We start from the raw sequence: 144,179 nt of genomic DNA on the forward strand, positions 1-144,179 counted from the left end.
CTATAGAGGTATTAAGTAGGCATCATGTATAGTCTACAGTCTATTTTCAGCCCGTATCTCCCATCCCTAGCAGGCCCACCTAGCACACTTTGCTTTGTGGTCCCATCTCTATCTGAGCTGCTTTTTATTTTTATTTATTTATTTTTATTTATTTATTTTTTGCTTTTTGGGTTACACCCGGCAATGCACAGGAGTTACTCCTGGCTCTTCACTCAGGAATTACTATTGGTGGTGCTCAGGGGACCGTATGGGATGTTGGGATTCGAACCCGGGTCGGCCACGTGCAAGACAAACACCCTACCCACTATGCTATTGCTTCAGCCCCTCTGAGCTGCTTTTTACCCCAGCATGTGAGGCCAGCTTCCAAGCTGTGGAGTAATCCTCCTGGTCCTTATCTCTACTATTCTTGGGTGTTAGTCTCCCATTCTGTTACTTTATATTTCACAAATGAGTGCAATCTTTCTATGTCTGTCCCTCTCTTTCTGGCTCATTTCACTTAACATGATCCTTTCCATGTTGATCCACCTATATGCAAATTTCATGACTTCATATTTTCTAGGGCTGGAGTGACAGCACAGTGGTAGGCAGTTCCTTTGCACGTGGCCAACCCAGGTTCAATTCCTCCACCCCTCTTAGAGAGCCTGGTAAGCAACCGAGAGTATCTTGCCCACATGGCAGAGCCTGGCAAGCTACCTGTGGTGTATTCAATATGCCAAAAACAGTAACAAGTCTCACAATGGAGACATTACTGGTGCCTACTTGAGCAAATTGATGAGCAATGGGATGATAGTGACAGTAACAGTGACATCTTTTCTAAGAGCTGCATAGTATTCCACTGTGTAGATGTACCAGAGTTTCTTTAACCAGTCATCTGTTCTCGGGCACTTGGGTTTTTTCCAGATTCTGGCTCTTGTAAACAGTGAGCAATGAACATATAGGTGCAAATGTAACTTTTACTATACGTTTTTGCATCTCTGGGATATATTACCAGAAGTGGTATTGCTGGGTCAAATGGGAGCTCAGTTTCTAATTTTTTGAGAATCATCCATATTGTTTTCCAAAAGGGCTGAACCAGTCAGCATTCCCACCAGCAGTGAAGGAGAGTCCCTTTCTCCCCACATCCACGCCAACACTGGTAGCTTTTGTTCTTTGGATGTGGGCTTCAAAATAAAACATAAAATAAAATGCTTCACCTCAAAAAAGTATATTATTATAAATGATGCCCATCTGGAATAGGTTAGTCTCTATATGACAGCAACAAAATTACCTAATATTACTGTATATTTAATATACAATATGCTTAATTTAGTGTATATTAAATATACACAATATAATGTTCTCTCTACAATACAGGGTTGCTATTTAAGTAATTAAGTACATGTACTTTTAATGTAAAATACAAATTCCCTTATCAGCTAGTAATTTTTTGAGATGTCAAAGTAAGTATTGAGATGTCTGATACAGATTTGAAGATAAATTTTATTTTATTTGTTCTTGGGGCCACATCTGGCAGTGTTCATGGTTTACTCCTGGCTCTGTTCTTGGGTATCACTCCTGGAGAGGACTCAGGGGACCACATGTGGTACCGAGGATTGAACTCATGTCTGCTGTGTACAAGGAAAGTGCCTTACCAGCTGAACAATCTGTCCTATCCTTGAAGACAAATTTAAAATACCAGATCCTGAAAAGCATTATCCTTGCAGAGAAAAAATTTATAATTTTGATCCAATAATAAAATGTGTGTTATTTGTCATGTGTGTTATTAATATGGACCATCCAAGTAATTTAAAGTACAGCTAAATCCACATTTCTACACGGTTTCAGTATTTTTATCAGAAAGTAAAAGGAGGTGTCACTAGAGAGAAAGCAGACAAATTAAACAATAAAGACTCCAGTACTTTTGTTGCATTTTTAAGTAAGTATTACTTAAAGGCATGGCATACCGTAGGAATGGAGCCTTGTTCAACATCTTTTTTTGTATTATTACTATTTTATTCAATCACTGTGAGATACAGTTGCAGACTTACAAACTTTCATAATTATGTTTCAGTCATACAACGATCAAGCACCCATCCCTCCACCAGTGCCCATTTTCCACCACCAAGGTTCCCAAGTATCACAGCTGCGGCCCCACCCCATTCTACCCCCTGCCTCTGTGTCACGTTTTTTCTTACTCTCTCTCTCCTTTTGGATGCTATGGTTTGAAATACAGATACTAAGAGACCATCATGTTTGGTTCATAGTCTACTTTCAGCATGCATCTCCCATGCTGAGCGATCCCTCCAACCATCATTTACTTATTGGTCCCTTTTCTTTTTTTTTTTTTTAATTTATTGGATCACCGTGAGATAGTTACAAGCTTTCATACAAGCTTTCATGTTTGGGTTACAATCTCACAATGATCAAACACCCATCCCTCCACCAGTGCACATTCCCCACCACCGATATCCCAGGTATACCTCCCCTTCCCCACCCTCCTTCTGCCTCCATGGCAGACAATATTCCCCATACTCTCTCTCTCTCCTTTTGGGCATTATAGCTTGCAACATAGACACTGAGAGGTCATAATGTTTGGTCCATTATCTACTTTTGGCATGCATCTCCCATCCCAACTGGTTTCTCCAGCCATCATTTTCTTAGTGATCCCTTCTCTATTCCATCTGCCTTCTCCCCTTCCAGCTATGGGGCAATCCTCCTGGCCATTCTTTCTATTATCCTTAGGTATTAATCTCCTATTATGTTACTTTATATTCCACAAATGAGTGCAGTCATTCTATGTCTGTCCCTCACTTTCTGATTAATTTCACTTAGCACGATATTGTCCATGTCCATCCACTTATATGCGCATCTCATGATTTCATCTTTTCTAACAGCTGCATAGCATTCCACTGTGTAGATGTACCAAACTTTCTTTAGTCATCTGTTCTTCGGCACTCGGGTTTTTTCCAGATTGTGGCTATTGTAAACAGTGTTGCAATAAACATACAAGTGAAGATGTCATTTCTACTGTTATTTTGCATCTCTGGGACATATTCCCAGAAGTGGTATTGCTGGGTCATATGCTTGTTCAACATCTTAATAAGACATCTTTTTAAAGCCTCTAGGCTTATGTTTTTAAGAAACTTTAAAGAAGAATGTAACAAGTTGTTATCGAGGCAACATAATTCTTACTTTATTGCCTGTAACACATCAATGACCTGTATCTAATTTCAGGATTGGGATCAAGTTGAAAGTAGCCAGTTCCAATTTCAACTGTCTTCAACTGTTTAATTTTTCCAGTTAAGTCAATTAGGACTGAAACATCATCATAAAATAGTAGGTTATACAGCCTTTTCCCATCAGTCTTGTCCCAATTGCCTACTTGTCAGTGGTGCTCTCCCCAGTAGTCATTAGGAATGGAACCCAATTTTCCTGCTTTTTTTTTTAGTTTTATTTTTTATTATCCAGAACAAGATGCTGCTGGACTAAGTCACGTAGTTTAGCTCTTCCACTGCCACCTGCTAATTCTGGGACAGTCCTGTCATGCCCCCGTGCTGGTAGGCCTGCTCGCCTTGGTATGTGGAGTCCTGGGACAGGGCCACATGATCTGGGACTTGAACTCGTCACAAAGTAGCTGCCCTAGGAGAGCTCGGGCTGTGAGAGGCAGGGCTGGCTCATCTGCAAGGGCTGGCTCATGGAGATGTAGGCCTGGTGAGTGTGCCCTGCGAGAAGGCCTGTGACACGGCATCCGGCTGGCCTGGCTGCTGGGCAGAGCTTTGGGGTCCAGCCCTGGCAGGCCAAACAGGTGCTTCTGGTAGCCCTCCCACCCTGTCTTGCCTTTTGGAGTGCCCCGGCCTGCAGCAACCTGTTGGCCATACAAATAGACAGGGTCTTAGGGAGAGCATGTAACTGACCCAGGTCCTATCCCTGGCATTACATCTGATCCCTGAAGTTCTGGAAGGAATGATCCCTGAGCACAGAGCCAGGTGGAAGCCTTGAGCACAGTCAGGTGTGGTATCCCACCACCACCTCCACCAAATGGAAACAACCCAAATGAGATTTAATTAATGAACAGATAAACAAAATGCAGTGTAGTCATATGATAATCAATAAAGAGATTTTACAACCCTGAAAACATGCCAAACAAATTAGATTCAGAAAGCCCTATGTATGTCTATACAAAATGTCCAAAATAGTAGCAAATTTGCATAAAAATATTGTAGTATTTCCAAGACATTGTATGGGAATTGGGGATGGGAAGTGATTTTGTTGTAGACCCCTCCCACATAAGCTCAATTCTACAAATAAAATGTTCAGCTATCTGGCTTTTTGTTTGGTTGGTTGGTTTTGGGGCCACACCTGGTAGTGCTCAGGGTTTACTCCTGACTCTGTGCTCAGGGATCACTCCTGGCAGAATTTCAGGGATCCCATACTCAGGGATCACTTCTGGTGGGGCTCAGGAGACCATATCGGAAGGAGGGGATTAACCTGGGTAGGCTATGCACAAGGCAAGTGACTTACCCTGTACCATCTCTCTGGACCCTGATTGACTTTTCAAGCCAAAATCTTTGGAATCACCCTGACTTCCCCTTTATCAATTCCTCTCATCTCTTCTACCCTGTGTAAACAGTTTCACAGTGGGAAGATCCTAGTTTAGCTCCTGTACAATTTAAATTAATTTGTTGCATACCTGCAGAGTAACCCTTTATCAAGAGTTAAATTTGATCCCCTTACTCTTCTGCTCAAAACTTTTCAGAGGTTTTCCCATTCATTGAGTGTGAAAGCCAAATATTATGACTAACAAGACTGGCCATGCCTAACTTTTGTCCTATTCTTCTCTTACTGGAATCCAGCCCACTGGGCTCCTTGCACCTATCTGGCAACTTTTCCTTGCTGTCCTGCATGAAAAAGCTTTCCAGCAGGCTTCTTCACTGGTCCTTTCTTTATTTCCTTCATATCTCAGTATCTTTGGGATATTTTCTTTGATCACTGTACTTAAAATAGATGTACATACCATCTTCTTTTCCCTGGTTTGTATTTTTGTGCTAGTTAGCATGCTGTATAACGAAGTATTTGAGTTAACACCTTTAGCACTTATAGTATTCTAAGTGTTTTACAGGCTAATTTGCTTAAACTTTGAACCACCACTGAGTCCAATGCTTATTTTTCTAAGAGGAAGAAAACACATGGAGTAAGTGTCTCATATCACATAGGTCAAATGGTGGTGGGGTAGAAAATTCAATTCAAGGATTTGAACTTTGGATCAAACACAATGCCACTCCAAACTAAGTAATTTTTTTTTTTTTTTTTTTTAGTTTGGGGCCACACCTCGCTATGCTCAGCTACTTCTGGGTCTGTGCTCAGGGATCATTCCGTGCTGGGCTGGAGGGAACCGTGTAGGATGCTGAGGACCGAACCCAGGTTGGTGCGTGCACGGCAAGCGCCTTTTACTCACTGTACTATCAATGGGACTGGTTCGACGCTCTGGGTGCCTAAGCTATAACACAATTAGCTGAATGGCGCAACTTCTTCCGGAAAGTAGTTTGCAGATCAGAGAACACTGCCTGACTAGCTGGAGCCCCAATAAAAGCTAAACTGAGAGTTTAGCTTACAAGCGGGGGGGGGGGGGGGGGGAAATTGAGGCACGCAGCAATCAAAGCAAAATCGAATGTTCTTTGGGGAGTGCCAAGGGCCAAGACGGGTTAGATTCAACTGTGGAGGAGACGGGATCTATGCACCTGGGTGTAACGCTCGAGACCCCGGACTGTCAGGGAGAGGCGGTGGAGCACATTTCCACGGCCACAGATAACCTACACCTCGCCGCGAGATCCTACACAGCAGGAACAGCAGGAACAGAGTTAGGACTCTCAGGCCGTCAGGAGGCGCAAGGGCGCCTGGGTAGAGCGTCGCGACACCCGCCAAGCCCTTCCGCTCCGCCCAGTTCCCGCCCCCAGCCGGAGTCGGCGCGGGATGCGATTGGCCCGAGTGGCTCCGCCCCGCGAGCGAGATGACCCGGAAGCGGTTCTGAGGCGTCGCCGCGAGGCCCGGGCTCCCTTTTCCGGTCGGCGTGGTTCGGCGAGTGGAACGTCCGCCGGTCCCGGGCCTTCACCATGAGCGTCCCGGCCTTCATCGACATCAGCGAGGAGGATCAGGTGTGCTGCCGCGCCGCGGGTGCCGCCGCCAAGGGCCGGGTGGTGTGCGGGGCCCAGGCGGGCGGGACTCGGACGCAGCCCCGAGGCTCGGGGAGGTGAAACCCGGCGCTCCCTGCCCCGCGCCGGGGAGGCCGCGCGCTGCCGGCAGACGCCGCCCCGGCCCGGAGGCCCCACGCCGGCCCGCGGCGATCCGTGGCGAGCTGGGGATCGGCGACGGGGCTCCCCCGACCTGGAGTAGTCGCTGCTAGCGGGGCGGGATTTCCCCCCCCACACACACACTCTGGGCAGTGGCATCTGCTTCCGGCCCTTTCCGGCTGCCACCTCGGGTGGCGGTGGGGTTGCGGGGGTGGCGAGCCCTTAGGTGGCTCGGGCCGCGTCGGTGGGAATGAGATGAGTTTGGGTTATCGTGCGCCCACAGAGGCCCAGGGGACCTCCTTCGTGTGTTCATCTGTGATGGGTTCTTCCTGGCGCCAGACTTGTGTGATCAGGGAACCAAGTTTGTCAGTTCCGGCACCCGCAAGCATGCACTGTCGCCACCCACCCTCCTGTTTTAATGCAAGGGTCTTTCCTGGGCGTGGCGCCAGCATCTCCTTTTCGCCCCCGTGATAGAAGGAAAACGTTGAAACGATATTTTTTTTTAAAATTGTTTTTTGCTGAATTAGAAACTGCCTCAATAAAATAAAATACTCTGGATTTTCTGCTGACGTGTAGATTCTGGTTTCGGTAGAAGACGCTTCTGAGTTCTGAGATCACTTTAATAAGTGCAAGCGATTGCCCCTCCCCCCTCTACACACACAAACACACTCAATCCCGGATCGTGAAAGAATTTAGACGCCCCCCTACCCCTATTTCAGCCTGGAAGAGCCAACCAGGAAAGGGAATTGAAGGAGGGGAGGGGGTTTTTTGAAGGGTAGAAAAAAGGCATTGAGCATAGATAGATGGAAGATGTGGAAGTCTGATTTGTAATGGATTTGTTGTAATTTAATTATAAACAGTTGACTCAACCTTTTTTTTAATTTTCAGAGCTTTCTTGTCATTGATGACTGTCTAGCCTACACACTGGCAGCACATCAGTTTCACACAATCCATTCCTTTGTAGGCAAGTGTGTGTTGGCCTCAAGAGTTCAACTTCAGTTGGGCTCTGAATGGAGTTGGGAATCCTTGTTTCTTTACTTTTGCTTGTGCCACTCCACAGCCACTTGTGTTCACTGAAAGTAGCAGATTGAAACAGTATCTTGATTAAATAATTCCTATGGAAAATTTGCCTATGTCTATGAAGCAGAAACTGAACAAGTGCCCATATATTTGATAGACTGAATTGGATGATACTGTTAAGCTGTTCCATTGGGGAAGCATGCTTTCCATTGCTTTTATAATTTTGTTTTTGGGCCACATTCCTTCCACCCCAACCCCTTAGTCCCCTGATGGCTCGCTTCCGGTGTTATTTTTGTGTTTTGATTGGGTGACAAGTTGGGGAGGGGACATGCTGGGACACACCCATAAAACTTGGGAGATTCAACTGGGTATGGAGCCACCTGCCCCCTGGGTGACAACTTTATAAAATGTTGTTTAAAATGCTAACTGACGTGAAAGATTTTCTTAAAACTTGACTCCATCAGATCTGCAGGTTGAATTTTAAAAGTTGGGGGTGGGATTTGGGTCCCAGCTGTTCTCATGGCTTACTCTTGGATCCTTCCTGGTGGTGCTCAGGGGACCCTGTGGGGTGCTAGGGGTTGAACCCTGGTTAGTTGTGTGAAAGGCAAGTGCCTTACCAGCTGTACTATGGCTCCAGCCCCTAATAAGCCTGTCTTAAGCAGCCAGACATTTGGATTTAGAAAATATAATGCCTACCCTATGCCTTTATTGAAGGTATCATCCGTTCACCTTTTGGTCCTTTATTATTGTTAAATGCCATTTGCTTGATACTTGATACTTGACTCAAGCTCTCAAAAGAAAATTATTCAATATTTAATAGAATTATTACCGTAGTAAATGTCTCAGTACCCATCTAGTACTGTATTCATGTTTTATGGGTCTAAGGGAAAGTTATTTAGCATTTTAAATTTACTAGTTTAATCAAGGCAACTTCAAATGCATCATTTTTTAATGTTTATTCTTCTGATAATGTTTGTCTCAGGTAGGTTCTCATGTATTTAAACAACAGGATTATCCTCTTGCTAAAATAGTTTTTTTTTTTTAATTTTACTTATTTGGCCTACAATACTATAGACAATGGTTTCTCTGGGGTTTTTTGTTTGTTTTTAGGGGTGATCATTGGTTTGGGGGGTCACATCTGGCAAAACACAAAGGTTGTATAGAGGGGAGGGATCACTTCCAGGGTGCTTGGAGAAGTGGTGTCGATGAATGAATCTGGGGGTCCAGCAAACAAAACATCTGTTACAGCCTTTTTAACTGTCTCTGAGCCATCTCCACGGTCAGAGATGAACAATTTTGAGTTAGGTGCATTGTGTGCACTTGGAAGCTATACGATTTATTACTTTTAAAAGCAAATTTATCAAAACAAGGTCAGTACTACTTTCTTTCTAAAGATTTGGTTTATATTAGAAAGGATTTTGCTACCACAGGATGTTCAACAGGCTGTAGGTGACATGAGGGAAATTCTGAAGGTGAACATGGGTGTAATAATGGATGTGTTAGAGGAGGACAATCTGATTCAAGGTGATGAAAGGGTAGGAGAAGCAAGACAACATTATTTAAAGTCACAAAGTACTTACATTTTACTTTATCAGGAATAGACATTGGTTTGAGATCTTGCATCACTCAATCAGTTTTATAATTACGTAGCAACATTATTTGTTCAACAGGCTGCTGAACTTCGAGCATATCTGAAATCTAAAGGAGCTGAAATTTCAGAAGAAAACTCAGAAGGTGGACTTCATGTTGATTTAGCTCAAATTATTGAAGCCTGTGATGTGTGTCTGAAGGAAGATGATAAAGGTTTGCTTTAGCTTTTTTATTTCTTATTCAGTCTCAAAGGGCCTACTTCTAAAGTATTGTTGTAAATTGTACTTATTTTGGAGGTTACAATTTTTAAGCACTTAGTTTTGTCAGGGGGTTCTCTGTATTTCTCAGGACGTTTGGATGACTTAGCTAAAAGGTCAGACTGACCATGAAGATCCAGTGATGCTAGGGAGAAGTCGAACAGTGCTAGTGGTTGAACCTGGGACTCTGTGCGTGCAAGACATGCTTCTCTGACCTTTGATTCATCCCCTTGTGCCCATTTAAGCAATACTTATATTCTTTACACATTCTTTGTTATTTGTACATAGTAAACTTTGGGGGGGGGGGTTGTTTTTTTAAATTTTACTGAATCACCGTGAGATAGTTACAAGCTTTCATGTTTGGATTACGATCTCACAATGATCAAACACCCATCCCTCCACCAGTGCACATTCCCCACCACCAATATCCTGGGTATACCCCCCCCTTCCCCACCCTCCCCCTGCCTCCATGGCAGACATATTCCCCATACTCTTCTCTCTACTTTTGGGCATTATAGCTTGCAACACAGACACTGAGAGGTCATCTTGTTTGGTCCATTATCTACTTTCGGCACACATCTCCCATCCCAACTGGTTCCTTCAGCCATCATTTTTTTAGTGATCCCTTCTCTATTCCATCTGCCTTCTTCCCTCCGCTCATGAAGCAGTCTTCCAGCTATGGTGCAATCCCCCTGACCCTTGTGTCTACTGTCTTGGGTGTCAGCCTCATGTGATGTTATTTTATACTCAACATATGAGTGCAATCCCTCTCTGTCTGTCCCTCTCTTTCTGACTCATTTCACTTAGCATGATACTCTCCATGTTTATATATTTATAAGCAAATTTCATGACTTCATCTCTCCTAACAGCTGCGTAGTATTTCCTTGTGTAGATGTACCAAAGTTTCTTTAACCAGTCATCTGTTTTAGGGCACTCGGGTTGTTTCCAGATTTTGGCTGTTGTGACAGTGCTGCAATGAATATATAGGTACAGATGTCATTGCTACTGTGCTCTTTTGCATCCTCGGGATATATTCCCAGAAGTGGTATTGCGGGGTCATATGGAAGCTCAACTTCTAGTTTTTGAAGGACTGTCCATATTGTTTTCCAGAAAGGCTGGACCAGTTGGCATTCCCACCAACAGTGAGGAGCGTCCCTTTAGTAAACTTACTTTGAGAAACATCTTTTTACTGCATGATTTTTTAAAAAAAATTTATACACAGTAAAATCTAATTTTAGAATTAAAATGAAGTGGTTTTTTTGTAGGATTTAGGTTAGTATAGAAGAGACTACTTTTATGTAATCTAAACTCATTTTAATTATTTTTGCTGATTCCTTACTTATTGAGATGAAGTGGGTGATTTTCAAACTTGGAAATCCTGAAGTCTCAAATATTTGAGATTGAACTTATTCTGACCTAACAGTAATTTCCGAAGGATTTAATATCTTGCCAGTAAAAGTTGAAACCCTGCATACAGAGACAGAAATCAGCTTTCTGTTTAACTGAATAAGAATCAAAACTTTGGCAGTTAAGTTCCCTTTTTTCTGTTTTGTGGGCCAGTGGGGAGAGGGGCACTACACCCAGCCCTGTTCAGAGCTGACTCCCTGGCTCTGTGCTCAGGGGTCTCTCCTAGTATGGCTATATGGGGAAATAATATGTGGTGCCAGGAATTGAACCCAGGTTGGCCATGTGCCTGGCCCACTGTACCATCTCTCAAATCATCTTTTCTTTACAAATACACAAGCTGCTTTTTAATGTTAACTGTGTAACAATAATTAATGTAGTTTGAGTTCATGTACACATTATTTTTTGCACAATGCCCTCCTGAAGGAAAGCTATCTCCCTAGAACAGTGTTTCTCAATCTTTTTCCTTCCAGTCTTGTTTCCTTCCTATGACCCATCCCCACCTCTTCTGCCAGTTGGTCCCCTAGTCTCATACCCCATGTACATGATTTTTACTAGTGGACCCCCTAAAATACCCTGGAAGTGTACAGTGGGGCATATGGCCCCTGGTTGAGAAATGCTGATCTAAAATAGTCATTTACAGCCATTGGTTTGTGAGCAAATGCTAGCACTGCTGCTTAACATGGGACGTATCTGGATAAACTTCATTTTACAATCCTAGGTTTAAAAACGAATACAGAGCCAGACCAATAGTACGGCTGGTAGGGCACTTGCCTTGCACCCAACTGACCTGAATTCAATCCCCAGCACCACATACGGTCCTGGAGCAGAGAGCCAGGAGTAAGCCCTGAGTACCAACTGATGTGGCTCAAAAAAAAAAAAAAAACTTAATAAAACATAACTGGATGTTTTATTTCTGCCTTAGTGGTCTGCAGACTACCAGTGTGCATATGTAAAAGACCACTGGTTTAGAGTTATTTATCATAAATTACTCTGTATATTACAGGTCTTACACTGTAGACTTACCACAGAGCTATCTCTTGAGACCCCCAAATTGCATTTATTTAAAGTGTCTTAATGTTTAATGGTCTTTGTATTAAAATGGTAGAAATTTTTAGCAAAATATATTAAGTACCATAGTATCACTATTTTGTTATCTGTACATACTGTAGATGTTGAAAGTGTGATGAACAGCGTGGTTTCCCTCCTATTGATCCTGGAGCCTGACAAACAAGAAGCTCTGATTGAAAGCCTCTGTGAAAAGCTGGTCAAGTTTCGGGAAGGTGAACGGCCATCTCTGAGGCTTCAGCTGTAAGTTAAGAACTGAAAGATGGAATGTTTTGCAGTGCTCCATTTCAAGTCTCTATCATTTAATGGTTCAGAGCAAGAATTTATGGGCCAGAGATTAGGTATGGCACTCTCTTTGCATATGGCCGACCTGGGTTTGTTCAATATGGTGATCATAACCTTCCATATGGTCTCCTGAACCCATCAGAAGTGGTCCCTTAGCACAGACCCAGGAGTGATCCCTGAGCATAGCCTGTTATGGACCAAAAACAAAAACAAGCAAGAATTCTTAAGCTTCAGTATTAGCTGCAGCTTTTACTGTATGGCCTTAGAAAAGTCACTTAATCTTTTTGTGCCTTAGTTCCCTCCTTGTGATATAAAATTATTAATATTAATCTGATTAATCTGACTCGATTAAGAGAACTGATAGCTTTTTTTGTTTTGATTTGGGGTCACACGTAGCAGCCCTCAAGGGCCTGCTCCTGGTTCTGTGCTTAGGGATCACTCCTTCTCTGCTTGGGTGACTAGATGGGGTCAGCCAGGTTCAAGGCAAATGTCTTACCCACTCTCCTATCACTCCGCCCCAAGAGCTGATAAGTTTAACTTAATTATTGAATCTACTGATCTGAAACATTTTTTTTCTGTTGTTGACCAGGCTAAGCAACCTTTTCCATGGTATGGATAAGAATACTCCTGTAAGATACACAGTATATTGCAGCCTCATTAAAGTGGCAGCATCTTGTGGTGCCATCCAGTATATTCCAACTGAGCTGGATCAAGTAAGTAATTATGTGGAATTACTATTTATAAAGTACTGTTTATAAGCACTTGAGTTTTATGTTACAGCTTAAACAATAGAAAGTACATGCAGTTTGTGTTTTGGGCCATACCTGGCGATGTTCAGGGGTATATTCCTGGATCTGTTCTCAGGACTCAATCGTGTCAGTTCTTGGGACCATATAGAATGCCAGGAATTGAACATGGGTTGGCCAGTGCAAAGCAAGCGCCCTTCCTTCTGTAATATCCCTCCAGCACCTATATTCTTAATGTTATCTTTTAAATTGTTAAAATATATCCAGTTGTGTCATTAAATTTCTTCCTCTTGTCAATCTCATCATAGGTTAGAAAATGGATTTCTGACTGGAACCTCAACACTGAAAAAAAACACACCCTTTTAAGGCTACTTTATGAGGCACTTGTGGATTGTAAGAAAAGGTATTCAGAATTAACAGACAATGAAAATTATGAAGCTGTTTTTTATATATATACATATATATAAGTAAGCTGAGTGACTTTGTGCTTTGTTTTCCATGGAGTTGCTATAAATATATTCCTATAAATTTAACTGTTAGAAATAGCTGCAAAATTTAAAGTATTTTATACTGTCCTTAAACTTTTTCAAAGCACAACTTGCTTTTGTATAAAATTAAAATTTTGTAGTGGTACTTTGTCTTAGTAGAGGATAGTACTCTTCATTTTTAATGGTGAGGGCCTACCATAATTTCCTTAAGTCACATAGAAGCTACTTCTGATCGCTTCTCGGCTTTTTGGCTAAGACCAAGTGTAGAAACTACTTCTGAGAGATGACTTTACAGTAGATGGGCTTTTGCAAGGTCTTGGGTTTCTAAAGCCTTTTATTCAGCCCAGCAAATATGAGGCCTGAGATTCTTTTTCCTACACACCCAGTTTTACGATATCTGTCAAATAATAGGTTTAGGCATTTGCAGAATTTGTGTCAAAAGTGTATTCTAGCTTTTTGACATTGTTTCTGTTTTCACTTAGTGGCTAAATTCCTTAATTAGTCTTCCATTTAGTTCTGTTGCATAGGTTTTATATTCATTTTTTGTGCTAGAGTGTTCATTTTATTCAGATCACAAGATTTTTGGTAAAGTATTGTAGATTTTTGCAGTTTAAATTTTAATCCAAAAGAATATATGAACTTGTTGGGAAAAAGTGTTTTATTGGAAAAGCAGATGAGGAGCTGATCTTGCATTGACAGACTTTTAAGAATCAGTATCTACTATTACAGGCTGGTACACTTGCAGCAATCTAGCAGATTGTAGAGTCTTAGGTACTGAGACTACTTCAGATCTTGCCTTTCCTATTTATTGTGTGATCCTAAATCACTTGCTGTCTGTGTATCTCAGTTTTAGGCTTCAAAGTGGAAAATGCACTTACAAGGTTATTCAAAAAGATATAGTATGCTCATAAAGCTCTTTAAGCAGCAAATTCATCAAGAAAGCACTAGTTATTGGATATTATAATTCCCTCCATTTTTTCCAAGGTCACTTTTAAGAAGTTAGATTTCTTTCTGGCAATTTAGTGTGTTTATGTTTACCAGAGATTGCTGAGTAATTTCTCTAAATGCTGTTTTCTAATTCTCATCTGTATAGAATAAAGTAACAAGTAATGTTACAAATTTTGCTAGTTGTCAGAAATGGACACGGATACCAGTTCTCATCTGTGGTAGACATTCTAGTGCAAATATCTTAGCATTTGTCTCAGGTTAAGTCTCTCTTGAAATACTTTCTTCAGTTGGTTTTAGATATGGCTCTCCTGATTCTTTTCATTCACAACCATTTGTCATTTCTCACTTTTTCAAAACAGGACAAACTCAGTTTTGGAACTGCTAATTTTCTACTGACTTATTTGGTGGTTCTTTTGTTTGCCTTTATTTTTCTGTGATGGCAGGGATGGGGGGTGGCTGCATGCCAACTATTGTTTTGGGATGGGACAAAGATACTAAGCATCTCTTCCCTCTTTTACTAAAGTGCCAGCAGTGCTTCCTATTCATTTGAACAGCTACACCAGGTCCCATATACTACCCAAATGCTCTGGAGTTATTGCTGTATTCTCATTTCGCTTCATGTCTTCAAATGCTAGTTTTGTGCTGATGGTTTCAATCTTTCATCTCCTGTATTTTCCTCATGAACTCCAGATATCTATTCCTATGAAATGTTTTCATTCAACTACTAAAGAAAATCTCAAACGTGCACCATTAATTTTCCCTTCTAAACCTGTTCTATGTTTTTTTTCCAACTCAGGAAATAGAATGTCTAGGCTCCTGGTTGCTCAGACCCCAATTTGGGATTTATCTGTGACTCTAATACTCCAATTCTAATCCTTCAGTGATATTTTGTTAGCTATTAAAAAAAAAAAACTCAGTCAAACTAATGCTTCCTTTTGTCGCTGTGTGGTCTGAATCGACAATTACTTTTTGTGTTTGTTTTTAGGTCACACCTGGTGTTGCTCAGGGCTTAATCCTGGATCTGCATTTAGGAATTAGATTCCTGGTGGGCTCTGGAGACCATATATGGTTCCAGGAATTGAACCCTGGTTGGCATGTGCATTCTTCTTAACTTTGATTATTGAAGTACCTTTATTAGTCCTTATTTGGTACCTTTTCTCTCTACAACCTGCTAGAAAGTTGTGTTAAATATTGAAAATCAGATATTCTTCTGTCCACTTAGAACCAACCAGTAGCTTTAAAGTAAATGGCAGTTAGCTCAGAGTCTTGCTACTAACAGTTCTTCTCTGTTAATTTTCTATTCTTATTACTAGCAGACTCAACATTTTAATATTTACTAAGTTCACAGACAGCTTTGTTTTGTTTATTATTGTGTAATGTCTGACACTGGTGGGTGCTTAGCGTATATTTATTGAATGAATGTTTCTAAGCTAGAATCATTGTGAAAGAAGTGGCGATAAATTCAAGGCAACATGAAAAATGGTTTGTAAGTCTATACTCTGTCCTTCTCAGAGGCATTCAAATTGAAATATTTTAAAAGACTGCAAATATAAGATCCCTGATTTTCCTCAATTTTGTAAGTTTCCAGTATTTTGAGTGTTGGTTCCTTCACTGATAAGAGAAGCCATCCAGCAGATACTACTGTTCTTGCCTTTATTGATCTCAGCAGTCTGTGGCTATAGTACCTTTTCCTTCAGAATTTTCGGTTAGGTGACATTGCTCCTGTTTTTTCTCTGGCCTTTTGGGTGGTGCATTCTTTGACACCTTTGTAAGTTTTTCATCCTGCTCCTTGCAATGCTCCATTACTCAAGATTTTGGCCTTGGACTTTTTTCTTTACTCCCTATCTCTTGGTTACTCTGCTCCTGTTACTGGTCTCTACAGAAGGAAATCTACATTTCTAAACTGGGCTTTTTTGAGCATTAGACCTCAGTGCTCAGTGTTCTCTACTTGTTTTGATTTAGATGTGGCCTGTGGGTCCCTCAAACTTAATGTTAGGACCAAAATGAATTCAGTATTTCCCCTCTCTAAGTTTTATGTTACTAAATCAGACATCTCACCATGATTTCCTGTGTAGTATCTCTGTTCTACAACTATAGAATTTTGTGAATCAAGAATTTTTCAGTATCAGTCTAGGTTTTCTTAGTTTGACATGAAGGAGTCTAACATAGACTCCAAACTACTATTACTACTACTGTGATGACGACGACGACTATAATTTGGGTGTGAATAATCATTTTTCCATTTTTGTATAATGTAAAGACAAACTAAACTTTCTTTTTATATATGGAAAATCCCTTCCTCAACATAGAACCTCACCCTATACCTTTACCTATCATACCTAATTTACTTCAGCTACCGAAGCAACATTGTCTTTCCCCATCTGAACCACAGACCGAAACCTGTTTTTATATGGCTGCACAAGCAAAGAGTGTTTGCGTGTGTGTGTGTGTGTGTGTGTGTGTGTGTGTGTGTGTGTTTAATTTCCTTATATTATTATTGATATTGCAGTAACTGGGGTCATGCACACTTGGCTGTGATATACATTTAATTGTGTTACTCCTACTTGGCTGTACTGGATTGCAGTGCTCACATATGCCACACCCTTGGCTCTGGCTCTCATCAAGATTTTGCTCCTTTTATTTCAGTGCTTGCAGGGGGATTGTGCTTGCACATCTTTTAGTTGCAGCCTTTGCTGAGGGTCACATCCTTCTGTTGTGCCTAAATATGGGGCTTCAGTGCAGCTAAAAATTGCTTGTGGTGCTCAGGATTGCAGCAGAGTTCTTAGACTGGCTGTTGCTCAGCACCCGACTTAGCAGTATGACCATAGTGTTTTTGTTTGGGGGCCATAGCCGGCAGTATCCAGAGCTTGCTTACTCCTGACTCTGCACTGAAGTATCATTCCTGATGGAGTTGGGGAACCACACAGTGTGCTTGGGCTCAAACCCAGGCTGGCCACGTGCAAGGCAGGCATCTTATTAACTCTACTATCTCCCCAGCCCCAGGATTTAAATTTTCCCCAGCCCTAGTCTCCATATAATTTTATTAGAGCATAGTCACTCCCACTTACTTACCTGATGTTTGGTTGCCTTTGAGAAGACCTGAAATCTAATGGCTTTTAAAACCCAAAATAATTTACTTTTTTACTCCCTTTAGAGACTATCTGCCTGCCTTGGTCAAGATTTGCACTCACCTACATTTGTCTACCTAAAACACTCCCATATTTTATCAAGTGTCTACTTTCTACTTAATTCTCTTTATTCATCCACTTAAAACCCTTTGTTTAAAGACTTGTGAGGTTGTAGATTTCACAATGTTCATTTTGAATGGTGCATTTTTCACTGTGGTTTAAATTGATCGACTACATAGTTTTTAAGGATAATTTTGGTTTGGTTTTGGACCACACTCAACAATGCTCAGGGGTAACTCCTGACTGCACTCAGGGATCATTCCTGGTAGTGCTTGGAGACCATAAGGTGCCGGGGATTGAGCCTATATCTGCCTTGTGCAAGGCAGAGGCCCTACCTGCTGTATCAGTTTTTGAGGATAATTTAATTAAAAAGGTATTTTTGGGGGTTTTTTTTTGTTTGTTTTCGGGCCATGATGGCTATGCTCAGGACATATTCCTGGCTCTGCATTCCGGGATTACTCCTGGTGGTGCTCAGACTGGACTGTAAGGGGGTGAAGGGAATCAAACTTGGCTGCTGTGTAAGGCAAGCACCCTGACTGCTGTACTAACTCTCCAGTCCCCAGAAGGGTATTTTTAATAGTTAACTTAAACACTCGGTGTTGGCTCAACTTCAACTATATTGTCCAAACAATTTCTAGGACATGAAGCTTTTTCCCCACCTAGAGGCTTTATTTTTGGTCCTGCCTCTACTTGGAAAGTTATCGGACCTTTATCTTCCACTTTCAGTTCTTTTCATGTAGAAATATGTATTTTACAATTTTCTATTACAGCTTGTATGTAATTTCTAAGAGAGCATTTTGCTTGCTTTTAAATGAAGTAACTTTATCTTCCCTATCTGCACTTGTGAACTCTGTTACATCACCACTCATTTTCTTAATGGTCTTGCTAGCTTTTCCAAAGTGTGTTTTTCCTCAAAGAACAGGTGTTCAATAACTTTTTTCCATAGGAAGGACTGCATCTTTCAGGGTCACCATAGTATTTGGCACTTGGAATACATTTTTGAATGAATGATTGGTAAAATGATATGCTGAGATTCATAAGACAGTATTTTCTTTTCAGTGATGCTGCTTCCAAAGTCATGGTAGAATTGCTAGGAAGTTACACAGAGGACAATGCTTCGCAGGCTCGAGTTGATGCCCACAGGTAATATGAGACTTAATTGTTCATATGACAGCTATCAGCAGTTTAGAGGACAGCTATTTAATCAGGTAACTGAATCATGTTTGCATTCACCAGAGATACAAAGTTCTGTGATGCTGTGTGGTCTGTGATGATTTTAATGTAGATAGTAAAATTAAGGTTTTAGTATTAGAAGAATGGTAGATTGCATTTGAAATAATCACATGGTGTTTGCTGTATGGGTTTTTGTGACTTTAGAGCAATAATTTCAAACTTATTGTGGCTCAGTTATTTGTGAATATTAAAGTGTGTAAAATTAAGTAAACTTGGTCCTTTGTTCAAAGAAGCCCATTGCTGATGAGTATAAGAGCTTTTAAAGAGAGAGTCCCATACTTAGAATAGAAATTACATCTTCCTTCTAAGGTTATTGCTTCACTTAGGCTGTATATGATTGAGGTTGGTAAAAATAATAGTGGAAAAGACCTTTGACTTTTTTGTTCTTACTGGGGTTTGGGATTGGGTGAGGGATATGGAGCCTGGGCTTGAATCCAGGGCCTCACACAGGCAACATGCAAGGCATGTTCTCTACCTCTTAAGCTTCATCCCTCTCCCCATAATTTTTTGAATTTGAGTTCTGGCTGCTACAAATTCTTACTTCACCCTTAATTTACACTTACTGGGCAATCTGTTTATCAATGACAAAATGGGCAAGGTAATACCCTATATCTCGGGGTTAAGTAAGAGAAAACATGTAAATCACTTATTTTAGTTACTATGATATATGGTAAAACTTACTGCAGTTTCATTTATTCTTTGGTTATTTTTGTAATGTTTTTCTCTAGCTATGTTTTTGTCTGCGACTGTTTAATACACTAAATTAAACCACAGATTTATCTAGTCTTCAGCCTTTTAAATGCTAGGTTTATTGCACTCAGGTATAATATTAAATTTAAAGTTCAAGATATATACATTAAAAAGAACTTGAATTTGAAGACTAAGCTTGAGTTTTAATTTTCTTAATTTAGGTGTATTGTACGAGCATTGAAAGATCCTAATGCATTTCTTTTTGACCATCTTCTTACTTTAAAACCAGTCAAGTTTTTGGAGGGCGAGCTTATTCATGATGTAAGTAGTTAATCCTTAAAGTGAACTCTCTTGATAGTAATGAACTATATTCATAATAACTGTTGGAGGGATCTGGAAAGAGAATTTCTTTCTATACCAGGACCAGGCTAGAATTAAGACAGCTTTTCTCTAGCCACTGAACACACTTCTGCCTCTTTTATTTCCTTGTCTATTATAAACACAGATAATGCAAATTTATTTTTTAATATTTAGTGCCAGGTAGCTAGCCTCCATTAGGATGATTAATCAAATATTTAGAACCCACTTTCCATATGCAAGTATAATTGTTCTGGATTATTTTCAATTTGTACTATGTCGTTAGCACTATCTTTCAGGGTAGATAATTTAGAACTCATTGTATTTACTGATTGTTTCATCCAGGTGAGTCTTACAAATGCTTTAACTAGTAATTTAATCAAAGTGGAATTTCTTCTGAAAGAAGTGTAGAAATTTATTGGTGGGAACCAGTATCTTAAATAATGAGTGTTTAAATCTTGGTTCTATAATGAATATTTTTTTTTCTCTTTGTATAGCTTTTAACTATTTTTGTGAGTGCTAAGTTGGCATCATATGTCAAGTTCTATCAAAATAATAAAGACTTCATTGATTCACTTGGTAAGTTTTGATGTTTATTCTCTGGAGTGGTAGAGATAGAAATGTATAGTTTAGAATTATTATATACTATGAGATCCAGAGTTACAATCATAGTCTTACTGTGTAGATAGATTACCCTAGACTAGCCAGTGTTGTGTCATGGAAGAGCAAGACATACTGTAGCACTGTCATCCCGCTGTTCATTGATCTGCTCAAGCAGGCACCAATAACGTCTCCATTGTGAGACTTCTTACTGTTTTGGGCATATTGAATATGCCATGGGTTTATTCAATATGCCAGGCTCTGCTGTGCAGGCAGGATATTCTGGGTAGCTTGCCGGGCTCTCCCAGAGGGACGGAGGAATTGAACCCGGGTTGGCCACATGCAAGGCAAATACCCTACCCACTGTGCTATAGCTCCAGTCCAAAACATACTGTATTCAGAAGAAATTGAGCATCAGAAATTAAGGTGCAGGAGGAGTCTAGAGTGATAGTACAGCAGGTAGGACGCGTGCTTTGCATGTGTCTGACCTGAATTCAATTCCCAGTACCCTGTATGGTCTCCTGACCCCCACCAGAAGTGATTCCTGAGCACAGAGCCAGGAGTCACCCCTGAGCATAGCTAGGTATGGTCCAAAATCTGAAAAAAGAAATGAATGTGTAGGAGTTAGTGTTTGTAATGGAGGATATAAAAACATAAGTCAAAAACAGGAGAACTTTTTTCCTCTAAAAATGCTTGTTGGTCCTGTAGGCTCTGTAGTAGCATTGTTCTCTGAACTTCACAACAACAACAAAAAACAGTAGCAGCAGGTATTCAAGGAGATTCACATGGAAATAGTCTCCTTGAGCTGTAGTGTTTTAAATTTGGAAGTGGGGATGGAGGCAAAAAAAAAAGACTCAGCATTATCTACTTATAATAAGACAATTTTTAGACAAAGTTGGCAATTATAAAAGTGCTTTAATAAAATAAGCCAAACATTGTTTAAATAGTTGTTTTTTTGTTGTTGTTAAAAATTCCTGCTCCATAAGATAGTTTTGTTTTGTTGATGCTTTTTTTGGGTGAAATCAATTATGAAACCAAGTGCTTTGTTTTCCTACTAGGCAGTATTCAAGGTACATTAGAGGGTGGTTATATTTTCCACATTAAAATGAAATAATTAGCCTTTCTGGTTGTGGTGTGAATGAAGAATACATGTATAACCTACTTAGACTGGATTATTGGTCCTCAATTTAGTGGTCATTAATTTCTGTCACCTGTAAGTTTTGTGTAGCTAGTGAATTACTAGAAGATTGAATTATACCAAATATTAGAAGGCATTTGAAATACACTTAGAGTAGAGATGCAATGTGTGTTTTTGTAGAATGCTTTGCCAGGTGCACTAGACCCAGAAAACTGCATTCTGTCTCAGTTAATTTGTTTTGTGGCATGAAGCTATGTGATGGAATGTTAATGTCAGCAACCTCTTTATTTACGCACCAAGGAAAAAGGAGTAGTAATTAACACTTTGACACTCCCCCATTGATGTGTAATTGACTGTTTCAAAGGAGCACTGGTTCATAAGCTATTGCATGCATTAAAATTACGTTTTCTATATTGCGGCATTTTAAGATGGGTCAGTGACAATGCAGAAATTGTTCAATGATGCACATTTTTTTATTACTGCATTAAGGTTTTGACATATTAGTAATGAATAAATGTTTCCATAAAATTAGTTTTTTTATAACTTTAAATTTGAAATATGACCCAGAACATTTCCTCTTTAAAGGCAGTGTTCTAGTTTCATGAAACAAAGCTTCCTCGAAGTCAAACTCTTGCTTCACTGACTTAATAGTTTCATTTTGAGAATAAGACTGAAGGCTTTAATAAATTTAAATTGCTGTAACTTGCACTTTTTAAATGTTTTTAAATGTAGGGTTTTTTAATTTAGATGTTTCACATAATTCTAAAAATGATGTTCAGTCCTCAGAATTTTTGATTTATGGTAACTGCATAAATCAAAGCTTGTAACTGCGCAAAATATGGCAACAAAATAAGTTTCGGGAATTTTTAATTGTACCTTAAACATTTCAGGAAATCCATTCATTTAATCAAAAGGTAACTACTGCTTATATGGCTGAGAACATGAAGGAATGTTCTTGTACTTTAAAATATTGAGAAAAATCTGTAGTATTATTTGGACTAGAAAAAAGACAGTAATATTTCTAAAATTTATTGCACCAGCTGTTCAGTTCTTTAATTTACCTTTTATTATTGAATAATCTGCAAAGAAGCAATTTTTATAAGAAATAGGTATGTAAAGTATGGTGGCTTTTTCTTTAAATATCTGTATTTTGAGTCTAGGTAACACTTTTAGGCACACAATAAGCTTAAAGTCTAAATACAAGTGTCTGCATCCTACAGGTGGCATCAGTTTATCAGAACACTTTGTTTTATTAACACTGACAACTTGGGCCAACAGTAGCATTATCATTTGTCAGCTGAATTGCCCTAACATGTCCACATGTAATCTGGTGTTACTACCTTCTTGCTTCAGAAAGTTAATCAGTACTTAATTTGCATTTGTTAATTAGGGTTAATGTGCACTAATTGATTTTTGATGCTTGTAGATTTCCATTAAACCTGGTTAGCAATACTTACCTCATTCAGTTGAGTTATGATGATCATGTTTTTGTTGAATCTGTGCCAAATAGAAAGCCTGCGTCATAATTAAAGCTAATTAACAGTCAATTATGTCCTATATTAATGGACTTCACTAGTCTTCTGCTAATATGTGAATGTGAACCTCAAATTTATTTATGGATACTCAGAACTTTTAAGACGGTACTTAGTCAGGACTCCTTAGGGGTTAAGTGATCATTTATAGATAGATTCTGTGTAATTTTAAAGTTCAGGAAAATGGAGTACTTAATTCTAAATTAATTTTAGAAGCTTTTTATTATTAATGACCTGCCATTGAATCAAGTATTAGAATTCAGTTTTTACTGAAGAATAGGTAATAGAACTGGTAGTGTTTTGTTAATTTAGGTGAGGTCTTCTAAGTTGTGCTCAGCCCTTCCCATTTTTCTTAGTTATCCCGGATGAGGGTTCAGTGAGGGTCCCACCGTGCTGTGCTGCCAGAGTCCTGCAGTGTTGGCAATCACCTGGGTCATTCTGGTGGTGCTGTAGGGCCGCACTTTGTGATGCTCTGGGGACCAAGTCATGTTGGGGATTGAACCAGAGTCAGTTGCGTACAGTGTGTATGTATGCCTTAAACTCTACTGCCTTTTAGGTTCCAGGATTTAGATTCTCTCTAGTTTGTAAGTCAATCTGAATTCTAAGCCTAGTACATTTACTCATTTTTCTCAGTTTCACTGTTTTAAAGTGGAGGGTTTAAGACTAAATTGTTTCATAAGTTGTAAGACTCATTTGTACCTAATTATACTAGCATATTGCTTAGAAATTATAAGGGAAATTTTGAATTGTACAGATTTTTATTTCTGCCTTAATGGAATAAATAATAATAGCCTCCAAATGATACATATAGTTTTAACTTTTAAATATTAAGTCCAAAGGAACTATAGAAATGGAATTGTTCTGGGACCTCACTGGGCTGTGGTCAGGGATTACAACCTGGCTCCAGGCTCAGAGATCACTTCTGGTGGCCTCGGGGGACCACAAGGGGTACTAGGGATTGAACACAGGTCAGCCCCATGCAAGTCAAGCGCTTTACCCTCTCTCTTGCCCCAGAATTAGAATAATTTTTATAACTGAATGTTTATGAAAGCATCTAAAAACTTGTGCTGGCAAAACAAATATTTACTAGAAAAGGTTTAAGGCATCTAATTAATAAAAATAAACTTAAAGCAATTCAATAGGAAGTATTGTACAATTATTTCAAGAGTTGTAAATATAAAAAATATAAAATGTATAAATTTTCAAGACCCCGAAATACAGGGTTTTTTTAACTCATAACCATTGGTATAGTAATGGTGAAATACAGTTCTAGAAAAATCATATTTTGATTTTGTTTTGTGTGTGGACCATACTTAGTGCTCAGGGCTTACTTCTGGCTCTGTTCTCAGGAATCACTTCTGACTGTGACTCAGGGAACCGTTTATGGTACACAGGGATTAAACCCAGTCAGCTTTGTGCAGGGCAGATGCCCCCTACCTGTTGTCTATCGCTGCGGCCCTGGAAAAAGTCATTTTAAGTAGTCCATAAATTTATGGGATGTTTATGATTCACAAATAAGTTTTTTTAATTGAATTACAAAGCAAAAAAGTTATTTGTGGTTCAGTTTGAGGTGTATAATGTTTGCAAATAAGTTTTAACACAGATACTTTTTTTTTTTGGTCTTTTTGGGTCACACCTGGCAATGCTAGGGGTTACTCCTGGTGCTGCACTCAGGAATTACTTCTGGTGGTGCTCAGGGGACTTATAGGGTGCTGGGGATTGAACCCAGGTTGACTGCATGCAAGGTAAACATGTTTTCCGTTATAGTATTGTTCCAGCCTGAATAGATTTACACAATTTTACATAGGAATTGTACTCAAGCAGGTCTTTAATTAGTATAGACACTCATCTGCTTCACTCTTTTTGTAGGCCTAATACACGAGCAGAATATGGCAAAAATGAGACTGCTTACTTTTATGGGAATGGCCGTGGAAAATAAAGAAATATCTTTTGACACAATGCAGCAAGAACTTCAAATTGGAGCTGATGATGTTGAAGCATTTGTTATTGATGGTAAGTCAATTAGAACATTACCTTCTTTAAAAGAATTTATCTTGTGCCATATGGAATATAAGATTTTTCTTTTTGGGTCACACTGGTGATACACAGGGGTTACTCCTGGCTCTGCACTCAGGAATTACTCCTGGTGGTGCTCAGGGGACCATATGGGATGCTGGGAATCGAACCCAGGTTGCCTGTGTGTAAGGCAAACACCCTATCTGCTGTGCTATCACTCTAGCCCTGGAATATAAGATTTTTAAGTAGCCATCTAAATTCTTTCTGTTCAGATGTCTGTGTTATCTATTAGGGGCTGTATTTTTGTACTACAATGAAAGTTTAATAAAATACAAATTATTGCCTTAGAAACAGTATCTTTTTCCCCAGAGAATTGTATTAAATTGATTTAACTATTAATTGGAAATTTTCTTTGAGCGTTTTTAACTGAAATTATAATTAAGGTTAATAAGATGTACAGACTGCTGACATTGTTCCTTTCTAATCTAAGTCCTAAACAGTTCTATAAAGATGATTTATTACCGTAGTTTATTAGGAAATTAGTTTTTTCCCCTATAAGTGATTTTAGGAGAATTTTATTCCCCAATAAATGATTTTAGGAGAGAACACCTAGAATTATTTGTTGAAACCTATGATATTTAATAGTGATTGGCCCAGTGACCTTAAGACTTTATTTTTGGTTGCATCATATTGTTGTGCTGCTTCTTAGTTTCAAAGGGGTAATATGTAAAATTAAAGTTTTATTGCTGATTATACTTGGTCAGTTTTATACCTTAGATGTCTCTCTTGGGAATTTCCCGTATAACATAGCATGTGAAAAATCTTTCATTTTAGCAGTGAGAACTAAAATGGTGTACTGCAAAATTGACCAGACCCAGAGAAAAGTTGTTGTGAGGTAAGATATTTTATATTTTACAGCATTTTGTAGAACAATTTAGTTTATTTTGATTATTTCATGTAAGTGTTTAAAGAACCAAGGTAATGTTTTTATCAGTTGGCTGTAGTCAAATAGTTGCTATTTATCATAATTTTATTAAAGTTCAGACTGAATGTGATTAGCTTATTTAATGAAAGAGTCCTATTTTCCAGCACATTTCATTTAATGGCTTCGCATTGGCTAGAATACTAATGACTTTTGTGGCTGGTTTATATAGTTTAGGAAAGTGGCAGGTTTAGGATCAGTGTAGTAAAGTTTTAAAATAAACTAATTCTCAAAATCCTAGTCTATTAATGTATATTTAACCTCGCTCTTAACTAGATATAAATATATAATATTGTAAAAGAATACATAATATATTTGAAGTTTACTAATCTTCAATTGTTTTTAATTTTTTTAGTCATAGCACACACCGGACATTTGGAAAACAGCAGTGGCAACAATTATATGACACACTTAATGCCTGGAAACAAAACTTGAACAAAGTGAAAAACAGCCTTTTGAGTCTCTCTGATACCTGAATTTTTCTGTATATGATTTTGTTCTTTTTTGGAAAAACTAAATATAGTAAAATGTTATAAATTAAAATTTGACTATAGTCTGGGCATTTATTGTAACAGTTTTTTTAATTACAAACTTTATACAGAGTAATTACAAAGAGTTAACTGTATTGTAGAAATATTAGTTGTGTTTATGGGTTTTGGAGGCGAAATGAGCTTTGATGATATATATGGAGTAAAAACCTCATGGGAGTGGAACGCTTACAGCTAACTTTGAAAATATGAAGAGATTGCTATCAAATGAAACATTTCCTGAGCAGTAACATAGAATAATACGATTTCATCACATCAGGAGTTAGAAAGAGAGCTCAACTTTTAAGTGTGATCAGTTTTCCTGCATGTCTTCTGCTCCCTTTTTTTTAGGTTTGATGTTTTCTAAGTTGAGGAATTCTTCTGTTGTGTTTACTTGACTTTTTACAAGTTTCTGCCATTCATCTTCACTAGAAGATGCAGCCAAATGAGCAGTCTCTGTAAAATTGATTGATTGAAAAGGATTTTGTGGCTGAGTTGATTTCAGAGGCTTTGTTGTCACCTAGGAAAGTCCAAACATATTTACCACTGAAATCATTACAGTCATCAATAAGAATGTAAAGAAATTATAAGCCTCTGCAATTGTCTGAAGAAGCTGGGTTTGTTGTTGTTGTTGATTTCCAGTAACTATCACCGTAATTTAGATGGTAGAAAACTGTAGATGTGCTATGCAAGACTGCTAATACATTCTTGGGATGCCATGGAAAAAAAGATCTTTTCTAAAAGATTTTGAGGTTACACTGAAAGAAAATATATTTAAAACAATGAAGATAAAAATCTGTTCTTTCTTTTACTCCCCTTCCCTTCCCAAACATGTCTATGTTTTGTATCTTCTATCAAAGCCAGGAGGAAATTAAAAATGTTAACGGAAATAAACCACCATATAAAAACTGCCTTTTACTTCATGTTTCCTCTCATGCTTCAGAGCACCATTGTTGAAAAACAGGAAAGAGCAATGAGGTATTTGGAAGTTGGCATGTTTCCAAGGCACCTCAATAGGTTATACTTAAAATACTCATTAAAAAAAATACTCATTAAAAAAAAAAGATCTTGCATTTTAAGTTTTACTAGTCATATGACAGTTATCTAAAATGTAGAAATAAAGGCATAAAAAATTATTTGTAACATACTACCCAGAGATGCGCTATACTTGGCAACATTTTACTATTGTTAACAGGTAGTCTTCTCTATTTTTAGCATATTTTATCATTCTATAGAACTTTATATCTTGTTTTTTCCCCTTGAGCTGTTTCCTGGGTCATTAAAATTTCTTAAACAATTATCATTGACTTCAAAATGCTACCTTTTATAGATGTGGTCATTTTGTCTCCTATGTTTGTTTCCAGTTTAGCTGTATATAAATAAAATTGTAAGTCTATTAGAAAAAAAATCTTTAATAATTTTCAGACAGATTTCCAGTAAAATCTTGCTTAAAGAAAAATTTTAGAAATATGAACCAGAGTAAGGAAACTAAGCATTTCATCTTAACCATACTGGTGTAAATATTTTCAGCATATATAAACTTAAAATTTTTCATCATATTGACATTAATTTTCTACACTTTGTCAAACATTTTAGCATTTCCCTCCAAAAAGCCTTTAAGCAAGAGAGACTCACAGGAGCTAAGGGTGCTTCCCTTGCATGCATAACCCTAGTTTGATGCCCAGCAACACATAAGGTTAGGAGTCACTCTTGAGCAGAGTCAGAAATAGCCAATGAGCACCTTAGGGTGTAAACCTAATTGTCTCCTGCCCCATTTCTTAAAAGATTTTTAGAGCAGGGCTGGAGAGATAATACAGGTAGGGTGCTTGCCTTGCACACAACTAACCCAGGTTCAATCTCTGCAACCTCAAATGCATCCCCGAGCCTTCCAGAAGTGATCCCTTGAGTGTAGTCAGGAGTAAGCCCTGAGCAAGGCTAGGTGTGGCCCCCCAAATATTAAAGACAAATTGAACTTTATTAGATCATTCGAATTTTAAATTCTTTAGTGCCACTATTCCTAAATTTAGGTGAGTAAAAGAAATACATAATGCACTACTTCATACACTCCTTCCCCAAACAGGCTGGATTATATCTGTTTGATTTATACACTGTGACTTTTTCCTGCTGTTTTCCATCAACCTTAATTGTGAAAAATGGTGCCATGTTGCCCTCTTGATATTATTTTGGAGATCAGTTAGGTCTTAAAGCATCCAGATGCATACAGTTCTACAAATATCTGTAGAATTAGCTCACTAAGGTCGGCTTTGCAATATTTTTAATTGACTTACATGTTCTGTGGGAAAAGAAGAATCATAAAAAGTCTTTGCAATTGCATTCCTCTCTTCACTGGGCTCTCCCTTGAGATTCTGATGGATACTTGAGTTATTCAAAGTGTCAGCAACTCTGTTAATGCTGGTAGTATCTGCTTAACAAAAAGGAAATGGCAACAAATGAATTAATTTTCCAGGCCCTTATTTTAGTCCCTGAACTTGTTTTTCTCAGATCCTATTCTTACACATTAAACAGCACAATTTCTGTTCTTTTTACTTTAAGACTCTGACCTTATATTGACTTTTTAATCAAATAACAAAGTTTTATTATTGCTATTTTCTTAAATCTTACACGAAATGCAAAAATACCTAATGAAATTAAGAAAAATTAACAATCCTTATTTTCTTGATTTGGGCATTGCATACATATGTAAATATTTAAGTAGTGAATATCTTAGCAATGCAGATTAATGTGAAACCTGAACCAACTAAAGGTCAGATTTTTTTTAAAAAATAAAAGATGTAAAGAAATTATGGCAAAAAAAGCCCAACAAAGGAATTACCTCTAATAAGGTCATTGGACTTCTAAAAGTGATTAAGGTGATTTAGAGAAACTTGTCTGATTCGAAGGTTAAAAAGATAACTTTTGGACTGTTACAAAGTGTTTCATAAATTGAATTTATACAGAATTTTAGATATCTCCCTTTCTACCCTTATTTATAATGTTAGGATTTAACTTGAAGAAATTTGTACCAGAGAAAAAAGTAAACGATTAGACCAACAAGCACCTTGGCAGGGGAGCACTTGACTAAACAGTACCTGAAAGATTCAATTTTATGATAACTATATTTTAAAAGGAAAATCATAAAATGAGTTTTTAGTGTTTTGATGGTTTCTATTTTTCTATGTGCCGGTAAAAATGATACCTAATTGGCTCTTAATTCCCAATTTCTGTTTTCAAAATTTTCTCAATTTTCTTTTTAAAAAGACATTTATTTTTTAATTAGAAACACTGTGAATTTACAAAGTTGTCCTTATACAGTCGTTTCAGGCATGTAGTGTTCCAACACCACCAGTGTGACCTTCCCTCCATCAATGTCCCCATTTTCTCTGAATCCCACCCCAACATGCCCCCCCAAGGTACATAACAAATTGACTTTATATTGTTCCAACAAACGTTAAGAAATGGCAAATAGAAGGATCAGAAAATAAATCAGCCAGTTTGTGAATACTATATGATTTTATACTATGTAAATAACTCTTTAATACAATACAATAAAATTCTTATTTACATAAGTTCTCAACTTGAATCTAAAGTATATTGCATTACGCTTTATATTTTGATCTCATGGTAATAATCATGTCTTACCTGTCTTTAATAAAACTTGCGAAGAAATTCTGTGCTAATGTATTTTGGAGTTTACATGAAATAGGTAAGGCCAACTTATGTAACTTTTCACCCTGCACTTAATTTTGGTTTGCAAAGTTGTTCATGGAGCACAGCGGTTGGGCATTCGCCTTTCACGCGGCCAACCCGAGTTGATTCTTCCGCCCCTCTCGGAGAGCCCGGCAAGCTACCAAGAGTATGGAGCCCGCACGGCAGATCCTGGCAAGCTACCCGTGCGTATTGGATATGCCAAAAACAGTAACAATAAGTCTCTCAATGAGAAACGTTACTGGTGCCCGCTCAAACAAATCGATGAGCAACGGGATGACAGTGACTTATTTATTATAGGCATTCAATATTCCAACACCAGTTCCACCACCATTATCACCTCCCCTCCACCACTGTCTCCAATTTTCCCAACCACCCCTCAAATCTGCCCTCATAGCAGGCCCACAATTATTTTATATTGATTGTAATCAGTAAATTGCTAACAATCAAAAAATATTTACTTAGAAAGTAAATAGTTGTGTCTCACCAGGGAGACATTAAGTCCTTCCATGAGGGATTACTAAAATGTTACAGGCTAAGCATTCTGTGTTCAGTTAGTCAAGATTGGTTGCTTTCTGTTACATCCCATCCAATCTGGAATGCTACTATTGGATCATTAGTGTTGTAGTTTGGAGATGTCAGTCACACGTTCCAGCAAGTCAAGAATTTTTAACTGGGTGGTACAATGGGAGCTAAATTTTTAAAGGGCAGTGGCTTTGGGGTATGGATGTGACTGCCAGGGCTTCCAGAAGTGGAGGGAGGGAGGTGAGGGGAAGTAGTCCATCCCCACTCTGAGAAAGCCTGGAGATTTCAGTTACAACCTGCATATCTGAATTTTCAGCAGGTTAATTTCTGGATGAGGCCTGGTCCCGAGACAATGGAGTCCTGCCAGAGGCATGGCAGCGATTTTGCAGATTTCGGAAGCAAGTGGCTGGGGCTCTGTTTGGCCAGGCCTCAGTTTCCTTTTTGAAAGATGCCTGACTGCTTCAGTCAATGGTCAATCACATACACAATGATGGTCCCTTAAGTGAGAGCTTAAGCGTACTGTAGGCTATACACACACAACTTAGGTTTGTGCGATACAGCCACATGGCAAAATTATGAAAAATCCCATTAAACTTCATATTTAACATAATTTAAGTTCCCTGAAATCTAAGAATGTCTTTACCAAATCCGATGAGATTGCTATTAGCTTGATAAACAACTTCCTCATAATTCTTTTTTGTTTTGTTTTGGGGTCACACCTAGTGGTGCTCAGGGGTTACTCCTGGCTCAGGAATTTCTCGTGGCAGTGCTCAGAAGACCATATGGGATGCTGGGGATCAAACCCAGGTCAGCCGCATGCAAGGCAAATTCTCTACCATCTGTACTATCACTCCAGCTCCTAATTCTTTTTTTTCCCCTGCTAATTCTTTTTAGACAAAATGATCCAACACCAATCCCACCACCAGTGTCAATTTCCCTCCACCAGTGTTCCCAGGTTCCTTCTCTTACCCTCCCACCCCCCAGCCTGCCATCTTGACAGGCACCTTAATAATTCTTAAACTGCACTGTAGCACTGTCATCCTGTCCCATTGTTCATCAATTTGCTCGAGGGCACCAGTAACGTCTCCATTGTGAGACTTGTTACCGTTTTTGGCATGTCGAATACACCATGGGTAGCTCGCCAGGCTCTGCTGTACAGGCAGGATACTCTCAGTAGCTTGCCAGGCTCTCCGAGAGTGATGAAGGAATAGAACCTGGGTCAGCCGCCGTGCAAGGCAAATGCCCTACCTGCTGTGCTAGCGCTCCAGTACATTCTTAAACTGTCACTGTATAATTTATACAGAACCTGTACATGGTATGTTATTTTTTTAAAAAATAGCTTTAAAAGAGTATGTACTCAAGATACTCATCATCCTGCTTCAATGCCTGTCTTAGGTCATGTATTTTATCCACTTAACCTCACCCCATTTTTTTCTGGAGCCCCGCAGTGTTGAAGGTTAGAAGAGGGGGTATCACTCCATTGGTGCTTAGAGGATTAAATGCTGGAGACTGAATTTGGGACTCCCACACCCAAAGGATATGCTCTAATTAGCTTTGAACTATTTTCCTGAACCTTTCATTTTGGAGCCACACCCTGCTGTGTGCGCTGTGCTCAGCAATCACACCTGGCCTGACATAGGATCATATGGGATGCCTGGGATTGAACCCTGGTCCTCTGTATGCAAGGCTGTCCTGTTTCTCTTCCTAAACCTTTTATTCTGAAGTATTGCAAGACAATTGAAAAGGCTATTCCCCGGAATATTTAACATTTAAATATTAATACATGAGCCTAATAGCTAAGGGATTCAAGTTTTTTTTTTTTCTTTTTGGGTCACACCTGGTGATGCACAGGGGTTACTCCTGGCTCTGCACTCAGGAATTACCCCTGGCCGTGCTCAGGGGACCATATGGGATGCTGGGATTTGAACCCGGGTCGGCCGCGTGCAAGGCAAACGCCCTACCCGCTGTGCTATCTCTCCAGCCCCGATTCAAGTTTTGTATGGTAAAAATATCAATGGTGTTATTCCTCAATATTTATAAAATCAAGCTGCATCAGTTACTGTTGAGACATAAAAACAAAAAATTAGGGAACAGAAAATTAGGGGAAGAAAGTGACAACATAGGAAAGAAGCTTAAATATGGTCCTGAGAGAAGAAAACTTGTCTTATTTTTAGCTAGAAATAACAGGAATAAACAAGCACACTGGCATAAGCCTGACCAACACCACTACATTAGAGTAAGTAAGATTCAGATTAGGTAGGTTGTATTTGAAAATGAGCTGACCTGGATTTATGGTGGTTTTGTTGTTTTTAGCCTCTTTGATGAAAAGAAAACTTTTAATGTTCAGATTTTAGTTTTAAAATTTTCAGTTAGATGAAAACTCCATTACAATCTATATTAATATGGTATATTTTATATGTAAGTAAATAAAGTCACTGATATAAATGTTTCCCATTTTAAAACTACTTGAGAACTAAATTTAACAGGAGTAATAAAAATATAATATGTAAATAATTAAAACCCACACCCTATTTTCTTACCTGATTCAATATTCTTCCTGATACCAACAATACCATCTTTACAAACTGTCAGTGAAAATCTTTTTTTCTGATGCGTCTATTGAATTTTTTTTGGGGGGAGGGTGTCACACCCTGCGGTGCTCAGTAACTTTTTTATTCCTGTATCTACACTCAGGGATCACTGCTGGCAGTGCTCGGGGGATCATTTGGGATGCTGAGGATCGAACCCAGCGATTGCTCCAGTTCCATACTGATTTCTCTTTTAACAATGGAATATCACAAGTTAAAGTGCTCACAGTTTGACTTTCTGTTTGATTTATTTTTGGCCAAGGACTAGGGTCTGAAAAATTCACATGTACTGGAGTTTTCTCAGTTTTTTTAATCTGAAGTTGAAAGATCAAAGGGTGACCTTCCACTTCTGTTTACTAAATCTTCAGATGGCTTTTATGTGATGTGAACATGATTCTTCCAGCTGTCTTTCACTGTGAATTTTTCCTGAAACAATGTCATTTAATAACTCTCCCTTTTCTGCATTATTTAACACTGTATTTTTTCTTTCATTAATATTCACGGAAAGAAAAAGGTCAGTTTTTGAGGCTTCAGTTATCTGATTCTATAGCACTGTAGCACTGTTGTCCCTTTGTTCTTCAATTTGCTCGAGCAGGCACCAGTAATGTTTCCATTGTGAGACTTGTTACTGTTTTTGGCATATCGAATACGCCACGGGTAGGTTGCCAGGCTCTGACGTACAGGATACTCTCAGTAGCTTCCCATACTCTCCGAGATGGACAGAGGAATCAAACCCAGGTCAGCCACTGACTCTATAGGAGAACTGTAATTTTGTTAACATTTTTGTGTCAACAATTTTCCTATCTTTGGCTTGTGAAGCATGTGTAATCTTGTTAACCTGAAGATAAAAATGGTGACAATGCTTTGTAAATATCCAGAGCAATTCTTAAATGGACCGTTTTGCATATCATTCAGATTTTTCCATATAGTTTTTTCTCCAGGGTATGAGTTGGTCTTCACCAACATAGGCATAATACTAACATTTTTATCAGAAGTACTTTCAGATTATCAGTGAAAGCAGGAGATGAAATCATGTGATTGGGGCCAAAGCAATTATACAGTGGATAGAGCAGTTGGCCTGCATGTCGCCAACCCAAGTTCAACCCCCAGCATCCCATATGGTCCCCTGAGCACCGCCAGGAGTTAATTCCTGGGTGCAGAGCCAGGAGTAACCCCTGAGTATCACTCATGTGGCCCAACATTTCTCACCCCTGGCCCCCAAGAAAGAGATGGTGTGGCTGACTACTATGTCACAGGAAATAATTATTTGAGGTTTCTCTAAACTAACATGCAAGACTTGCTGAAAATCTGAAATTTCTTTGAATATGTGCTACATTCACTTTTAAAAAAATAGTGTACAGAAAATTCCTTGAATACTGTAAACTTTTTTTCTAAACACTGAACAGAATTCTTTTTTATATGCAGAGATAATTTAAATCTGCTTGGTTTGGTCATTATTTGTAATTTCCTTCTCTATATCGTTTTGAGTCCCTGGAAGCAATCCAACCTGCTGTTTAATGGTTCAATTTCAGCAACATCTATTTTATGATCTGTATTGTGAGTTATCTCATTTAAGATACTATTAAATAATTTGTTATTTTCATTCTCCAGATATACATCTACATGGTAAAAATCTAATTCTTCAGTTCTTTCTAGGTGTTTCTTTTCTGTTTCTATTGGTTCACCTGCCATCAAAAAAGACTTATTTGGTAATTTAAAATCTATACACCCATTGTCTTCCATGCATGCCTTGTCTTTGATTTCTACAGTAACTGTTTGTCTAAAATCAGTAACTTTAAAGCGTTGTTTGTGACTAAATCTTTTTCTATATAAAGGGTTTTGCTTAGAGAGATTTCACTCTGATTTTCATCTTGGGGTACCACAGTATTAATTTCCCTATGGAGTGGTTTTCAAGGACCTGTATATCTCATGATGAGAATAGTAAAATTTTATCTAGCAAGGTCTGACTTTCATAAGATTGTTTAAAACCTGTATTATATTAAAAATTATCTTTATGTACTTCATCATACAATTACTACAAATATACCAATTTTAGTTAAAAATTGAGTTTCCTTTTTCATAAGCTATATTTTGTGTTCTAAAACTTGAACTCTACTCATATTGAATTTTTATTTTCTGGGATCAAAAGTATTTTTAGTTTAAAATGGGGAAAGTTAAGAATATTATAAGATGTTTTTTATTCCTGTAGTCTTTGGCTTCATATAGGGACATAAAGTATAATTCCATATAAACTCATAGCTGATTACACAAAAATTTACCTTAACAGTTACACTATAATTTCTAATACTATCTAGATTCAGAAGTTGCTAGCTGGCTTCTTTGAGACAATAATAAAATTTATTCACTACCATGCAACTATTTTTTAACTTTAGAATGGTTTTGGACAAGTGTATAGAATATCTATTTTAAACAATAATTTTTATTCATTCAATTTTTTTAAAATCTCAGCATAGTTAAGGTCATCTAGAATACAAAGTTCAGGATTAGAAAGTTTTTCAGTCCAATCATTTTCTCTGCAACATCTCCACCAAGTGGCTGTTGAGTCTAGGTTTTGAATACTGAAAGAATACCTTCATTAAACAACTCTTCCAAAAGGATGAATTAATAAGATCATGAAAAAATCATTTTAATGAATACAAAGGGTCATTTGAATTCAGGAAGGTGCTATAGATCTGGGTATTCATCAGAAGGTTATCAATAGCCCAGAGAATTAGTCCCAGTTAGGCAGTAAAAAGAGAACCAAGACAAAGAACCAAGGAATAAATTGTAAGAAAGAAAGGCAGAAATGTACTTTTCCTAAAAATATTGACTATAAGGAATAACCCACAGAAACCCGTTTTATTAAGACATAATATAAGTGGAAATGTGTTTCTCAAATTAACACTACTATCCTTAAAGCAAATATAGCAAATAATTGATAAATTAATTTTCCTAAATTCCAGCTCTTTGGCAGGTGGGAAGTAAGGGTAGCTAAATGTATAATTTACACTATAATATTAGATTACCTTCTATAAGAATTTCTTCCATATTTGGGCCTCGCTTTTCCTCCTTTTCTTTGTATTCAGAATCTGAACAAAAACTCACAATATTGTCTTCCCTTATTTCTTGCTCAGAGTTATATTTTCCTATGACAGTGTTTTCTAATTTTTCCATTGCCATTTCTCTATCTTCAGTATTTACTTCTGAACGAGCCTAGTATAAAATGGAAAAGATTTTATGTATGAATAGGCTGTTGAAAAATAGAAAACATTTGAACAAACTGCTAATAAATTTCTTTTCAGTCATTAATTTCTATTTGAAAGCCAGATGATCTTTTTGTTTGTTTGGGGGCCATACTTGATGGCACTCTGGGCTTATTCCTGGTTCTGTGCTTTGAGGTCACTGCTGGTGGAACCGGGGAAAAAATGGGCGTTGTCGGCTGGCCACATACAAGGCAAGCACCCTAACCCCAATACTATCTCTCCAGCACCCCCCACACACACAACTATTTTTTCTTTACATAATGTGTGCTATTATTTGTAAAGAGATTAAAATTTATTTTGTATAGCTAGCATACAGACACACACATATACCACACACAATGTATTGAACTATCCTTTGTATTTGTATTGTATTGAACTGCAAGGCAGTTCATAGGATGCAAGGTTTTTTTTCAGTATTTGGTACATTTATGTATCTTTAAGAAAGTAACTCAGTATCCTTTCTTATATTTTGAGTATGTTTTACATGAGAGCATTGCACTAGGCTTTGGATTCATGAATGAACAAAATATAGTCCCTAGATGCACTTGAGATCTCAGGATGGGGGCGTTACTGGTGCCGCTCTCCCCCAAGATGTGAACCGGGTGGCCGCACGTGTGTGGCCTCTCCATTGCTGGATGACCATGATCCCGGCAGCCAGCTAAACTACTTTTGGTACCAGCAGCTTCTTGCAGAAATGTCTCTAGACTGTGAACAAAGACATGGCCCCATGCCACCCCAGGAGGGGAAAGGTTTTTCTCTCTCCGCTTTTCCATTCTGGGTGGGAAAGGCATGGCGACCGCCATCTTATAAGGACCACTAAGGAGAGGTACGAGCTTGCAATAATGCAATTTCTGGCAGAAATTTCCCTGGACTTAGTTACTAAAATACAGAAATCCAAAACCGCACCGCCTCATATCTCTTCATTCTCAGCAATGGAAAACAAATTATCAAATGCTTCCTTTTCAGCAGGTCTGATTTTGGGCAGGGGTGGGGGGAACTCCAAACAATAATAGTGAGTTTTTTTGTGGAAATATTGAACGCAATCAAAGTAAAGAGAAAGTAAAGTGAAAATTATCAGCTACACAGGCGGGGGTGAGGGTGGGAGGGGAGGTATACTGGGGTTCTTGGTGGTGGAATATGTGCACTGGTGAAGGGATGGGTGTTTGACCATTATATAACTGAGACTTAAGCTTGAATGCTTTGTAACTTTCCACATGGTGATTCAATTAAAAAAATAACAATAAATAAAATTAAAAAACAAAACAAAAAATATATAGTCCCTATCCTCAAAAATCCAGAGAGGAAAAATGGGAAAAATAGGCAAATTTATAAAGAATCTAAACCATAAACCATTATATTAATTTTCATGAATCACTAGTAGGATATACCTAAAAGTCTGGAGGAAAAAAAAGACTAAATTAAAGGAAGAGAGAGTATGAGGCTGGGAGATATCTCAGGAGTGCTAGAATAATCAATGTGATATTAAAGAGATGAAAAGAGGTGAGAAGACTCATGAGTTGCTTCTGAATTACCAATAGGACTTGGTAGATGACTGGACATGAGAGAAAAAAGCCAAGGTTGATTTGCAGAACTCAGATTAAGTATCTAGGTGACCATGAATATCATTCATTAAACTAGAAAACTGAAGCAACAAGTCTGGAGGAAAAATTTTAGTTCAGTACAAACTAACTGGGTTTGATAAGTAAAGTAAGGCATTAAGGTAGAGATGTTTACTGAACAATCAGAAGTATGAATTTGGAGTTTATGAAAGAAAATCAAACTGTAAATACAAATTTGAAAATAACATAGAACGGCATGGAAGGAAAGCATACAAGACAGAAAGAACCCAAGTCAAGAACCAATCTCAAAATTACATTGCCTCAATCTATAAGGTACAGAGAGGAAAATGTAGGCAGAACTCGCCATGACATTGAAGCTAAAAGCATCTTGAAGGATGAAACATCACTGACCATGCAAGTGGAAGCAAACATAAACAAATGGGACTACATCAAACTAAGAAGCTTCTGCACTTCAAAAGAAACAGTGACCAAAATACAGAGAGATCCCACAGAATGGGAAAGAATATTTACCCAGTACCCATCTGATAAGGGACTAATATCCAGGATATACAAGACACTAGTAGAATTGTATAAGAAAAAACCTCCAACCCCATCAAAAAATGAGGAGAAGAAATGAACAGAAGTTTCCTCAAAAAAGAAATACAAATGGCCAAAAGGCACATGAAAAAATGCTCTACTTTACTAGTCATCAGGGAGATGCAAATCAAAACAACAATGAGATATCATCTCACACCACAGAGACTGGCACACATTCTAAAGAACAAAAGCAGCCAGTGCTGGTGTGGATGTGGGAAAAAAGGGAGGTTCTTTCACTGTTGGTGGGAATGCCGACTGGTCCAGCCTTTCTGTAAAACAATATGAACAGTCCTTCAAAACTAGAAATTGAGTTTCCATATGACCCTTCAAAGCACTTTTGGGAATATATCCTGAGGATGCAAAAAAGCACACTATAAATGACATCTGTACCTATATGTTCATTGCAGCACTGTTCACAATAGCTAAAATCTGGAAACAACCCAAGTGCCCTAAAACAGATGACTGGTTAAGGAAACTTTGGTACATCTACACAATGGGATACTATGCAGCTTTTAGGAGAGATGAAGTCATGAAGTTTGCTCATAAATGGATGGACATGGAGAGCATCATGCTAAGTGAAATGAGTCAGAAAGTGAGGGACAGACATAGAGTGTTTGCACTCATTTGTGGAGTACAGAATAACATCACATGAGGCTGACACCCAAAGACAGTAGATACAAGGGCCAGGAGGATTGCTCTAAAGCTGGAAACGTTCATGAGTGGATGGGAGAAGGCAGCTGGAACAGAAAAGGGGTCGCTAAGAAAATGATGGCTGGAGGAATCGGTCGGGATGGGAGATGTGTGCTGAAAAGTAGATAATGGACCGAACATGATGACCTCTCAGTGTCTGTGTTGCAAGCCATAATGCCCAAAAGTAGAGAGAGAGTATAGGGAATATTGTCTGCCATGGAGGCAGGGGGAGGGTGGGAAAGGGGGAGTACACCAGAGATATTGGTGGTGGGGAATGTGCACTGATGGAGAGATGATCACTGTGTGATTGTAACCTAACATGAAAGCTTGTTATTATCTCACAGTGATTCAATAAATTTTTTTAAAAATTACACTGCCTCACTTCTATGTTTTAGTAATCTGAAACATATCACTAAATCAAGCTGAAATTTAAGGCAAGGAAATTACAAAAAGATTATGAGTACCCTGTGGTGGAAATTACTTAGGATCATCTTAGAGGCTATTTCTAATATTTGGAATTAAAAACTGTTTTATTTATTTATTTTTTTGCTTTTTGGGTCATACTCGGCGGTGCACAGGGGTCACTCCTGGCTCTGCACTAACGATTTGCCCCTGGCAGTGCTCGGGACCATACGGAATGCTGGGAATTGAACCCGGGTTGGTGGCATGCAAGACAAATGCCCTGTCCGCTGTGCTGTTGCTCCAGCCCAAAAACTGTTCTAAGTTTTAATATTTTAAAATATGATGATCAAATTCAATTACATATGTAAGCACATGGCACATGGTTGTTCAAGTAGTATTATTCTCTTAATTTTATTCTCTTAAAGAAAAAAATATGAGAGGCAGGGAAAAAAGTAGATGATTGCTAATGTAATTGAGGAGAAAACAAAGGGTATTCAAACAAAAGATAGTATCAAATGTGTTAGAGGAACTGACACTAGAAGCAGCAATTATTGGAGTATGAAGCCAGAGTACCCAGTCTTAAGGAATGAATGGGAAGTAAGGAATAAGATGTACCTATAGACCAGTCTTTCAAGACAAGTCTCTGTAAGAGGAATCAAATTAACTTATGATTTACAATGAAAATGGGAAAGACATTAATATGTTTATCTGTAAATAAGAACATAGTAATTATAATTCACAAAAGAAGAAATCTGACAAATGTGTGCTTAATTCTGTCCCCATCATCACCAAAATAAACTCCAAAAATCTGGGGGATGGGAGATGGTTCAATGGTTAATGCATCTGTGTTGCAAACATGATGCTATGAGTCTGGTGCTTGGTGCTCACTATGCACCAGGGGCAATCCTGACAGCTCCGCTGTATGTATCTGGCACCATCTGGCTGTCTGAGATCTCAAGCACCACAAGTAATTTCCAGCCTCACCACAGCCAGGTATGCAAGCACTGTAAATACAAATGCACCCCTCATCCCACCCAGCAAGCAGTGTAACTAAAGAAATAGGTATGAGCACTTATCCAGGAGTATGACCCCTAATGAGTATTATTACCAGTACATGTGTGAGTACCACAAATAAGTGATTAAGAGAACCACAACCACAAATGTGTGAGGACCACAACAAAGCATGTGCAAGCTCTAGTCATTGCCAACATCAATGGAAAGAAGGGGGAGGAGGAAAAATAAAACGAAAATGAAAACTGGACTACCTTATTTCCTGCTATTTATTTATTTTTTTTGGGGGGGGTTATCGAGCAGAGTTTGGGAATCCCAAAGGTCACACTCTGTAATACTTGGTCAATCACCCAGACAGAGTCAATGCTCAGGCCCAGCAATGTGGTGCGGTTCTGGCGCTGCTCATGTCCAGGAGTGCTAGGGACCACCAAGGCCCCAGCCAGGAGTTAATATTCAGTCCTCCTCTCCCCCCTGCCCCCACCCCAGTTATATCTGACTATCTTTGTAGGTCTCCAGGGTTATCCCCAGTAATGTCTGGGAGACAATGAAGAGTTAGGGAGGGAATTCAGGTCCTTTCACATACAAGGCATCTGTTCCTGCCCCCTTTCCTGCTTTTTAAAGACCCCAAACAGTAAAAGCTGAAAACAAAATTCTATGGCACAGTAAATATAAAAATTCACTAGAACCACTGTAGTGTATCTTCTGCATTTGTTTCCAACTTCTTTATACATGCTATTCCATATACTTAAAATACTCTAAGTCTTACATTATTAAATTTTATTTCTTGTCCTTACCTCCGCCTTTGTGTTACTATTGTTGCAGTGACCAAAGGTCACACATACTTGATTGTAGTGCTCATGTACTTGGTTGTGGTGTTTGCACACCAGCTGTAGTGCTTGCCAGAGGCTGCACACCCCACTTGCAATGCTTGTGCATACTTGGTTGTATGTGCCAAAGATCACTATTTTATTATGCCAAACGGAAGAGCTTCTACGATTGTACTTGATCATGTGGGAGTGATCCCAAGAACTAAACTCAGAGACTTACAAGCCTCAAGTTTGCACATCTCAGGAATTCTAGGACAATCCCTGGATCCCTGGACAATTCTTACTTTTAATTACTTGCTCAAAAATCTTTTGTTGTGTGAGATTTTCCCTCAGTAGTACCTCCTTACCTAAAAGAGCTTATTGCTTCTGCTTTTGTGCCACTATCATATCCACTGTACCATATTCAAAATATTCCACTATTTAAGGACTTTTTATTCTACACCACAATAGTCTTCTACTCGACTAGAAGTTCCCTTAAAAATCATGTTTCTGGGAACTGGTCCCTCTCCCTGCCCTGACGAGACTCCGAGTTGCTACCCACAACGGCTACGCCAGATCCTGAACGGCCATGATCCCAGAGGCACACAAACCAATCTCAGAACCCAGTGACTTTTGGAAGAAATGCTCCTGGACTGTGAATTAAACTATGGCCCCTGTGTCACCCCAGGTGGGAAGAGGCGTTGTCCCTTACGCCTTTTCTCCTCAGTGGCAGCATAGTGACCGCCATCTTTCAGAGCCTATTAGACAGAGGTATGAGCTTGCAGTGATGAGATGCGCGGGGCCTCTCAGGATTGGGGATGGAATCAGCCCCTCTCCCCGCCCTTACGAGACCCCAAGTTGCCACCAAAAACAGCTCCACCAGCTCCTGAACGGCCATGATCCCAGAGGCACACAAACCAATCTCAGAACTCAGTGGCTTTTGGCATAAATCTCTCCGGACTTAATTACTAAAATACCAAAAATCCAAAATTTCATGGCCACTGTTGTGGCCATGCAACATCATATGCTCTTCATTATTAGCAATAGAAAATAAATTATCTAATGATGCCTTTTTTGGCAGGTCTGATTGTTGGGGGAAAATTCCAAATAATAATGGTGGGTCTTCTGTCGAAAAATTGAATGTAATCAAAGTAGAGAGAGAGTAAAGTGGAAATTATTTGCCACACAGGCAGGGGGAGTGGTGGATGGGTGGGATGGAAGGTATACTGGGGTTCTTGGTGGTGGAAAATGTGCACTGGTGAAGGGATGGGTATTTGATCATTGTATGACTGAGACTTAAATCTGAAAGCTTTGTAACTGTTCTCATGGAGATTCAATAATTTTTTTAAAAAAATCATGTGTTTTTTTAGTCTGTTTGTTTTTTGAGCCACACATGATGGTGCTCATGGGCTACTCTCAGGTAAATGCTCAGGGGACCATGCAGTGTCAGGTTTCAAACTCACGAATGTAGCAGAAAAAATAAAAAGTTTATTGTTATACTCCCAAAAGTGTATGGCATATAGACAATATTTAATAAATAACCGCATAAAGAATGAGGTAAATGAGTGAGTTAACATGCACATCATTAAATATATCCCCTTTGAAAATAATATGTATATTATGAAAGCAAAAATATTTGCTTTAAGAAGGAGATACTCACAAATATCTTTAATAGAGCCTATCAAAAGCTACAGGCTATAGCCCAGCAATGGAGCACATTCCTTGCATATAAGTGATGCTGGGTTCTGTCTCCAGGACAGAAAGATGCACACTTTCCTTTAATGTTTGCTCTAGGAATTATAAAATCTCTATTTCTGGTCACACACGATTAATACATTCTGGACTTGCTTTCCTGCTATAATATTTAAAAAACTAGGTAAAATATATGAAACAATAGTTTTCAGGCAATGTTCTACATAGAGTGGAAAAAAGTGCATTCTTGGGGCTAAAAATATGATACATAATACAATATAAAACGTATAATACAGTGGGTAAAACACTTGCCTTGCACATGGCCAACCCAGTTTAATCCCCAGTACCCCAATACTCTTGAGCCCCACCAGGAGTGATCCTTGAGTGCAGAGACAGTACTACCAGGTGTGGCCCAAAAGAAAAACTGCATTCTCTGACAGAAAGAAAATGAGACTAACCCTGTGGCTACCCTGCCTTCCTGCTTGGACAATGTACACAATCCTTTGTACCACCATGTTCTGAGAGACAGAGATTGTCTGGAGTAATTTCTCATCTCACAAAGCAAGATACTCTCTAAGTGAAAATATAGAGATCAGAGATATCTGAAATTAGAGTCTGGGCAGGTTGAGGTGTCAGTAATTAACAAGACAAAACAATGAAGATAGAATTGCTGTGCAAAAATGAGTCTCAGGGGCTGAGAGATAGTACAGCAGGTAGGGCACTTGCCTTGCAAATGGCCAGCCCAGATTCAATCCCCAGCACCCAATGTGATCCCACAAGCACTTCGAGGAGTAATTCCTCAGCACAGAGGCAGGAGTAACCCCTGAGCATTGCTGAGTGTGGTTCCAAAACAAAATGAAAAATGAGCCCCAGGCATCTGCATATTCAGCCTGCTGTAGACTATAAAGCTGGCCATCTGTGTAGTGAAAAAGAACTTCCAGGGAACTGCAAGCTGAATGATTCCCCCAAATCATAGAGTGCTGGGGAAAGTCAGAGTTTCAACTAGACAGAGTATAAAGATCTCATCAAATACTAGGGTGTTCTATAGATATCCAAAAATATTCACACCTTTCCTAGACTTAAACTAAAGCTACTCTAGATTCACTCTTAAATTTCTTTTAGGTTTTTTTTAATTTTATTGAATCATCATGAGATAGTTACAAGCTTCCATGTTTGGGTTACAATCACACAATGATCATCCCTCCACCAGTGCACATCCCCCACCACCGATATCCCCGGTATACCCCCACCCTTTCCACTCTCCCCCTGCCTCCATGGCAGACAATATTCCCCATACTCTCTACTTTTGGGCATTATGGTTGCAATACAGATACTGAGAGGTCATCATGTTTGGCCCATTATCTACTTTCATCACACATTTCCCATCCCGATCGGTTCCTCCAGCCATCATTTTCTTCGTGATCCCTTCTCTATTCCAGCTGCCTTCTCCCATCCATTCATGAGGCAGGCTTCCAGCTATGGGGCAGTCTCTCTGGCCCTTGTATCTACTGTCCTTGGGTGTCAGCCTCATGTTATGTTATTTTATACTCCACAAATGTCACTCTTAAATTTAAAATCAGGTCTCAAAAGGATAAAATTTATTTACAAGTAGATATCAGATTTCAACACTCTTATAAGGAAGACAACAAAATAGAATCAGCAATGTAAAATGCAATAAATGATAATTTTTATCATTCATAAAAAATTACGAGACAGTGGGATTGGGGAGAGAGCTTACGCTCAAGTAGCAGAGCATAAGCCTAGCATGGAGGAAGTTCTAAGTTTGGTCATAGCGCCACATGTCTCCTTTTGCTCTCCAGTAGGCCAGGGTCCTCCCAGTACAGCTGAATGTGGCCCCTATAATACTTTTAAGTACTAGACAGTTACAGGTGGAAGTAACCTTTTGTAAGCAGAAAAATTAATTAAAAATAAATAGAAATAACAGGGATAATAGAACTAGCAAAGGAATTTTTAAATATTCATAATAAATGTTCAAGAAATTAAAATAAAATGGATACATATAATAAAGAGAAATATCACTGTCACTGTCACTATCATCCTGTTGCTCATCGATTTGCTCAAGCGTGCACCAATAACATCTCCATTGTGAGACTTGCTGTTACTGTTTTTGGCATATCAAATATGCCATAGGTAGCCTGCCAGGCTCTGCCGTGTGGGCCAGATACTCTTGGTAGCTTGTCGGGCTCTCCGAGAGGGGTGGAGGAATTGAACCCGGGTTGGCTGTGTGCAAGGCAAATGCCCTACCTGCTGTGCTATTGCTCCAGCCCTCTTCATTATCAGCAATAGAAAACAAATTATCTAATGATGCCTTTTCGGCAGGTTTGATTGTTGGGGGAAAACTCCAAATAATAATAGTGGTTTTCTGTCTAAAATTGAATGTAATCAAAGTAAAGAGAGAGTAAAGTGAAAATCATCTGCCACACAGGCAGGGTTGGGGGTATACTGGTGTTTTTGGTGGTGGAACATGTGCACTGGTGAAGGGATGGGTGTTTGATCATTGTGGAACTGAGATTTAAACCTGAAGGCTTTGTAACTGTTCTCATAGTGATTCAATTTAAAAAAAAAACAAACATATATTTTATTTATTGGTGGGAAGAGTATTGAGTCTCACCTGATCTGCTCAGGGATCACTCCCAGCAGTGCCAAAGACTGACCACAGGCCTCCGAGGGGCAAAGCATTTAGCCTGTTCCCTGAGCTTTCTCTGGCACATTCTCCTTCTCAATTTGTAACGTTTTTTTCCTTTTGTTGGGAATGGGGGTAGGAGCACTTTCCAGCATTGCTCAAGGGTACCCAGCTGCGTGGGCCTGACAAAGAACACAATCACCATAGCTCTGCTGGAGTGATGCCAGGAATGACAGCAGGGCCTTGACGCTCCAGCCCTCTGTGCCACCTTCTGCCCCATATATTCTGTATATGTGCATGTGTTTATGTGCCAGAGATCAAACTCGGGGACTTACATATGTAAAACACAGGCTGAACCCCTGAGCAGCAACCCCAGCCTCTGGGAAAGATTTTTTAATATCAAAAATTTCCAACTAGGGCTGGAGTGACAGTACAGTGGGGAGGATACTTGTGTTGCACATGGCTGACCCAGGTTCAATCCCCAGCATCTCACAGGGTTCCTTGAGCACCACCAGGAGTAATTCCTGAGTGCAAAGTCAGGAGTAAGCCCTGAGCACAACCGGCTGCTACACAAAACAAAACAAAACAAAACAAAAACCAAGTATTTCAAATTGGTAAAGCAAAGTTGCCCAGATACAAAATATCATCAACAATTTGACACCTTTTCTCCACCTCCTCCTTCTCTGTTGAATTTTAAAGCAAATTCAAGCTACCATATCATTTTTACCCTACTCTAAGAACAGTGTCCAAGAGCAGGAGACAGAACTCGATGGTCTAAGGGCACAGCAGACACAGGTAAACCTGAACTTGATTTCTGGTACCAAATGAGAGTACTGCTGGGAGCAACCCCGAGAACACCATCAGGAGAAGCCCCAAGCACTGACAGAGACAGCCCCAAAACCAACACACCAGACAAGTCTAACCTTTTTATACCTATGGTCAAATAAAACAAATGGCAATTCTCTGGTATTATCTATAGATAATGAAGAGAAATACATATACATATATTTTATGTGTGCATATATTTATTTCTATGTAAAGAAATATATATGTGTATATAGATACCAAAAATAAATGGGAACTCCATAAATGAAATATATGCTTAATTTTTTTTAAAAAAATCACTGAATAGGGGCTAGAGCGATAGCACAGTGGGTAGGGCATTTGCCTTGCAAATGGCTGATCCAGGTTCCATTCCCAGCATCCCATGATTCCCCAAGCATCACGGGAGTAATTCCTGACTATAAAGACAGGAATAACCTCTGAGTATCGCTGGGTGTGATGCAAAAAGATAAACAAATCATTGAATAGATTTACTAGATTTAGACATTTAAAAAAATTCTTTTTGTCTGATTTTTGGGAGTGCTGCTCAAGGCTTACTTCTGGCTTTGCTTTCAGTAGAATATATGGGGTGCTGGCAATCAAACTTTGGTTGGCTGCATGCAAGGCGAGTGCCTTACCCAGTATACTCTTTCTCCCTCCCTCCCTCCCTCTCTCTCTCTCTCTCTCTCTCTCTCTCTCTCTCTCTCTCTCTCTCTCTCTCTCTCTCTGGACCTAACTCAGACATTTTAGACAAATAAACTTCACAACTAAACAATGAGAACAACCCCAAAGGAGAGAGAATAAAAGATTTCAAAAATGTACCCTATTACTGCACTTTGTATAATAGGTAAGTTATGGAATTGACCTAGGTGTCCAACGACAGATGAATGGCTTGTGAAGATCTGGTATATATACACAAGGGAATACTATGCAGCTGCAAGGAATGATGAAATCATGTAATTTGCTGTAACCTGTTTGGAACCAGAAGATATCATGTTGTGTGAATTGAGCCTGAAGAAAGGCAAACACAGGATGATCTCACTTATCTTCGGTATACAGAATACTGGATAATGAAATGTACTGTAGTTAAAGGGGGATGCCTACATCACCTTTGACCCCAATGTTTAGAGAGGACAAAAAGGGAAAGAAATCAAGGTGAGGGAAGATAATAAGGAGTAGTGGGTGAACAGGCATCAGGGCTTCCGTTAAGTTGGTGGTATGGGTGACTGGTATAGCCACACTTTCCTAACACAGACTCAACAAAACTAAAAACATGAGAGCTAAGCTGCAATCACTGAAGATTAGTCAAGTTTACAGGTAGGGATGGGGCAGGGGTAGGGGTGGGAAAAAACAGAAAACACAAATAAGGGAGAAAATCATGGATTTTAATTAGGATTAATTAGGATTTTAAAGAATCCTAAATTCTTTAATAGTTTTTATACCCCCCCAACAAATTTGAATTACCTGAAACTTGTCTGCCTCAAGCTTTTGACGACATAATTCATTATAACTTTCTTGTAACTTAATATGAGTTTCTGTAAGTGATGACAACTCGTTTTTAATCTCATTGATTTCCTCATTAAGTTCTTCAACCTAATAAAAATTTAACCAAAATGAGCACGTCTGTTGCTTTGTATGATAATTTTATTTACACAAGTTTCTAAAATAGTAAAAAATGAAAACAATCCCAAGGTAAATATTAAGGGCTACCATTTACTGAATTGGGCTGAGTATGTAATATAATTTCATAATCATAAAAATACTGAAATATTTTAAATTCTCCAATAATAGATAAGAAATGTAAATCTTACAGATGTTAGGAGTCTCTCCTGCTTAACAATAGGTTAACTACTTTTTCTTGAAACAGTTTTTCTATTTATCCTACTTTTTTTTTAATCAGGCCTCTCCCCTCTTACCTGAAGCACTCTATCTTTCTCTCTTTATATATATATATGTATATATATATATATCTAGATGTTGACATTGTCCAAAGCTTTCTTCTTTAGCCCAATTTTCATAAACGTTCCACCCCATCCAAAGATCATCTTATACATCTAAACCTTCAATTTTCACCTTTATGCTAATAAATCTCTAAATCTACACATTACCTACCTTCTAGTCTCCAAATATTAATGGTTACAATTCCAAATGCATGATAAGCATTTCAAGTTAAATGTCCTAATGTCCTGTAGGTGCCATAAATTTAATTGTTCCCAAATTAAATTCTTTTTTTCCTTTTTCTTATTTTGTTTTTTGGGGGTCGGACCTGGCAGTGTTCAGGGATTACTCCTGATCTGGAGCTCAGAATCACTCCTGGCAAGGCTAGGAGAACCATGTGTGATGCTGGAGGTCGAATAGGGGTTGGCTGTGTGCAAGGCAAGTGCTGTATCTACTATACTGTCATGTAGGCCTCTAAACTCATTGTTTTTATCCACAAATAGGCTTCTCCTTTCACATTCTCCGGTCAGTATTACTATTCTACTGCCAATGCTAATTTCATAGTCACATTTGATTCCTTCTCCTTATAAAACTCATTACATATAAAATGCCTCTGATTCTAATTCTACTTGAAAATTCTTCCTGCTTCTCTCTTCTCTGTTCTCAGTACTATTGTCCTAATTCACACTCACACAGACAGATGATTAATTTATTTGCAATATTCTTCATACTGGTCTTTTCCCATAAAATTATCTATACTGTGAAAAAAAAATTCCCTAACCATCTACTACTCTGTTTCAAAATCCTCAATGGCTTCCCATTAGTTATAAAATTCAATGTTTTTAGGAATAAAGCCTTTAGACTATCAATTATTTTAAATAAATTACAAACTTATTTTCCAATGTCACATTCTAAATATTCTGTGCTTTTTCAGATCAAACTATCAATAACCCTTGAAGATTCAGTTTCCTGACTCCATGATTTTTCCAACTCTCTTTTCAATTGCAATTCCACACTATATTATTGATCATACAGAAAATGAGCAGCTATTGCATTATAAAACCATATTATCTTTCAAAGCTAAACTCTAGTATAATCTTTTTTCTAAAACTTTCTCCAATCTAGCTAAACAAAATGATTTTTCTGTTTTCATATTAATTTGCTAATGCTACTAAAAATCACTTCAGTCTTGATGGTTAATTTCAGTAATCTTTCCTTTTAAAAATGTGAGCTCTTAATTAATCTTTATTTTGGAGGTATATTTGGAAATCTAAAGTCAAAAAATCATAAAGATTCAACAAATTTTACAAATTCCTTTTTGACACCTTTTACCTAAATAATTTCCAAATAACCTCAATTAATGGTATTTCCTTATATACATCTATGACTATACAACTAACCAAATAAAAGCAAATGTATATAAGTTTTAATAATATTTCAATAAATTTAAAATATAACGTATATTAATATTTACTAAATTTTATTCATATAAAACTTTCTTTCACTGCATTTCTTTGGTTTCTTTATTTGGGGGCCACACTTCGTGGAGCTCAGAGCTCACTTCTGGCTATGCACTCAAAGATCACTTGTGGCGGCACTTGGGGAACCATACACGGTGCCCGGGGTTGAACCACAGTCAGCTGCATGCAAGGCAAGTACATGACCTACTATAATATCTCTCCAGCCCTCTCGCTCCTTTAAAAAAAAAATAGGACCACATATGGCAGGACTTGGGGAATTATTCAGTGCCAGGGACTGAAGTCAGGCTTCACACGTAGGCATGATAATAACCTACTATCTTCCAAGTACTCACGAATATTTTTTAAAAGAGATGTTTGTATGATTCTTATTTTTGTCAGTGTTTTTGTTTTTGTTTTTAAGTCTCTCTTGATGCACTCTCAGCAACAATACTACAATTTTCAAGTCTCCATACTCAACTATTGTCTCTACAGGTCCACATCTGAGTCCTTCTGCTGGCTCATTTGACTTTCCAGGCCTAATCCACACCCTGACCCTATAACTCTGCTCATCACTGCTTGTAGCCTGAACACTTACCATGTCTCAAACTGTACACATTTATGTCTCCATTTCCTGGCATGGGGTGAGAACCAACAAAGACTGAAAAGAGCAACATTCCGCCTAGTCCCTCAAAGAGTTCCCACAGAGTCAAACTACAAAGATTCACCCTAGAGCATAGCAGCCACAGTAGGACCAAAAGAAACTCGATGAGTAAGGATAGCTGCACGGAAGGCTCTGTCAGGGCAACCAGCTCTGTAACTTCTCAGATAACGACTATATGAACACCATGATGAGAATGTTTAATGAGCTCAAAGAATCGGTGTTACAGGTAAGCTAGTAAAGCACAGAGAACTACAGAATGGAAATGAGAAAAATACAATCATAAGTTAACAGAATTAAAGAGTATGTTTGGGTAAAATAAAAAACTCAACCAAGGCCTCAATAACAGAGTAACAGCAGGTGAGGGGAAAAAATGGTAAGCTCCAAGATGAGATGTAGGAAATCTATAGAAAACAACAGAAGATGGAAAAATATCTGAAAAGAACAAGCACATCAGAAAACTATGTAATGAGTTCAAAGGGAACAATGTAAGAATTATCAGAGCCCATGAAGAACAAAGAAATCTTAGATACAAATTTTTCAGAGTTGAGGAGTGTATGCACTCAGATCCAAGAAGCCCAAAAGATCCCAGTGAAAATAAATAAAAAAAAAAAAACCCTCTAGAACACATTGTCATTAGAATGATAAAATTCAAAGACAGAGAAAACTAAAAGCATTAATATCAAATTTACAAAGAAACCCCTCAAAAATCACATAAATTCGATAAATGAGACTCTATATGCCAGAGGAGAATGGTGGAATATAGTAAAAAATTAATCAAACAAAACACCTACAGAACTCAATGAAATGAACTCCTCACCAAGATACTCTATACAACTAGATTAGCACTCAGATTTGAAGGACTAATGCAAATCATGGACAAGCAACAATTTAAGAGAGTTCACAGCCTTGAAAGAAGTTTTTTCAAAAAACATTACAGGAGCTTCTTCAGGCAATGGAGTGATAGTAGCTGACCCAGGTTCAATTTCTGGTACCTCATATGGTCTCCCAATCCCCACCAGGAGTGATCCCTGAGCACAGAGCCAGGAATAGGCCCTGAGCACTGCCAGGTATGGTGGTTCTAAAATAAACAAATAAATAAATTTTTAAGAGGAGCTTCTTTAAAAGATAAGCCAAACTTCTCAACACATCACCACTAAGTATGTTGTGTCGTTCATGGTACTTATGGATACTAGACTTTAAAAAGTCTGTGTGTTTCTAGCTTGCTAAGGGCCTTATACTCTCTATATAATGAATATTTCATTTATTTTAATGTTCTTTCTACTTTTATTCATGTCATTTTTATGTCTATCAAGTTTTTTACTTATCAACATATTGCTTAATCATTACCTATAATATTGTCTAACATAAAATTAACATCACCTTTTAGGAAAACATACACTTTTATATTTGTATAAGCCTATTCATATTTTACTTTAAACTTTTGTCTCCTGGGGCTGGAGTGATAGTACAGTGGATAGGGAGCTTGCCTTGATATGGCTGATCTGGCTGATATGGCTGATCACATGGGAGGTCTATCCCTGACCTCCCATGTGATCTGTGATCCCAGCCAGGAGTGATCTCTAGTACAAAGCCAGGAATAAGTCCTGAGCACTGTTAGGTATAACCCAAAAGACACACAAAAAATTTAATAAATAAATTCTCCCCTCCTTATTCTTGCCAAATCACATATTTATAAGATTTATCTATTTTAAATTTTAAACATGTATAGCATATAACTATTCATACTGTTAATTTTTTTGTTTATATGTCTGTAAAAAATAGCTTTGGGAAAAATGATCAATTTAAATTTGTGAAATTGAAGGGGTTTAGCTTAATTCATCTATATGTTTATAGTTGTTATCACTTCCACAATAAATCTCTCATGTATGGTATAAGAAAGAGTGAAGAGACAACAAATAGCCAAAGGCAACAAAACTGGAGAGTTAGTCTACAGGACTGAGCTTATAAGGGAGCAGAGGAGGTGGAAGGAGTCTTTGGGACACTGGTGCAGGGAAGTGGGCATTCCCATTCTAGGTGTGGTGCTGGAAACATATATGCATGAAACTATCATTGACAGGCTGTAAATCAAAGTAACTCTAAAAATGGTGGGGTGAGGGGAGTACTGTTCACTCAAAGTGATGAGATGGAGCATGTAGCTCTGTTGTAAAGTGCATATCTTGCATATGTGAGGCCCTGAGTTTTATCCCTGGTACCTTAAAAAATTAAAGTTGAAAGGGTCAGGAAGGCAGCTTGATGGGCTAGAATGAATGCTTTGCATTACTGGGCCCCAGTTTAGACTGCGGCACTACATGATCCCCTTCACAGCACAAGAAGCAACCATTGGACACTGAGCTCCTGAGATGTAACCCAAATGTAGGAAAAGCAAAGCCAAAGAGGAATAGTGGAAAACCTATATAGAGGGCCCAAAATAACAGTACAGTGGGTAGGGTACTTGCTAATACCTGACTATCCTATGTTCAATCAACCCTGGAATCCTTTACGGTCCCCTGAGCCTTCCAGGAGTGATCTCTGGGCAGAGTCAGAAGCAAGTTTAAGTACTGCTGAGTATGGCCCAAAACCCACCTCTCAAAAAACAAAAAAGAAAACTTAAGTAGACATACATCTAAACCCTTAAGAAAATAGCAATTTAATCTTTATTTATAAATAATTTTATTCATATTTATGTTTACTTAGAGAGCTATCCATTAAAACAAAATGTTTAATTTTCTTTATTTGGGTGGGGGAGGATGGTGGCAGTTTTGGTCCACATCTGGCAGTGCTCTGCGCTCAGGGATGACTGCTGGTGGTGCTCAGGGACCACATGCAATGAGACCCAAGTGGGATTGAACCAAAAAACTTACAACCTCTATTATCTCTCTACTCCTGCTTAATTTTTCAATCTATTTTTTTCCCATTTGAGAAAGGTATGATTGTGGTCTCATCAGGAAAAAATAAATGTTTCGGTTTCTTAGATCAACTATTCTTTTTCTCTATACATGGATGACACTTATATATATGTTTTATTTTTCACTGCTTTGTTTTCCTTATCATGACATTATCATTTCAGTGGTCTTTTAAATATAAAGAATAAGAAGGAAGTGTTGGTATACAAGGGAGACCAGCTGAAGCTAAAATGAATATTATGCTGGTTGCTTAATGATTTGTTGCTTTATGAGTCTGCATATTATTAAGCACATTTTTGGTAATTTTTACAGTTACAAAAATACATTTTGAAATTTGGGTAAAGCTTATAAAATAATCATGAGAACCTATTGTTTCTAAAATAAAAATCAGGAGTGCAAGTTAGCAGGAAATGAATTAAAAACAAGAATGAGGTCAGGGATATAGTTCAGTAGTAGAGCGAATGTCTTTCATGTGTGACCTTCTACAGCGGATTAATCTACAGCACTGTAAAAAAATAAAAAGTCAAGAATCATATATTAAACCTAAAGCATTTACAGAAAATCTTATCAAGTTGATATTTAAAATTATATTTATATATTTTAAATATTGTATTGTAGTATAAGGTAACATACTCTACAATAACAATATTAATGTTAATGATTTTGGTATACATTTATCACACCTCACCACACCAGAGTACCCATAGCAAAATTATATAATAATTTAGAACATCATCTTAATCTCACAAAATTAGTTTCAGAAATACACAGCGATTTTTATTGTGTTAATTCTTATAAATAATGTTAAGACAGTAAAAATAGATGTTAAAATTTTGGAATCCACAAGTATATTTTATTCTGGTTTCTGCGCCATAATAGATGGTGTTCAAGGCTTTTTGGGTCTTGGATGACAAAATGTAGTACCAGGGATCTAAACCTGGTCGTCTGCAATCAAGTCAAGTACCCTACCCATGGAAATATCTTTCAGACCCCAAATCTACAAATCTTCAAAGTGAAACTTTATTTACACCTTATTTCACTGAAATTAAAATACAAAAAAGTGTAAAACAAACAAATGTGGTTTGAGGAAATAGCTATGTCTATAACTTATCAACTCATTGAATACTCTAGAACTGAACTACAGCATGCCCATTCTAGTCATTGCTTTAATACACCTTAAAATTGCTAAGGGAAGGAAACAGATAGCAAACAATAGTGCCAATATAATTTAGTCATTTACTAATATACTGTGCAAGAGCTTTATGAAAAAAATATATTATTTTCCTTTATCACATATGGAAAGTCATTCAAGTTTTAAGTATAAACATATCTGTGTGGTTTATCATGCATGAAAGCACTGTACTATATTTTATTAAATGTAGCTTTTAAAAAGCATTTACTTCTTGGAAATATGGACATAAGAAGAAAATATATCTGATTCTATTCCTGTGATTTTTACAGTATTTTCTTAGCATTAGTTATCTTAAATGTCTACAACTATTAAAATATTTTAATATTTAATAAACCTACATTCTTTTTCCAAGTTCCTAGTGCTTTCTCATGCTCATTTTGAAGATTAAGGAACTTTTCTTCATTTTCTTTTACCTTCTCCCTTTGAAGCTCATTATCTCTTTCAAGGATCTGCAATAAAATTAATTATCCAAAAAATAATCAATACCACATTAATGAATTTTGATGTGTTTTATGTTGCCTGGACCTTTGCTTCTAACATGCTGAAAGTGCCATACAGATCAGTGATAATGTGCTATCTCAACAATAATTTTCATAAATTAACAGAAAGGTACTTATAGTTTAGTTAACAGGAAATAGGGGGAGGTTATGAAAAAGAAATGGCTATAAAAGGGTATAAAAACATTGCCATTATTCAGTTTCACTGCATAAGTTTTAATGTACTGAAAAAGTAATATAAAGTACAGCACAGAAAAAATGTGAAATGTAGCACAATCCAGCCTGACCTTACTAAAATGTTTTAAGTACCACAGAATAAGTTTCTTTATTCACTTTATTTTAGAAATTAACTAGTTAGGAAATTCTTACATACAATTTTCATTCTAAATTTCAAATTTTTAGTTTTTAGTAGTTTCAACATTTATCATATTAACCTATTACTTTATTAACTAATATAAGTACCAACATACTACTCTTCCCACCATCTAAATCCTAAGATGTTTAAGTTTTAGAACTGTTAAATCAATGTCACTAATAATAGTGCTATCTAAGTAAAATTCCATAAAAATATAAATTGTACAATTGTAAGAATTTTTGTATATATGTATACATTTGGAATTTTTAAGTTTATTTTAAAAATCATTATTAAAGCTATTTACATTTCAAGTAAACACTTCAAGCCACACAAAAGATATAGAAAGAAAGGTGAAGTTTTCCTGTATTGATTCTACAATTTTCCCCTAGAAGTATTTACTTTAGTAGCTTATTGTACATTCTACAAGAAATTGTATAGAATACAAGTATATAAAACCTAACTTCTTAAATACAGGTGAGACCAAATCATACATACCGTATTATTCTACAATTTGCCTGCTTTGTTTTATTGGGGGGGAGGGCGCCCACACCAGCTACGCACAGGGCTTACTCCTGACTCTTCTCAGGTATCACTCCTGGTGGACCTTGAACCTGGGGATTAAATCTGGATCGACCTGCACGCCTGACAGAGCTCAGGGAACCAGATGCAATACTAGGGATTGAACCTGGATTGGTTATTGGAAGACAAGTGCTTTACCTGTCATATAATCTCTCCGGCAATTAGCCTTCTTAAAAAAATAAGTGCCTTGCTTACTTTCTATATTGTGATATGTAGATAGATATACCACATTTTAAAGTATTCAATATAGTTAAAGAGCTGTAAATTATATACTGTATACTAATATGCAAAAATGACACAATTATTAACAGAATAAAAAAGCATTTTATAATTTTATAATTTTAATATAAAAATATCCTTTAGTGGATAAAAAAGAAAGCTTAGAAAGCGCTTGTGAAATTTATTCTGATTGCCTTTACTTCAGAATGTATTTTTACAAAATCATATATTTTCTATATATGTACATGTAATAATAGAATGGTTTTTGCTTTTTATACAATGACATTTTTTTGAAAATTTGAGGCCCCATGATTCAAAATATTGTTAATGATATGGTTTCATGCATACAACACTCTAACAACATACCCTCCACCAGAGTGTCTACTTCCCTCCAACACTGACTCGATGTTCCCTCCCCTTCACCCTTGCCTCTGACCCCCTGTGCTTGGTATGCTCTATTCCAAAAAGGCATTTGCACTCCCATATTCACTGCAGCACTATTCACAATAACCAAAATTTGGGAACAACCTGAGTGTCTAAGAACAGATGACTGGACTATGATCTACAATGCTATATTTTAAACTGAATTTTACTAATTTAACATCCTAGCCAATATTTTACAGTATATACTTATATTGTAATAGCATTTTTGAATATAAAGTTTATAAGAAATATGAAACTATACCACAGTTTCTAGCATAGTAATAAATACTCCAAGCATTTGTTTCTCAAACAGTATAGTAGATAGGTTAATCACTTCCTGTACCTACAGAGACCACTAAGTAAAATAAATAGTTTATGGGCTGTGTATATAATACAGGGTCCAGGGTGCAAGACTTGCATGAGGCTGACCTGAGTTGTACCCCAGATAAGATATGGCTTCCAGAGCATCACTGAGTATAATGACTATAACACTAGAGGTCTCTTAGCATCACCAAGAATGGCCACCTGGCCCCCGAGCACTACTGGTGAGGTTCCAAAATTTTAAAATATCTCCTTAAATCAGATATTCTAGTGGTTTGGTTTGGTTTGGTTCTTGGCTATTGAGTTGACCAGCATACTTTGTTATAGTGCTCATGGGGTGGAGGGTCCACACACACTTAATTGTGATGCTTGCTAAGAATTTAATCCTCTAGTTGTAATGTGCACACATACTTGGTTGTGGTGGACCAGAGACTTCATACTTTGTGGTGGTGCCAGGGATTCTAAATAGCAGTGCCAACCTGAATCGCATTCATGGTCTCATGCCTGCAAGACCAGCTTTTCCCTAAGTATTCCACACTTCCTTGATAAGTCCCCTGTTTCATATATTTGATAATTTCCTCTTTGTTATTCATTCAACTCAATAAGCAAACTTTGCACAGACCATTGCGAAAACTAAACTGTGTTAGTCTTTTCTCTTGAGAAGTTTAGTCTTCCTAGGGAAAAAAAATCTTCCATTTTTCCCACCTGGAAATTATAAGCCTCACTTTCATCTAACAGGAGACTCAGAATTCAATAATCAGACTTTCTACCATATTTTACATATAATATTCTTAGTAGCTGTACTGGTGAATGGAGAATAGGAAGGCAGGGGAGGTGGTAGAGAAAGAAGAGAAGGAGGAGGTGGAAGAGGGGTAGAGAAAGAGGAAGGAGAAAGAATGAGAGAAGAGAGAAGAGAAAGAAGCAGCAGTCATAATTTGCAGCATTTGCCTGTTTCATAGTTAAATATTCCCACCACTGTCAATCTTAAGCTACCCCAGTTTAACAATCTGTTCACAAAATGAAACATTTCTAAGAACTGTGGTACAAGTTGTCTCTAGCACACCACTAGATATCCCCAACTTGGTTGCCCCTCAGACTCTCAAACTCACCCTTGATCTTCTAATAAGCAGAAGACAGGCAGTAACTATTTGTGCAAGACAGAAAAGAGAAGTTAGAGATCCAATAGCTTCATATGAAGGTTTCTAGGTTTCTTTTTTTAATTTCAATTGCACAAATGTACAGAAAAGTTATGTTGGGGATTCCTATTCATTTCTGTATTTTTCCCTTGGATTTCTAATTTCTCTCACCAGCTACTAAACTTTCCATCTAATTCTCACTTTTTGTTTTGTTTCAGAGGGTTGGGTAATACCTGGTGGTGCTCAGGGTTTACTCTTGGCTCTTTGCATAGGATTAATCCTAGCAGTGCTCAGGGGACCATATGTGGGTACTGGAGATTGAATCGGGATCAGTCTTGGGAAAGCAAGTCTCTTATCCCTTGTACTATCTCATCGCTTTTGAAACTTTAGTTTCCTTTCCTGAGATATTTGTCCCAGTGTATTTATGATATATTTTTATAGCCATTCCAGAGGAGAGAGATATGAATGATAGTTTTTCAGTATATTAACAGAAGCACTTGCCTGACAATATCTAAATTTGGAGTCTGAATTTATACACTGTTAATCATTTGTTACAGTGAATTATTTGTTAATTTAATAATATTTAGCAAGGTCCTATGATATGCTATTCTTTTAGGCTCTTAAATTAGTGAAAATGTACTTGTTATAGAAAGTTATATTCTATCAGAAATCATTTGGTTTTATTTTAATCTCAATAAATCTGAAAACTATCTCTAAAAATAGATACTGTGGAAAGTTAAAATAAAAACGTTTGCCTTGCACACGGCTGATCTGGGTTTGATCCCAGCATGCCATATGGTCTCCTGAGCACCAGCAGGAGCAATTCCTGAGTGCAGAGTCAGGAATAAGCCCTGAGCATTGCTGGGTGTGGCCAAAAAATAAAGAAAAGATACAATATTAAAACTGTGACTATAGGAGCAATATGTAAATTATTCTTGTTAACACCATAACTATCCCAGTATAACTGTACCTATATTGGGATTAAACTGTAATTAAGTCACAGTGAAATTCTCCATCTCTCTCTCTCTTTCTTTCTCTTTCTCAAATTTAGATCTCTTTGCTCCAAATTGTACTATTAAAAAAGCTAGACAGATGACAGCTTGATTTCAGAGCACTGAAAAACAGCAGGCCATTATGAAGAGTAATGATCCCTTTTAGCACAGGTGGAATTAGAATGCTCCTTGAGAAAACACTTAGGATATCAATGCAGCATAATCCTCGGCAACAGTTCTACATTAATATTTTGTTATACTATATATCAGGGTTCTCCAACACCAGTTTACAAACAAGTACTGATCCATGACAAAATTTCACTAGTCCATGGTAAAAAGAGTCAATATAAGGTCATCAAATGTCTTTTCCTGTAAAGGATTGTCCTTTATCCTGAGATTATAGCCTTAATATAGTTGTGGTGTTTAAATGTTCTCTTTCATAAAATGAAAGTGATGATAGATGGTACTATTTATTTTTTAATGTCCTTACTTACAAAATAAAAAGCTGACAATTCTGTCCTGTAAAACTTTGAAATTTTACTACATGAAACTAGTTTCTCTATGTACTATCCAGGTTCATATAATAACTGTGCAAAAGCAATTATCTATAATCGTGATAGTTAAAAAAATCCTGGAACCATATTTAGTTAACATTAATTCTACGAAACATAGACTCTATGTATCTATGACTACTACAGGACCTGTAAATTCAATAGTACTTACACACAATATTCAAGAAGGACATTTTAAATGTGATTTTTATATAAATAATCTAACTAAAATGGCAGGTGTCATCAATCTAGATAAAAATACCTTAACAATGTAATGTAGAAACAGTGCTAGAATAGGAATAGGGCAAAATTTTAGTCCTGATTTGCCTCTAATTATAAATTTTTTAACTGCTTTCTCACAATTTCTGTATCTTTATCTTATCATAAAATTAAATGGCTAGACTAAATCATCTGTTTATTAGAAATATACATATATTTCAAATCCTTTGTAAAAGACGATCCTAACAAATGTTATTCAGAGAATTTTGGTAAATAATATTAAGTTTCTTGGTTGAAGTTCCAACAAATTAAAGAAAGAGTCCCACTAATCCATCTACATGGAGGATAATAGAGGTGGAGGAACACTTATTCATAACTGGATTTCAGAAAAAGTTTTTGCTAGTCTTTAATTAGAGTAGGTGATGGGACTAAGAGAGAGTGTAATGAGTCTAACACCCCTTTTCCCTCTCCCTCTTTCGGGTCTAACACCTATAGTATTAACTAACTCCTTCTTGAATACTGGTGTAAGTACTGTTGAATTTACAGGGCCTGTAGTAGGAGCAAGCAAGAGAAATAAGGAAGTCAGAAGTCATAGCACACCAATGTTGAGAGACAAATCTTGCATTACTTTGGTTAGGTTTTGGTTCCATTCAATGAAAATGGGCTTCACATAACTTCATGAGCTATAGAACAAGTGGAAGGAAAATTGGGGGAAAAAATGTTCTGTTAATGTTACTTTGTGATTCTTCCTTCTTTCCTACCATTTCCTTATTTCTCTCTTCCTCTTACTCTATTGTGGTACTTTTTGTTATAATGTCCTTTCCCCCTGGGCATGATGATACTCACAAGACAAGTACAGATCTTCACAGGTTCTTAAGGGTCTTGCCACACAACTCAGCACAATCAAGTTGCACCCACTACTGGATTTCCACCCTCCACAGGCTGCTGCTGAAGCCAGGTGTCATGTCTTGAGTGTGCATGGAGAAGTCAATATCCCTGTTTCATGAAATCTCTTCCTTCCCCAATTAACACCAAATGGGTAACCATCAAGGAATTATAATATCCAGGTAAGTTCATTGGCCTGGGAACTCAAATGCTGCCAAGTTACTTGCCACTCTTACCAACCTGAAACAAGATGCTGCAGGGTACATGAATTAAACTCAGACCCTCTCTGCCATAATCAGGGGTAAAGGTCAGTAGCAGAACATAGACCTCTCCTCACCAATACTACCTCAGCAGCCAACAACAGTGGAAAGAAAGCTGGTAAGATGAGGCCAACAGGTTCCAGGGCAGCAAAAGTTGAAAATATCACCAGCAAAGAACTGGTCCTGGGAGGCAGCTAGAGATAGGAGAATGATTAAGCCAAGCCCCTAAGTCCTCAGTGTATACTCCATTTCTCATCCAACTTAATATAAAAAAAAATTCAAAGATAAAGAATTAAAATTTATGAAAGTCACCACAGAATATTAAACCTAAGGCATGAGATCTTTCTCAGTATGAATCCTCTATGCAAACACTCCTGTTACATAGCCTGGTACCTATTCAAGCTATTCTCTACATGGGAGAGAATTTTAGTTTTCTAGGGATTTGTTCAGCTCATCCTTTATAATCAAGAATCCCTTCAAAGTAGCATATCCTGGCCACTCTGGTGGAAGCTCAGCTCCTTCTCTGAGAAGGAAAAGAAGAGAGATGGGGGATAGGAAGAGAAGAAACGGGAAAGAGAAGGACAGGACAGGAAAGGAGGAAGGAGGGAAGATAGGAGAGAGGAAACATCTAATAGAACAGTTAAATAGCAATTTAAAAAATTCAGTTCATGGCTTTAAACATTAATGCCACATCAATGACAGAGACTAATATCTTACCTTTAAAATTCAAAATAATTTCAGACAAAGTTGGGCAGATGAATGAAAAAACAAAATCAGTATAACTCAATAAAAAGATGTTCAAACATAAATATATTTAATTTTAATCTATAAAATTATTTACAGGTATCGACATATATATAAATAACCTGGTTATTTTCTCTTAACATCTTCGCTTTTGCTTCCATTTCAGTATTAGTTTGAGTCTGTTGCTGAAGTAACTGCTGCATACGTTGGAAAGAAATGATGATATCCTTTAAATATATAAATATGATGTCAATTGAAAAGTTTAAAGTAGTAGGTATTTTTCTTTTTTGTAGTTATTCTGTTTTGTTTTGGGGTTATATTCAGCAATTCCCAGGGCTATTCCCCACTCACTGGTTGGGGGATGACCACGTGATAATGGGAACTGAACCGATGTCCCTCCCCTGCAAAGCATATGCTCCAGCCTAAGGCAATAGGAATTTTTCTAAACTCATTAATAAAAATACATTTCCTAGTTTATTAAATTATCTATATAGTTTAATTTTATTGCTACAATAATCAATACTCTAAAATAAAGTTAAATGCTAAAAATGTATTATATGACTTCTTACCAAGTACTGTTTCTGAGTCCCCTAAATAAGTAACAGGTTTTTTTAAAAACTAGGTCTTGGATTATTACACAATACTGAAAGTGTGAAGATCTCAGAACTAAAATTTTTACTAGTTTCTTTCCCAAATAGTAAATACATCACTACTAACATGTCATATTACTAGTGGGATAGGACATTATGATAAGTACTGAAGTCAAATAGAGTAAAAAGCAGACAAGAAAAAAGTCAGAAAGAATTCTATTTCATGTCCTTTTTTTAAAATAGAAGAATCATAAATATCAAATATTAAAATGATACTATAATGTCCTAAAAGCATATGTTCTTAGCATATATACATCTCAATATTTCTTTGCCAGGACAACACTGGTCAAAACTACCAAGGTAAAAACAGAACAAGTTTATTTTTATTTATTTAGAATATGTTAGTATTTTTCTAACTTTATGGCATAAAATATGTGCAAACTTAAGATATACAATGTCATCATGAATTAATGCACATATATATTGCAAATTCATTACCACAATAAGATTGGTTAACATTTCTATTGCCTTAATAATTACCAATTATTCTGTGTGTGGAAGCACTGAATCCTAACCACTAGCCTTGTTGTTAAAGGTTGAGCTGGCGCCCGCTCCAGCAAATCGATGAACAACGGATGACAGTGCTACAGTGATATATATATAGTCACACAAGGCTACAAGGCTCAACCTTTAACAACTTGTTAATGATCTCTTATAGAAGAGCTTAATGACTCCTGAGTGAAATACAACAATCTTCACACACTTTCTTCTAAGGAAACTTTTTTGTAGCATTTTCAGTGCTTTTTCATAACAGAAAACATAAAATAAATTATTTCGGTTCTGCTTTAGGGCAGGGATTTGGGTTAAGGATGGAAACATCCGAAATATGGTGGTGAGGAGGTGTAATGACGGTGGGATTGGTGTTAGAATATTAAATGCAATCAAATATTGTGAACTACTTTATAAAATTAAAAAAATTAAAGTTTGCATCCTTGACCAACATCTCCCCAAATCCTCTTATATTTATTTTTCCATGGCAATGTCCATGCAACCTGGCTTAAAAGATACACACGTGGTGGCTGGGAGGCAGTATAGCCCTTAGGATACGCTCTAGGTTAGATACTTGCTATTCCCTGTTCAATACCCCGTACCACATGGTGGATGTGGCTAGAGTATACTTACTCCACCAATGCTGGGTGTGGACCTGGAGATCTTCAACAGCACTGAGATAACCCAGCTGAGATAGCTGAGATAGCCCAGCACACAGAGCCTGAGCAGCATTGCATCTTTGGCCCTTCTATTGAACTGCCAGCCCAGCTGGCCAAGAATCATAGTGGGGCACCTAAGCCTCCTGAGCACTACTGGGGAGACCCTCCCCCAAAAAATTAAAAATAAGAATATATATGTATCCATTAAATAAACTTATATGTGAGGCATTGACCTAGACCTGGTTCCATTTATTTAACTTGTTTTTTTCCCCTCCACACTGTATCTGACTTTAAAATTATTATCAGCTTATAAAACATCTTATCATTGCTTGCCTGTTTTTCTTCTTGAATTCTGGCAATCTCTTCATTAATCCTCTTATTTAATTCCAATTCCTTAAAAAAAAATGTTTTAAAGTTATGCTACAAAACCTAGCAAATTCCGTGCTCAATTTAGTATTCAACATATGTGTGAGTATAATGATCTGTTAGCACTACAAATTACCATATTTATTTGCTATCACAGCAGTGATTTCAGTGAACTGAAAGAAGTATTAGATACCTAATACAAACTGGTACTAACAGTATATGCTAATGTTAAGAATATATCATTTCTCTTCTTCAAAAGCCTTTCTGTAAATAGTACTGTATCATAAAACTATCTGACACAGGGGCAGTGGCGGTGGTACATCGGGGAGGGTGTTTGCTTTGCACAAAGCAGACCCGGGTTCAATTACCGGCATCCCATAGTCCCCCAGGCACTGCCAGGAATGATCCCTGAGTGCAGAGCCAGGAGGAACCCGTGAGCACTGCCGATTGTGACTCAAATACCAAATCAATTAATCAATCAATAAAATATTTTTTTAAAACCTGACACAATATTACAGTGGAAATAAAAATAATCATAATCAAATTTTTACATCTTAAAATCTTGCTTGATAAGACTTTATGATGGTGACATTAGAATTATGGCAAAAATAATTTTAATTATATTATTTTTACTTTTTATATAACCTTAATAAAGTATTTTTCTATTATAACCCAGAAATTGCCATAAATTTAATAAAAGTATTTATTTTGTATTGGAGCCAGAGAGAGTGAGTAGAGGGGCTAAGGGTCTGAATCCTGGCAAGTATCCTTGGCACCACATCTGTTCCCCTGCGCACCACCAGGGGTCATTCCTGAGCACAAAGTCAGGATTAGCACCCTGAGTGTGACAGATGTGGCACCAAAACGAAAAAACAAACAAAATTCATTTTATAAACATGAATGCACTTATTTGAGTACCATGTTGAGCCTTTCTTGAAGTTCTTGTAATTTTTGTTCTTTAACTGTTAAATTGATGTTTTCTTCTCCCATCCTATGTTGACATGTGGCTTTGAATTTTATCAAGTCTGAGGTTACATTTTTCAGTTCCTTAACATAAGAAATATCAAGCAAAAAAATCAGTTTACAATTTTTACATAAGGTAATGTTCTGACAGTGTTTAAAGTCCATTTTTAAAAACTACCATTGTAATTTATCATATTTCACAAATCATGATAATAGTACTGCTTCACCAAGATCTATTTTCCCTAGCTTCCTTGCAAGATAATTAGCTGATGTGGAGATGTCGCTTATGGCTATGAATTAGGCAAAGACAAAAACAGAATGGATAGAATGCATTATCTCTACTCTTAAAAATAGCACACTAATTAAACTAATTAACCACCAGTAGGATATTTTCATTCCCAAGTTATTCAACAAAAATCTTCTGAGTTAAAAAAGATGTTATAAAATATTATTAATTCCTGAGTTTATTAGCTTCTAAAAATTTATGTAAAAATTACTTCCATCATAAGATAATGAGTGGCATAAAAAGCATAAAGAAAGTTTGCTTAATATGGCATCAAGAAGGTATTACACAGCAAAGTGGTATTTAACTAAATTTTTAAGAATAAAATTACAAAGAGGACAAAAACAAAGTAGACATTACAGGCAAAAGATTCTATAAAATTACAGATTGTATAAAATTAAGGAAACATACTTCAATTTCTAAAAGACTAATTTAAGAACTGAATAAACCATAGCAAGTACTCCTTTTATGGTATTTTCCATAGAAATAGATCTAGTTTATGACATGCTATTAAGTTATGGGTGAAGGAAGGAAGTACAGCATTGTACTGTAGGTTAGAACTTTAGCAATATTCAAATATTGAATGGAATTTGTAAGTTTAAGAGTTTTAATTTTTTCTAACAAAAATGTCAACTACTAAAAAATTGTGAGTATAAAAAAGAGACTAAAGGATTTGTATTTCATTAAAACAAACAAACAAACAAACAAAACATTGGCAGACCTGAGAGTAGTACAGCAGGTCTTGCATGTGGCAAATTCAAGTTTGATCCCAGGTACCCCCATATAGTTCCCCTACCTCCTGCCACATCCTGTGAGGAATGATTCCTGAGTAGATGCAGGAATAAACCCTGAGCACCGATGGGTGTGGCTCAAAAACAAAACAAAAAACACTGGCAGTGTCGTAAAGCATATAGTTAAGGGAGAAACAAATGTTTTTTTTCGTAAAGTTACGTGAACACTAAGTTTAATGCATACCTTCCACACACTTAAAAATCCTGAATTACAACTTCTGAATTAATATCACTGTATCACTGTCATCTCATTGTTCATTGATTTGTTTGAGCAGGCACCAGTAATGTCTCCATTGTGAGACTTATTATTAACTGTTTTGACATATCAAATATGCCACAGGGAGCTTGGCAGACTTTGCTGTGCGGGTGGGATACTCTCGGTAGTTTGTCAGGATCTCCGAGAGGGACAGAGGAATTGAACCCGGGTTGGCCGCGTGCAAGGCAAACGCCCTACCTGCTGTACTATCGTTCCACTGAATTGATATATAATTATAATATCATTATTCGCATAGCAGTAGGGCATTTGCTTTGCACGTGGCCAACCCAAGTTCAATTCCTCCGCCCCTTTCAGAGAGCCCAGCAAGCTAACCATGGCATATTCTATATGCCAAAAACAGTAACAACAAATCTCACAATGGAGACGTTACTGGTGCCTGCTCAAGCAAAATCGATGAGCAACCAGATGACCGTGACAGTGATACAGTGATTATTATTCATATATTTATTATACTCAAGGCTTGGTTTTACAGTATCTAAATGCTTTTAAAATTTGAGAAATTCTATACTACAGGAACCAAATGCCCACTAGAAAATCAAAACAACAATGAGATATCATCTCACACCACAGAGACTGGCACACATTCAAAAAAACAAAAGCAACCAGTGCTGGCATGGATGTGGGGGGGAAAGGGACGCTCCTTCACTGTTAGTGGGAATGCCAAGTGGTCCAGCCTTTCTGGAAAACAATATGAACAGTCCTTCAAAAACTAGAAATTGAGCTTCCATATGACCCCACAGTACCACTTCTGGGAATATATCCTGAGGATGCAAAAAAGCACAGTAGAAATGACATCTGTACCTACATATTCATTGCAGCACTGTTCACAATAGCCAAAATATGGAAACAACCCGAGTGCCCTTAAACAGATGACTGGTTAAAGAAACTTTGGTACATCTACACAATGAAATACTATGCAGCTGTTAGGAGAGATGAAGTCATGAAATTTGCTTATAAATGGATAAACATGGAGAGTATGATGCTAAATGAAATGAAAGTCAGAAAGAGAGGGACAGACAGAAAGGGACTGCACTCATTTGTCGAGTATAAAATAACATCACATGAGGCTGACACCCAAGGACAGTAGATACAAGGGCCAGGGGGATTGCCCCAAAGCTGGAAGACTGCTTCATGAGTGGAGGGGAGAAGGCAGATGGAATAGAGAAGGGATCACTAAGAAAATGATGGCTGGTGGAACCAGCTGGGGTGGGAAATGCATGCCAAAAGTAGATAATGGACCAAACATGATGACCTCTCAGTGTCTGTGTTGCAAGCTATAATGCCCAAAAGTAGAAAGAGAGTATGGGGAATACTGTCTGCCATGGAGGCAGGGGGAGGGTAGGAAAGGGGGGTATACCCGGGATATTGGTGGTGGGGAATGTGCACTGATGGAGGTATGGGTGTTTGATCATTGTGAGATTGTAACCCAAACATGAAAGCTTGTAACTATCTCACGATGATTCAATAAAATTTAAAAAAAATTTTTTTAAAAGAAAAGAAATGGCTGGGGCTGGAGAGATAGCACAGCGGGTAGGGCGTTTGCCTTGCATGCGGCCGACCCGGGTTCAAATCCCAGCATCCCATATGGTCCCCTGAGCACGGCCAGGGGTAATTCCTGAGTGCAGAGCCAGGAGTGACCCCTGTGCATCGCCAGGTGTGACCCCAAAAAAAAAAAAAGCAAAGAAAAGAAAAGAAATGGCTATCACAAGGTTTATAAGTTTAAGATCAGGCTCTATTATTAGAGTCATCAGTCTTAAACATTAGATCAGGAACTAGTAGCATAACAAATGTATCACTGTATCACTGTCATCATTGTCATCTTGTTGTTCATCGATTTACTTGAGTGGGCACCAGTAACGTCTCTATTACAGTCAGCCCTGAGATTTTAGCAGCCTCTCCTTACTCGTCTTTCCCAAAGATTGGAGGCTCTTCCAGGGTCAGGGGAATGAGACCTATCATTACTGTTTCTGGCATATCAAATATGCCACAGGTAGCTTGCCAGGCTCTGCCGTGCGGGCGAATACTCTCGAAGCTTGCCAGGCTCTCCGAGATGTATGTATATATCTTTTACTGTATTTGGGATATGAATATGCCATGGGGAGCTACATTACATAACGAATGTAACTATTGCAAAATCATTTGCTGAAATATATTGGGACATGCTAGTAAAGTGATAGGCTACCATATTACAAAAGATGTTCCTGGTTTAGATGTGAACAAACCAGTGCAATTTTCTTACCAATAATGGTGGGCTGGAGAAAGGGGGAAGTTTACCAGATAATAAATCTCTAGCATTATGCTATATTAAAAATATTTTTTACATTTTGATAAAAAATAACCTTAAATATTATAATCAATACATATTATATATATGAGCATTTAAAAATGGGTAATTCTAAGTTCAGAGCTAAGAATATGAAAAAATAGTAATTACAGAACACAGTATAAAAATAATATTTAAGGGGCTGGAATGATAGCACAGCGGGTAGAGCATTTGTCTTGCACACGGCCGACTCAGGTTCAATTCACAGCATCCCATATGGTCTCCTGAACACCACCAGGGGTAATTCCTGAGTGCAGAGCCAGAAGTGACCTCTGTGCATCGCCTAGTGTGACCCCCCAAAAAAAAGCAAAAAAATAATAATATTTTAAAATAAATCTAGTTCTTGGGGCCAGAGTGATTGCATAGCAGGTAGGACTCTTGCTTTGCACATGAACAACCATGGTTTGATGCTTGGCATCTCATATATTCTCCAAGCCCTACCAGAAGTAATCCCTGAGCACCGAGCCAAGAACAAGCCCTGAGCACCACCGAGTGTTCCCCACACACAAAGATATCTTTCTTTAGGCAACTAAATTCTTAAAAATTAAGGACATCAATTCAAATGAAAATGCTTGTTAAAGGTCCTCAAACTTTTTAAAAACGTTACTTACTACTTACTTTTTTACCTTGCTGAGGAATACAGACGATAGGGAGGTCAGGATCACCTCCACCACATAAGAGCAGAATCAAGGCTTGAATTCACAACCTTGCACTTGCTTGGCAAGCACTTTAGCTCACTGGGCCTCAAATCTTTTATCTCAACTTAGACTTATGGGATATCTAGCTAATATTATACAGTCAAGCAGATACAAGATAATCTCTCATATGTGAGAATTTTTTTAAAAGGGAGAGAAATAACAAATAGCTAAAAGCAACAAACAGAATGTAAGAAGTGGTCTACAGCACTGAACATATCAAGGTGTGTTGGGGGACAGGCGGTGGGGGAAGGGGAGAACAAAGGGTAGGATGGGATTGAGTCAAAGAGACAGTGATGGAGGGAAGTGGACCCTCTAATAAAAAGTATAGGGTATTATAAAGTTGCATACATAAAACCCTATAATTATAGTATTATCATAGTGTCTAAAGAAAAAAGTTTTAAAAATCATCTGAAAAAAATTAAATCTTTTATGTTTAGTTGATTTTCTCTTTTTTTAAACAGCATCAATGATTCTGGGTTTAAAGCAATATACATTTTCCTTCAAACAAAAGTGTTTATAACTAGTGATTTTCAAATTGCATTTTTGTGCATTTTTAAATAGGTCACCCTTTTTAAAGCAAAATTTGAAATTTTTGAAAAATAATTTATCTTGAGTTTTCCTAGAAGCAAGATATATACCTACACTTACCTAAAGTAAATAAAGATTAAAACAACTTATAAAGTAAATTACTTTATAAGCTGACATATTTTACATTAGTGATCTGTTCCAGGTTCAACTTTATGATACAGTGTCCTACTGATTAAAAGTACATTAAACTGAATTATATGGTACAACTGACACATAAAATCAGCTTACAATTCTCTGAATTAATCAAGGAGAACTAGTTTCTAAAACACTTTTTAAAATTTTTTATTAGAGAATCACTGTGATGTACAGTTACAAGCTTATGAACTTTTGTGTTTGCATTTCAGTCATACAGTGATCGTTTACCCATCCCTCCACCAGTGCCCATTCACCTCCACCAATGATCCCAGTATCCCTCTAAAACATTTTTTAGTAAAAGTACAAGACGAAACAAATACACTTTTTCTATGCTTTTCAATGGCAGAAATATGTTAATTTTATATGGAATATAAAATATAATTATTATAGTAGCTGTTATGAAACAACAGGGAAGTAGGGATAGGGTATTAGGGGTGAAAATCCAGTAACTGACTAACAAAAGTAAAAACGAATAATTTCTTATTTCTTTCCTTTTAACTTAGATAATAACTACTTAATCTTAAAAGCTTAATAAATTAAAATCAGACACCCATAAGATGATTATCCACTGAAATATGCTCTTGATTTTATAATAGCCTTTATAGTTTTTAAATATTCTGAACTTTAAGTACATTTTCTGTTTTCTAACCATTTTATTCAAAGCTGTTAGTGCAGCAAATAAACAGCACAAGCTTTGATCTCATTAAATTACAACTTATAGTTCCTAGGGTCATAAATATTATGCCCTTTCTTTCTTTACTACTCTGTTTCTGGTATGAGGTAGTCTGTTTAATATCACTATCTCCTTGAGTGCTCTGACGTTTATTCAGACAAACAGCAGAGGTTATGAATGCTGCTCTAGATAGTATCAGGAATTTTTCATGATTGCCATAATGGTGAACCCAGCATAGTTTTATCAAACAGTTAAATTTTCTGATAACTTGCCTTACAAGATAAATAAAATCTTTCTTATCACAAACCAATAGTTTAACTATTCTGGACAAAGTCACAAAACAACATAAAATAAAAATATTATCCTTGAAAAATTATTCAAGTATTCAATGACTGATGTGACAAGATTATGATACTTTATTAGTTTTTGAAAAGAAAAATCAGGAGCCAGATAGATACTACAGCATAGTAGGGCACTTGCATTGCATATTGCTGACTCAGGTCTGATCCCAGGCACCACAAATAGTTGCCCAAGTCTGCCAGAGTGATCCCTGAATGCAAAACCAGGAGTAAGCACTGAGTACTGCCAGGTGTGGCACAAAAAACAAGAAAAGAAAAAATACCTTTCCTTAAAGTTAAAATTCAATGACCACATTAAACGGATCTGTGGGTGTGTAAGAATCCTGACTAAGTTTGATCTCTGGACACAGAGGAATATTGCACTTGTGACCCCAGCACCAGCAGACTAAAATAGTAATGTGTTGCTAGGAAACAGGCATTTACCAGATTTGTACTGCCAAGTTGAATATTGCCAGGAGTCCTAAGAACTGCTGGGGAGTCCCTTCCCAAACTGCAAGAAAACTGGGACTTGAGTAACACACTTCTAAATAACACATGGGTCAGGGCAAGGATGCAGTTTAATGATAGAGCCCTGGTTTGTAATAAAAAGCCCTAGGTTTCATTAGATCATGAATAAATTGATTGATAGATAAAGACATCAAGAAATCTCAGTAGAAATTTTAAAGAAGCAATGATGACCAGAATGAAAAAGACTGGGAGAGAATCCACCATTCATCTGATAAGGGGCACTGGTAGAACTCTGTAAGAAAATAAATAACAATCCAAAAATGGGGGAAAGATAGGAATAGAAACTTCCTCAAAAAAAAGACATGCGTATGACCAAAAGATATATGGAAAATTCTCTACATCACTTCTCAACAGGGAAATGCAAATCAAAACAACAATAAGATATCGTCTCACACCAGTAATACTAGCACACATCATAAAGAACAAAAATGACCAGTGTTGGCATGAATGTGGGGAAATGGGGTCCTCATTAACTTCTGGTGGAAGCAATGATTGGTCGAGCTTTCTCTGAAAACAGTATGGGCATTTCTCAAAAAACTAGGAACTGAGTTTCCATATGACCCAGTTGTTCCACTTCTTGGCCTCTACCCCAGTGACCCAAAAACTATTCTGAGAAGACATCTACACTCCTTCATTCATTGCAGCACTATTAACAATAGCCAAAATCTGGTAAAAACCCATGTGTCATAAAGCAGATGACTGGATAAAGAAACTATAGTATATAAACACGTGGAATACTACTCAGCTATAAGAAAAATAAAATCATTCAATTTGCTGCTACATACACAGATTTGGATAGTTAGTATCATGCTGAATGAGTTTAGGAAAGGGACAGATACAGAATGATCTCTCTCATATGTGGGATATAAAGAAACATAGTAAGGAAATAAGAAATGCCCAAAGGCAAGAGAAACTGAGAACTGGTCTTTAGTAGGACACTTACTATGGCAGGAAAAGAGCAGCGAAGGGATAGGCTTGGGGGCAGGGAAAGACCAAAGGTGGCAAAGGGAAGGGGACACTGATGGAGGGTGTGGTGTTAAAATATTTTGCATGAAACCCCTACCATTAATAATACTGTAAATTATGGTGCCTAACATTTTTTTATTTGATACACCTTTAGTAGGTTGAGGGAAAAAAGAGGGAAAACTAATAATAAATATCAGAAAAGAAAGAAGGAACTGAACTGAAGAAACCATGGCATTATGGTTTTGATTTGTTTTTCCTAATGACTAATGATTCTAAACATTATTGCATGTGATTCATTTCACTCCTATATGCTGTTCATTATAATGATTGCATTTTATACATTTTAGTGGGTTGTATTTGCCTTGCAAGAGTTGAATTGTAAATTTTTTCTATATTCTGGCTCCTGGTTCCTTATTAAATACCAATTTAATTTTTTTCAAAAAGAAGACAATAAAGGAATATTTATAGATAACTCTATGTTCACAACTTGGTAATATAAATATATTGGACCAATTCCTTGAAACATACAATCTGCCAAAACTCACATAGAAACAGATAATCCAACTAGGCCTATATCCACTACCATAAATAGAATCAATAATTAACAACCTTATATCAGCACAATGGCTGGAGTCATAGCACAGTGGGTAGGGCATTTGCCTTGCATGCAGCCAACCCGGGTTTGATTTCTCTGTCCCTCTCAGAGAGCCCAGCAAGCTACAGAGAGGAGTCCGCCTGCACAGCAGAGCCTGGCAAGCTCCCCGCGGTGTATTCGATATGCCAGAAAATAGTAACAACAAGTCTCACAATGGAGATGTTACTGGTGCTCACTCGAGCAAATGGATGAACAACAGGACAACAATGCTACAACAGTGCTACATTAGCACAATGTCTGGATATATTAAAATCTGACAACACTGCCACACTGAAAAGGGGCTCTGATAAAGGCATGTTTATGAGGTCCAAGGACCTCTCCTCGTGATTCTTGATGTATTGGGCCAGCAGCTCAAGGCTAGGGCCTGAGAATGTGCTACTCTTTGGGACCTTAGGGATTGGGCCCTGTGGTTTTAGGGATTCCCTGGGCCACTTGATTGTGCTCATGGACCTCCACGAAAGCATCCAGTGATGCTTGAGGGGGCTGTTGGTGCCAGGGATTAGAGTTCAGTTGGCCACAGTCAAGGCATGTGACACACCCTCTGTACTACCACTTACCCCTCTATCACATATTCCAGAAAATCTATGCTAATTCTTTTTAATCTCTTTCAAAAGATAGAAACTGCAAATTTTTCAAACTAATCCTGTAAGGCCTTATCTTAATAACAAATCCAGACAGAGATGTTATAAGAGAAAACTATAGATCAGTAGCTATCCTAAGCATAATTGCAAAATTCCTCAGCAAAATAATAGAAAATTGAATGTATCAATATATAAAATTAATTATATACTGTGATCAAGTAGTATTTATTCCAGGTATAGAAGGCTAGCTCAACATTCTAAAATCAATTAATATAATCCATTACTTCAACAGGCAAGAGAAAATAATGTCACATGACCATACCTATAGATGTAAAAATACTTGATAAAATAAAATATAATACTTACTTATAATTAAAACTCTCAACAAATTAGATATGAAAGGGAATTTCCTCTACCAAGTAAATAAAATCTAATAAAACCTACATCTAATATCACACTTTCAATGGTGGTGAGAATCAGGATGCTTTCCCACTAAAATTAAGAATAAGGATAAGCACTTGCCACTGCTGCCGCTCCAGCATGACTGAGGAGCCCAAAAGAGCTACTTTGGACACCAGCTGCCCACTGAAATTCCTCCAGAACGTGAACTGAGCGTTTCCGCCAGGCTGCCCCAGCGGGGGCCCGGTATTTCTCTAGGTTTCCCCATCTTATGAGTACCATAAAAGGGTAAAAGATTGTAGTGATAGAATTTCTGGCAGAATTTTCCCTGGACTTTATACAGAAATCCAAAACCGCGTGGCTGCTGCGGCCGCGCGACCTAATGTCATCTAATCATCAGCAATATGAAATGGTTCCTTTATAACGGGTTGGACTTTGGGGGGATAACCCTAACAAGAATAGTAAGTCTTTTGTTGAAATATTGAAGGCAATCATAGTGGTAGCCATCTCTCTAGACTGAACTAAGCTACAACCCCACGCCAGCTGAGGGGAAGAAATATTTCTTTCTTGGGAAGAAATGTGGCGTGGCGTAAGCCATATTATGATGTCCATTAAGCATACACGAACCTGGTGGCGTGGGAATGGGATATGAGGAAAAAAAAAAAGAAATTATGTACATGGAACAGCAGGATGCTGGTGGAGCCGGGGCCGATACCAGCGCACTACTATTGGTTCCAGAAACTGCTTGCAGACATGCTGCTAGACTATCAACTAAGCTATAGCTCCACGCCGGCTGATGACGGGAAATAACCATCTTTCTAGGTTTCTTCTCCCTTTGTCAGGCAGCGTGGCGACAATCATATTATGAATATTACTAAGCAGGCATAAACTTGGTGGCGCGGGAAGGAGGGGGAACAAGAAAAATGAATGAAGAAAAGTTATGTAACAAACAGCAGGACTTAATATCTCTACATTCTCAGCAATGGAAAACTATCAAATGCTTCCTTGGCAGTAGGACTGCCTTTTTTTTTGGGGGGGGGTAACTCCAGCAACAATAGTGAGTTATGAGTTGAAACATGGGATGTAATCAAGATAAAGAGTAATCAAAATGAAACTTATCACTTACAAGGGAGGGACTGGGGGGATGGGTGGGGGCGGGAGGTAGGAGGCATACTGGGGTGGTTGGAATATGGGCACTGGTGAAGGGAAGGGTGTTTGAGTATTGTATAACTGACATAACCCTGAGAACTATGTAACTTTCCACATGGTGATTCAATAAAAAATAAATAAATAAATAAATAAATAAAATTAGGAATAAGGCAAGGATGAACCGCCTCTTTACTACTTTGTAGTACTATACTAGAAATCCTACTTAATGCAAGAAGAGAAAAGTAAATAAAAGACATTTTATACTATAAAGATAAAATAACATTGGTGTTTTCACAGCTAACATGATTATGTATAAAATCTGAATAAAATGAATATGCATTTAAGAAAACAACTTCTGGATAGAAATGGAAAGATAGTAAAGCAGATAGGACATTTACCTTGCACAGGTTCTGTTATAAATACCATATATGGTTCTTGAAGCCCTGCCAAGAGTTATCCCTGAGCATAGAGCCAGGAATAAGTCCTGAGCACAACTGGGTGTGACCCAAAAAAAAAACAAAAAGATTAAACTATGATTTGAAGCTTAAGATTTTCAGCTCTGAAAGCCCCTCACCCCACTTATCCAAAGAGGATGTCTGAAGATTATTAAAAGATTATTAACACACTGTGAGTTTTACATCATACTAAGAAGCTGTATCAATCATACCTTCTTTAAACTGCATATTTCCGATTCTTGTTTTTTATTTAAACCTGAGAGTTTTTTGTTTAACTGTATTGCTTCTTTTACTGCAGTGAAAAGACATTTAAGAGACTTGTTAAATTCAGTATACATTTTAAGGAAAGCATCATTAACATATACTAAGAAAACAGTCTTAATGCAATATACACATATTACACATAATTAGACTGAGTCAAATGCATATAATTGTGTATATAAATATTATTGAATAAAATATTCATTAACCCGTCACTAATATGAATATATATTTCTATTTATTTATTAAAATAATCTCTTTAACATTCTCCATTAAACATAGAAATTTAAATAAAATAGCACCTACCATTTTGTTCTAATTTTTCATGATTCTCCTTTACCAATCCAAATTGACTTGTTATTGTGGAATAGTATTTCTCAATCTCATTTAACTGTTTCTGGTGATCTTCTTTAGCCAAATTATATAATTGAATTTTATATTCCTATTTGAATAGTTATTTTAAATGTTACACATACACAATACACATAAAAACAGACACTCTCCAAGACACTAGGCCTATTCAGTAGTCAATATTATCAGCAACTAAACCATGAACAGTAATGAATTGCATTATTTTGCTCTAAAACACACTTAAGTGGGCAGAATAGTTCAGCAGATAAGGCGCTTTCTTCACATATGCCCAGCCCGACTTCGTTCCTCACCACCACATATGGTTCCCCTAGCCCAACTACGAGTGATTCCAGAACACAATGGTACAAAAACCAAAAATAAATAAATAAAATACCACTTAATTTTCATCTAGAGATTATATTTGCTTTCAGCAAGTATACAGAGATTTTAAAAACATTTTTCAAATATTTTTATTTAAATCAACTTTATGAGAATAGTGATCCCTGATGAGCTAGGAGTAAGTCCTGACCATCACCAGGTGTGTCTCCCAAATAAATAAACAAAGATAATCGCATTAATTTCTCTAAGAACATATTAGCACTCTACCAAAAATTTTAAAAGCTTACTGAATTTCATGACAAAAATTCACTAGTATTTAAAGTGGGATCATTGATACCAGGTCCTCAACTTTTACAAAAGTTTCTTAGTACTATTTTTTAAAAACTTTTAGGACACAACTTTATAGTGATCCCCTAGTTTTGCCTCAACATGAGTGGTCATCTTATTTCCTATCGTGCTAACAGTCAAATAAGATAAAATAATGTACTGCTTTTTGTATTTTTTAAGAGCCTGTAATTCACAGTAACAAAAAGTTCAGAAGTAACTGAAATTATCATAAGTATACAGCATGTTTCCAAGTATCTCTTTGATGAAATTTTAAAGTGGAATAAAATAAAACACATTTTATGTTGCTTTTGATCTTTTAACTTGTAGCCTTATCTCCCAGGTCAAAGGGCACATTATTCAATTTCACTCTATTTTGTGTAAAACCACTGTAGCGTTGAAGATGACTTTCAGTACAAATGTCATGGTACTTAAAGCTAAACTGGAATCTAGTTTTTTAGCTTCTTAATTAAAATCAGAGTTTAAAATAGTCTGACAATATTATCTTTATTCTTTCCAGCTGAACAGTGACAGAAACTGCACATCTCTTATTCAATCAAGCTTAGCAATCTTTCTATTGTTCTTTTATTCTCTAATTTTCTAATATGCCAAAACAATTTAAAGAAGCAAAATATTTACTTTATGTTCCTGTATTTAATGCTATACGAAGTAATCTTTAATTTCTCACTTCTCAAAAACACATATATGTAAATATTTCACAAAAATTCATATTCCTGTCTTATAGCCTGCTCCAAAGCAGGAAGACAAGAAGTGTACACATGCCCAAGAAGCACTCTTGAAATTTAAGTGGACATGGAGAATTTTGCTCAAAAATATATGGAAAAAATCCTTTTGAATCAAGAATAGGGAAAGAGAATAGTAAAACAAATATTCTATTAAAAGTTGGGCTTATAAAAATGAAAACAAATAAAATTAGCATACTATATAAGATATATATCCTAAACACTTGTTGAACAACAAAAGATAAGTACCATATCCCAAGTGTAGTATACAAATGCTACTTCATATTATTTCAATTTTTCAGACTATAATTAAAAACAGTAAAAATACCTAGGAAAGACATTAAGAGGATATAGTTTTGTTGTTCTTCTTTGTTGCTGCTGTTTTATTTTAATGTAGAGGATTCTATCAAAATATTAATATTATTTTGATATTAATCAAAATAATATTAATATTTTGAGAATCAACTCATAAAGTTGATTCTATCAAAATATTAATATTATGTAACCAGGAAATAAATTTGTGAAGTTTTTTTTTGGTATGTAATTTAGCCTATAAAACAGGATAACTTGAACACTTTATGAATGTTACCTCTAACTGACAAAAATATTATGTATTTATATTTTGTAATTTCTTACCATTTCATTCACTTTCTTCTCTAAGGAATAGTTAGAAACCTTGAAAAAAAGAGAAAAAACTATCACCAAAATGATTTAATAATGTTACAAATTCCTTCTGATATAAAAGCTATGTGCTATTAAATGTGGCATTTATCTTTCATGCATTACTTTTACTATTTACTTATTTTCCAAAAATATTTTTTCCATTATTTTCTTCCACATAAAAAATAATAAATTCACTTATTTATTCACATATGTCTATGGGGTACCTACAATATTCCAGTTTTCCTAAGTAAGACATTGGAACAGAAGAGAGAATAGAGTCTATGCTACTAAGAAGCTAACTGTCTTGGGATCAGAAATATGGGTCAAATGAAAAAGCATATACCTTGCATGTGGGACATCTTGAGTTCAATCCCTGGCACTCATGCCAACCCCCAAGACATCTGGGTGTGAAGCCCACAATAATTTTTTTAATGATCTATCTAATACTGTGAGGAATAGTGGTAGACAAATTACAATAAAATATTGGTTTAAAAGTACAAAAGTTGAGGCCGGAGCAGTAATGCACTGGGTAAGGAGTTTGCCTTGCATGCAGCCAGAAGTAAGCCCTGAGCACTGCCAGGTGTGGTAGGTACCAAAAGCTAACAACCTAAAAAGTACAGAATTTAGGTGTCAGGGAGATAGTTCAAAGGTTATGGCACTTGCAAGGTTTAATCCTTGTCACCACAAGGATTGATGAGTGTATCTCAAGATGAGGAGTTGGTGCATCTCAAGTACCATTGTGGTGGCCCTGTTGTTCCTTGGCACTGCAGGGCCCACGCAGCATCACATCCTTGAGCCTTCACTGACATGTTTGTTCAAGAGTCACTGGAAGAGATCTCGGGATCCCTGAGTATTAATTGGGAGCCACTCTCCCCAAAAATTTCTGTGCAGAAATTTTAAAATGACATTTCAAGACAGGATGGTTCAAGACAGTGACATAAGAATGTGAACTCATCTTCTTTCACAGATACATTATCTACAACTACATAAGGAATACTTTACAAAGAGGTCCTGAAACCTGGACAGAAATCCATATCAAAGGATTAATAGAACAGCACTGAAACAAGGAGAAAAGATAAATACAAGCTCTTCCCAATAAAGATTACTCTGGATATGAAGATTGGTATCTGGAGATATTTGAAAGTTGTGAAACAATCCCTTGTAGTTTATTGTGTTCACAATCTTTTAATTCTGCATGATCCCCTAGTCCCACTTTAAAAGCTGATAGAAGGGGGTATAGTGCCACCAGCAGGTCAACCTGTACCTGTGGGGTGAGTGCATCAGCAGCCTGATGGTGCCCTCAGACTTCCAGATACCCCAAAATTGCTGCTGTGCCTTTGATCAGACACCAACAACTTGGGGCCAAGTTTACCAAGAAATTAAATGGCCAAAACTTAGGTATGTGGGAGCCACACCCACAAACCACCTCTGGCTCAGCTATATAAGCTCACTTATTGGCCTTATTTCAGAGACCCATAAATCTTGAAAGAGATCAAAAGACGCAGAGGTAGGCGGGAACCCAAGATTGAGAGCTCCAGGCCCGCTTGGATGGGGACTGGGCCTCCTCCCCCCAGGTCCCCAGTTTACCAGTAGCTTGGCAGTCACACCCACAGACTGCCCCTGGCACCACGCAATCTCATCAGTGGCCAAAACTCATTGATGAACCTAAACTAAAGCTCCTGGAAAAGAGTGCACAGAAAGTCCTGACCGTGCGCCAGGCTGTCTTCACCGGGACACTTCAGAGGGAGTGGGTTGAGTCACCCTCCCCACCCCAAGCAGAGCCCTGGCAGCCGAAAACATCCAGAACCCAACCACCGCCATGTTCAAGGCCACTCTCCACATACTCAGACAACCTCCCCCAAAGGGGGACGAGCCTCACTCAAGACAGGATGAACCTCACTGGCCAGAAAACCCATGTGTGTGGGAACCCATGACTGAGATCTCCAGGCTTGCTTGGATCCGAACTGGGCCTCCTCCCCGCAGGTTCCCAGTTTTCAGTAGCTTGGCAGTCACACCCACAGACTGCGCCTGGTGCCATGCAATCTCATTAATGGCCAAGACCCAGAGACTATAAACTAAAGCTCCCAGAAGAGAATGACACAGAATTTCCTGGATATTATATTCTATCCATAACAAACAATACAAAACAAATTGTCTAGCATTGCCTTTTCAGCAGGTTTGAGTGGTGGTGAGATTGGTGTCAAAATATCAAATGTAATCAAAGTAGAGAGAGAGTAAGCGGGAAATTGTCTGCCACACAGGCAGGGCAAGGGTTGGAACGGGGGTGGGAGTAGGGGATTACTGAGGAATTTGGTGGTGGAAAATGTGCACTGGTGAAGGGATGGGTGTTTGATGATTGTATGACCAAAGCTCAAACATGAAAGCTTTGTAACTGTATCTCACAGTGAATCCAAAAACAGGGAGAAGGGGGTAAATAATTATAAAATTATAAAATAAAAATAATATTCTAAATAAAAAAAGAAAAAGTAATGTGGAGTTCATGTCCAATTCAATCAGCTTAATCAATGGCTGAATAAAGAGCAGTATTCCTACATTATTAAAATAAGTAAATAAATAAAAGCTGGTAGAGGGACCAGAGAAAAAGTACAGTAGGTAGTGGCAGATTTGGATTCGATCCTCAGCATTCCATATAGTCCCCCAAGTCCACCAGGAATGATTCCTGAATGCAGAGCCAGGAGAAGTCTCTGAGCATTGCTGGGTGTGGCCAAAGCCAAGCTAAACCAGACCAAAACAAACAAAAAAGGCTGGCAGGCTTTTTAAAAACTGCCCAGAATTTTAAAACTACAGGGAATTTCTCTTCAAAGACTCACTCACCCTGGAACCTAGAATAGTAACAGTGGTTTGAAAAGCACCTGAATAATAGGTAAATAAACACAGCATCTGCCTGAGAGATAGAAAATTTTTGGTCTGACTCCTTGGTCAGAAATACTGACAGAAGCAATCTTGGAAACTTCACACAACTTTGCTAATTCTGTATTGGCATGGGATAGTGGTGTCCATTACACTTCAGAAAAAGCAAATCATGACTGGTACAGGTCCCTAATACTGCCCATCCATAGCTGGAGCAATAATGCAGTGGTAAGGAGCTCGCCTTGTATGTGGCCAACCCTGGCTTGATCCCTAGCACCACAGGATTTTACCAAGAGTGACCCATACTATGCATACAGCCAGTATTAAGCCCTGAGCCCTGCTGGGTGTAGCCCCAAAACAAAACAAAACAAAACACGCCAGAGATAGTACAGTGGATAAAGTGCCTGCCTTCCACACAAATAAGCCCAGTTTGATTCCTGGCATTCCATGTGGTCCCCAAGCATTCCAGGAGTGATTCCTGAGTACAGAGTCAGAAGTTAACCCCTGGGAATTCCCAGGTGTGGCATCCACCCCTCACCTCCCCCCCTCAAAAAAAAACCAACAAACCATAATACTGCCCATCCATGACTGTGTACCTAAACTAAATCAAGTCACACATACTGTGTGACAAGAACAGAAAAGGAGGGAAGAACAGATCATGTATGGATAAATGCCTAGCTCAGGTCATCATGGGGAATGGTGTTCTTGGACTCCACAGAACCAATTTTTATGTTGATTTTCTATTTAAAGTGAAATGGCAGCACATATTAAAGCAAGCATATTTTTCTCCACTGCACTGCAATATGACTTTTGCCTTATGTTTATTTCTGAACTATACTCTGATCCAGTGGCCTATTTGTCTATTCTGTGACAATATATACGATCTTATATATCACTTTAGAATTAGTAGTTTGATAATAAATTCTTTCCAATTTTATTCTTCTTTAAGACTTTCCTTGTAGAAGAATGGAACCATCTAAGATTAAACTAGGTCTTCAAAGCAAAAACTTCACCAAAGAAACAAAACAACAACAACAACAAAATATAATTAAACACAGAATTCTGTGAGTAGCCCAGCAGAGAACATGGCACAGAATGCCCAGCAATTCACTCCCAGAAGATTCTCCATAGTGAATAAGGAGCAGCACAACAATTAAAAAGTTGGACCTCAGGGAAGAAGGAAAGGAAGGAGCAGAAACAGCACAAGTATGGCCAAGCATTTGGAAAAAGGAAGCATGGAACTGAAAATATGCCTTTTAGAAATACCTAATCTGGGTGACTGGAGCAGGTAGGGCCTTTGTCTTGTACGCAGCCGACCCGGGTTCGATTCCCAGCATCCCATATGGTCCCCTGAGCACCACCAGGAGTAATTCCTGAGTGCAGACCCAGAAGTAACCCCTGTGTATTGCCGGGTGTGACCCAAGAAGCAAAAAAAATAAAATAAAGTACCTAATCTGAAGGCAAGACCCAGGCCAATGCAGATGTTGGCTCAAAGCCTACAGTTACAGTAGGTATATATTTGCAAACTCCCCGGAAATCAACCAGCTGCCATTCTAAGTCAGGGATGAAAAGCAGTAGAACAAGAGCTTCCTGCCCCAGGCAACAACAAAAGCAGTCCTCATGCCCCCAGTGCACCTGACAGACTACAGGGGTGCACCAAGAGTCAATGAAAATCTTCTCCAAAGACTAAGGAGAACAGTTTCTATCACGTGTTTCAGCCCATGCTTAAAGGACTAGAACAACATAGCCACTGTGATGTAAAAAAAAAATAAATAAATAAATAAATGGTTTCAAGATCAGAGTAACAGAAGTCAAGGAAGAAATAAGTGTACTTTTGAACAGGATACACAAAACCATCAATAAAAAACAGAAGAGGGGGAAATATACATGAAAACATAGATAAAGAATAGAAGAGTAAAACTGGTGGTGGGTGTCAAAGGAGGGAAAAAAATTAAGTATATAAGAAGAAAAAATTAAACAAATGATTAAAAAAACAATAATATATGGGACAGCTTCAAGAGAACTAAAACACATTATAGGAGTTCCAGAAGGAGAGGAAAGATAAAAAGGAGTGATTTTTGATTGAAGAAATTATAATAGAAAACTTTCCAATTTGAGGATAAAGTCACATACCCAGATCCAAGAAGCTCAGGATGTTCCAAATAAATACAAACAGAGAAACACAGACACATTGTAATTAAAATGGTAAAAGCCAAAAACATAAAATTCTAAGAGCAGAAAGATCAAAGAAAAAATTTTATATAATGAAATCCCATGAGACTCACAACAGATCTATTCTTGCTTGACAGAGATATGATAAAAATACCATGCTGAATGAAATAAATATCCAAGCAAGAATACTTTATTGAGTTAGTTTATAACCTAAATTCAAGGAGTGACACAAAGCTTTATAGACAAATTATAAAGAAATTTATGGCTGTTACACCAATTCTGAAAAATGCTCTAAATAGTCCTCTACAAAAGGCAAAAAGTAAGCAAGATAGCAGAAACATGAAATGTGGGAAATGAGAAGAGTAATAATGGAATTGTCTAATTAAACACTTGCTTTGTACTCAAGAGGGGATACAGACTCAGAACTTCAGAGGTAAATTTAAATATATTTAGAAGTCAGAACCAAAAAGAGGCAAATAGAACTGAAGTCAGTGGGCTCCCACGGGTGGCTTGGTTGCGGCAGAGTGGAGAGAGACTGGTTACTTTCTGCTTCCACCACCCCAGGACCAGCTGGGAAGGTTAGAACTAATACTGTCTAGAAAGTCAGTAATGAGCCTTACCCAGGGTTTCCACATACATTTTGTCCTGTCTCACAAAAAAATAATTTCAAGAGTAGATAAGCAGTGAAATAAAAATAGATTTTATCTGGAGAGTTTTTGAGGAAGGGGAGGGAGGGAAAGCAAAGAGATCGACAGACAGTAATGCATTCAAGGGAAAACATGGGCTTCTCCAGAGGTGGAGAGAACCCCAGTACACATCTCAAGAGAGAAGAAGTGGACAACACATGTGCTTGGGCGATACATGTGTTCAGCCATGTAGATACAAGCAGTACATGGGCTTGGGCAGGAAATGTATGTTCTTTCTTTGTTCAAGGTAGCTTTTATAAGGTTTTCCCATGGTGCCCAATGTGGGGCTTTCTAGCTAAGTCCATTGCTAGAGTGGTTGTCGAAGGGGTATTTCCTTGGTCTGGATTATCTCTGGCAGAAGTCGGGGTTGTTCGGTGTCATAAACTTCTTTCAGGTCCTTAATTGCAGTCTCTGTCTCTGTTGAATTTTGTGTCTCTGTGGGGTTCAACCTCCTCATGCTCTGTCACTGGCTCTAGGAATATCTTATCAGGTCTAGACCTTAATTCTTGCAGTTTCGGGACTATTACTTCCCAGAAATTTCATTGCCATGGGCCCTTTCCTATCATTCTGCCTGCCTCAGAACCTGACTATTTTATAAAAAGCAGCTATCAAAAAATAAGAGGAACAAATAAAAGAAAGCTAGGGGGCTGGAGATATAAAATAGCAGGTAGGGCACTTGCCTTGCATGCAGCCAACCAGGGTTAGCTCTGGAGTTAGCACACCTGCCAGGAATGTAATCCCTGAGTGCTGAGCTAGGAGTAAATCCTGAGCACTGCCAATTGTGATCCACACCCCTCCTCAAATAAATATATAAAAGAAAGTTAAAGAAGTAAAGGCAAACTTCACAGATACCCAAAATCTATAGTTTTTAAAATTTGGCAAAAAATTCCTCTATCTCAATAATTTTGCTTAATGTCAATGGCCTAAGCTTATTATTAAAGACACAGATAGGGATGGGGATAGATCAGAAGACCAAACCCAACCTGCTGCTTAGAAGAAACACATCCAAACTGTCATGAAAAACACAAATGCAAATTAAAAAATCAAGAAAACAAGAATACAAGCAAATAGTAGCCCCAAATGTTAGGACAGCAATGCCTAAAGAGATTATATACTGATCAAGGCTTATTTTTTGTGAGATCACAAAAAAAATAGCAAATCATATATTAAATCAAGAAGATTTAATATTACCCAATGTTTATGCACCAAGCAACAGATAATCAAAATACGTAAAGCACCTACTAACAGGCCTGAAGAAAGACAGCACCAGAAACATAATAAAAGTAGGAGATTTTAACATACTACTCTCACCACCAGCTAGATTGACCAGACAAAACACCAGTTAAAGAAAGAAAAGTAATTATAACCTGTTTCTACTGTTGCTTTTTGTCTCTATGCAGAGAGGAAAGCTATTTCCCCAGGTTTTTACTGAGAGCTAGTATAATTTTTTTGAAAACTAGCTATGTCAAATTATTCAGTTTTCCGGGGGCTGGAGTGATAGCATAGCAGGTAGGGCGTTTGCCATGCACGCGGCTGACCCGGGTTCAAATCCCAGCATCCCATATGGTACCCTGAGCACCGCCAGGAGTAATTCCTGAGTGCAGAGCCAGGAGTAACCCCTGTGCATCGCCAGGTGTGACCCAAAAACAAAAAAAAAATTATTCAGTTTTCCTCTAAACTATCCCTGGGGCTCAAATTACCAATCATGCCGTCCACCTTATTAAGCAATTTTCCCTTTTTTTTTTTTTTTTTGCTTTTTGGGTCACACCTGGCGATGCACAGGGGTTACTCCTGGCTCTGCACTCAGGAATTACCCCTGGCGGTGCTCAGGGGACCATATGGGATGCTGGGATTCGAACCCGGGTCGGCCGCGTGCAAGGCAAACGCCCTACCCGCTGTGCTATTCCTCCAGCCCCGCAATTTTCCCTTTCACTTTGTAAAAAAAAAGATTCAATTCTTCCCTATCTTAAAGAAAGCTCATATAAGGGAAAAGGGACAATGGACAGTGGTGGAAGGTAACTCCCTAATGATAAGGGTGGTGAAGTAGCATTTAAGTGTAAAATAATATGGGAACCATTGCAAATCACATTATCTCAATACAAAACAGGGTAAAAAAAGATTTCTACTGCTAGAATTTATATTCTAAAACTGAAAAAATAACTTTTTTGTTAGTATATACAGATGTTGATTTATAATAATGAATACATCAAGCTTATATAATTATAATACAACATTCTTTTAATAAAAATATTTTTAAGTTTTAAAATTATATTACTGGTGCAGTTATTCTTATGTTTATTTTAAAGATGAAAGGTCAATAAAAACCCTATTAATTTGAAATTCAAGGTTCTCAGAAAGAAGTTCCAGATTATACATTATATGCTAATTTTTGTCTTGTTGACTTGTGTGTCTAATCATATTTACTTATATAATATTAAATGACTTTTTAAGCAATACTCAGTTATTTACCTGCAATGCTTTTAATGTTTCCTTCAATCCTTCTATTTCTTTTTCTTTTATTTCTGCAGCAAGCTGATATTTTCCCTTTAAATAAAAAATCTATATTTCAATACTTTCATGTAATGAAATACATGAAATACTGTAATGATATTATTAATGGGAAAAATTTAAGAGCTCAAGAACCAAAATGTCTTACTCTACATCTAAGATTTCACAAGCTTTACTGAAACCCAAGCATGAACAACTTTGTAAAAGTATATACCACTGTGATTCAATTTAAAAAATAAATAAATGGGGGGAGAGAAAAACACTCAAATTATAAATATTATAAATCTATGTTCATTAATATAATAAAACACATTATTAACTATTGAATAGCTAGAGAAAGTATTTAATGTCTGATGAATTTCTGGGATTTTTAGAACTATGTCTTTTCAGTTGATCTGTTAGCAGATCCAAACCATCTTAATTTTTTTTTTAACAAGGCAATTATATTAAAAACAACACTGGGCAGAGATAGTACAGTATGTAAATTACCAGCCTTGCACACAGCCAACCAGGCTTTATCTCACACCAGTAGTGATACCTGAGCCCAAAGCCAGAAATAATCCCGGAGCACTACACTGGATGTGGTCCAAAAACCAAAAGACCATTGAGGGCTGGGGAAAAGGGCTGTAGCCTATGCCTCATGTTCTCTGGGCTCCAGGATCAATACCTAGCACCACATGACATCACTAGAGCTATGTTTTGCGGACATTACTGAGAAAGACCTACCCCCCTCCCACAACAAATTTAAAGAAAAAAAACTGAACATACACTTGAAGAAAAAAATATGGTACGAGAGTGGGAAAAGCATTTATTTGAGGGCTGAAGTGATCTGAGTTCTATGACTAACTTTGCTACTACAAAGGAGAGTCTAGTAAGTCTTTTAATTTAATAGGTGTCAGTATTTTCAACTAAAATATTAGAGGTCAAGTAACATTAGTTCCATGGGTTCTACCTATTTCTAAATTATAAGAAATTACAGTCTAGGGACTCTCTGCGCCTAAAGATTTTGATTCCAGAGATCTAACACATTTGGGCATCCAGCACAGCTTCTAATAGCAATGCACTGGGACTGCGAACTGGGCTGCAACTCTGTGCTGCTCGGGGGTGGGTCTTTCCTCCCCACCCTGTCTTCCTGTACAGAAAATGGTGGTGGCGGCCGCAGAATCCACATGGCAAGAGCCATCTTCTAAGTCTTCTAATGCAGAGGTATTCGATTTTTTACACTTGGGGCTCCTAGGGACTCATGGGAAGTGGGTATAACCGGCACGCCCTCGGCCCAGATAAATTCGGAGCTGCTGAGAGTGAAACGGACCCTCTGCGCCTAAAGATTTTGATTCCAGAGACTTCTTACAGCAATGCACTGGGACTGTGAGCTGGGCTATGCAATTTCTGGCAGAATTTTCCCTGGACTTTATACAGAAATCCAAAACCGCGTGACTTAACATCTATAATTGTCAGCAATGTGAAACTGTTCCTTTTGAACAGGTCTGACTTGGGGGGGAAACTCCAAATAATAACAGTGAGTTTTTGTTGAAATATTGAAGGTTTTTAATGTAGCAGCCACTTCTCTGGACTGTGAACTAAGCAACAGCCCCACGCCAGCCGAGAAGAGGAAATATCCCTCTTTCCCGGTTGTTTCCCATTTTCAGGGAGAAATGCGGCGTGGCGTCCACCATACTATGAGGCTCGGGAAGGGGGATGAGGGGGAAAATAAAAAGGAAAAGGAAAAAGGAAAGAGGAAAAAAAAAGAGTTATGTACTTGGAGCAGTGGGGCTACATATCTCTTCATTCTCAGCAATGGAAAACTAATCATCAAATGCTTCCTTGGTAGTAGGGCTGTCTTTCTTGGGTGGAAACTCCAACAACAATAGTGAGTTTTGTGTTGAAACATGGAATGTAATCAAGGTAAAGAGAAAATGAAGCGAAATTCATCAGTTATACAGTCCGGGGTGGGGGGTGGGGGCGGGGGTTATACTGGGGTTTTTGGTGGTGGAATATGGGCATTGGTGAAGGGATGGGTGTTTGAATACTGTGTAACTGAGACATAAACCTGAGAACTTTGTAACTTTCCACATGGTGATTTAATAAAAATTTAAAAAATAATAATAAAAATAAAATACAGTAAAAAAAAGAAATTACAGTCTATATGTTATTTCTAATATCCTTTTCCAATATGATAAATAATAGGTAAGTGAGTGCATTTAAGTGTACTTTTAAATTTTTTAAATTTTATTTATCTTTAACATAAAATTTTAAGAAATAATATATACCTTTTCTTCTTCCAAGGTGCACATCTTTATTTGCAACTGGTAAAAATTTAAAAAAGTAAACACAGGTAAATTGTTAACAGTCACTTACACTGATCAGTGAGACGACAGAAATATTCTTCATGTATGTATTATTTGATGTTAATGTGAATATGCTTTTCAATTAAGAAAATAAGATAATAAAGAACATAAGAGAGGAAAAAAATAACCAAAGAAAGTGAATAATTAAATCATTCAAGAGATGAATCATCCTTAAGAAATTAATTTTTCCCTATAGGTTTTTTTTCTTAAACATTTTTTTTTGGGGGTTTTTGGGTCACACCCGGTGATGCACAGGGGTTGCTCCTGGCTCTTCACTCAGGAATTACCCCTGGCGGTGCTCAGGGGACCATATGGGATGCTGGGATTAGAACCCGGGTCGGCTGCGTGCAAGGCAAACGCCCTACCCGCTGTGCTATCTCTCCAGCCCTTTCTTAAACATTTTAATATTTAGCCCTCTCAAAAATTACATGTCATTTTCTGAAGCTCACTTTTACAAAACAAACAAACAAAAACCCTGTGTTTACATGGGTAAAATCTAAAAATTTTAGTGTATGTGGTTTGGGAAGGCTAATAGTGAATATTACTTTTTATGAAAATGTCATCTGTTTAATCTTCTATTTGCGTTTTAATATACTTTGAATTGAATATGTAACTAATACTTTACTTATGCTCTAGTATTTTAAGTAATTTCCTGAGTATCACTGGGAGCGATACCCAAACAGAGCCAGGAAAAGACCCTGAATGCTGCTGAGTCTGACCCTCCAAAACAGAACAAGTTTCTATCATTGTTTTCTTAAAAAAAAAAAAAAGGCTGGATAGTACAGTGGGTAGGGTATTTGCCTTGCACAAGGCCGACTCAGTTTGCTCCCATATAGTCCCCCGAGTACTGCCTGGAGTAATTCCTGAGTGCAGAGCCAGGAGTAACCCCTGAAAATTGTTGGGTGTGACCCTAAAAAAACACAAACATATACATGTTTTTCTTAGTTGCTGATAGCTGATGTTTATATAGGTTATCTATGCATAATAACCATCTCTCCTATCCTTTACATTTTTTTTGTCCCCGGTTTTCATCAGTGCTAAAATTCTGGCTTAGATATAGGGGTAATGTTAAAAAAGATAAGATACTATGAAATGAAATTCTAACCAAAGACAAATGGGAGAAGAAGAAGAACATAAAAAAACTAAGTTTCCCCAGGGGATAAAGTGATAGTAGAGCGTGGGGCACTTCCGTTGCACGTAGCTGACTAACTTTGATGCCTGGCACCCCATGTGGTCCCCAGAGCACCTCCAGGAGTTATCTGAATGTAGAGCTAGGAATAAGTTCAGAGCACTACCGGGTGTGGTTCAAAAACCAAAAAATGTAAAATTAAATTTAAAATGTTCCCTCAATTAATTAAATCATTAATTAAATTATTCTATATATTATACTCTTTATTACCAGGTTTGATTCAGAATAACTTTATTAATTTTCATCTTCCAGTAATAACTTTTGGTCTTCAGTAAATCTGGGAAAAAGCTGCTCACAACTTTCATGGAAAGAAAATTCAATATTTAAAACTACAGTGTTTATATACCCTTATGGAATTACCTGTTATTTGATAGAAATTACCTGCTTTTTGAAAACTGCCATTGCTTCTTTGTGTTTTTTTGCTAGTGTTTCATTTTGATTTTGAAGTGTTTCCTGTTTAAAAATTATGAGAAGTTACAACAAATTCTGGCAGTTCTTTAAATTTAAGCTTATAACTTAAATAAAGTTCAATGTATTTACTATATTTATTTGATATTCTTGAAAGACAACTTTAAACCAATTTTGGAGAGAAGAGGTATCAGGGATCAAAACTAGGACCTCATACACGGAAGTTATGTATTCTACTACTGAATTATACCTTGAGACCCTATGATTTTTTTTTTAGCTATCCTGGAATAAGTACACAATAATTTTGCTTCCTCTCCTAATTTCTTTTTGTTTTTTGTTTTTTTGTATTTTGTTTGTTTTTACCATCCCTGGGTGGGAGCAAACCTAACTTATTTTTTAAGAAAAAAACATATTGCTTTAATTTTTTGTTAAATTATATATATATTTATTATATATATAATTTTTGTTTAATTATATATATAATTATATATTAATTATATATATAGCTTGTCCCACAGCTTTCTTCAAGGAAATATCTATCAGAAGTTATTAAAATTATTTTTTAAATATTGGGGGAAATAAAATGAGGGAAAGGGACAGGTAGATTTAGATACATGCTCAAGAGAGAACATAAGCTTCACCAGAATCAAGCTAATGCACATCCAAAAGGGGAAAAGGATGGTCAAAGAAGAAAAAAAAATAGTCCTATGACTTAAGAGACAGCTCAACAGTCTGTTCTATCTCTCCAGTCTCAGAAAGAAAATTTATTTTGTTTTACTTTTTGTCTTTTGAGGTCACACCCAGGAGTAATCAGGGGTTACTCCTGGCTCTGCACTCAGGAATTATTTCAGGAGGTGTTTGGGGGCTCATATGGAATTCTAGGGATCCAACCGGAGCAGCCACATGCAAGGCAAACACCCTCCCTGCTCTATTACTTTGGCCCAAGGGAAAAACATTAATAAAAAAAATAAAATTTCCCTATGAATATAATTTAGACTCCAATCCAATACTATAAGCAAGGAAAGAACAAGGATTGAGATTGCACGAAGTTATCCCTGCAGGAATAAATTTTGGAGTAGATATGACTTCTAGCTTTCTCCTCACTTTTAGTAAGCAGATTTAAATCCCAGAAATAGAGTATATAGAGTATTTAATTATTTATTTAGAATATTTAGTATACAAGAAAAACTGCAATGAGGGACTGGAGCCATATTACAGAAGATAAGGTGTTTGCCTTGGATGCAGCCAATCCTAATTAGTATCCTCAGTACCACATATGCACATAAAGTCCCCAAGCACTGTCAAAGGTGAAGACTGAGCACAAAGCAGGAGTAGCCCCAGAACACAGTCAGGTGCGACCCCAAAATAAGCAAATATAACTGGAATAAGAAATGGCCCTTAATTAAATATACAATTCTTTTGAAGAACTGGTTCATCAAAAAGCCTTAGAACAAAAGTAGAATAAACTGGTTTGGGGATGTGGCTCACTGTAAAGTTCAAGCGTTGGCTGCAGGAGACCTGGGTTCAATTTCCAGCACAGCTGAATAAAAAGGAGGGGATGTGGTAGAGGGAGGGTGGCAGAGAATAAACTGTTGTCCTTATAGGAAAAATGAAAAAAACTTAGTAGCTCCATTCAAGTCACCAAACACCAAAGAGTGAACTTCTAAGTACAGGAAGAAAGGAAAACAGAACTGTAACTGCCAGAGAGTTAAGTAAATGGAAGACTAAAAAACAAAAATATGCTGGGGCTGGAGTGATAGCACAGAGGGTAGGGCATTTGCCTTGCACGCGGCTGACCTGGGTTCGATTCCTGTACATCACTAACTACAGGGTTTAAGGAGCTTGCCTTATGTGCAGACTACCCTGGTTTGAGGCCAGGCACTACAAACAGTCCCTCAAACTGCCAGGAGTCACTCCTGAGAATCATTACATGTAACTCCAAACCTCATCCTCCCACTACTCCCAAAAAAGACAAACTATTTTGAAATAGTTTATGATTTTGGAATACTATAGAAAAAATAAGAGTTTCTGACCTGTAGTAGGAATCCCACTATGAAATGACCAACAGTTTTAAGTGCCCTAATGTTTTCTAAGAAGGCCACACTAAAAAGGATAAAATTTTAAAAAGCCACAATAAAGAGGATAAAATAAATAGTAAAGGAAATGAGCTAATTAATTTTCATAACAAATAGGAAGTCCTTATTCAGACGCTGATCCTCATGACACTCCAAAAGGAAAGTCTTTTATAAAGATTCAAAATCATAGTTTTGGAACCTCATGCTGGTTCCAGAGTTGGAAAAGAATGCATGGTTATAAATTATAAAATAATCTCTTACACTTTCAAGACAAACACTTGGTGGCATCAGAGAACCTTAATGTAATTTTGCGACAGTTTTCCCACAAAGCAGCAAAAACAACATTAAAAATAATACCCAATTAATGTGGACGGAGAGAAGTGTGGACGGCCTCGGCACAGCTAGGGGCCGCCCATCAGGCCTGGGTGTGGCCCAAGAGAGAGAGAGTACACCCCAGGCTAAGTTCAGTGCCCAGCAGTGAGAGGCACAGTGCTGGTGACCCTGACCTGTGCTGCTGGTCTGAGCGTGACTGGGTCTAGGTCCCCCCAGCCTCTGTCAACCAGATGTGCAGCCCCCAAGGAATACCAGGGTCAAACGTGTATGGTCCCTGGCCATTGCCTCAGAAAAGAGAAGGGAAGGGAAGGGGGAGACACAAAGAACTCGCAACCTTAAACAAGGATGGTGACGTGGGGAAAAATGGTTTGAAATGGTGTTCACTAAATTTGGCAAACCAGAATTAGCAAGTTTCTTCCTTTCTAATGTTGTCATTATCACTTTGGCCCTCTTTGTCTTTTCCAAGAGACTGAAGTTTTGGTTCAAATTCAGTTGGCTATTACCGAATTGAGGACAGTCATAAGTAGTATTACAGTAGGCGTGCAGTTTAAATGTTTAGATGATTCTCACACGTGAACATTTTTAGAGTAAGCAGAGAAGAGCCCAGATGTGTGTGAGGTAAGAGTAGCTGGACTAGGAGGTGGAAGGTGGGACTCTGGACTCGACTGGTTCACAGCAGACCTCACCTGGCTGGACTCTAGCTCCGTGCTCAGACAGCACTCCTGGTGGGTCTTGGGGTTGTGGTGGGGTAACCATGTGGGGTCCAGGGGAACGAACCCAGGTCAGCCACATGCACGGCACTGTACTACCCACTGTACTATCCTTCCAACCTGGTTTAGATCTTTTTTTATTTCAAAGATCCTGCTACCCCTCAGTGATCTGTGATGGGATTTTCAATGTTTGCGAAAATCACCAGAAAAGTAGGAAAGTATCTGCAGTTTTGAGTTTTTATAGAATGAATCCATAATATTTCCTTTTTTCCTGAGGTTTCCAAACGTATACAGATGTTGAGGACTTTTCCCCCTGTGATAGATTCATTAATCTCCTCTTTCAGAACTTGCTCTCTCTGGCTCTCTCTGGCCCTCTCTGGCCCTCTCTCTCACTGTGTTCCTCTCTCCCTATTCTCTCTCTCCCCCTCTCTCCTCCCTCTCTTTCTGTCTCTGTCTGTCTCTGTCTGTCTCTCTGTCTGTCTGTCTGTCTGTCTGTCTCTCTCTCTCTCTCTCTCTCTCTCTCTCTCTCTCTCTCTCTCTCTCTCTCTCTCTGCAGTGCTTCACCCAGCAGCAGTATGGGCCATAGGGGCAGAGGTGTAGAGGTGTCCGAAACTGAGGTCAGGGTCCCAAGCACTAGCTGTGTGCTCAGCTGACTGAGCTATCCCCCTGTCCTCGATGGTCATGGAGTCTCACACTGCAGTTTTTGGTTAATTTAGAAAAAAAAGAAAAAACTTCCCCATTATAAAACAATACCACAAAACTACCTTGGTAGATAGAATTGCTTTGGAACAGACTAAATTCAGAGGTTATTTTTGGTAATGTTTTGACGGGAGTAATTTTAAGATTTTTTGGTTTGAAATGATTTTTGGTATATAGACAGGTGGCAAAGCTAGTACAGAGAATATTATCTGGTTCACATCTTACCTAATCACCACCTTTGGCATCTTACTTCACTGTACTGCACTTAACAAGATCAGGAAGTTCTTGAAATTATGCCACTTACTGTCCTGCAGGTCTTATCTGAATGGGGAGTGTGGGAGGACACACCTGGGGGTCCTCAGGGGCTGCGCCTGGCTCTGTGCCCAGGGGTCAGTGAGGAATTGTGTGGTGCCAGTATCAGACTGAGGTAAGCCGCATATAAGGCAAGCATGTAACCCCCTTTATTAGCTCCCTAGGCCCCTTTATATGACTTTTAACAAGTCTCAAACTGATGCCATTTTTTTAGTCCACAATTCAAAATCCAGTTTTCTATCTATTTATTTTTGTTATTCCTTCATCTATACAGCAGGTAGGGTGTTTGCCTTGCATGCGGCAGACCTGGGTTTGATTCCTCCGCCCCTCTCAGAGAGTCCAGCAACCTACAGAGAGTATCTTGCCAGCAAGGCAGAACCTGGCAAGCTACCCGTGGCATATTCGATATGCCAAAAACAGTAATAACAAGTCTCACAATGGAGATGTTACTGGTGCCCGCTCGAGCAAATTGATGAGTAATGGGATGACAGTGATACAGTAACAATGATACCAAATTAATATATGGTGGACAATTTTACTAAATCTCTGGTGCACATCTCATCTGTCTCCAGCACAATCCTTGTAAAAACTATTGCCCTGGGGGGGCTGGATCGATAGCACAGCGGGTAGGGTGTTTGCCTTGCACGTGGCCGACCGGGTTTGATTCCCAGAATCCCATATGGTCCCCCGAGCACTGCCACGAGTGATTCCTGACTGCATGAGCCAGGAGTAACCCCGTGCATTGCTGGGCGTGACCCAAAACGAAAAAAAAAACAAAACAAAAACCAAAAAAACCCTACTGCCCTGGGGGTAGGGCCCATACCTAATACGTTGCTATCCCAATACTATTGCAGGCACTACAAAGTCCCCCAGTACCACCAGCTACAGTTTTAGAAACCCCTGAGTACCTCCAAGTGTGATCCTGGAGGCTCCCAGTAGCACTAGAGTATCCCAGATATTATTTGCACTTATTGCTATAGCAAGGGTTCAAGCAGCATCTCGTTTTCAGGCTTTTGCATTGAACTGTCACCCCCATTGGCTTAGAATCACTGGTGGGAACCCTGGACCTCCTGAGCACTGATTAGAATGCAAGTAATAATAATTAATACTAATAATGCCGGGCTGGAGCAATAGCACAGCGGGTAGAGCATTTGCCTTGCATGCGCCCGACCCAGGTTCTATTCCTCCGTCACTCTCAGAGAGCCTGGCAAGCTACCGAGAGTATCCTGCCCGCACAGCAGAGCCTGGCAAGTTACCCGTGGCGAATGTGATATGCCAAAAACAGTAATAAGAAGTCTCACAATAAAGATGTTACTGGTGCCTCCTTGAGCAAATCAATGAACAACAGGAGGACAGTGCTACAACAGTGCTAATAATAATGCCAAAACTGTTGTCCTTGTAAATACAAGCTTTAGGATACCATTGAACAAATAGATACCCTAAAATTAACCCCTCTGATGGGTTCTAAATGTATTCTGTTCATTGCCTACCACTTCTCTATAGATTCTGAGACTTTTTTCATGGAAGAGAGCTATAATTCTGAAAGTAGAAAATATTTCATTTTGTATTCCTAATCTAAGAATTTTCAATTGAAGCACTCATTTTATTGGAATTGTTACTAAAGGATTTTGTGAAATCCTGATATTTGTTTAGAAACTTTATTGCTGCCATCTTAAGGTTACCTTTAACTCTCAAGTCCAAGAACTACATATTCTCCTACACAACCTGAATTCCTCCATACCCATTTGTTAGAGGTTATCACTAGTCGGACAGCTATTCCCTGATTATTTTTTTCAAGGGAACCAATTCAGTGGGTAAAAGACAGTCATTTAAACAAAAGCACTTGGAAAACTGAATACACACATGAAAAAGAAGTTGAGCCCTTATTTAACACTATCTACAAAAATTAATTACAAATAAATCGAACACAAATATAAACCTATTAACAAAAACATTCTTAGAAAAAACATCAAGCAAAGTCTTTCTTTTTAGTTTTGGTACTGTATTCTGAGATGCTCAGTGCTTATTCCTTGCTCTGCACTCTGCACTCAGGAATTACTCCTGACGGTGCTTGGGGGACTGTGTAGGCTGCTAGGAATCAGACCAGGGTCTACTGCCTGCAAGACAAACTTCCCATCCACTACACTATCACTCCAGCCCTCAGACAATATCTTTATACTGATGGATCTGGTGAAGATCTTTTGCTTTCAATTTTCATTTTGACGAATCTTGATTTATAATATTGTCTACAATAGAATTTCAGGCATACACTGATAGCACACCAGGTAGGGCATTTGCCTTGCATGCATCCGACCCGGGTTCGATTCCCAGCATCCCATATGGTCGTCAGAGCACCACCAGGGGTGATTCTTGAGTGCAGAGCCAGGAGTAACCCTGTGCATTGCCAGGTGTGATCCAAAAAAGGAAAAAAAGTGTAGAATTGCTGAGTCTCATGGCAGTCTAATTCTTAATTTTTTAGAAGTCTCCATGCTATTTTCCATAGAGGACTAATCAAAAAATATTTGTACCAACAGTGGATAAATGGTTACTTTTCTTTCATATCCCCACAAGCACTGGTTATTTCTATTAATTTTAATGAATGCATATCTCATTGGTGTGAAGTGATATCTTATTGTTGTTTTCACTTGCATTTTCCTGGGGATGAGAGATGAAGGGATCTTTTTAAAAATATACATAGATTATATGTAAGTCTTCTTTGAGGAAGTCTGATCAGTTCTTCTTCCCATTTTCATGGGGTTACTTGGTCTTTTGTTGTTTAGTTTTGTGAGGACTTTGTATATCCTGGACATTGTTCCTATTAGTTGTGTAGTGAGCAAATATTTTCTTCAAGTTTATAGAGTGTTCTTTTTTTTAAATCCTAGTCATTGTTTCTTTTACAGTGCAGGATAATCTTAATTTGATGTAGCCCCATTTGTTTGCTTAGCAATGGCATTGAATTGTAGAGGATGCGGCTAAAATTATTAGTATTTAGAGTTGTGCCTATGTATCCCTTAACGTAATATATGTATACTAGTCTAATACTGAGGTCCTCAACCCTTGTTGAATTTATTTTCATATATGGTGTGAGAAAGGGATCCAAGTTCATTTTTTTGTTTATGACTAACCAGTTTTCTCAACATCATTTGTTGAAGATATTTTTCTTGTTCCATGTCATACACCTCACTCCTTTGTCAAAGATATCTGTCTATATACCAGAGGGTCTCTCCCTACATTCTCAGTTCTATTCCATTGGTCTGAGAGTGTGACTTTATTCCACTATCACACAATCTAGGTTCAAAGCATTATCACTTAAAGCTGAGGAAAGAAAAGCCTCCCTTTTTTTTTTAACCAGTATTGTGGCTATTCAAGGAGTTTTATTATTCCAAATAAAATTTAACAGCATCTGGCCCAGGTCCTTAAAAAATGCCATGGTAAAGAGAGAGATAGACATAGAAAGATTGCACTCATCTGTGGAATACAGAATAATAGACTAGGAGTCTAACACCCAAGAATAGTAGAAATAAGTACTAGGAGGTTGACTCCATGGCTTGGAGGCTGGTCTCTCATTCTGGGCAACTCAGAGAAGGGAACACCAAGTGAAATGTGGTCGGAGGTCATGCAGGGGGAAGGGTGACGCGTGCTGAATGTAGACTAGAGACTGAACACAATGGCTGCTCAACACCTTTATTGCAAACCACAACACCTAATCAGAGAGAGAGAACAAAAGGGAATACCCTGCCATAGTGGCAGTGTGGGGTGGGGGGAGACGGGACTGGGGAGGGTGGGAGGGACGCTGGGTTTACTGGTGGTGGTGAATGGGCACTGGTGAAGGGATGGGTTCTCGAACTTTGTATGGGGGAAACACGAGCACAAAAATGTATAAATCTGTAACTGTACCCTCATGGTGATTCACTAATTAAAAATTTTTTAAAAATAAATGAAAAAAATGCCATAGTAATTTTTGTGGGGACTGCATTGAATCTGTATAGTGCTTTTGCTAAGTTGGTCATTTTGACAGTGCTAATCCTTTCTGCCTATAAACAGGGTGTGTGTTTATTCCCATTTCCTTGTGTTTTCTTTTCTTTTAATAGTGGTTTACAGTTTTCTTTGTATAAGATTTTTTACCTCTTACATTAACTTGATTCCCAGTTGTGATTCGGGGGAATATACTGTGGATGGGAGTTTTAAAAATTCTCTCTCTTTTACAATACTGTTTGCATGAGAAACGCAACAGCCTTCTGTGTTTTGATTTTGCACCTTGCCACTTTAGAGATTTGTTTTTTCTAAAAGTCTCAAAAGGTTTATAAGTATAATAGCATAGTGATAATTTGATTTCTTTTTCCAATATGGATCCCCTTAATATCTCTTTCTTGTCTAACTGGCAATGGTTTCTTGAAAAATACAAAAGACATAGACAAAAAATATATGGACAAACTGTATTTAATGAAAGCTAAAATTCCCATGCATAAAAGACATAAAGTAAAAAAGCAATTCAAAGACTAAAATAAAAATTTGTAAGAGATAAGAGACTCAACATAGAAAATTAGGGGTTATTAGGGCTGGAGCAATAGTACAGCAGGTAGGGCGTTTGCCTTGCACGTGGCTGACCCGGGTTTCCTCAGCATCCCATATGATCCTCTGAGCACCACCAGGGGTGATTCCTGAGTGCAGAGCCAGGAGTAACCCCTGTGCACTGCCAGGTGTTACCCAAAAAAGCAAAAAAGAAAAAAAAGAAAAGAAAAGAAAAGAAAGTTAGGGGTTATACAGTCCTGGAAACGTTCAAGAAATTCTGGGTCTGGCCTACAGGCCCTGCAGTACTGTAGGGGTGGCACAGGTGGTCCCTGGTACAAGTCTCCGGCAGCACTGCAACGTCCTCAAGCCCTAGCACAAAACTCTTCAATTCGCTCAGACTGTATTAAATCTACTGATCAACTTAAGGATTTTGACAATTTTATACTAGTGACTCTCTTCAAAATCAAAATATGACTTGACATTTTGAATCTCCTTGAGCTTTAGTTTATGCTTGGTGTTGACCTGTTTTCTTTCTCCACAGACAAGCTTCTTGTTTCAGACCATTCTTTCAAATGATGGAATTTTCGTTTGACCATCCTATTCTACACAATCTTGTGGATCTGTTTGACCTCAAATTTTCTTTAATTTTTTGTATAATTTATCCCCGATCACCTGAATTTTAATTCTGATGTTACCTCCATATTCCAATATTTTCAAATAATGAGAACAGAGGTCACTTACTGAACTTTCAATTTTTAGTTGTAAGATTACTTTGGAAAAAGGCAAGAGAAGCTACCAACACTGCTTTTTTTTTATTGACTTGCAACTTTATTAGATATGTAAGAGGAAAATGAAGAGTAAGAAAAATAAAGTATAGGGGTTGGAGCAATAGCACAGTGGGTAAGGCATTTGCCTTGCACCTGGCTGACCCGGGTTCAATTCCCAGCATCCCATATGGTCTCCTGAGCACCGCTAGGAGTAATTCCTGAGTGTAGAGCCAGGAGTAACCCCTGTGCATTGCCAGGTGTGACCCAAAAAGCAAAAATAAATAAATAAATAAATAAATAAATAAATAAAGTACAAGCACAACAAGAATTTTAGCATTAACTAAATCTGGGTGTCTGAGTGTCTGGGGTGTTGGAGTTCAGAGAATCAAGCTCAGATACAAGTTCTGATTCATATACTTTGTGACTTTTCTTTTTCTTTAAAATTTTATTGAATCACCATGAGATAGTTACAAACTTTCATGTTTGGGTTACAGTCACACAATGACCAAACACCCATCCCTCCACCAGTGCACATTCCCCACCACCAATATCTCCGGTATACCAGAGACCTGGCTCAGTAGTAGAGCATCTACCTTCATAAGTGAGCCTTGAGCTCAGATTCTGACATCCTTCCAGTCCTCTCCAGCCCATGCCCCCAACCCCCAACCCCCGCCACTCCTCCCCTGACATACACACAGCTAAGACACATATAACTAAGACTAGAGAGAGGATAAAATCTGGTAATATACTATATTTATATTTGGCTATAATCTATAATGTCAGGGAAAATTGCTATTCTGAGAGTCCACTTCTTAAAAATTTTTTGTTTTGTTTTAATTTTTTTAAATTGAATCACAGTGAGACACACAGTTACAAACTGTCCATCATCATTGGGTTTCAGTCACATAATGTTCCAACACCCCATTCCTTCATCAGTGTACATCTCCCACGATCAGTGTTCCCAGTTTCCCTCTTGCCCCCCACCCCATTCTGCCTGCTTCTATAGCAGGTGCTTTTCCTCCCTTCCTCCTTCCCTCCTTCCCTCCTCCCTCTCTCTTTCATTCTCTCTCTCCCTCCTTTCTCTCTCTCCCCCTCCCTCCCTCTCTCACGCTTCCTCTTTCTGTCTCTCTCTATCCCCTTTTGGGATTTATGCTTTGCATTACAGATGCTGAAAGATTATCAGGTGTACCCCTTTATCTACTATCAACATTCAGTTCCTGAGGCTTTGTTCAAAATGATGTACAGGGTTGGTGAGAAAACTCAAAAGGGTGGAGTGGATGCAAGGCATGTGTTAGGTCCCAAGTTTATTCCCCAGCACTGAATGGTCTCCTGAATACTACCAGGAATGGCTCTGGTGGCCTCAGAACCACTAAGCCCAAGCAGCAGTGCAACATCTAGACCAGGGTGCCAAAAATTATGGCCCACACAGCCTAGCTGAGTGTCTCCAGGAGTGATCCATGCCCTTCCCAGCACTTCTAGGAAGGCCGCCCCTAGGGAAGCCACCCTCCCTGCTCCTCTCAACATACACACAAAAGATGAAATAGGGGGCTGGGAGGAACTGGGAGGTAGTTCAAAGGGTGGGAGCTCATGCCTTGTATGTACAAGTTTTCAAGTTCAATCTCAAGTACCATAGGCTACCTGAGCACCACTGGGCCCAAGCAGCACCAGTTTTATACCACAAGGCTGTTAATTGCTGAAAGTGTCCCCAGGAACCCTTGGTCAATGTTTATGAGGCCTCCCCAAATGAAATAAAACAAAATAAAATGGTACCTTGTCCCTCAAATACATTAAGAAAATTTTAAACTGGGGGCTGGCGTGATAGCACAGGAGGTAGGGCATTTGCCTTGCGTGCGGCCAACCTGGGTTCGATTCCCAGCATCCCATATGTCCCCCCCAAGCACTGCCAGGAGTGATTCCTGAGTGCAGAGCCAGGAGTAACCCCTATACATCACTGGGTGTTACTTCCCCCAAAAAAAGCAAAAGAGAAAATTTTAAACTAACTTTGCAATAACAATATAAACAAATTCTTAAAGTGAAAAATGCTGATTTGAAGGGAAAATTACTGACCTTTTGCCATTTAAGTTCTTGTGTTTCCACAATAATTTTACCAATCTGCTCTTCATATTGAGTTTCTGCTTCCTATATGAAAAAGAAGAAAAAAATGCCAGAAAACAATTTTACTTTAAATTTTTCTAAAGTTTCTAGAGAGACTTTTATCCTCCCACATTCACAACAAAAAATAGATGAGTTATTAAATAAACAGACAAGTCCATAAGAGAATGAAGGCCTTATATCAATTAAGTAATCCTAAATCTGTATAGTGACAAGTGTCTGAAGAAAGAAACAGAAACAAACCATTTACTTACCTGGGACTTAAGTCATTTTATCATAATAAGAAAATAGCCATAAGTCTTTAAATAAATTACTAGACTTATTTAAGTCTAGAAGACTGTAGACTGTTTAAGACTGAGAGTCAGCAGAGAATTCTAGAAATAAGGTTTACATCCTCGATAACTCTTTTCCTTTGGGGAAAGAGCTCCCCCAACATGTCGGGGATGAGGACTGGAAGTATAGTCACTCCTGCCTATACTCAGGGCATCCTGATGGTTCAGTACTAAGGCAAGGAAATGCAGTGCTACTTGGGTCCAGAGGTGTTATGAAATGTTCTACTTACATAGACCTGTCTTCTTTATTCCCCCTAAGAAACAAGTTTTCATTCAGGGGAAAGGGCAATGTATGAGAGCACCTGTGGAAACCCACTGCCACCACAAAAGAAAAACTGGTAAAGCAAATAAATTGTAGTTCTATTGCTGGGGAAAGGAGAAGAATACATATTAAAACCAACATTACATATGAAGGAGGGATCAAAACTCTTGTGAAGACTTCACCCTGAAACTTAAGCTAACCTAAAATTGAAGATTAATAAGAACTTCAGAGTATGTCCCTTTTCCTCCAACTGCCATTACTACCCAAATAACAAATATCAAAGGAAAAGAACAGGAAAATAAAGATGGAATAGCTCTGAGGACAGACTCTTGAAATATAGCACAAAGGGAAGAGCCAATTTTGAAAAGAGAAGCTGAGAGCCAAGCAGGAAACAGTTATTTACAAAGACCTTCTTGACATGGTTTAAAATTATTTAATATATCTTATTAGCCCACACCATAAGTATAGGTGTCACCAGAGAAATCTCAAACTACTGTTAAAACTTAAGTAGGTTGAGTTGAAAACCTAGTTGAACAAAGAAAGTACACCCTTAAACAAATACACTGATCCACTCTGCAAAGACTGGTAGGTTTCCTCTTTTAGTGAAAGGTATTTAATCTCTGTGAAAGTACTACATAACTACATAAGCTAAGACTATAGTGACCTCAATAACTACACCTGATAAAAATTATAAAATATAAGAATTATTTTAGAAAAGTTAATGAAAAATAACAGCAACAAACAAATCTTGAGAGGGGTAAGAATCTGATTTCCTTGATCAGAGAGATAGCCCAAAGGCCTAGTATGTATGCTTTGCACGCAAAGGTGTTGAGTAAGGGAGGTTTGATAACTGGTACTGCATAGTTCCTTGAACACCACCAAAAAAAGCACCCAAGAATCACCTTGAATGACAAAACAAAAGAATCTGATGTCCAGATTTAACATATATTTGTCCTTAAGTACAGATATTGGCCTTACTTTACCTAATAATTCAAATAATTCAAAATAGGTTCAAAGAGCTAAAGAAACTGTATAAAGTTACTGCAGACATAAGCCATAAAAAATTTAGCAAAAGTAACGAACCCCAGGGACCGCAAACCTCCAGAACCCAATCACAGCCACCCTCACAGCCTGTCTTCACTGGCTCACCCCGAGCCCCCCCATGCATGAGAATGAATCCACTGAAAAGCCCAGGTATGTGGGACCAGTGACTGAAAACTCCAGGCCTCATGGGGTCATGAATGAGCCACCCCTTCCCATCTCTCCCCCTTTCTGGGGTCCTGACAGTTACACCCACTGATTGCCTCCAGGTGCAATTTAAGCCCATTAACGGCCACGATCCAGAGACTCACAGATGAATCTCAGAAGAGAGCAGCTCACTGCAGAGATGTCTCTGGACCCCAATTACTTAAAATTTTACAATTCTGGGAACACACAGATGCAAAAGACATAACATCTCATACTATTTATGCCAAGTAATACAAAATAAATTATTTCACATCTGCCTATGGGGCAGGCTTGAGTGGTGGTGGGAAAATTTGAAGTAATGGTGGTGCGAAGGCATAATGGTGGTGAGGGAAAAATTTAACAAAAATGTGCTATAGACTTTATGCATATTAATAAGACAGCATGGACAGGGAGATGATACTGTGGTTAAGACACATACCTAGTAAGCACCAGACCCAAATTTGATTTCAGGCATCACATGGTCCCCTGAATATAATTAGGAACAACCCTGGAGGCCTTGAGCACCACCACCACCAGGTATGGCCCTGGAAGCCCCCAGGACCACCAGGGTAGCCTAGACATCCATAGTGCTAAGGAGAGCAGCAGAGTATCTTCTGGTCCTTGCATTGAACTGACAGCCCAACTAACCAAGAATCATTGGTCAAGTCCTTGGACCTCTTAAGCACAGCTTCAGAGTCCTTCCAAAAAATATTTTTAATATGACAGTTTATAGAATTGAACTAATTCTCTAAAAACCACAAACGAACATCAAGAAATATTACATAAGTCGGCCAAAGTGATAGTACAGCAGGTAGGGCACTTGCCTTGCATGTGGCTGATCCAGCTTTGATACTCAGTATCCCATATGGTCCCCCGAGCCTGCCAGAGTGATCCCTGACACTGCTGGGTGTGCTGCAACCCCCCATCACCAAAAAATAGATTATATAACTAATCTAAACAGTCTTATAATCATTAGTTTTCAAGCTCCTCCCCAAAGCCTTCAGGCACCAGTAATGTCTCCATTGTGAGACTTATTGTTACTATTTTTGGCATATCGAATATGCCACAGGTAGCTTGCCAGGCTCTGCCGTGCAGGTGAGATACTCTCGGTAGCTTGCTGGGCTCTCTAAGAAGGCAAAGGAATCGAACCCGGGTCGGCTGTGTGCAAGGCAAACACCCTACCCACTGTGCTATTGCTCTAGCTCTATGATGAGATACAATAATATTCACAAATACTTCTAAGGAAACATTTTAATAACTTTTAGCGAATTACAACAAGCATATTAAAATAAATTATTCAGGGCCTGCTCCAGGGACAGGCTTGAGGGGTGGTTGGGAAAATTGGAAATAATGGTCGTGGGAAGGTGCACTGGTAGTGGGATTGGTGTTGAAATATTGAATATGTTAAATCATGAACAACTTTACAAAAAGAAAAAGAGACTGAATTTCTAAGGTCAGGTATAAGGAAGAGGGATATCTACTGCCATCATTTTTATTTAACAGCAAGGAAAAGGAAGAAAAGAAGGAAAGAAATATGGGAGGGAGGGAGCTGCAAGACAAAAGCAAAATCTCAATTATATGGGGAAATGCTTAAGATCCACAGATTTTTCTAGGAAAACTCTAAAAGCTGGGGCTTGGAGTGATACTACAATGGGTAGGTATGGTGTTTGATTTGTTCACAGCTGACTTGGGTTAGATCCCTGGCACCCCGTATGGTCTGCTAATCAGCCAGGAATGATCCCTGAGCACAGAGCCAAGAGTAAGCCCTGAGCACTGCTGGTGTGTCCCTCACCCCTGCGAAACAAAACAAAACAAAAAAACTTCAAACAAGAAAAGAATAGAACAACATATACAAAGTATAGAATGAAATGAACTTCCAACCCTGAGCACTGTTGGATGTGAAAAAAGAAAGAACTACATGGAGAGTGCCTCTAGTTGATTAACTTACTTCTAGGCTCAACAATGTCATCTAGGACTATAATTCTACCTAATTTTCTATTTTACCATTACCTAAATATTTTCTCTTGGGCTTTAAAGCCTTGACTATCTGGTGGGCCAGAGAAATAGTACAGTGGGTAGAGCACTTGCCTTCCCTGAGATCGACCCAGTTTCGATCCCCAGCATCCCATATGGTCCTTAGAGAACTTCCAGGAGTAATTCCTAAGTGATTAGCTAGGAGTTACCCCTGAGCAGCACTGTGTATATGGCCCAAAAACTAAAAAATAGATGAAGTCTTGACTACTTTAATTGCTTATATTAATAGAAAAGACATTATTCTGCAGTTTAAAAAAATAATCTCTTAATAAGAGGATAACAAAACTTTCCAAGTCACTTTTCAACACATATACTTTAATTATTTCATTGCCATAACTGGGGTCACATGCCTCCTCATAAAACAGTCATAGCAGTCATCATATATTGGACTTTCATGAGTGGTTAAGACCAGTTAGAATTTAACTAACTCAATCAGATTTCTTCTTACATGGAATAAGAGAAGAATGTTTATATTGTGTGATAAAGTGAGAGGCGTTACAAGTTCTTATAGCTTCACATATCTTTAGTCAAAATACTGCAAATGAGAGAAAGTATAGGGGATAAGATGCCTCGCATCACTTGCTGACTCCAGTATTATTCCTAGAATCAAATGAGTCTCCCACCCCTGAGCATTGCTGGATGCAACCCAGAGATGTTCTTAGCACTGGGACGCCAGTATAATCCTCAGCACTTAAAAGCCCAAGAAGCACTCCATCCTTGGTCCTTGCATTGAAACACTGATTTGGGTGGCCAAAACTTGATGGAAAGGGTCCATGGGCCTTCTGAGCACCACTTGGGAGGCACCCCCACTCTCCCAGTCAACCAAAATAAAGCAGATTACAAAAGAAAAATATGTGTCTATATTCATTTGGGAGGGAGGAAAAGAGAATGCGCTTTTTCTTCTAAAAGAAAAACATATGCATATCTTCCTAAATTAGTTGAGCTAAAACTTTGTAAGATACTGCTTTCTTTGTCTGGGTCTAGTTGTACACTTCTGTTTCAGTGGTTAAAGTGAGCTCTTATATTTTACTCTTATTTATATACTAGGCTGGAGCGATAGCACAGCGATAGGGTGTTCACCTTTCACATGGCCGACCCATGTTCGATTCCTCCATCCCTCTCGGAGAGCCCAGCAAGCTACGAGAGTATCAAGCCCTCATGGCAGAGCCTGGCAAGTTACCCGTGGCATATTGGATATGCCAAAAACAGTAACAATAAGTCTCACAATGAGAGATGTTACTGGTGCCCACTCGAACAAATCAATGAACAATGGGATGACAGTGACAGTGACATTTATATACTAATCCAAGCACTTTTATGTATTAAGCAATACAATCCCATATATAATTGTGTAAGGGAATCGTTTTGCTATTACCATTTTATAAATGAAAAAATTGGGTTAGTAAGTAAGTCACATAACAAGTAAACAGCAGGGCCAGTATTTGAATCTAGATAATCAGTTTCTAAATCTCTGTTGAATAGAACATTATATCACCATTAAAAGACATCAGGTGGTATAGACAGTATGAATAGTTACATCCTTCTAAAACTTCAGAATTTAATCTCTTTGTCCCAGAAAAGTTAGAAAATCATTCTAAATTATATTACTTATTTTAGATATGCAAGTACATTTTGATGGTTTCATAGAACATTTCTAAATAAGAACTAAAAATAATTGTTAAATGGAAAAAACAAAAGAATTTAAGAATTGCTATGAACATTTTAGCATTAATATTTTCTTATTTAATAAATCTTTAACTGATTACATTGACTAGAGTAAAACCAGTGGTTTAAATATTAATTGGGAAATCAATTTTTAAAATAAACTTTTAGGTTATCGTATGTATATTAAAGATAATTATCTTAAATACTTTGTAGTTAATCAGAAAAACTATCTGAAAATATTATTTTATCATACAACATGAGAAACTGAAGTGAGCAATTTCGTAGGAGGTAGATTATGAGTTTTAAAGGAAAATAAAAGTACCCAGTTACATTTTGGGCTGCTTAGACTAGTGCTTGCTCTATCTATGGACTATGTCCCTAAATCTGTTCAGGGTCAAGAATTGAAGAGGCCTGACCAATACAGCCCATCTTGTAAAACTACAGCCTGGAGCAAGCACTTTTAAAAAATCATGACACTTCCTAAAGGTTATAAAGAGTAAATAAACCATCAAATTACTCCTCTTTTATTGTTTTTTTAAAAACACTTAAATCCTTGTAGTCCTAAGGCATAAAATAAAAAATAAACAATTTCCTAGGTTATATATTCTTGGACACTTCATTGAAGTTACAAATAGAATTTTATTAATAAATTAATATTTTTGCTCACTGACAATTTAGTAAGAATTAATAACTTGCAAAACAGTTTGTAGAATGAAGATAAAAATTGAAAGTTTCAATAAAACAACAAATAACTTTTATAGATTAAATTTGAATAAATGAGGTTAGATTAAAATTCTGATATAATAGAATCACATTAAAATATTACATTTTGCAATGTGGATAATACCTATCTTATCAGTTTTCCATAAGAATTAAAGAATATATCTACATAATATCTTACATAATTTGTGTAATACATCATATATAATGTAGATATATTTATATACATTATAACTACAAAGGGGTATTTAATTTGCACCAGAGATAGTAATTTTTTTAGTTCTGGGGCCATACGTGGCAATTCTCAGGGATTATTCCTGGCTCTGTGCTCAGAGATCACTCTTGGTAGGGCTCAGGGGACCATATGAGATGCCAGGGATCAAACCCAGGTCAGCAGAGCGCAAAGCACTTGCCTTACCTAGTGTACTAATTTATATAATGAAATACTGCTTTATATTACTTACTACATATTGCACCACATTGAGTTTATAAATCATTGCTATTTTAGAATGACCAAATTTCCATTTAGCTTTTATTTATTGAAGTATTTAAATTTTAAATTTCCAGGATTTACTTGTTTATATATTTAATATATTTAATGTCTACTTTCTCTGAACTCTTACAATTGCTCAAAGTTGTCTTATAAATAACACGTATTTCATGAGAGTACAGTAATTAACTTGCATGGCATTGTGTGTCTTTTAAATTTTAAGTTCTCTTGCGGCAAGATTGCTTTTTAAATGTTATCAAATTAAAGCATACTTAAAAGTTTGAAAATTCGCTTGTAGAGGTCTTCTTTCCCCATTATATATACCCACTGGCTCAAAAAATATTTGTTTAAAATTTTTACCCACTTTCTTTTTTGTTGTTGTTGTTGATCTATTTTATTTTTTTATTTTTTTAATTTTTAATAATTTATTTATTTTTAATTAGTGAATCACCGCGAGGGTAGTTACAGATTTATACATTTTTGTGCTCATGTTTTCCCCATACAAAGTTCGAGAACCCATCCCTTCACCAGTGCCCATTCTCTACCACCAGTAAACCCAGCGTCCCTCCCACCCTCCCCAGTCCCATCTCCCCACCACCCACCCACACTACCACTATGGCAGGGTATTCCCTTTTGTTCTCTCTCTCTGATTAGGTGTTGTGGTTTGCAATAATTTACCCACTTTCAACTGGGAAAGGGAGTATGTCCACACACAGCTGGGTTCAGAACTTACTCCTGGCTCTGTGCTCAGGAATCCATCTGGTGCTGCTGAGGGGACCAGATGCAGTGCCAGGGATCAAACTAGCAATCAAACAAGAGTCTCATTAGCACCCACCAAGAAGACCTCCCCAAAAAGAAACAAATAATACACATAATTCCCTTGGGTTAGGAGAGATAGTACAGGGGTTTAGGGACTTGTACTGCACATGATCATTCATCATCATCAGTGGGATTTATCCTACAGTTTCAAAGATGGTTCAACACCATTTAAATGTAAAAAATTTAATGTTATGCATCACATTAAGAAAGATAAAGATAAAATCACATGATGGGGACAGAGAGATAATACAGTTAAGGTGCTTGCTCACTATGTGGCTGACCCCAGCTCAATTCCCAGCACTGAATATCCCCTGAGCACCACCAGAAGTGATCCCTGAACTCAAAATCTGAGTTCTATATGCCTTCAGCACTGCTGAATTGGCTCCAAAATCCCAAAACAAATCACATAATTGTACCATCATATCAATACTTTCTGGGGGGGAAGCCCCTAGTAAGATTATCCATTTATGATTTTTTAAAATATTGCTCAATAAATTGGGAACAGAAGAAACATAACTCAAAAATTAAAGGGCATATATGATGAACTAATAGCTAACATCATATCTAATGGTGAAAATCTGAAAGGTTTTCCCATAAGATATGGAACTAGATAAGTATATGCACAATCACCACTACAGAAAAAGGCTGTATCACTTTTATCACTTGTCATCCCATTGCTCATCGATTTGCTCTAGCAGGCACCAGTAACGTTTCCATTCATCCCTGTTGCGTGCTAGTGTAGCCAGTGGCATCTGCTCATTTCCAGGAACACAAAGAGCCTCAAACAGTTTGTTCAGGGTCTGACCATCTCGTAGGTGGGCGGCCACACATTCTTTTAACGTCCTGTGGAATCCAGTCAGTAACAGCTCTAGTCCAGCGGTCATCTCCAAATCGAATTACGTGTCCAGCCCATCTGATTTTTAAGCCTTGGAAAACAAGACAGCATCCCTGATTCTCTATCGTCGATGGAGGTCAGAACTCTGGATTCCTTCTCTCACTTGAGTGAAACGTGATATTCCAATCATGGCTCTTTTGATTCCTCTTTGGGAGCCCAAATAGCGTTCTTATCCTGTTTTCGTAGGGCCCAGGTCTCTGAGGTGTATGTTAGTGCAGGAAGAACTGTGGAGTTGAAAAGATGTGCCCAGAGTCAAAGGTTCTTAGTCCTCATAAAAACTTCTTCGACGCTCTTTAAGATATTCCAGGCCAGTCCAGGTCGTTCATCATGTTGAGTTCTCAACCTAGGTATACATAACTGCTACATTTAGAGATGTTTGTTCCATTGAGAGCAAATGGAACAGCAGGAACTAGTTCTTTATCATGAACATTGTCTTTGTGAGATTCAGCTGTAGTCCGACCATTCCACACTCGCGGTTGAATTCGGCCAGCATTTGTGCAGCTTGGCTAATGTTTGGTGTTATTCCAACGATGTCATCAGCGGAGCAGAGGTGATGTAGTTGCCGACCGTCTATCTTCACTTTCATTCCTTCCCATTCCTGTTCTTGAGGGTGGCACTGAAGAGTTTTGGTGAAATGGTATCGCCCTTCTGAACCCCTCTCTTTATATCAATGATGACTTCCTTGTAGAATGGTGAGATCCTGGTGGTGAATCCATAATACAGCTCACGAAGGATCCTAATGTACTGAGTTTAAACGCCCTGTTTGACTAGGGCTTTGATGACTGCTTCAGTCTCAACAGAATCAAAGGCCTTCTTTAAATCAATGAACATTAGACAGAGCAGCATCTTGAACTCTCATGAAACCTCAATGACCTTGGTCACCATATGGATATGGTCGATCGTACTGAATCCTTTTTGGAACCCAGTTTTCTAGTGTCTGCCAATCCTACTCAGGATGACTCAAGTGAATAACTTGTAAACGACAAACAACAGGCAGATCGGGCAATAGTTGCCAATGTCGTGGATGTCTCCCTTCATGTACAACAGGACAGTCCTGCTGGTTTTCTACTGGGACGGAACCTTGCATTCAGACAGTGTGTGAACTGCCGAGCCAGAGTATTGACGAGTACTGGCGGTAGATTCTTCAGGTGTTCGGGTCTAACGTTGTCTGGACCGGGTGCTGTATGCTTCTTTACTAACGAAATGGTGTTCCGAAGGGAGACTGCTGGGGGAGAATGCTGGGAATGACATATCCATCCTGGACGTGGTTATCGAAGAGATCTGAATAGAAGTCGTGGATAACCTTTTCCATTGCCCTTCTGGAAGATATGATAGATCCATCAGGACATCGAAGGGCAGTCATCTTGGTCTTATAGTTGGCAAAGGACAGGCGGGCATTGCGAATACTTTTCCCGGCTTCTGCCGCAACAGCCAACACTGCTGCTCTTCGTTTTTTTTTGGGGGGGAGGGTCACACCCGACAATATACAGGGGTTACTCCTGGCTCATTCACTCAGGACTTACTCCTGACAGCGCTCAAGAGTTGTCTTTGTGAGATTCAGCTGTAGTCCAACCTTTTCCATATGGGATGCTGGGAATCGAACCCAGGTTAGCCATGCACAAGGCAAACGCCCTACCTGCTATACTATCGCTCCGACCCCTGCTCTTCTTCTCTCTTTGAGGTCTTCCTTTATCAGTTCTCTGCACAGCTTTGTGAGCCTGGATGTTAGCTAGAGAATGCCTGAGGCTCATGGCACACCACGTTGGCAAATGAGCTCAAGAGTTTCTGAAGACAGGCGTCTTTTTTTGGCTTTCTTTCTCTCGGCATTCCTCGAACAATCATGGAGGTACTAAACCAGTCAATCGTGTTCCTCGTTGATGTTGTCAATGACAGCATCTTCCCATATTGCCGCAATAGTGCCAAAGAGCTCCCAGTTGGTGGTCATTCTGGGAGTTCTCTTCTTAAGCTTTGCAGCCCTTTCTCCCTGCTCCGTGAAGTAGAATTTCGCATAAAGGAGACGGTGGTCTGATCTCGTTTGGAATTTTGGGACAACAGTGACATCAGTCAGGCAAAACCGCTGATTGAATATGATGTGGTCAATTTCGTTGTGGAACTGTCCACCAGGAGACTCCCATGTCCAATGGTTAGATTTGACCTTCTGGAACTTCGAGTTACCATGGATGGTCTTGGTCAACATGATGAACTCAAACAGTCTCTCACGCTGATCATTCCATTCTAGACTGTGGGTCCCAATGTGGAGTTCTTCGGGTGACCCTCTCTGCCCTATCTTGGTATTAAAATAATCAACAATGACCTTTTAGAAGGTGTGATCTTCTTTATAAAACTTCTCCAGCTCCATGTAGAACTTCTCGATTTCTTCTTCATCGTAGATGGATGTTGGTGTGTAGACAACAAAGATAGAAACTGCTGGAAATGAGCCACATCTATTCAAATGTAAGCTTCCAATTTGGGTTGTTAGGCATTCGAACAAATCAATGCTCATGGCCAAGTTCGTGTTAATGAGGACACTGACACCACGGACGCCTCTACTGTCGAATGTTCTAAGGAACAGTTCTTCTCCAGTGTCGAAAACAGGAAAACAGCGTGATGTGAGCAGTACCTTCTCATCTCAGTCAATCCAATGACATCGTACTTGATCTTCTGCGTTTACACCATCAGGTCCTCGATGGATCCTTCCGATGCCAGTGTACGTGCATTAAAAGTGCAGACAGTCATTTTAGACCTTCTTCGTTTTGGCAGCCTAGTTTGGCCCTGAGATTTTAGCAGCCTCTCCTTGCTCATCCTTCTCAATGCTGCCATATTGGGGGCTCTTCCTGGGGCAGGGGAATGAAGCCCATTTTTGTTACTGTTTTTGGCATATCGAATACACCACACATTCAGTAATATACACAAATTTGTTCTATTTCTATAGGCTAATTGTTGGAAAGTTGGAGCAAAAAGAAGTAATACATTTACAATTACATAAAAAAAGATAATGTACACAAGATAAAAGCTAACAAAGAGAAAAACTTATGCTGAAACCTTTAAGAGAGTACTTTTATGAAATGGAAGGCATTCTGTGCTCATTAATTGAAAGCATAATAATCATTATATCATATTACCTAGGGGTAGATCAATAGTTCTATTGCTTTACTAATACTTTACCCACTACAGTGCGTAAAGCTCTTGCCTTGCATGTAGCTGACCTAAATTCAATCTCTGAAATCCCACACACTACCAGGAGTAATTTCTGAGTGCAGAGCCAGGAGTAACCCCTGAACATTGCTAGGTGTGTCACAAAGAAACAAAAACAACAAAACACATAACATCATATTACCTTAAGCAATCTACAAAGTCAAGATACTTCTTAGAAAAATACCAATGACATTTTTCAAAGAAATAGAACCTAGGGGGGGAAAGGCAGTTGAGATAGAGAAGGGACAACTAAGTCAATGATGATTGAAGGTATCACTTGGGATGGGAGATGTGTGCTGAAAGTAAAACAGCATTTTTCACAATGTCCAAAAATACAGAATGAACCTAAAATTAACACCAACATAAAGAGAGGACTAAATAAAGAAATTGTGGCATATGCCTGATGGAATACTACTCTGTCATTAAATATATAAAATTATGTTTCCATAAGTGCTTCAGTCCTTCGACATATCTCCACAATCCCAAGCTAACCTTTTAAAATAGAATTACTTCTTTCATAAACAGAACTATTACGGTAATAAGTACGTTTATACAAAATTAACATTGTGTTAAACTTTTTTATTATAATAAATTTCAGAGTTTTGTTTTATTTTTGTTTTGGAGCCACACCCAGCAAAGCTCAGAGGTAACTCATGGCTCTGAAATCAAGAATTACTCCTGGTGGTGCTTGGGGGACCACATGGGATGTGGAGGATCATATCCAGGTCAATCATGTGCAAGACAAGTACCCTATCTGCTGTACTATCTCTCCAGCCCCAATTTCAGTATTTTTAATAGAGAATAATGCTTATATAATAAAACTGCTATTTCTGATTTGGGGGGATGGGAGGCTGCGAAGCAGGCTTGGCATCCTGGAGGCCAATTTGATGGCTCAATACTATGATGTGGTCCCGGTCCATCCCAAGGTGCCAGGGGCACCAAGGCTATGCTTGGGGCAGGGGATCATGTTGTGCTGAAGATTAAACTGGGTCCCGTGTGGGCAAAACATGCCCCTGTTTTCTGTGCTTTCTGCTCTGCCCTTTCTCAGATCTCTTTTTCTTCCACTTAGAGCTTAATTTTAGGAAGTCACTAAATTTTACTAATTCTCTTCTTTGCCACCTCTGTTCTCTCTTCATAGTTATACATTAATATCCTATTGAACTCCTCTCAAGATCATTGTAAGAGTTTTTTTTTTTTTGCTTTTTGGGTCACACTTGGAGATGCACAGGGGTTATTCCTGGCTTTGCACTCAGGAATTACCCCTGGCCGTGCTCAGGGGACCATATGGGATGCTGGGATTAGAACCCGGATCGGCCGCATTCAAGGCAAATGCCCTACCCGCTGTGCTATCTCTCCGGGCCCCATTGTAAGAGTTTTAATTTATTTTTTTCTCTACAGAATATTACCAACACCAATTGATCTCATAGAGAACTGATAACATACTCTTCAAATTTAGAGTCAGAATCTCAAAATGAAATTTAAAAGATTTTGCACAACAAAGACATATTTTCACCTGCTAAAACCAAATATCTTTTACAATTTAAGGTATCTTAAATCTAGGTATCTCCTTTCTAAATAAAACTCATGATTGTAACTTTTAAAATTAGATATTTTATTCCCTGAACTCAGATACTTACTACATACAATTTTTGTCACTTAATGACCACACTGCTTTATTTTTAAATATTTCATAGGTATATATTTATTTTTGTCCCTCTCGGAGAACCTGGAAAGCTACCAAGAGTATCCCGCCCACACGGAAGAGCCTGGCAAGCTCCCTGTGGCATATTGAATATGCCAAATACAGTAACAATAACAGGTGTCATTCCCTTGACCCTGAAAGAGCCTCCAATTATTGGGAAAGATGAGTAAGGAGAGGCTGCTAAAATCTCAGGGCTGAGACGAATGGAGACATTACTGGTGCCCGCTCAAGAAAATCCATGAACAATGGGATGACAGTGATACAGTGATGTATTTCTTTTTACAATTTTTGATTGAGGTATATTAATATATTGAGGTAACATTAATACGTGTTACTGCATATGTTTCAGAAGTGTTTTTCCCACCTATTAAAGTAAACCTTATTATAGTAAACTGTTATAGGATTCTCATCACCAAGGTGCTGAATTCCATTCACTTCCATTCTTTGTGTCCCACAAACTCAAGTGGCGACAATTTTGTGATCTGAATAAAGGGTTTGTTTGATTTGAAGTCCCTTACTTTGTTTCTTTATCTCATAAATGAATAAGATCATGCATATCCATCAACCTCTTAAAGAAAGTATTATTCTGAATAAAATTTCTCCATTAACATTGTATAATTGTTGTATCTATTCATTCCAAAGTACAAAAATAATCATAAGCTGTTATATCAATTATTTACAGTCAAAAAATGTATTGTTCTTAATTTGTTTATAAATCATCCTTCTTTCTCATTCCTTGAAGTCACTTAAAATGTTCTTTTCTCTTTAACTTCATTATTTGGACTGTTATAGGTTAGGCCTTCTTTTTCTTTAGATGACCATAACAAAGGAAAAAGAATTAAAAATTAAATTCTCTCATTAAAAAAAAATTTAAGAGACTTACCCTTCTCATACGTAATTCTTCTAATACTTCCAGTAAACTCGTTTTGAAATCCAATAATTGAATAGAAAATAATGTCTCTGAAGAACTTTGAAGAGCAAAGTTAGTAGATGACTGCTCCGTCTGAAGATTCTTCTCCATATTAGCATTTATTTCCTGTAATATTATTTTATTTTTAATATCAAATATTTAAAATAAAAATCATTAATCTGGGTTTTTTATGTAAAAGCACAAAAACATAACTGATTACAAAATTACCAAAAATTGCTATCAAAAAAATTACCACAAAAATGTCTGTAACGGGTACTGGAGTGATAGCACAGCGGGTAGGGCATTTGCCTTGCACGCAGCTGACCCGGGTTTGATTCCCAGCATCCCATATGGTCCCTTGAGCACCACCAGGAGTAATTCCTGAGTGCAGAGCCAGGAGTAACCCCTGTACATCTCCAGGTGTGACCCAAAAAGCAATAAATAAATAAATACATATTTTTTAAAAATGTCTGTAACACATAATCTACCAGGTTCAATACTGCATAAGAGTTTTGTAATCCCTCAAATTACAATTTTGATACACAAAACATTTGCCACAATAACATTATTCCACTTCTCTGCATCTTATGATTTTTTCTTCTTTTTTTCTTTTCTTTTTTTCTTTTATGTTAGTACTCTAAGGACTAAAATTTTCACTCCTAAACACCTATTTATAAAAAGCTAGGTTTTTAATGCTACAGACAAGGTGTGTCCGTTCACTAACTGCATCATGCCAAGGTTGAGAAAGATACTGTGCTGCCTAAACTTTCCTTAAAGCATTTTTAAGAATGTATGAATATTAGCAATATATTCTTTAAACTATTAGCAATATATTCTTTAAACCCGACAATGTTTTTAAAAAGAGGGCTTTTCTTTTTTGTATTAGTAGGAGTCAAATTACAAAGTAATTCATGATTGGGTTTCAGGCATACGTTGTTTCAACACCAATCCCTTCACTAGTGTCCACTTCACAACACCAATTTTCTCCCTCTCCCCATTTTCCTCCCACTCATCAGTCTGCCTTTAACTAGGAAACCTTTTAAAAATACATGGTTCTTTTTTTTTTTAATTATTGAATCACCACAAGATAGACCATTACACAGCTGTCCATAATTGGGTTTCAGGCATACAATATTCCAACAGCCATCCCTCCACCAGTGTACATTTCCTGACATCAATGTCCCCAATTTCCCTCCCACCACACCAAGCCCCCTCTCCCCAGCTGTCTCTATGGCAGGCACCTTTCTTCTCTCTCTCTCTCTCTCTCTCTCTCTCTCTCCTTTTTGTGCATTCTTGTTTGCAATACAGATTTATCAGGAAGGTACATCTGGGGTAGTCTTTTTTTTAGTGGGTGGCAAGTAGCCCATGCCGATCCAAAGAAAACTTGGAGATTACAGTTACAAAACCCACATACCAGAATTTTCAGCAGACTAATATCTCAGTTAGGTCCATCCCAAGATGGTGGAGGGGGTATGGTAGTGATTTTGGATAGTGGGAGCAGGTGGCAGATGGGGGCTTTACTTGGGCAGGCACCAGGCAAACCCAACTTCCTCCAATCTATCCCGATCTGTTCAGCCTTGTGCTGGTCTGAGATTAATTGCTGCTTTTGGTCTCTTTCAAGATTTATTTATGAGTCTCTGAAGCAAGGCTGGTAAAAGAGCTTACATTGTGATGCTAGAGTTGGTTCATGGGGGTAACTGCCAGCTTCCAAGAGTATAGAGAAGTGGAGGAAGGCAACCCTTCCAAGAGTATAGGGAAGTGGAGGAAGGCAACCCCGACCCTGAGAAAGCCTAGAGACTTCAGTCACAAAACCTGCATATCCGAATTTTCAGCAGATTAGTGTCTCAGTGAGGTCCGTCCCAACACAGTGGAGTCCAGCCAGGGGCATGGCAGCAATCTGGATTGTGGGAGAAAGAGGCTCCAGGGGCTCTGCTTGGGCACCAGGTAAACCCACCCCACCCCACCCCCAATCTATCCCAGTCTGTTCAGTCTTGCACAGGTCCAAGATTAACTGCAGCTTTTGACCTCTTTGAGATTTATTTTTGGGTCTCTGGAGCCAGGTCAATAAATGAACTTGTATGGCTGAGCCAGAAGTGGTTTGTGGGTGTGACTCCTACATACCTAACATTGGGCCATTCAATTTCTCAGAAAAATTGGTCCTAAATTGTTGGAGTCCTGCTAGAAGCATAGCGGATACTACGGGGTGTCAGGAAGGCCAAGGGCATCATCAGGCAGCTGATGCCCTCACCCTCCGTGTTCAGATTGACCCACTGGTGGCATTATGCCCTCTGGACCTCAGTGGTGGGGGCAGCTCCATGGCCCCAGCAGAGATGACATTTCATTGTTGTTTTGATTTGTATCTCCCTGATAATTAGCAATACAAAGAACTTTTTCATTTTGGCCATTTGTATTCTTCTATGAGGAAGTTTCTGTTCATCTCTTCTCATTTTTTGATGGCACTGGATGGTTTTTTCTTGTAAAGTTCTAACAGTGCCTTATATATCTCAGATATTAAAAAGAAGAGGAGGACTTCTGATTAAAAAGAATCAAATCTGGGCTGGAGCGATAGCACAGCAGGTAGAGCATTTGCCTTGCACGCGGCTGACCCAGGTTTGATTCCCAGCATCCCATATGGTTCCCTGAGCACTGCCAAAAGTAATTCCTGAGTGTGGAGCCAGGAGTAACCCCTGTGCATTGCTGGGTGTGACCCAAAAAGCGAAAAATAAATAAATAAAACCCTAAAAAGAATCAAATCTACTGAGTTCTTTTCTCAACTCAAAAATGTATGATTAGGGGGCTGGAGTGATGATAGAGTGGGTAGTGTGCTTGCCTAACACATAGCTGGTTTGGTTCAATCCCTGACACTTATATGGGCCCCTGAACCTGTCAGGAGTTGTCCCTGAGCACAGAGCCAGAAGTCAACCCTGAGCACTGCTGTGTGTGGCCCAAAAGCAAACAAACAAAAATCTCCAGGCTGCAAAAAACCTTTCATTTTAACTATGACAAATTCATAGACAAACTGCAAACAAATGCACAAACATCATACACACAATCACTCAGATTTTCCCTCTGTTAATGACTTGAACAGTAGCACTGTCATCCCACTGTTCATCTATTTACTCGAGCGGGCACCAGTAATGTCTCCATTGTAAGACTTGGCATATCAAATACGCCAGACTCTGCTGTGCGGGCAGGATACTCTCAGTAGCTTACCGGCCTCTCCGAAAGGGATGGAGGAATTGAACCCAGGTTGGCTGCATGCAAGGCAAAGACCCTACCTACTGTGCTATCGCTCTAGTCCTAAATTAAATTTGAAAAAAAAAAAAAGAATTGACCAATGGAAGATACATAAGGCAAGGTATGAGGACATGAACATGGAGTTTTCCAGTCCTTCCTTCCAAGCTTTCATTCTCCCCAAACTTCCATGTCTTCACCAACCTGGAAATTCTACAAGCTCCCATCCTCTGGCATTTTTGTAAAAGCTTCATGCCACAGTCAAAACTGATTAATCTGGGCCAGAGTAATAGGCATTGGTTTATAAAGGCAACCGGATTTCCATCTCCAGAACTGTATACAGTTCCCTAAGTCTACCAGGAGTTATCCTTGATAACAGACCCAGGAGTCAGTCGTAAGCAACAGCAGACGTAACCCAAATAAATGCCTCCCTCCCCAAATAAACTGAAAATTAAAAGTAACTCAATGGCCACTGGCAATTCCAGTCTATCTCTAGTGATTTTCTCTTCCCCAGAAGTCAACAGTCCTTCTAAAGCCACCTTATTCATGAAGACACTTATATTTTTCTCATCACTTAAAAACATTCCACAGCCCCAGCAGTCAAAAACCTCTAGGACCCAACAACACAATCATGCTCAGATGAGCCTCACCTATGAGAGAATCTGCAGAAAAACCCAAATGTTCAAGTTTTTCTGCAGACTTGAACAATAAAATGTAAAAATTTCATTTCTGACATGGTAAAATCCACAGAGTTTTTAATGATTCTATCAGCTTCCAGGACATCTATGGTTAAGTTCTTGCTTTATGTTTGGGAAGTTCTCAGGTATTAGTTCCCTTTCTCGTTTCACTTCCTGGAGTTCTCATTATTCCGACATTTACCTTTCTAATATAGCCTGATAATTCTGATCAATTTAAATTTTTCCTAAATATTATTTCTCCTCTTCAATTTAGTCATTAATGTGATTTTAACTTCAATTAATGATATTCTTTTGCAAGACTGAGTCTACTTATTATACTATAACTGGTAGAGTAAATTTCATTCACGGTCATACTCAGCATTCTTGCCTGGAATGTTTTAATCTTTTAATCTCTTTGGTAAAGAATCCCTCAGAGTTCTTTTTGTCACATATTGAATCTTCTCTATGTTTACGATGGAACTTCTCAATTCTTTGCCACCTCCTCCAATACCACATCACTCTGAGAACTTGTTAATTCCTTTGAGAAACTATCTCATTTTAACAAGCTACCCATAGAACTTTCATTAACAGATGTGGATTAGCTTCTTTTATTTTCCTGCATATTAGACTGTTGCTTCAGCATTACATGACCATGATCAGAAGGGTTAAGCACTTTTGATCATGTACTGCCTGTGGAAGGAGAGAGGGAAAAGGCCCAGAGGGAGAGCTCCATACTATCTCTATTCCTTTATAATCACTCCCAACTCCTAATCCTGTCAAAGTCCTTATTACAATTCTCTACCTCTTGAACACAGAACAAATTGATACACTATTCCCTGAAGTAGGAAAAAAATGAGTCAACAGTCCAGCTACTATTAACTTAAAACACTAGAACTTCGGGGTATATTGTGTTTATACTTAGGGGTATATTCTGTTATGCCCCAGAAATCAGTTTCTACCAGAAACAGTCTTTCACTGTTGGTCACTGGTTTTATGCAGTTTTATTTCCCATCCCCCAGAGTCAGGTCATGCAATATGTATGTTAGCTGGTGGATCCTCATTTGGATGTCTTCACCTCACTCCCCTCCAGGCCACAGTCATTTACCTTCGTATATTTAGATGCATGTATACTTTAGATAAAATCAAGCTGTGACCTAGTGAGGCTTTTTTCTATGACATGATTGATTTCTGGTTGTACTTATTCATTTATTTTTAGCTTCTAAGTCACACCCTGCAGTACTCATGACTTACTCCTGGTTCTGTGTTCAGGAATCATTCCTGGTGGGGCTCAGAGAACTATATGCATACAGGGGATCAAACCCAGGTTGGTTGCATGCAAGGCAAGAGCCCTTCCTGCTATATTATCACTCCAGCCCAGGTTGCACTTTAGTGGTGAGTGTTTTTTGTCAGCATCTATTAAACTTCCTTTCTGGAAGTTCTGAGACCCACAAATCTCTAAGAATATTCACCCTGAAAAGTTATCATTAAAATATGATGGAAAAATTAAAAATTTCCTCAATGAACAAAAATGAATGGAGTTTAGCACCACCAGAAGTGCACTACACCAGAATTCTTTTAGAGGAAAATAAAAGGAAAAAAAAACAGGAAGGGAGGGAGCAGCCTTCATCCCATCCCACAAACAGGTAGACTGTGTGAGGGGCGTCCACCTCACTCCTTCCCTGAGGATGGAGCTGACCCATCTTGAGAGACACTCCAGGAGACTAATGTGTCTGATCCCATCCTGCTTACAGAGTAAACCTCACAAGGTCTCCACCCTGCTCTCCAACACTACTGGGAGTCAAAGCAAGAGAAGCCTTTGGAGAGAAGTAGTACACATTCCACAACAGTGAAGCAGGAAAGCATTAGATCACTGCTCAAGGAAGCTCAGGCATTCATACTTAACACCACATAGAACCAGGAGCAATGAAAAAAAATCAAAGGAATTCAGTTGCATCAATGGGTAGGAACAAAAGTATTCCACTGCATCAGATCTTTGTAAACTGTGTAAACTGCTTAAAGAAGATATTTTAGAACAACAATCTTCTTGATGTTAAATGATCTGAAAAACACCCTGAAACAGAGAATCAACAAGTTCAAAGAGAGTCTAATGGGAAAAAATAAAAGAACTCATTCAAGTGGAAATGAAGGCACCAAAAAATACCATAGCAAGTCTTAGCAACAAAATGGAAGAAGTTGGTCACTGAATCAGCGACCTAAAAGTATATACACAACACCATCACTAAAAGAGATTGAGGGGCAAAAAAGACAATTTAAGAGATATAGTTAACAGGAAGAACAATCTCAGAATAGGAATTCCTATTCCTATGAAGGAAAGAGGTTTAAAAAAACAGGTAAGAAAAGCTGGTTGAAGAAATAATAGCTAAGAACATTAAGAGGTACCAATAAAAATAAATCCAAACAACATCTAGACACACTGAAACCAAAATGGCAGACACCAATAATAAACTCCTTAAAATGGCAAGAGAGAGCAAGGACTCACATATTAGGTAAATACATAAAATTTCTCAATGAAAATTCTAAAATAAACTCTACAAGCAAAAATAAAATGAAATGATAGGTAATATTTAAAGTAGCACTGTAGCATCGATTTGCTTGAGTGGGCACCATTAATGTATCCATTGTGATACTTGTTGTTACTGTTTTTGGCATATCTAATATGCGACAGGTAGCTTGCCAGGCTCTGCCTTGCATGTGGGATACTCTCGGTAGCTGCCGGGCTCTCTGAGAGGGACGAAGGAATCGAACCCGGGTCGGCTGCAAGCAAGGCAAACGCCTTACCCGCTGTGTTACCATTCCAGTCCTAACTAAAATTACCTCCAACTAAGAATCCTCTATGCTATATGATTACCTCTCAGATTTGAAAGAGTGATAAAGATGTTTTCAGATAGATAAGAATTGAGGGTATTTCTCATATCTCAATCAGCTCTGTCAGGAGACACTAAATAGCCTCATAAGAAAAAGCAGGGATCAAATAGCAAAAACAACAAAAGTCCTCAAAGAGAGATAACAACAAACTCCTTCATACCAACATTCTCTCTAAATGTCAATTAACTAAACTGTCCTCTCAGAAGGCTGGTTTGACTGGATGGAATGTTTCATCTAGTTCCATGTCCCTAGTTCTAGTTCCTGTTCCATCTGGTCACTCTGCCTTTTGAGAGGAGAATTTAGTTCATTGACAGGAAACAAAGCAAAATTGAAGAGATAGTTGAACCTCTAAGAGAGAAAATCAGAGATTTGGAAAAAAGGTATGCATATTTTTTTGTTTTGCAGTTAAGAAATTGTATCTTCCTTAATTATTGATCTTAGAAGTAAACAACCAATATAAATTCATCTGAAATAAATAATTCTGTAATTTGAATGCTTTTAAGACAAGAAGTTTTCCATAAGAAGGTAGAAATTTGAATGCAGTACTTATGTTTAGTTTTTGTTTTTGTGCCACACCAAGCTGCGTTCATCTCAGGGCTTGCTTCTAGCTCTGCACTCAGGATCACTTTTTTTTTCCTTCCTGGGTCATACCCAGCGATGCACAGGATTTACTTCTGGCTCTGAACTCAGGAATTACTCCGGGCGGTGCCTGGGGACCATATGGGATGCTGGGAATCAAACCCAGGTCGGCCGCATGCAAGACAAATGCCCTACCCACTGTGCTATTGCTCCAGCCCCTCAGGATCACTCTTTGTGGGCTCAGGGAACCATATGGGGTATCAGGGATTGAACCTGGGTCTGCCACGTGCAAGGGAAGCACCCTACCCACTGTCGTATCATTCCAGCCACTGATGCAGTATTTTTAAACCTTTTCGTTAGTTTCACTTTAGTTTGGTTTGGGAGCCCATGTGTGGCAGTGTTTGGGGGCTATTTCCAGCTCAGGGCTCTGGAGTACCTTCTCATGACATCTGTGGGATCCTACAGAGCTTCCATCAACGCACACACTCAGCCCATTTCCAGCTCCTATTTTGATTGAAAGCTATGAGTTCAGGGGCTGGAGTGATAGCACAAAGGGTAGGGCGTTTGCCTTGCACTCGGCCGACCCAGGTTCGATTCCCAGCATCCCATATGGTCCCCTAAACACCGCCAGGAGTAATTCCTGAGTGCAGAGCCAGGAGTAACCCCTGTGCATAGCCGGGTGTGACTCAAAAAGCAAAAAAAAAAAAAAAAAAGACTCAGGTTAAACAGATCTCAGGTTAAAAGTTCACAAACTCTGGGGTCTAAATAAATGTCCACATAAATTTTTTACCTCCTACCCTTATCTATATGAGTAACGCACACATTAACCATTTAGTGTGGACATTTAGTCAGAGCAAGAGAAGAGGATCTAGGTGTATTGAAATCTTCCTGCGGTAAAGCCTGTGAATTTCTCAGTTCCTGCAAATTCAAAACATAGAAGTTGTGGCCATATCATTTTAACTTTTGGTCAGATTTTTTTTTTAGTTTTCACTGGTTAACCTAATAAAGTTATCTCCAAAATAAAAAGCATCATTTGGAGCATGTAACACCTAATCACATTTGTAAAAATAACATACAAATTACGGGTAGGCCTGTAAGATGTCAGGGTTTAGTTGTTTATTTGATTTTTTCACCAGACTATATCAGGAAGTTTCCAGAACTGAATCCAGGTAGTTGGTGGAGAGATAGCACAACGGGTAGGGTGTTGGCCTTGCACGTGGACAACCCGGGTTCAATTCCTCTGTCTCTCTCGGAGAGCCCGGCAAGCTACTGAGAGTATCTTGCCCGCATGGCAGAGACTGGCAAGCTACCTGTGGCACATTCGATATGCCAAAAACAGTAACAAGTCTCACAATGGAGACGTTGCTGGTGCCCCCTCGAGCAAATCGATGAGCAATGGGATGACAGTGATACAGTGATACAGTGACAGAAAACAAAATTCAACTTTCTCCTGCTTATGAGACATACTTGAATTCTCATGATAAGCATAAGCTCAGAATTAAAGTTTATAAAATCAGAGAGACCTAAAGGACACTAAAAATAAGCAAGGACAGCCATACTAGTATCAGCACAAATAGCATTCAAGCTAAAGAAAGAAGTAAGATAGGTCAAACATTGTATACTGGTTAATCGACAAATAGATTAAAAGATTTTAACTACTACACACACACACAAACACACACACATACACCCCAAATAAATGGGCAGTGAGTTTTATAACCTGAGAAGAAACATCAATGGCAACACAAATAATACTTGGAAACTTTAACACTCCACTCTCATCAGACAAATCAACAGGATAGAACATCAACAAAGAATCAAGTCCTAAAAGAGAATGTGGAAGAACTGGGGTTAACAGACACACATATGGAACCCTTCACACACACACACACACACACACACACACCGAAATTCAAGATATACATTATTTTTTTGTCATTCGAAGGTCATACCCAGTGATGATCAGGGCCTTCTCCTGCCTGTGCTTAGGGGACCATCAAGAGTGAGTATCAAACCCATGTCTCATCCATGCAAAGTTTGAATCTGGGCTACCTCTTCAGCTCCAAATACAAATTTTTCTTCAATGTATGTGCAACATTCTCCAGGATTAGATACAGGCTGAGCACTATTTGAGAATACATCACTGTCATTGTCACTGTTATCCCGTTGCTCATCAATTTGTTCGAGCGGGCACCAGTAACGTCTCTCATTGAGAGACTAATTGTCACTGTTTTTGGCATATCCAATACACATAGGTAGCTTGCCAGGCTCTGCCGTGCGGGCTCGATACTCTTGGTAGCTGAGTAAACAAAATAGAAAAAGTATCAAGTACATTTCAGTCAGTGCCATAAAAGTAAAATTTTTTGTTTGTTTTTGGGCCAGACCCAGCTGTGCTCAGGACTTCCTCCTCAATCTATACTCAGGTATTGTTCCTGTCGGTACTCAGGGTATCATATGCAGTGCAAGGGACCAAACTAGAGCCTGCTGACATGCAAGACAAGTGACTTAACCTGTATGCTATCTCTCCAGTTCTCATAAAGATAAAAATTATACTAAAAAGAAGTCAGGAAAAGTTCTAACATTTGGAAACTGAACAATATACTTTTAAAAAACTACTGGTTACAGAAGAAATTCTAAAAATACCCAAAATGGATTAGAATGAAGACAGAAGCTATTAGAACATTTGAAGCACAGCAAAAGCATTACTATAAGGGACGTTTGTAACAATACAGGCTTACATCACAAACAAGAAAAAGTTCTTTCCTTCAGTATGGACCAAACCAATTACTCTTTAGCATATCATTCTCTTCTATTTTCTTCAGAGCATTTTCTGATAATAAAATAATATTGGATAATTATCTAGTACCTATCTTTATCATGTCTTTTCCTTTAAAAATAAGTTCTGTGAGGCCTTTTAGAAGTCGGGATGGGAAACCTCCAACACACCTCTCTCTAATTCCAGAAGCCCCAGCAGTCATACCTGCATCCCATCACTGCTGCCATGTAAGCTCATATACTGGCCTTTTTTCTAGAGACTTAAATAAATCTAGAAAGAGATCACCTAGCCAAGAAAATTTCTCAGACACCCATTCCCACCCATTCCCACCTCAAAGGTGCTCTCTGAAGCAGACAAGCCAGCTCCTGCCCAAAGCTTCAGCAGCAACTCCCACACTCAAAAGCCTCTTCCCTGTTAACAAATTTAACTCCAGCTAGACTCCCAGTTAAGAATTCTGGATTTTCTGGAGCACACAGCTGCCTTCTGTAGCCACACAGATGGTCACATTACATCTCCACTATCTATAACACTGACATCCCAATAGTAGACGGATGGAACATAACACAGAAACCAACAAATCTCAACTAACAAATACATTAACACAGAAAGCTAACTTGCAACAACAGCTTAGTAAACCCTCAGACAAGAACTTAATGTCTCCTGGTGAGATACAACAACTTTCACTAATTTTCTTTTATGGAAACATTTTTGATCATTCCGTTAGACATTTAGGGGTAACAAGCAATATAAAATCAATTATTGTTGGCCTGCTATGGGGGCAGGCTTGAGGGACAATTGGGAAAATGGAGAAAAGATGAAAGTGGTGATGGAATTGGTGTTGGAATATTGAATGCCTACATACAAAAAGCATCATGTACAACTTTGTAAACCACGGCGTCTAAATCAATGTGGGTGGAGGAGAGGTCAATAAGATCTGTGACAGGATCTCATGTCTTGAGCATGCTGTGTCTTCAGCACCTGGGACAGGGCCTAATATAGGGCAATACGAGAAATAAACCAGAAAAACCTACATATAAAAAAATTGTAGGTTTTTATTCTTCTCAAAATTTTTGCTTGGTTTTGTGCCACAACTACCTGTGCTAGCTCTTACTCTTGGCTCTGCACTCAGGGATCACTCCTAAAAGAGTTTGGGGATCAAACCCGGATCAGATGCATGCAAGGCAAGAACCTTACCTGCTGTCTATCTCTATAATCTCCCCTGTGAGATTATAGAAATGTTTTAACATATTTTTAAAATGTCCAAATATCACATACTTTTACTTAAATCTCCAGTTCTTTTGGAGAAAAGAACTCTAGAATCGGGCATAAAGGGCAGACAGATCTTAATGACAATCATTAGAAGACCATTGAAAATTATTCTAGGTACAAGGTGGGAATGAGCATGAATTAAATAGGAGATAATAAGGAAACTTTAATAGAAGATTCACAAAAACTTTAATCCCTATATTTGCCTTTCCCTCTTTCTCTATTCTCCCTCACTGTATCTCACTTTCAGTCTCCTTCATCCTTTAAATACTATCTTTGAATGGACCTGTTTATTCTCTCTCTTAATTGGTGCTTAGATTCATTCTGCATCACTACTCTTACTGCTATCAATCTAGTCAGATCCTCATTACCTGAGACATAAATCATAATCACCTTTTCCTGTTATCCCTTCATTTAATATTCTCCCCCACTTTGATCCTGAATATTTTCTACAGAATTATTTTTCAAAACACTGCTTAACTCTCATCAATCTTAATATTCATAAAGGCTCTACTCATCTATAAATCAAGTCCAACTGCATCTACTTAACAGTTCTCCCGCTGTCTAGTTTCATCCTCCTTTTCAACTTTAGTCTTCTGTACTCAAAAGAATTCTCTATTAAAGTTTCCTTATTATCTCCTATCTAATTCATGCTCATTCCCACCCTGTACCGAGAATAAAATTTTAACCTTCTGTTTTTAAGATCTGTCTGCCTGTTAGCCTAATTCTAGGGTTCTTTTCTCCAAAGAATCCCTCCCTAATTTCCATTCTTATTTATTCTCTAAATTCCTGTTTAGTATTTAATTCAACACTACATACATGAAATTATAGTCCTAGTTTAATAAATGTATGTATGTATAATCAAGAATTATTGAAGGTTCTATTATGTGTAAATTTGTGTGTTTTGTGTTATGTAATGCCAAATTTGGGGAAGGTTGAAATTTGTGTTTATTCTCCAATCTCAGTAGGCATTGCAACTGCTTTAAAAGTGTCTATTGAGGGCTAGAGTGATAGTATAGCGGGTAGGTTGTTTGTCTTGCATGCAGCTGACTTGGGCTCGATCCCCAGCATCCCATCTAGGTCCCCAGAGCCGTCAGGAGTAATTTCTGAGTGAAGAGCCAGGAGTAACCCCTGAGCATCACTAGGTTTGATCCCAAACGCCAAAACCTAAAAATAAATAAAATGTCCACTGAAAAGTCTCTTCCATGTATAGTAACAGTTCATTTCAGATAATGTACAAAATTATCTTTGAAATAGATATATATGCATTTCTAAAAAAATATATTCAACACTACAAAGTTTAAAAATAATTTACCAGTTGTTCTATATGTGTTCATTAGCTCTCCAAATAATGTGTTAATAATGTGTTTCTTAAGAGGCAAGAACTGGGGAGCTGGAGCAATAGTTTAGTGGGAAGGGCATTTGCCTTGTACACAGCCAACTCAGGTTTGATCCTCAGTATCCCATATAGTCCCTTGAGCACCTCTAGGAGTAATTCTTGAGTGCAAAGCCAGGAGTACAGGAGTAATTCCTAAGCATCACTGAGTGTGACCCAAAAAGCCAAAAATAAAACCGCAATAAATATTCTACAATGCTTTCATGTACACCCCCACCCCTTTCCTCCCTTCCCCACCCCACAACACACTTATTACTCACTGTTAACTGGAAATTAGAATAGCTTGCTTTCCTGTAACTTCTTACATGCTACCTAAACTTTTCCTTTGATCTTTAAATTACTTCTTCTTGAGGACCAGAAAATAGCTTAATGGTATACCACTTGCATGAAGTCACAAGTTTGATCCCAAATACAACTCCGTATGCTAAGAGAATTTTAGTATGCAATCTCTAAGTGTGTGACCCCTGGCGAACACCACAATCAATGTGCAATCATAAGCAAATATGTGTCCCGTAGTCACTGCAACACTAATAAAAAGTAAGAGAGAAACTACTCTTTCAACTTTTTAGGGTGTTACCCCTTGTATAATATAGTATGAAAGATCACACTAAGGTTAAAGTCAGAAGTGTAAAATCGAGTAAAAAAATTGACTGGGAAAAAGACTAATTTTTTTGACACTCAATTTCCTAAACTAGCAATAATTTCAAGTTTAACCTCAAATGACAGGCTCTTATATAATAAAATAGAAACACTGTTTAAAAACTTAAAACTTTTTAGATGAATTAACAATCTCAATCAGCTAATAAATAATTGTAAAGAATACTTAAAAATATACAATTAGATAATTTAATTTTCCGTACTATTGATTCTATTAAATATAATTATAATAATGTCTCTAGTAATAACATTTTGTAAAAAAATGTACTTCTTTAAATAGATTTTTTTCTATTATGTACATATGATAGTAATTCTTAAAGGTTTGAAATTTCTTTATTTTCTATTTTTATTAACTAAAAAAGGCTAAATCATTTTCATCCAAATGCCTTTTAAAATGTGAGGTCAATGTTAAAATGTTATTTCTTTATCAGAAATACACTTTGAAGTACATTTCTTGGACTCACAAATAAATCTCTTGGAAGAGAGCAATATGCCACAGAATGCATTAGACCCCAGGCTAGGCTGTCTTATCCAGGCAACCCAGGGAGGGGTGGGTGAGTCCCCCCACCAGCCCCAACATTGCCCCTGCAGTCCAAAACTTCCAGAACTCAATCGCTGCCGTGTTCACAGTCAATTTTCACAGGCTCAGATGAACTTCATCCATGAGTGAATCTGCTAAAAAACCCAGGTATGCAGGACTTGTGACCAAAATCTCCAGGCTCACGCAGAGTTGGGAATGGGTGACCTCCCCCATCTCCCTGTGATTCCAGGAGCCTGGCAGTCATGCCCATAAATTGCCTCTAGTGCCATATAAGCTCCTTAATGAACATGATCCAGAGATTCACAAATAAATATCTTTAAAGAGAGCAACACGCTGCAGAGATGCCTCCAGACCCCAAAGTCACCATCCAGTTAAAAAAAATTAAATTAACTTTAGCTCTATCACCATATTTAAAATTTTAGATTTCCTGGAGCATGCAGCCACATTAACACTGCGCAACATGTCATACTCTACACCACTGATGTACCAAGAGTAACACACCACATTTGATGGGGTGTAAAGTAAAAGGCAACCAATCTCGGGGGGGGGGGACAATATATATATGTGTGTGTATATATACCTATGCTCTAAGGAAACTTAAGTTTTAAAAAATGTGAGACCAGTACAAAATGCCAGAACCACTTTTTGATCTCTCTTCAAGGATGTCTTGAGTCTTGAAAATCTTTCTCATGGCAGAGCCTGGCAAGCTGCCCATGGTGTACTTGATATTCCAAAAACAGTAATAATGACAGTTCTCATTCCCTGATCCTGAAAGAGCCCCCAATATGCCATTGGGCTACACTAGCATGCGACAGGGATGAATGGAGACGTTACTGGCGCCCACTTAAGCAAACAGATGAACAATGGGATGACAGTGATAGTGATACAGTAAGATATATATATATATGTATATATATATATGCACACAAATTCCTAACCTCTTTTATTCAAAGGCTTAATGGCTAAAGGGGCAAAAATCAACAATTTTCTCACACTTCCCTCGAAGGAAACTTTTTTGGATCATTTTTAGCAGATTATTCATAATAATACAAAATAAATTATTTAGGTCCTGCTTTGGGGGCACTTTTGGGGGGTTGGAATAGAAACATTTGAAATATGGTGGTGGGAAGGTGTAATGGTGGCGGAATTGGTGTTGGAATATTGACTGTAATAAATTATTATGAACAACTTTTTTTTCTTTGCTTTTTGGGTCACACCCGGCGATGCACAGGGGTTACTCCTGGTTCTGCACTCAGGAATTACTCCTGGCGGTGCTCAGGGGACCATATGGGATGCTGGGATTCGAACCCAAGTTGGCCACGTGCAAGGCAAAGGCCCTACCCGCTGTGCTATTGCTCCAGCCCCTATTATGAACAACTTTATAAGAATAAAATTATAATTTTTTAAATAAAGTACATTTCTTACCAGGTTTTATTTCTTGCTATGTATAATTCTATTTATGTTGAATGTATAAAGTTCAAAATAAATAGTTCAAACAACTTTGAGAGATAATTACTATTAACATATCCTTTCACAAATGAGAAAACTAAGGCAAAGAGAATTGTGCCTTGTCCAAGGTTACACAGGAAGGGATGGGGAGAGATTACAAGCAGATGGACACAGTAATCTGGTTCCAGGTTTGCACTCTTAGTCACTCTTTTCATCATCTTTTAATACTGTGTATGAGGCTGGAGTGAAAGCACAGCAGGTAGGGCTATTGCCTTGCACACATCTGACCTGGGTTTGATTCCCAGCATCCCATCTGGTCCCCCGAGCACCGCCAGGAGTAATTCCTGAGTGCATGAGCCAGGAATAACCCCTGTGCAACGCCGGGTGTGACACCCCCAAAAAATAAATTTAAAAAAACTGTGTAATGTATGTTAAAAGAAAACATTTGCTATATTTTGCTTTAAAAAAATAGCATCCACAAAAATAGGACTCAGTCTTCCAGCTAAAGATTTGTTTAAGTAGAGATATTCAATTCAGTCCCACTGAAATGATAAATTAATTTAAATTATAAACTTTGGACAAACAGAATGAGAGATGAGGCAAAAAATATAACAAAAAGCAAATGGGTGGTGCTGAGGAGAGTAACAGTATGAACCAAACCCACAGGGGTCAATTAGCAAATAATGGAACCAGGGATAGAAGGGAAGGATTATGAGACCAGAGTCCACTCAGGGACTCATCCATACAGGGACGAGGGAAGGTCATGAGCACTCCGTAGTCAAGGGTGGGCTGTATCTTTGCAAATCAATACCAGACACTTGAACACTATTGAAACCCTATCACTAAAAGTATAATTTTTTCAAACAATTTTTAAAGTGGATCACTACTGGAAAGCATATATTTTTTAAAAAAAGTTTAGACCTCAAGATTTTCCTCTCCCTCTCTGATTAGCCAGAAGCTTACCCCAACCTAAACTATATAGGATATTGGAAGTTGTTCTCGGGGCTGGTAGGGCATTTGCCTTATACCCAGCAGACCTGGGTTCAAACCCCGGCATCCCATATGATCCCCCGAACACTGCCAGGAGCAATTCTTGAGTACAAAGCTGGGAGTAACTCCTGAGCAATCCCCCATGAGACCTCCCCTGCACAAAAAAAAATGTTGTTCTGATAGTGAATTTTTAAAAATAGCATCTCTAATATATGTGAAAGCAATGACAGTTGAAAAGGAGAAAAGCTACAATTTTGACAAGTTTATATAGCAAATGTTGAGAGAGTTCTATCTCACCAACCTTCCTCTATAAGGCATGGCTGCTGACAGACTGTGCTGAGAACAGTCTGAGGAAGCTGAGAGTATGCTTTTGAGGGAATGTGACTAGGATAAAAGATATATATTATGACACCTTTTGTCAATGTTCTCATCAGAACACCCTACGACCAGTTAATAAGCCCTACCCATATATCCAGTTTTTCATTTCAATTGAATAAAAAATAAAGACCAATAGGTTTCTTTGTTTGTTTGCTTTCAGGCCACTCCTGGCCCAGTGCTCAAATAATATATCTGATGTGGTGCTCAGGTGCAGTATATGAATTGAAGGTTGGGGTTCTGTAATTCTATGTAAGTCCTCTACATTTTGGGTAGTCTCTCTGGTCCCAGATAAAGGAGATTTTTGAACACAAGTGTTTAATTTCAAGCAGTCCAAGTATTTCCTAAAATGCAACTTAGAGGAAGCAGATTAGCTATTTTTAAATCATTAATATTGTTAAAAGATAAGAATTTATATATTATCTATGAAAAAGAAAAATGTTACTATAAAAGGAAGACTAGCAGAAACTTTTCATAAAAATTAAGTTACACAGTTTAAAGTAGTCGCTCTAAGGAGAAGTGGAAGGAGAGGTTGTTTTTTATCATACCTTGTGAAAAATTAATTTACATTCATTATTATACACGTAACTGAATACACATTTAATTACTTAAAATTACATTAAAAACATGGTTAAACAATATCAAGATTGGGATGGAGCAAATACAAGATTAAGGCACCTGCCTTGCAAGTGACTTACCCTGGTTCAATCCTTGACACTATATATGGTCTACTAAGTACTACCAGTAATAACCACTGAGCAGAAACAGGAATAAGCCTTAAGTACTGGCATGTCTCTGTTTCACTGTCAAAACATAACTATAGCTATATAGGGCCAGAAAAATAGTATTGGGGTTTAAGGCCCTTGTTTTATATGTGGCCAACCCTGGTTCAATTCCTAACAATTCATATTGTCCCCAGGCACCAATAGAAGTGATCCCTGGGCACAGAGCCAGGAATAAGATCTGAGCACTGTGGCATTGATGTGGGGGAAAAGGGACACTCCTTCACTGTTGCTGGGAATGCTGACTGGTCCAGCCTTTCTGGAAAACAATATGGACAGTCCTTCAAACACTAGAAATTGAGGGGGCTGGAGAGATAGCACAGTCGGTAGGGCATTTGCCTTGCATGCAGCTGACCCGGGTTCGATTCCCAGCATCCCATATGGTCCCCTGAGCACCGCCTGGAGTCATTCCTGAATGCAGAGCAAGGAGTAACCCCTGTGCATCGCCAGGTGTGACGAAAAAAAAAAAACTAGAAATTGAACTTCCATATGACACCGCAATACCACTTCTGGGAATATATCCCAAGGATGCAAAAAAGCACAGTAGAAATGACATCTGTACCTACATATTCATTGCATCGCTGTTCACAATAGCCAAAATATGGAAACAACCTGTGTGCCCTAAAACAGATGACTGGTTAAAGAAACTTTGGTACATCTACACAATGGAATACTATGCAGCTGTTAGGAGAGATGAAGTCATGAAATTTGCTTATTAATGGATAAACATGGAGAGTATGATGCTAAATGAAATGAGTCAGAAAGAGAGGGACAGACAGAGAGGGACTGCACTCATTTGTCGAGGATAAAATAACATCACATGAGGCTGACACCCAAGGACAGTAGATACAAGGGCCAGAGGGATTGCCCCAAAGCTGGAATACTGCTTCATGAGTGGAGGGGAGAAGGCAGATGGAATAGAGAAGGGATCACTAAGAAAATGATGGCTGGAGGAACCAGTTGGGATGGGAGATGCATGCCAAAAGTAGATAATGAACCAAACATGATGACCTCTCAGTGTGTTGTAAGCTATAATGCCCAAAAGTAGAGAGGGAGTATGGGGAATATTGTTTGCCATAGAGGCAGGGGGAGAGTGGGAAAGGGGGGGTATGCCCGGGATATTGGTGGTGGGGAATGTGCACTGGTGGAGGGATGGGTGTTTGATCATTGTGAGATTGTAACCCAAACATGAAAGCTTGTAACTATCTCACAGTGATTTAATAAAATTTTTAAAATTAAAAAAAGATCTGAGCACCTCCCTATGTGTGGCTAAAAAAACAAACAATTATACCGATATTAATATCATCAAAAATATTTAAAAGAAATATTGTTAATGCCTGGACTGGAGCGATAGCATAGCAGTAGGGCATTTGCCTTGCACACAGCCAACCTGGGTTCGATTCCTCTGTCCCACTTGGAGAGACCGGCAAGCTACCGAGAATATCCCACCCGCACAGCAAAGCCTGGCAAGCTACCCGTGGCATATTTGATATGCCAAAAACAGTAACAAGTCTCACAATGGAGATGTTACTAGTGCCCGCTCGAGCAAATTGATGAACAACGGGACGAAAGTGCTACAGTGCTATTGTTAATCCCTGGAACTGTCAGTGATCAAAGATGATTTTCCATTATTACCCTTTTATATAGATTATAAATAATTTATATAATAAAAAGCTACTGTATGTATTCTAAATTGGTACAAAATTATTTCAGTTAAAACCCTTTAGAGCCAACAAGTCAATGTATCAAATCAGTTTAATCAGCAAACAGTATTTCTTACATTAAAAAATGAAATAGATTATAATGAACTAGCAATCTTCTAACACAGTAAGTTTTATAAAAAATTTACTTGTATGTAAACAGAAGTATATATATATATATATATAGGATCATACTGTGAGATAAGTTTCTTAATGAGTCACAATTCAAAAAGTTTTACCTATGTTATAATAGACACATGTTTTGAAGTTTTACAGAAAAATATAGATTTTTATTATGTACTTTTACAATGTACTTTTTAAAATATATACACTATTGTAAATTACTGTACTGGGATCCAGAATAGATGTGAATACATATTTTGTTTCCTCTTACTAATGGTCTCACTTCTCTGGGTTTCAGCTTCCTCGTCCATGTAATTGGAACAATGATACATATTTCACAAAACATGAGGATTAAAGGAGCTAACATATTAAAAATCCTGATATATAGATGGGTTCAGTAGCCAATGAATAATAATTAAGTATATTTAATATAAAACATATCTTTTAGATCATACTAGGGAAATATTTAATATTTGCCTCTTCTTCATTTTACCCATAACAGACAAAAAACTGAGGATAGTGCCAGAGAAAGAGTATAGGAGATAACGTGCTTGCCACGCTTGAGAGTGACTCCAACTCAAATCTCTGAGCACTACCAAAGGTCACTTCTGAACCCAGGGCCAAAAATAGCCCCTAAATACTTTCGATGTGACCACAAAAAATTAAATTAATTAAGAATCATGACTTTTATATTTCAATGATGCTTTTTATTTTTACCCGTTCCCTTTGCTGCTATTGTGATTACTGGGGTAGGGTGAGGTGATGTATGCTTCGTTGTCATGTTCACTGGTGGTGAGTGCTCACACACACACAGCTGTCTACCCCAAGAGATCAAACAGATCAAACACTCTGTTGTGGCACTAGGGGCTCTGAAGAGTAGAACACCAGGACTACCCTTGACAGATTTCATATAGGATTTATATAGTAAAATGTCATTTAAAAATACTAGCTGAATTCTTAATTTTAACCCTTGGTCTTTAAGAATTTTGCTTGTTGTTTTGAAGTCACACCCAGCAATGCTTAGGAGTTACTCCTAGCTCTACACTCGATAATTACTTCTGGAGGTGCTCATGGGGCTGTATGAAATTCCAGGAATTGAACATGGGTCCGTGCATGTTCCCTACCCACAGCACTCTTTCCCCAGCCCCAGTATTTAAGAATTATTTATTAATGTTGCGACCAGAGTAATAGTATAGTTGATAGGGTGCTTGCCTTGCACATGGCCAATCTGGGTTTGATTCCTAGCATCCATATGGTCCCCCAAGAACTACCAAGAGTAATTCTTGAGTTCAGAGCCAGGAGTAACCCCTGAACATTTCCAGGTGTGACCCCCCTAAAAAAATAATGTTTGTGGAGACATGGGGGAAAAGGATTATTTATATTTGAAAGAATCAACTAAATAGACAAACCCCTACCTAGACTCAAGAGAGAGAAGGGATAAAACTCAAATAAATCAGAAATTAAAGGGGAGAAACACAACACCTCAGATAACACAAAAGATCATATGAAAATACTATGAACAACTATATGCTATTAAACTGGAGGACCTAAAAGAAACAAAAAAATAGACATTTTTTCACTTCTTCTAGATTCTCTAGATCAAAGACTGAGTTAAGAGGAAGGAAAAACAAAATAGAGCTAGGTTTGGGACTTGAAAAAAATTATCGAAAAATTTCCCAAGAATAAAGATCCTTAATCAAATGGGTATACTAGTGAGTTTTTCCTAATCTTCAAAGAGAATCTTCTACTCATCTTGTCCAGTCTTTTCCAAGATGTAGAGGAATCTTCCTGAACAGTTTCTATGAGACCCTGATACTAAAAGTGGACAGAGACATTAAAAAAGACAAATTTTTGGTGAAAGAAAGTCGACATTAGTAGTAGTATTAGTTTTGGAACATTATAAGATTGAAACTCAACCATAAATGAGTATGTAACTTAAAAGTACATTTTTTAAATATTTTTAAATATTTTTTAATTTTTTAAATATTTAAATATTTTTAAAATATTTTTAAAATTGGGCTGGAGCAATAGCACAGCGGGTAGGGCGCTTGCCTTGCACGCGGCCGACCCAGGCTGACCCAGGCTGACCCAGGTTCGAATCCCAGCATCCCATATGGTCCCCTGAGCACCGCCAGGGGTAATTCCTGAGTGTAGAACCAGGAGTAACCCCTGTGCATTGCTGGGTGTGACCCAAAAAGCAAAAAAAAAAAAAAAAAAAAAAAAAAAAAAAAAAAATTTTAAAATTAAGACTTAAAAGTCTTAATATTTTTTAGTTACTTAAATATAAAAAATAAAAATTAAATTAAAATTAAATTTTAAATTAAAATACAAGTTAAGACCAGTATCCCTGAAGAACATAGATGTAAAAATTCTCAATGAAGTCATCATAAATAGAATATAACAATATGTCACAGGTATTATACATCCTGATCAACTGGGATTCAACAAGGCAAGCAAGGATGGTTTGATACATACAAAATAATTAATGGAGTACACATTCACTGTATCACTGTCTTCCCGTTGCTCATCGATATATTTGAGCGGGCACCAGTAACGTCTCTCATTGAGAGGCTTATTGTTACTGTTTTTGGCATATCCAGTACGCCATGGGTAGCTTGCCAGGCTCTGCCGTGCGGGCTCCATACTCTGGGTAGCTTGCTGGGCTCTCCGAGAGGGGTGGAGGAATCGAATACGAGTTGGCCGCGTGAAAGGTGAAAGCCCAACCACTGTGCTATCGCTCCAGCACGCAGTACACATTAATGAAACAAAAATAACATGTTACTATCATCATAGTTACATGGAAAATACCTGAAAATATCTAACACCTATTCATGGTGAAAACCCTCAGCAAAATGGAGACTGAAGGAATTTATCTCAAATTTTTAAAGACCACATAAAAAACCAGCAGTTAATACCATACTTTGTGGGGAGAAACTGGAGCCTTTAGTTTAAGATCAAGCACAAGATGCAGATGTCCACTTTCATCACTATTATTCAATATAATACTCATAGTCCTTGTCAAAGCAATTAAGCAATAAAGAAAAATCAAAGGTATTTTTGCTAAGATATCAAATTATTATTATTTGCAAATGATATGGTATTATATGTAGTAACCCCTAAAGACTCTACTAACTAGCAGAAATAATACACATACAGAGTAAAGTAGCAGACTACAAAATCAATGCACAGAAATATGTTGCATTCTTATACATTAACAATGATGTCACTGTCACTGTCACTGTCACTTGTCATCCCATTGCTCATCAATTTGCTCGAGCGGGCACCAGTAACGTCTCCGTCCTGAGACTTGTTACTGTTTTTGGCATATCGGATATGCCACGGGTAGCTTGCCAGGCTCTGCCATGGGGGAACAATGATGTCAGGAGAAATAAATGTTTTAATACTATCCTATTTACAATTATGTAAAAAAATACTTCAAATATCTAAGAATCAATTTAACAAAAGATAGGAAAGACCTATTTAGTGAAAATAAGTTGCTCCTGAAAGAAATAGAAGACATAGGAAATGGAAACATGTTCCTTGTTTATGGATTGAAGAAGGAACACTGTTAAAATGATCATCTTACTGAAAACAACTTATAGGTGCAATACAGTTCACATAAAAATTTCCATGGTACTTTTGGCAAGGACATAAAATAAATGTTTCTAAAATCTACATGGAATCTTGAAACTCCCAACACAGCCAAAGTAATCCTTAAAGAAAAAAATGGAAGATGTATTTCCAGACTTTGATCTATACTACAAAGTTATAGTAATCAAAACTGAATAATACTGAAACAAATAAAGACTCTCAGATCAATGGAGTAGTACTAAGAGTCCAGAGATAAATCCTTAGATTTTAATGGGCAGTTAATTCACAACAAAGGAACTAAGTGCATGAAGCGGAGCAAGGAATGGCTTTTCAACAAATGGTACTGGGAAAACAGGATAGCCACATACAACAAATAATATTAGACCCCTTCCTCATACCATACACAAAGGTTAACTTAAGAATTAAAGACCTTGATATCAAACCTGTTTCTCTAAATTTCACTGAGGAAAACACAGAACTCTCTGTGGTCTTTACTTCAGAAGAATAAAGAGTGATATGATCCCACTGGCAAAAAAAGAGAAAGGCACAGAGAGATAAGAAGAAATAAAAATGGGACAACATCAATCTTCTGCTCTGCAAAAGAAATAATGTTTAAAATAAAGACTCCCCACTTGCTAGGAGAAAATATTCACACATCACACACACATCAAAGAACTGATATCCAAGATATATAAATCACACAAAGATCAACAAAAAGAAACAGTAAACCTCATCCAAAATGGTGAGAGACGAACAGAAGTAAAATGTCAAAATTGACAAAGACTGGCCAACAGGCATATGAAAAAATGTTTATCATCACTGATTATAAAGGAAATGTAAATCAAAACAACTATGAAGTATCACTTTGCTCCAACAAAAATAGGCTATATAAAAAAGTCTGGAAAGTAAAGGGGAAACCTTGCAGCTTGTTACAACGTGGGTGTAATTAGATAAAATCATATGAAGTGAATCAGAAAAAAAAACCCAGATGAACTCATTCATTTGCAGAGTATAAAGAAATAGTGCAAGGAATTAAACAATTTCCAACAGAACCAACCCTGAAATATGGTCAGTAAACCTGAGTGTGGTGCAGGGTGTTGGACTTTGAAATAATGGTGGAGAGATACTGGAACTCTGGTGGTGGGCATAATATAGCCGCATTGCAAGTATACAATAATGTTATTGTATTATTATACTAATAGTTTAAAAATGTTATTTTTAAGGAAAACATCTGAGAAACCTGGCCCAAGATTGAGAATTCAGTACCCCAGCTCTCTTCTGCCCCACATCAATCACAATACCAATAAAAATAACTGCCATCTTGGTTTATTATATTTCATAAAATAAAGTACTACTGATGAACTTCTGTAAACAGTTCATTTATTTATATTAATTTATTTTTAAGTGTTTAATACATATAAATATATAATAGATTTGAGATAAAATTATCTTTTATGTTATAATCATAAATATATTTTAAATAAAATGTGTTTTAGTATTTGCTATATTACTGATTCCAAATTTTATAAATATTAGAGTTTTTTAAAAAGCTTTTATCAAAAGTAATAATAAAGTCTATTATTTTACCTCAATTTAAGAGCTTTAAAGGATTCTATATCCTTGAAAGTTTTTATTAAAAATTATATCTTAAATATTCTACAGTGGAAAGTAAGTTAGCCTATAATCTGATAGGGGTCAGAGTAATAACACAAAATGGACAAATTACACTGTCATTCACTTAAATTATTTAAGTTATTTAATTTGACCTGTAGATAGTCTCTTGTCTTCTCATCATGCCTGACTTTTAAGTGGGAGGTCTTCATTCATGATGATCCTTTAATAGAAGCAAAGCTTTCTCCATTTAACCCATGCTGTTATCAATCATGTACAGGGATAAATGAGCCTGTAAGATTTTGCCAGTATCACAAATGACACTGTGACCTGAGGCCAACATCTTTATTTGCTTCTCCAGTGATTCACTTCAGCAGATATTAACCAATTTTATAATCCATGAAAGGCAAAATTAAAGGACACCATCCATAAAACAGAATAATTCCTATCAGCAACAAAGTGATGTGTGTATTATCTTATAAATTATATGGCCATACAGTGTGGTAATGTAATGAAGTAAAGATGGTAATAATCAAATGCCTAGGGCAAACGCTAATATGCATTTAATCACACAGCATGAAGCCATTTGTCACTACAGTTGAATGCATGTGTACATAAAATACATGAGTCACGTCCTTATTGTTATACTATAACAGCATCAATTTCACACTATCATTTCATATAATAACAATTGGTAGGCTCTGACATTAGCTAAACATGCTAAGAGTATAAATGAGTTAATGATAGCTTTACAAATATAATTTTTGAAATTTTTCATTAACAAACATTTTGTCCAAAAAATCTCAAATAATCCATATTTGATTTTATCAGACTGGCTTTAATTCTTAGCTATATTCTTATAACTTGGACTGAGTGCTACATCAGTCTCATAAGGCCTTTCTTTTATAATTAGTAATATTATCTTAAGTGTAAAATGTGAATGAAATCCATCACAAAAATGAGCATGTATGTTAAAAACTGTTTTATTAATTATACAAAAGTTAGTACATGTGTATATTTAAAAAGATTAAGAAAGACCACTAAAAATTATCTAAAGTACATAAAAATAATTAAATTATCTCACATTAAATTCTTGTTAATTTCACTGGAAAACCACCTAACTCCATCAAAAGCTATGATAATTTAATAAATATTTCACTTTCTAGAGCATAACCCTTAAAGTGAATGATGAAAGGTCTCTTATTTTCCATATAGAATAGTGCCAAACTGGTATTGATTACATCTGTGTTCAGTGGTTATGTTAGTCATTGTATTTTAAGTTCCTTGACCAGTGGATAAAGTTCCACTCACTTTTGTATCTTCACATTGTCCAACTTAGTATTTACAAAACTCAGGTACTTAATTAATAAGCACTGCATTGCATGTTGCATTAAATTGAAGAGATCATTAATAGCCTTTATAAAAGGTGGGAGATGAATGCCTAAAATCATGAGTCAAATAAGACAACTTCCTATATCTGTGATAAACTTGAAGATCATAGCTCTGTAAAAGACGTAAAGGTGAAAAACTATGTAGTAAAGTTTTGATAGAGTGTCCAAATATAGATTTTAAAATTAGCCTTCTTTTATAGGACCAATAAATTATAACAATATAATTCAAAATTTTCTCTGTTCAGGAAATTAAAAATAGTACAAATTTGAGTTAATGATCTTTGTGAGGAACAGAAAGGTAGATAAAGTAATCATTCAAATAAGTATAACCCTTATTTAGGGTTATGGTATAAAAGACATAAGAAAAAAATGTTCTAATTGTTTGAGAAATTCAAATCACAAAGTTCACTTAATTCCTTTACAAGCTTGTTAAATTGTTTATAATTTATATTGTTAATTTGTAAATACCCTGTCTTACAACTGAATGGTTATAAGTACAGTAGCTAATTGGAGTTTCTGGCATCTCGTGCTACATCTAGTAATAAAATCCCAACATAATCTAAGGTAAAGGTATTTGGAGCCAGAGCAATAGTACAGTAGGTAGTACGCATCCCTTAATGTGGTCAACCTGGATTTGATTCCTGGCACTCCACTTGGTCCCCCAGGTAATGCCAGGAGTGACCTCTGAGTGTAGAGCCAGGAGTAAGCTTTGTGCACTGCCAAGTGAAGCCCAAAGGGGAAAAGATAAAGACATTTCAAGCTGCTGAGGAATTCAATAGTTCAAAGAGACTATTTCTGAGGTACACTGTAAGCAAGGGAAAATCAAATTTGGCTAAAACATAAGACAAATTTTACTAACACAGACCAACTTGGAAAGTGGGCTACTGATTATCAGTCTTGACAAGATAAGATATGAGCTGAGAAATAAGGTAATTAATTGATTAAGGGCATAACTACCACAGAAAAGTAGATAGGAGAGAAATTCAAAAGATTTTACAAAAAGAAGTTAATAAACCAATATGAAAAGAAGGAATAATCAAAGAAATGAGGTCTGGAGTTGGTAGGGGGGGAAATTTGTAGATGAATAATAGCAAAGCAAATGGAGTGCAATCAGAATAATACTTCCTTGTTAGAAAGTAAAAATAAAGACCAGAGAGTATAGCTTGAAGGCACTTGCCTTGCATACGGCCTATCTTGGTTCAATTCCCAACATCCCAAATGGTCCCCTGAACACCTCCAGAAGTGATTCTTGAGCACCACTGGTGTGGCCCAAAATAACAACAACAACAAAGATGAAGAAATGGAAATGGAGATGAAGAGAAAGATGAAAAGAACAAGATTGTTGAGATTTTCTAAAAGAATAAAACACTATCAAGTGCAAACCTGATCTTATAAGTACATTTTAAAAAACACCAGAACTACCAAGAAACTCCTAAAAACAATACATTTATATAGTAAAGTTGCAGGCTTTAAAATCAGTACCCAAAAGTCCATGGCTTTCCTACATGCAAATAACGAGAGAGAAGATAGTGACATGAAAAAAGCAATCCCGTTCACAATCGTGCCTCAGAAAATCAAGTA

At 38.0% G+C, this 144,179-nt stretch overlaps 2 protein-coding genes and 1 pseudogene across 2 annotated transcripts; 1 reads left to right on the forward strand and 2 right to left on the reverse strand.

Moving 5' to 3' along the window:
* Positions 1-5,998: 5,998 nt before the first annotated feature.
* Positions 5,999-26,356, forward strand: EIF3M (eukaryotic translation initiation factor 3 subunit M). Its single transcript, XM_055142596.1, has 11 exons — positions 5,999-6,131; positions 8,957-9,089; positions 11,710-11,848; positions 12,480-12,603; positions 12,945-13,039; positions 18,320-18,403; positions 19,405-19,504; positions 20,038-20,119; positions 24,680-24,823; positions 25,661-25,721; positions 26,164-26,356. The coding sequence occupies exons 1-11, from the start codon at positions 6,090-6,092 to the stop codon at positions 26,282-26,284; spliced, it is 1,125 nt and encodes a 374-aa protein (XP_054998571.1). The 5' UTR covers positions 5,999-6,089; the 3' UTR covers positions 26,285-26,356.
* A 292-nt stretch (positions 26,357-26,648) lies between these two features.
* Positions 26,649-116,685, reverse strand: CCDC73 (coiled-coil domain containing 73). Its single transcript, XM_004607967.2, is given in 28 exon segments — positions 26,649-26,855; positions 28,624-28,760; positions 33,091-33,181; positions 33,336-33,464; positions 33,466-33,528; positions 33,530-33,729; positions 33,901-34,017; positions 34,020-34,147; positions 34,344-34,482; positions 34,485-34,591; positions 34,593-34,666; positions 34,669-34,961; positions 34,964-35,059; positions 35,062-35,079; positions 36,180-36,366; positions 48,104-48,232; positions 55,132-55,242; positions 62,097-62,201; positions 64,106-64,165; positions 65,057-65,185; positions 76,153-76,232; positions 76,508-76,643; positions 78,595-78,633; positions 86,820-86,894; positions 89,129-89,164; positions 90,777-90,848; positions 102,279-102,350; positions 116,548-116,685. Coding segments are annotated over 28 exon segments (3,168 nt in total).
* LOC129405659 (craniofacial development protein 2-like) lies at positions 111,698-113,503 on the reverse strand (annotated as a pseudogene).
* Positions 116,686-144,179: the final 27,494 nt, after the last annotated feature.

Source organism: Sorex araneus, chromosome 6, assembly GCF_027595985.1.
Source record: "Sorex araneus isolate mSorAra2 chromosome 6, mSorAra2.pri, whole genome shotgun sequence".
NCBI lineage: Eukaryota > Metazoa > Chordata > Mammalia > Eulipotyphla > Soricidae > Sorex > Sorex araneus.

Coding starts and splice junctions, on each gene's coding strand:
- EIF3M (XM_055142596.1), top strand. CDS start 6,090: ATGAGCGTCCCGGCCTTCATCGACATCAGCGAGGAGGATCAG. Junction 11,849..12,479: donor CCATCTCTGAGGCTTCAGCT/GTAAGTTAAGAA, acceptor GTTGTTGACCAG/GCTAAGCAACCTTTTCCATG. Junction 13,040..18,319: donor CTTGTGGATTGTAAGAAAAG/GTATTCAGAATT, acceptor TTTTCTTTTCAG/TGATGCTGCTTCCAAAGTCA.